Source organism: Somniosus microcephalus, chromosome 1 (genome assembly GCF_052327205.1).
Source record: "Somniosus microcephalus isolate GS21.2 chromosome 1, FLI_Smic_1.0, whole genome shotgun sequence".
Classification (NCBI taxonomy): Eukaryota; Metazoa; Chordata; class Chondrichthyes; order Squaliformes; family Somniosidae; genus Somniosus; species Somniosus microcephalus.
The window spans coordinates 187,456,178-187,600,356 of NC_140987.1; the positions used below are offsets into that span (position 1 = coordinate 187,456,178).

Genomic DNA, 144,179 nt, shown 5'->3' on the forward strand with positions numbered 1-144,179 from the left:
TATAATTATTTTATTTTGCACTAGTTTCAATATGTGAACCTATTTATATTTGTAGAGACTTACAATACACCAAACTGGTACATATATTAGAAAATAAACACAGTCCCAGTTTAAATAATTTCAGAAAAATTCTGAAATAAATAGGGTCCCTTTGATTGACCTTTTACCAATTTAAATTCCAATTGAGCATTTCCTAAACTAATCAACAGGTGCATTGTTCACCAATAATACTATGAGAATATTGTGTCCAGTTTTGGTCTCCTCACATGGTGGGTGATATTGAGGCTTTGGAAAGAGTGCAGAGGAGGGCCACAAGATTCATTCTCAGTCTAAAGCATCAGGAGCAGCATTAGTTATCAAGATAGGTTCAAAGAGCTGGGACTCTAGACTTTAGAGAAGTATAGACTTAGGGGTGATTTGATCTAGATTTATAAGATGATGAAGGGACTAGATTATTTTTGTGTAGTCAAATTGTTTCAATTAAATAAGTTAGGGAGAACCAAGGGTCACAATCTCAAGTTATGTAAAGGCAGAACTAGGTCAAATGATAGGAGGTGGAACAGGCTGCCGGCTTGTCTGATGAAGGCTGATTCGCTGAATTCCTTCAAGCGAGAGCTGGACCTGTTTCTGGCAGGGGCGGAGATCACCTTGTATAAAGACACGATATAACATTAATCAGGACCAGAGTGGGCTCCTGGACTAGTTGTGATCACCTAAGGGGGTCGGAGAGGAATTTTCCAGATTTTCCCCCCTAATTGGCCTGGGTTTTCATCCGATTTTTTGCCTATCCCAGGAGATTACATGGCTTTCAGGTGGGGTGGGGAATGTATGTATTTTGATGCACAAGGCATCACAGTTGTGTGGGACAGTCTGGATGGACCAAAGGGTCTTTCCTATCCATCAATGTCCGTATATTCCCACAGTACAACAGTGACTGCATTCCAAAAGTACTTCATTAGCTGTAAAGTGCTTTGAGACGTCCAGTGGTCGTGAAAGGTGCTAAATAAATGCAAGTCTTTCTTTCATTCTTCTTTCTTATATTTATAATCTGGATTTAGCTCCATTGGTGTTTCCATATAGTGCCTCAGATAGGCAATACCAATTTAGGAAGGTGTTGCCTGATAGCCTATAGGTGCTCTGTAGGATCAGAATTTTTGATAAAAGAATTTAGTAATTTTGCTGTAAAATATTGAAATACATTAGATTAATAATTTACACAGCCATTGGTAGCTATCACACTAAATAAAACGAATGAGCTCAGGTTTTCTGTAAATCAGATAGACATCTGGTTCAGTTTGCCTTAAAATGTTGCTAACTATATATGGTAACATTCAATTTAATTTTTTTCAGAAGATAAAAATAACAGTGGAAAAGCAATTCTACTCAAAAAGGATAGTTTCAAAGAAAAAACTCTGAAGGTACTTTTAATCTGTAGTGTTGTAGATTCACTTTGGCTAAAATGTGCCCCGTTTATTGAACAAATCACACTTTATATTTAAAATGTGAGTTTAGATGTGCTTTATTGACAAATGTTTTCATCAATTGCCTTCTACATACCATTTAGGTACTTGTTAAATATAGTTTCAAATGAACAAAATTTCTGTTTATAATAAAAAATCCTAGTGTGCCCTTTTAGAGTTTTGATTGATTTTTCCAAGATTGTATTGATCCAGAAGAATGATGTAACAGTGACTGGTATCACATACGTCTGAAGTCTAGGTAACAACCTCGGAGTTAAGCTTTTGAAGAATATAACAAAAATTAATTTGATCTGTTCAGTGTCAATTTGCTGCCGATTTTCTCTCTCTCTCTTGCACAAACACATGGCAAGATGACTAATTCACAAAACATATGCACAACTGCAGATGGTCTTAAATCCCTGGTATTTTTAATGATTTTGATATTATGGAATGTGGTAGTGGTAGGGGACAGTATAGTCAGAGGGATAGATACTGTTCTCTGCAGCCATGACCGGGAGTTCCGAAGGTTATGTTGCCTACCCAGTGCCAGGGTTAAGGATATCTCCTGGAGAAGAACTTGGGCCGCAAATTTGATGGCGCTCAGAGGGCGGGTTTGGAGGCAGGTCAGAGGTTAAAGTCATTATGATTGACAGCAGGTAGGAAGGCTGCTGTCAACCTGCCTCCACGCGAGTCTCCCAGGTGTCGGGTCTGTCAACGGAAAACTGACCCGACACCATGGGGCGGGGAATACAATTTATATCATTAAATGGCTGTTAGCAGCCAATTTAAAGCTATTTTGAGCCTTCCTTCCAATTTTACGCTCTCCCCCATGGGTTACCTGCTGCCAGCTCACCCTGGCATGATTTGAGTCTGCCCTGATGTTTCTGTAAATCAGCTACAAAAGTGGTGTAAAGGATGCCATGTTTGAGATGGTCAGTTTCAGAGCGCATATCCCTCACTCTACCATTACCATCAAGCCAGGGGACCAACCCTGGTTCAATGAGCAGTGTAGAAGAGCATGCCAGGAGCAGCAGCAGGCCTACTTAAAAATTAGATGCCAACCTGGGAAAGCTGCAACACAGGACTACATGCATGCTAAAAAGCGGAAGCAGCATGCTTAGGGCTAAGTAATCCCACAAACAACGGACCAGATCAAAGCTCTGCAGTCCTGCCACATCCAGTCGTGAATAGTGGTGGACCATTGTGGTAAACCACTTTTATCGTTCACTATCGTTACACTATAGTTATCACTGTTATATCGTTACTCTATGGTTATCACTGTTCACACTGTTGTATCACTATACGAGGTCGCCTCTTGTCACGCTGTTATACCTGGGCTGACCACTGCTGACTCCGCCCACGGCTCCACCTACCTGCCCAGGTATAAAGGTGGTCGACTGGCTGGTATTCCTCCTTGTTGGATCCGATCACCCACGAGGGTGGGCTCTGTTATTTAGCCAATAAAAACCTATAGTTACTTTCTTAACTCGTCGCTTTTCATTGGATAAATTGATAGGTATATCAATTTTATTGGCTAAATTTTAAAATGTCGTTACTTGAGCAGCCAAACGAGCAGCCAGACGAGCAGCCAAACGAGCAGCCAGACGCCCAGCTACAACAGCCACAGCAGCCGGCTTGGCTGCGAGCCCTCTGACCACCGTACCTGGATCTAAACCCACAGGCAGCAAACTCAGCCCTCGACTTCGAACACTGGCTGAGCTGTTTCGAGTCCTACCTGGGAGAATCCGGCGTGCCTCAGAAATCCAAGCTAAGAGTTCTGACCGCCCAAGTGAGCCCTAAAGTATTCGCACTCATCCGGGACCTTAAAACATACGAGGACGCCATCAACCGGCTGAAACGACAGTACCAGAGCCCGGTAAATTCCATGTATGCCAGACACCTCCTAAGATCCCGCCCGCAACAACCAGGAGAGTCTGTAGATGAATTTTTACAGGCGCTACAAGCACTCGGCAGGGACTGTAACTTTAAAGCGGTAACGGCGGCAGAAAATACTGAAGACAATGTCCGCGATGCCTTCGTGAAAGGCCTGCGGTCCGACTACTCACGGCAAAGACTGCTTGAAGCAAAGGACCTCGACCTGGACAAAGCTGCAGCCCTCGCTCGCTCCCTAGAAGTGGCCCATCGGGACCTCGAGGCATATTCCAGGTGCTGTAATTTGCGACCCTGGGACTCGGGACCGACCCCGACCGCAATACCCCCCGCAGCACCCCCCCTGGGACCTACCTCAGCGTCGGCGTCCCGGACCCGATCGGGACCGCCACCCCCGGTACCGGCTGCAACATCGGACCCCCGCGATCGGGCTGCCGGCTGCTTCTTCTGCGGCCAGGCGAAACACCCGAGGGCGCGCTGCCCAGCCAGAAACGCGACCTGCTCGAGCTGCCTGAAGAAAGGCCACTTTGCAAAGGCCTGCAGAGGGAGATCAACAGAGGCCAGCAGTGCCTCATGTGAGCTGTGGGGGCGGCCATCTTCCATCAAGGCCACAGAGGCCAGCATCCCCACATGTGAGCCATGGGGGCGGCCATCTTTGATCCAGGCAACCGACACCAGCAGTGCCTCATGTGAGTTGTGGGGGCAGCCATCTTCTCCGCCATTTTGTCCAACCTCGTGGGCGCCGCCATTTTACCCACCACGCTCGACCACCACCGTGCCTCCAGACCCGACCACCGCCTCACCCGCAGACGACAGCAACTCGCTCAGCTATACACTAGCCTCCGTCACACTGGACCAAGCCCGCCCGCACCACCTGTCCAAGTCCATGATGGACATCAAAGTAAACGGCCACGCCACGACCTGCCTGTTCGACAGCGGAAGCACGGAGAGTTTCATCCACCCAGACACGGTGAGCCACTACTCCCTCACGGTCCGGCCAACGCGCAACCGGATCTCGATGGCATCGAGGTCCCACGCCACAGACATCAGCGGCTACTGTGTTGTGACCCTGTCGGTTAAGGGCACGGAGTATAAAAATTTTAAACTCCTCGTCCTGCCCCAGCTATGCGCTGCCGTCCTACTAGGTCTAGACTTCCAATCCCACCTCCAAAGCGTCACGCTAGCATACGGCGGACCCCTCCCCCCACTCACAGTCGACAACCAACAGATTTTAAACCGCCCACCGCGTAACACCTGCGGCCTATCCACCCTCAAGGTCCCGCCACCTTCCCTGTTCGCCAACCTCACCCCCGACTGCAAACCCGTTGCTGTGGATGAGTCCATCCCTTTCCAAGTGGAGAGCGACGCATCCGACTTTGCCCTAGCTGCAACCCTTAACCAGGCGGGGAGACCCGTGGCCTTTTTCTCAAGGACCCTCCAGGGCCCCGAGATTCGACACTCCTCTGTCGAAAAGGAGGCCCAGGCCATTGTGGAAGCTGTGCGACATTGGAGGCATTACCTGGCCGGAAAACGATTTACCCTGCTCACTGACCAGCGTTCAGTAGCTTTTATGTTTAATAATAAGCAGAGGGGCAAAATCAAGAACGACAAGATCTTGAGGTGGAGAATCGAACTCTCCACCTACAATTACGATATCTTGTACCGGCCCGGGAAACTCAATGAGCCCCCAGATGCCCTATCATGTGGTACATGCGCCAACGCGCAGGTCGATAGACTGAAGACCCTCCACAATGACCTCTGCCACCCGGGGGTCACCAGGTTTTTTCACTTCATCAAATCCCGTAACCTGCCCTACTCCATCGAGGAGGTCAGGACCATGACCAGGAACTGCCAAATCTGTGCCGAGTGCAAACCGCATTTTTATAGGCCAGACAGAGCAAGCCTGATCAAAGCCACGCGCCCCTTTGAACGGCTGAGTGTCGATTTTAAAGGGCCCCTCCCCTCCTCCGACCGTAGGTATATCAACCATTAAACAACTAACGGGAGAAGGAGGCTCCATGAATATCCCCATCCTCAATAATGGTGGAGCCCAGCTCGTGAGTGCCAAAGACAAGGCTGAAGCGTTTGCAACCATCTTCAGCCAGAAGTGCCAAGTGGATGACCCATCTCGGCCTCCTCCTGAGGTCCCACCACCACAGAAGCCAGTCTTCAGTCAATTTGATTCACTCCATGTGATATCAAGAAACAGCTGAGCACACTGGATACAGCAAAGGCTATGGGCCCCAACAACATCCCGGCTATCGTGCTGAAGACTTGTGCTCCAGAACTAGCCATGTCTAGCCAAGCTGTTCCAGTACAGCTACAACACTGGCATCTATCCAACAATGTGGAAAATTGCCCAGGTATGTCCTGTCCACAAAAAGCAGGACAAATCCAACCCGGCCAATTACTGCCCCATCAATCTACTCTCAATCATCAGCAAAGTGATAGAAGGTGTTATCGACAGTGCTATCAAGCAGCACTTACTCACCAATAACTTGCTCAGTGATGTTCAGTTTGAATTCCGTCAAGACTACTCAGCTCCCAACCTCATTACAGCCTTGGTCTAAACATGGACAAAGGAACTGAATTCCAGAGGTGAGAGTGACAGCCTTTGACATCAAGGTAGCATTTAACTGAGTATGGCATCAAGGAGCCCTAGTAAAACTGAAGTAAATGGGAATCAGGGGAAAACGCTCCACTGGCTGGAGCCATACCTAGCACAAAGGAAGATGGTTGTGGTGATTGAAGGTCAATCATCACAGCCCCAGGACATCGCTGCAGGAGTTCCTCAGGGCGTGTCCTAGTCCCAACCATCTTCAGTTGCTTCATCAATGACCTTCCCTCCAACATAAGGTCAGAAGTGGGGATGTTTGCTGATGACTGCACAGTGTTCAGTGCCATTCACAACTCCTCAGATAATGAAGCAGTCCATGCCCGCATGCAGCATGACCTGGATGATGCTCAGACTTGGGCTGATAAGTGGCAGGTAACATTTGCACCACAGAAGTGCCAGGCAATGACTATCTCCAACAAGTGAAAGTCTAACCACCTCCCCATGACATTCAATGGCATTACCATCGCAGAATCCCCCACCATCAACATCCTGGGGGTCACCATTGACCAGAAACTTAACTGGACCAGCCACATAAATACTGTGGCAACAAAAGCATGTCAGAGGCTAGGTATTTTGCAGCGAGTGTCTCACCTCCTGACTCCCCAAAGCCTTTCCACCATCTACAAGGCACAAGTAAGGAGTGTGATGGAATACTCTCCACTTGCCTGGATGAGTGCAGCTCCAACAACATTCAAGAGGCTCAACACCATCCAGGACAAAGCAGCCCACTTGATTGGCACCCCATCCTCCACCTTAAACATTCACTCCCTCCACCACCGGCGCACCGTGGCTGCAGTTTGTACCACCTACAAGATGCACTCACCAAGGCTTCTTTGGCAGCACCTCCCAAACTCATGACCTCTTCCACCTAGAAGGACAAGGGCAGCAGGCGCATGGGAACACCACCACCTCCAAGCTCCCCTCCAAGTCACACACCATCCTGACTTAGAAGCATATCTCAGATTCTTCATCGTCGCTGGGTCAAAATCTGGAACTCCCTACCTAACAGTACTGTGAGAGTTCCTTCACCACACGGACTGCAGCGGTTCAAGAAGGCAGCTCACCATCACCTTCTCAAGGGCAACTAGGGATGGGCAATAAATGCTGGCCTTGTCAGCGACACCCACATCCCATAAAATTAATTTTTTAAAAGGTAGAACTATGATTGTGGTTCTGCTGAGAGAGTTTCAGGAGTTAGGGTGCAAATTAAAACGCAAAACCTCACCGGTAATAATTACTGGATTGTTACCTGAGCCACACTCAAATTGGCATAGGGACAAACAGATTAGAAGGTAAAATGTGTGGCTTTGATTCATGGGGCACTGGCACTATTTCTGGGGAAAGAGGGAACTGTTCCATTGGGATGGGCTCCACTTAAACTGGACTGGGACCAGTGTCCTGGTGAAACAAATAACTAGGGCAGTAGATAGGAATTCAAACTAATGAAGGTGGTGGTGGGGGAGGTGGGAGGATTCAGGAAAGGGTGAATTTCAAATGCATTACCAACTACCTCTGTGTTGCTTAGTAAGAGAAAAGTCAAAGCTGTTGAGCAGAGTAGCGATTTGGTTAAAAATAAGCAGAGTGGGTCAGGAAGGGACGGAGCATTTAACAAAGATAATAGGGCATTAGTGACTAAGGTGACATCAGGGAAAAATAGAAAAAATTTAAAACTAAAGACACTATTTCTAAATGTGTGACGCATTTGCAACAAAATAGATTAATTAATAGCACAGATAGAAATAAATGGGTTTAATCTAATAGCCATTATGGAGACGTGGTTGCAGAGTGACCAAGGTTGGGGCTTAAATATTCCAGGATACTTGACTTATAGAAGAGATAGGCAAAATGGAAAAGGGGTGGGGCGGGGTGGGGGGGGGCATGGGGGCGGTGGGGTGGTGGATAGCCCTGATAATAAAGGATGGGATGAAGACAGTAGAGAGAAAGGATCTTAGCTCGGAAAATCAAGGGACCTGAAATTGCAGTTGGAATCTTCCCGCAGGCGAATGCCTCTGATCCGCAAGAAAAGTATACATCTACTTGGTGCTTCCGTATCTTCCTCTTGTGGTCCTGGGCCTGCAGGCCTGCGTGAAAGCCCATGTATCCCAGGGGCGCATGCGGTTCACAAGTGTCCCTGGGATCATGTGGTCTGTCCCAACCAATCAAAAAGGGGGATTCCCATTGTGCTTATGGGGATTCCATTTACGTACAGAATCCTCATAAGCATAATAGGAATCTCATAAAAATCACACTTTCAACACACTTGTTGAAAAATAAATCATCACATGTTAAAAATTAATTAAAATACAATGAAATTAAACATTTAAAACAAAAATTTAAGTTTTTGAAAAATAAATTTAAACATTTTTAAATGGGCCAAAAATAACCTAAACTACTTTTAAAGGTTTTTGAATGTTTAAATGATTTAAAAAATGTTATTTTAATATTTATTTAAACCCTTACACTGGTAAAAGAAGGCCCTATGCCTGCTTTTACCAGGAGTAAAAGTTGCATGGACATTCGCTGGGCAGTAGTTGGGCAAATAGCCCAACCCTGCACTAGCAAATGTCCATTTCCTGCGCATGCGGATGATCTGTCAAGCTGAAACTTGACAGATTGCAAGTCCTGGGTTTTCGCACATGCGCAGCACATACGGTAACTCGGAACTTGCGGGACACTTACGACTGCGGATTGGTTCACAGACAGAAAACAGAGAGTAGGAATAAATGGGTCATTTTCAGGTTGGCAGGCTGTAACTAGTGGGGTACCAAAAGGATCAGTGCTTGGGCCTCAGCTTTTCACAATCTACATCAATGATTTGGATGAGGGAACCGAGTGCAATATATCCAAGTTTTCTGATGATACCAAGCTAGCTGGGAAAGTAAGTTGTGAGGAGGACACAAAGAGGCTTCAAGGGGACATAGACAGGTTAAGTGAGTGGGCAAGGACGTGGCAGATGGAATATAATTAGGAGAAATGTAAAGTTATCCACTTTGGTAGAAAAAACAGAAAAGCAGAGTATTTTTTAAAAGGTGAGACAAAATGTTGGTATTCAGAGGGACCTGGGTGTCCTTGTACATAAATCACTGAAAGTTAACATGCAGGTACAGCAAGCAATTAGGAAAGCAAATGGTATGTTAGCCTTTATTACAAAGGAATTGGAGTATAAGATTAAAGAAGTCTTACTGCAATTATGTACGGCCCTGGTGAGACCACACCTGGAGTATTGTGTACAGTTTTGATCTCCATACCTAAGGAAGGATATACTTGCCTTAGCGGGAGTGCAACAAAGGTTCACCAGACTGATTCCTGGGATGAGGGGATTGTCCTATGATGAGAGATTGAGTAGAGTAGGCCTATATTCCCTAGAGTTTAGAAGAATGAGAGGTGATCTCATTGAAACATATAAAATTCTTAAGGGGCTTGATGACAGGGTAGATGCAGGGAGGATGTTTCCCCTGGCTGGGGAGTCTAGAACCAGGGGTCACAGTCTCAGAATAAGGGGTCGGCCATTTATAGACTGAGATGAGGAGAGATTTCTTCACTGAGGGTGGTGAATCTTTGGAATTCTCTACCCCAGAGGGTTGTGGATGCTCAGTCATTGAATATATACAAGACAGAGATTGGTAGCTTTTTGGATACTAAGGGAACCAAGGGACATGGGGATAATGCATGAAAGTGGAGTTGAGGTAGAAGATCAGCCAAGATCTCACTGAATGGTGGAGCAGGCTCGAAGGGCCAAATGGCTTACTCTTGCTCCTATTTTTTATGTTCTTATTGGAAGTGGGAATGGATTACCCAAATTCAGCCCCAGTATAGTCGATACAAATTGGATTCACCAAAAGTTTCTTACTGTTACATTTCCTCTTAATATGTGAAACCATTCTAACCCAGGAATAGACTCAATTAGCTCTGTATTTAGTCAGTTGCTAATTTTTCTATCGTTTCTCTGCTGTCTAATGTAACAAAAATACAACTGGTGGGATTGTATCCATTAGCATCTGATCTTGTGGGCAGTGAAATCCGATTTGTTCCAAGGCCGGAGCTTTTGCAATTTCGATCTCTATTTAACCCGCCATCTATCTATCTAATCCAGATGAAGAGTTGTAATATGTTGGTTGCTGTTAGAAAAGCTGCAAAAACTAACCGCAGATACTACTTTCTGGGAAACGATCTCTCGCCCGTGATTATTGGTGAAAAGTCAGTTCTTACCGTATTTTATTTGCTAAATACACTTGCTCTGAATGCACCATCCTCTCGAACATCGGTGGGAACTAGACTTCAAAAAAGAATTCTAAAAACAGGCGGTAAATGTCATTTTATTGGTGATGTCCGTGAAGCTAAATGCACGGTGTTAGGATGTGATGGTTCTAAATGGTTGTTGATCTCTGTGGATTTCAGCAATGGACAGCTCCCGTGAAAGATGTGTCACAGCTCTTGCACAATGAATTCCTCAGACTGTTTATTCACAATTCCCCCTTGGGAGCATTTGGTCGATATTGCAGAAGGTACACTGGATTTGACGTCAGGGCGATGCTATACGTAGCATTCGGTGCGTAAACACTGTTTTCCATTCAAGCTCAGAGATTGCCACTTTCATTTCGTCTGACAGCATCCATCTCATTAGAAACGCAGTTTGCTGCCTTCTCACTTACTCCAGCAGCATTCCGAGGCCAGGCAGCGTTTGCGACCATTCTGCGGCTTTTCTTTCTCTGGACCTCTTCTTTTCGTATCATCAAAATAACAATGAAACAAAAATGTTGTCTTTCGCTGCAATTTGTAGCTCTAGCGGTGTTTACTGTTTGCTGTACTCCGGACATTGCCAATGCAGACAAGCAATACGTTAACGAATGGGCAGTGGAAGTGGTTGGAGGACCCGAGGTGGCGAGAGCTATTGCCGAAGAACTGGAATATGATTTTGTGGGTCAGGTAAATATTCATTCTTTTGAACCTACATCAATATATCTACCGGGTAATCCAATTTCTTAAATAAGGAGAGTCACAAATGAGGTTGTTTTACAGGACAATCACACGGTCAGCCTGGTAACCAATGTTGAAAATTAATGGCATCATATGCGCCTACAGTATATGTGGAGCGGAAGACAGTGAGAGGTCATATTCTAAATTGCTTTCTCAGAAATTTACTCTTACATTTTGCCACAGAAACAGAAAGCGACCAGCTCATAGTTAATTTTCCATTTCCTTCCGAGATACGGAACATCATTCAGACCAAGTGTCCGGCATATTTGTAGTTTAGGGACCATCAATAGTGTACAGGAGATGACCACAGATTAATCTAAGAACTTCAAAAGGCAACAATTCCGGGCAACAAGGGTGGTCGTTTTATGCACAAGATTGAATGGTTTCATAGCTAACTATAGTGCGATGTTGCACTTAAGTTAAGTAGACCACATATCTTAGTGTCTGCATTTATGCACGTGTATATTTATGTATACGCATCTATATCTGTACTTATCTCTTTTCTCATTTTAACCCATCTAAAGCGGGATTCTCTATGACACGCGGCGTGTTACTCAATCCCTTCGTGAGTTTGTGTTCTGAACTGTGCTTGTAATCAATTTCTAGTACTTGATATGACAATTTCAGTCACATAGCCCGCGATAGTCCAAATATTTGTTTATGGGATATATGCGAACATGAATAAACCAACTAGAAATTCGATGAGATGGGACAGGACGCAGTCTAGGACAGTAAAGAGAAAAAAAGGACAGTAAAGGGAAAGAGACGAAAGGAAGCTGAAACGACAGATTAAATCAGCACCATAGTATTCTCACAAAAGGTGCTTCTAGATATATATTTAAGAGATTTTGGAAATGTTCGTCTCCTCTGCTCAGTTACTAATCTCAGTTATACAGAACGGCGGAGCAGTGAGGATCAGAACCCAGCTATATTCATGTACAGAATAGAGATAGAACGGATGAAGATAGGTTTATATTTAAAGTGATGACGAGGAGACTGTAATTGAAGATGTACGCTAGGAAATGCGAAGAGAAGACTGCATGGTATATAATGTATCGTTTTCCACAGGAGTCAAATCGCTTTAATGAATGTGGGCTAGTATTTATTTTATATATGTAGTTTATGGTGACTTGAAAGAGGTGATTCTAAGCACGTGTGTGGAAGAAATGTCACCCACTGATCTGACATGTCCGAATTATAGAAATGCCCAACGCTAACCAATTAGAAAGGGGAATACACAGCCGCGTAGTCAGCATCGGTGATGAGATTTCGGGTGTGCAGCCTTCATCAGAAAGAGGAATTACTATTATATTAAACCAAATAAAGTAGGAGTTCGATATATACGCGACCTAAGTATTTTATCTTTAAATTGTCGATGGGATGCAGCGTGAATGACACATGGAAGAAATGTTACCAAATGGGGGTATAGTTGGTCAGGACCTAAAAGATTCCAAGTCCTAAATTAGATCTGGAACCTTATAATCTCTTTATGCTATAAAAACAACCTAATCAATAAATGACAACGCTTCAATTGGACGGCAACCTGATTTTTTTAATAGACTGTAGAAAATATAACATAGCACTCAGGCATTTCAGATTCCTGAGTTATGCAATGAGATCGCTGGATGTTTAGTTCGGACTCTGTTGATATTAAAACATAAATCCAATCTGGTTATTGGATGTCTCACCTTTCTACTATTACCTTAGAAACCTGGCTATCTGTAACCCTCTTTTCTCTCAGTAGAGGAATGATGGATGGTACAGAAATTCAAAAGAAAGGAAAGATTTTTTTAAGTGACATTTTCTGCTGTGTAAAGTTAGACCTGCTAAAAGAGATCATTCAGTTCTTCTAGACAATAAACATTTACTTGTTAAGAAAGAAAGACTTGCATTTATATAGCACCTTTCACAACCACCGGATGTCTCAAAGCACTTTACAGCAATGAAGTATATTTGGAGTGTAGTCACTGTTGTAATGTAAGAAATCCAGCAGCCAATTTGTGCGCAGCAAGCTCCCACAAACAACAGTGTGATAATGGCAAGATAATCTGTTTTTGTTATGTTAATTGAGGGGTAAATATTGACCAGGACACCAGGGATAACTCCCCTGCTCTTCTTTGTTTACGTCCACCTGAGAGAGACTCGTCTGAAAGACAACACCTCCGACAGTGCAGCACTCCCTCAGTACTGCACTGAGTGTCAGCCTAGATTTTTGTGCTCAGGTCTCTGGAGTGGGACTTAAACCCACAACCTTCTGACTCAGAGGTGAGAGTGCCACCCACGGAGCCATGGCTGACACTTGATAAGCTTTACTGCACTAGTTCATTGATGTCATTAAATGTTCACTGTACTAAGTTTTAAAGGTTTTTTGGATTCTTTGCATGAATTGTTCTTTACTTACTGGGAACAAAAGATGCAATGGTACAATGATAATCTTTAAGTACTTTCAAACGCCAGCTTTGTATTGATATCTACATGTGTTGATCAAAACTATCAACCGTGAGCCAGCTGAGCACAGGTATTAAAATGTATTAAAAAGCATATTAAAAAAGGTATGTTGACCAGAAGTAAGCACAAAACTCTAATGTGCTCTGACCAGTCGATTATAGAGTACCAGCATAACTTCCAAGGACATGTACACTACTGTTTGGACCATAAATCCCAGTATTCCATTTGATTTTTTTTAATTGCCTTCCTATGTTGTTCAGAGTACCATCAATCTCAGGTCACTTTCTAAGTCTTTCATTACAAGCTCATTCATTGTATACTTACAATGCACATTTTGTTAATCAGTGTGCAATACTTTGCATATATCAATCAGAAAATATGTCAAGCTAACATGTGATTTAGATATGCAGGTTGTTACTGTAAATTAATGACTTGCATATCAAAACCATAAAATGATTAATGCTAACATGATGTGGGATAAACCAATACCTCAAATCAATTACCAGGTATACAATTTTAACAAGGCAGCTTCAAGGAACTGAGCTTAAACAATTTGACTGAGGTGGGGGGTGGAGGGAGGAGAGAGGTGGGTAGAATTCAAGAAAAGCTCCACTGAGGATAAATGAAATACTTTATAAAATATCCTGAACATGCAGGACAAATAAATCTTGAGGACTAGATAGGAACTGGGCAGACTAAACAAGCATGACCTTAAATGGACTAACAGTAAAACACACACTTGAAATAAGTATGAAAAGCAAACTGGACAAAATCTGTAGGGAGAAAGGTGAGGGAAACCACTGTGAAGAATTCAGGAATCTTCACAGATATGTAAAAGTGACAAAAAGTGAACTATAAATAAGTATAGGTGTAAAAGCCAACAGTAAGAAATTCTTACAGTATTTTAACAATAGAATTGTTATTATTGAATAATTGAGATGCAACTGAGAATGAACTAAATATAGTTTACATACTGTTCTCAGGGTGTGGGCAACACTGTTAAGGCTACATTCATTGCTCTACTACTAAGTGGTTTGCTAAACCACCTCACAGGGCATTAAGAGTCAGTCACAGACCAGGCAGACCAGGTTCCCTTCCTTGAAGGATATTAGTGAACCAGTTGGGCTTTTACAATAATTCAATAGCTTTTATGGCCATTTAGTTGGTGTTAACCCACAAATTACCGGATTTTTTCCAGGAAGAAAACTATAGTAGTAGCTTGGTATCTACATCTAAACTTAAGTTACTTTGAAATCATTTAGATGGGCATCTTATACAGATTCAAAGGGCTCAAAACTAATAAATTCCCAGAGACGGATAGTGTATACCCAGGATTAGAGACAAAATCTATGAAGTGCTAAATGAATATTAGAAAGCCCTCCAATGTAGTGTACTTAGATTTCCAGAAAGCCTTTGATAAAAATCAACATGAAAGACTGCTACACAAACTTAAGGCAATGGGTATCCTAAGTGAAACTTGGAATTGAATGAAGAATTGGCTGAAAGTGAGGGAAGCAGCATGTACAAGCTGGAAAGTGATGTTGGGGTGTTATACTGAATGGAATGTCCCAGGGATTGGTGATGATTACCTTACTATTTCCAAGCTACATAACTGACCTGAATTTAGAAACACAATCCCAGCTGGTCTAATTTACAGATGAAACTAAATTGCAGGAGGAGAGGGAGAGGGAAGTCGAGGCAACCAAGTAACTACAGTAGAACTTAGGTAACATTTTAAAATGGTTGTAACTATGGAAGATGAAGTTCAATACAGATAAGCGTAAAGTATTGCATACTGGAAAACCATAGGAAGCATATTTACTCAATGCTTGGTGTTGGACTAGCTCAGGGAGATGCTAAATGTAACCTGGGACTGTAGGCTGAACACAGGAACATAGGAATGGGTGTAGGCCATTCGGCCCTTGGAGCCTCCTCCACCATTCAATTACATCATGGCTGATCTGTACCTCAACTCCATTTATCCACCATTGCTCCATAATCCTCCAAACATCTATTGATCTTGGTCTTGCGAGTTGCTGGAATACACTGTGTAGATAGTACACATTGTAACCAGGGTGCGTCAGTGGTGGATATTTAGGCTAGTGGATGAAATGCCGATCAAGCAGACTGCTTTGTCTTGAATGATGTCGAGCTTCTTGAGTGTTGTTACAGCTACACCCATCCAGGCAAGCGGTTAATGGGAACTCTAGTGTAAAATGAAGGATAATATTGTCTGATTAGATAAAACACATCAGAAATCTTGGCTGGCCTGAGTGACATAAATAATCCAATTATTTATCTTCAATGGCCTGAACCCTGATTAAGGTGATTCCTACTCTGACTGGGTTCTGTGGTCTGACCAATCACATTTTAATCGCTAAGTAACAACTGCAGAGGGCAGAGAGAATGCATTAGGTTCATACTGATAATCATTTCTACAATGTTGAAAATAGCCATCATATAACCAGTGAGAGACCAGACTGCAGAACTGAGTCACAGCAGAAACCCATTCTTATTTTTGATTGGAATCTATGATTATAATCACAACACACAAAAATAAAAATCAGTTATAGCTGTGACTCAGAATCTAGCTTCTGGAGTGAGATTCTGAAAGCTTCCTAGAAATACTCACTCACATTTGTCTATAGTTATTTTGTAGTTGTGTTTCAAACTATTCAATTGTAAAACATTTCTGCTGTTAGTGTTGAGGTTTCTCTGACAGCCTCATTATTATTCATTATAGATGATGTCATGGGTCCAGATAGCCAGAAGCAAGATTTCCAGATTAGTTGTTAGAGTTTGGATCAGTATATTTTAGTGAACACTGATCCAGATCCAGCATTCTAAAATAAATAACACATGCCGTTGTGATGAAATATTCCATTCACCACTGCCTGTGACTGAGATCGGTTTCAGTGTCATTTCCCTTCCCCCAGACCTCATTGTATTGTGTACTGGAATGTGCTGTATTGTATACTGGAATGTGCTGGAATGTGCTGTGTGTAGGGCTCCGCCCATACCTGGCCCCGTTTGTAAGCTAGCTTCAGTCTGGCCTCAGTCTCCAGAAGGAAGACATCTCTCTCTCTTACGTGTTACTTTCTAAGTTAATAAAAGCCTTGTTTTTGTTCTGCTAACTTCGAGTCTCAGAATTATTGAGGCACATCAATTTTATTAACTTATTTTTCAACACTATGGATCAACTCCTGAAACCCGAACGTTTGGATTTGGATCAACATGCTCCGGACGCATCAGCACGCTTCGGACACTGGTTTGAGTGTATGGAATTCTTCCTGGACAATTCCGCAGCCGTCAAAGACGCTACGGACGCTGCGAGGATGAGACTCGGAATTCTGCGGAATTGGGTAAGCCACCGGGTTTACCCCCTCATCCAAGACGCTGAGACGTACCTGGCCGCCTGCGACATCTTAAAGGTGCATTACCAGCAGCCTACGAATGAGGTGTATGCTAGGCACCTGCTCGCTACCCGCGCACAGCGACCTGGGGAATCGGTGGAGGAGTTCCTAAGCACCCTGAAAATGCTTGGCAAAGACTGTAAGTGCCGAGATGTAAAAGCCACAGTGTACACTGACGAGCTTGTTCGCGATGCCTTCATCACAGGCCTCAGCTCCACTTACATCCGGCAAAGACTGCTGGAAAAAACGGGGTTGGACCTGAAACAGGCTGCGGACACCGCGCGATCCCTGGATGTGGCCCAGAGAAACTCGGACGCCTACTCTTCAGCCCGCGCCGTCCACGCTGCCACGTGTGCACCGAGGGCGCCGCCATCTTGGAAGGCATCTTCCCCGCCCGACAGCCCGACACCGGCTGGGCCCCGCTCTCCCCCCAGAAGCCCTATGACAGCCGCGACGCGTCAGGGACCCAACTGCTACTTCTGCGGGCAGCCAAAGCACACCAGAAACCTGTGCCCGGCGAAAGGCACCACCTGCTTTAAGTGCGGTAAGAAGGGGCACTTCAGGAAGGTGTGCAGAGGGAACCCCGCCGGAAAACCAACCGCCGGAAAACCCGCCACCGCCGCGTGTGCACCGTGGGAGCGGCCATCTTGGACGCCGTCTTGCCCGACCTCGTGGGGTCCGCCATCTTGTGAGCAGACAGCGTGGATTCCATCTTGTATCGATCAGGGCCCTACAGTGGCATCGGTCACAGTGGACCAGACCAGGCCGCACCTGCTATCCAGATCAATGGTGGACATCGAGGTAAACGGGTGCCGGGTTAAATGCTTAATTGACAGTGGAAGCACAGAGAGCTTTATCCACCCAGAACTGGCACAACAACTCTCCCTAAAGGTGGTCCCTACTCAGGGTACCATCTCTATGGCTGATAAAACCCAGACATCGGCCATTCTGGGTTACTGCACGGTACAATTGTGCGTTAACGGAACTGTATATGATAATTTTAAAGTATTAATCATGAAGAACCTATGTGCGAGCGTGATCTTGGGCCTGGATTTCCAGTGCAACCACCAAAGCATCACGCTCAAGTACGGTGGGTCCCAGCCGCCCCTCACAGTGTGCGGTCTGGCTACCCTGAAGGTAAAGCCACCTTCGCTATTCGCGAACCTTACCCCTAACTGCCGGCCAATAGCGACCAAAAGCAGGAGGTACAGCTGGGAGGACAGGCGGTTTATCGCGACCGAGGTAGACAGGCTCCTGAAAGAGCGCATTATTGAACGCAGCAACAGCCCGTGGCGCGCCCAAGTGGTAGTGGTAAGGGGTAGCGAGAAGAAACGGATGGTGATCGACTATAGTCAAACGATCAACAGGTACACCCTACTAGACGCCTACCCGCTACCCCGCATATCAGAAATGGTGAACCAAATCGCCTAATACCGGGTGTTCTCCACCATCGACCTCAAGTCAGCGTACCACCAGCTCCCTATCAGACCAGAGGACCGCCCGTACACCGCCTTCGAGGCGAACGGACGCCTCTACCAATTCCTCAGAGTCCCCTTTGGGGTGACGAATGGGGTCTCGGTCTTCCAGAGGGAGATGGACCGCATGGTCGATGACCACCACTTGCAGGCAACCTTCCCCTACCTCGACAACGTCACCATCTGCGGTCACAACCAGTAGGATCACGACTCGAACCTTGAGAGGTTCCTGAAAACCGCACAAAAACTCAACCTCACCTACAACGAGGACAAGTGCGTTTACAACACCACGCGCCTCTGCATACTAGGCAGCGTGGTGGAGAATGGGGAAATTGGGCCAGACCCCGACCGATTGCGCCCCCTACGGGAGCTGCCCCTGCCCAACACTCCCAAAGCCCTGAAAAGGTGCCTGGGGTTATTTTCTTATTATTCCCAATGGGTCCCCAACTACTCTGACAAAGCCCGCCCCCTCTTGAAAGCATCCTCTTTCCCGCTCTCTGCTGAGGCCCACGCCGCCTTCAAAAGCATTAAGCAGGATATTGAGCGGGCCACGCTACAGGCAGTGGACGAGAACACTCCATTTCAAGTGGAAAGTGATGCGTCTGACTTCGCCTTGGCGGCCACCCTCAACCAGGCGGGGCGGCCCGTAGCTTTCTTCTCGAGGACCCTCCAAGGGCCCGAGATCAGACACTCCTCCGTGGAAAAGGAGGCCCAAGCCATCGTGGAGGCAGTGCGCCACTGGCGCCACTACCTAGCCGGCAAACGCTTCACCCTACTTACCGACCAGCGGTCGGTACCGTTTATGTTCAATAATAAACAGAGGGGGAAGATTAAAAATGATAAGATTCTTAGGTGGCGGATCGAGCTCTCCACCTTCGAGTACGACATCATTTACCGGCCAGGGGCCCTTAACGAATCCCCTGACGCCCTCTCACGAGGGATGTGTGCCAGCGCCACCGGGGATCGGCTACAGACCCTCCACAACGACCTCTGCCACCCAGGGGTCACGCGGCTGTTCCACTTCATAAAGTCCCGTAACTTACCCTACTCGATTGAGGAAGTTCGGTCCCTGACCAGGAACTGCCGCACTTGCGCTGAGTGCAAGCCTCGGTTCTACCGCCCAGATAGAGCCCACTTAATCAAAGCTACACGGCCCTTTGAGCGGCTCAGCTTAGATTTCAAGGGCCCCCTCCCGTCCGTCGACCGCAATGTTTACTTCCTGAACATTGTGGACGAATACTCCCGGTTCCCATTCGCCTTCCCCTGCCCAGACATGACCAGCGCCACGGTCATTAAATGCCTCAACAGCCTGTTCTGCCTGTTCGGTATGCCGAGCTACATCCATACGGATAGGGGGGCGTCCTTCATGAGTGAAGAGCTACGCCAGTACATGCTGTCCAGGGGGATCGCCACGAGCCGTACCACCAGCTACAACCCCCGGGGTAACGGCCAAGTGGAGCGAGAGAACGGGACAGTATGGAAAGCAGTCACTCTAGCTCTAAGGACCAAGGGCCTCCCTATCTCCCACTGGCAGGAAGTCCTCTCGGATGTGCTCCATTCGATACGGTCGCTATTGTGTACGGCCACTAATACCACGCCTCATGAACGAATGTTTGTCTTTCCCCGGAAATCCACCTCAGGCGTATCCATGCCGTCATGGCTCTCCACCCCAGGTCCGGTACTCGTGCGAAGGCATGTGAGGGGCCACAAGACGGACCCTCTCGTGGAGCCAGTACACCTACTCCACGCCAACCCCCAATACGCATATGTCCGGCATGCCGACGGAAGGGAGGACACCGTGTCCATAAAAGACGTCGCCCCAGCCGGCATCGACAACAACCACGGCAATAGCGGCAACGACGATCACAGCAACTCTTACCCACCCACTACTCTTTCATCACCCCCGGAAGAACACCGACCAACGGCACCCCCACCAACTACCCCTCCAACAACCCTGGCGGCACCCCCGGCAGAGACCCAGGAGGCTACCGGGGACACCCAGCCGACACCCGCGGCACCGCAACAGCCACGTCGGTCGCAGAGGACTATCAAACCCCCGAACAGACTAAATCTATAGAAGGGGTGAATGTGATGAAATATTCCATTCACCACTGCCTGTGACTGAGATCGGTTTCAGTGTCATTTCCCTTCCCCCAGACCTCATTGTATTGTGTACTGGAATGTGCTGTATTGTATACTGGAATGTGCTGGAATGTGCTGTGTGTAGGGCTCCGCCCATACCTGGCCCCGTTTGTAAGCTAGCTTCAGTCTGGCCTCAGTCTCCAGAAGGAAGACATCTCTCTCTCTTACGTGTTACTTTCTAAGTTAATAAAAGCCTTGTTTTTGTTCTGCTAACTTCGAGTCTCGGAATTATTGAAGCACATCAGCCGTGAGAATGCAGAAGAGAGTTGGAAAACTCAGGCTAGTGAAGGAAAGAAATTCATGTAAGTAGATAAATAGCACAGCTTATTATTAAACTCAACACCGACGAGTTAATGCATGTTTTTGCCCATAATTCCCTATACAGGCCTTAAACTAATCACTGAACAAATTAATGTCACATCCTGAAAAGAGAGAACAGTGAGAAAGTGATTCAACCAGCAATACCATTGCATTTCTCCTGGAAGCTTGTTGAAGAATGTTTTTAGCAAAGATTTGTGAACAGGTCAACCGTGCAAACTCTCGGAGAAACACCGAGCGTGACACAGGGGTGGGAGAAAAAGAAATTTGCGAGATGGGGAAAGTTATTTATTTTAAAATAGCCCATCATTGCTGTGCTTCTATGTTTTTAGATATAAAATAAATAGGAAAAAAACCTTACACACAAGCTCATCATTTTAGGATTACATATGTGCTCATTACTGCTTTCTTCAGTAACTGTTAAGATGGCACCAAAATCAGGAAAGATATAAAACAGGCTGATTCTATGTCACATTGCCTCCAATTGCATGCACTCTCATTTTCACTAATAATCTATTGCGCAGAACCTTATCAAAAGCATTCTGGAATTCCATATAGACAACACCCATAGATATTGTCCTACCTACTATACTAGTGATCTCCTCAAAAAAATCAACTAGATTAGTCAGACATGACCTACCCTTCACAAATCCACACTGACTCTCTTTGATGCTTGTCCAAGCACTCAGTCACACTGGCCAGAAATCTCCCGTTGCTGCATATGTGGGTTTGGGGGTGGGTCATGAGTAAAAATCCTGGAAATAGCGAGCACGTCGGGAATCCGCTGTCATCTCGCCACCTCACGCATTTAACTCGGGTGGCTTTGAAGGCACAACATGGACCGATCGGCAGAGGCAGGCGACCTCATTGAAGTCATTAAATGCCCGTTGAGTGACCCTTAAGAGGGTTTTTAATGACAGCTTTTGACTCTTAGTCCAGGAGCATGGGATTCACGAAGCTCACTACATTGCCTGTGAAGGGGAGGGGGAAGCTTAGTGGTCATTGGTGAGTTCATTCACTCTCAGTAAAAGCTGGGAAAAGCACCTAAATACTGCAACATTACACCTCATTACTTGCCTCATGGAAAGGCTCTTGCTCTCTTCATCTTGTCCACAGATTTGGGTGTCTGCAGCTTGCAGGTCATTTTTGAAACCTCAGAAGCCACTCTCACCACATTGCTACACACTATCACAACATTGAGAGATTGGCCCTCCGATCTCCACTTTACCTGCCATCTACTACATCAGCATGGGTGCCGCTTATACTGTCTCACCTTGGTCCTCAGAATCGGACCAAGATGAGTCCCAGCACCAACAACAGCAGCCACACCAGCAGCAGCAGCAACCACAACAGCAGCCTTCTCCTCAACGACTTGATGCTCCACAGGAGAGAGGGGATCAGTGCAGGGCTGCAGCATGCCGGAGATGATGCCCCCAACACAGGGTGTACAGGCAGAGGATGAGCTTCCTCAACATGACTGAGCAGCAGGCTATCGCACGAGGTGATCACAGACATTTGTAGCTTGCTGGATCAAGACCTGCTACCCAGAGGTCCTGGTGGACACTCCTTACCAGTGGCTGTCAAAGTCACTACCACTCTCAACTTCTTCATCTCAAGCTCTTTCCAGGAATCTGCAGCAGACATTTGTGGGATCTCGCAGTCGGCTGCCTACAGATGCACCACCCAGGTGACCGATGCCATGTTTCACAAGTCAGCCAATTATATTGACTTTGCCACTAATGAGGCCAGTGTTATTGAGCGGGCACTCAGCTTTGCGGCTGGCTGGCTTCCCACAGGTGCAGGACGTCATCGACTGCACACATGTGGCCACGAAGGCACCCCCTCGTCACCCAGGAGTGTTTTTGAACTGCAAAGGCTTCCACTCCCTCAATGTGCAACCATAAAAATATGATTATGCATGTATGCGCCAGATTCCCTGGCAGCTGTCATGACTCTTTAGTTCTGCGCCAGTCCACCCTCCCTCAGCTCTTTGCATCTCCCAACAGATTTACCGGCTGGCTGCTTGGAGACAACAGCTATCCATTGAAGATGTGTCCCTTGACACCCTTGAGGACGTCAAGTACTGAGGCCGAGGAGCATTGTAATGAGAGTCACATCTCCCCCAGATGTGTCATGGAGCAAGCAGTAGGCATGCTGAAGAATTGCTTCAGATGCCTTGACAGTTCTGGAGGAGCCCTTCAGTTCACACCAGCCAGGGTCTCCAGAATCATCGTCATTTGCTGCGCACTGCACAACAAAGCGCAGCAGCGAGGATTGGAGCTGTAGGAGGGGCAAGACACAGAACGCAGAGCCTTTTCAAAGGAGTAGTAGGAGGAGGAGCAGGTTGAAGATGAGGAGGAGGAACCTGAGGTGGAGATGGCAACAGCAGTGGCGCACATTGCTGCCCGAGAGGCCCGGGATGGCCTCATCATGGCCAGATTTACTTAACTTGCCCCAATGCAGCCACATGGCTGCCATATGCTGTACTAAGTTCCACCCCTCCGCCAACAACACCATAAAGCTTCTCTACAATGACCAAGCCATTCCTCTCACCCAAACCCCCAGTGCGCGAGGTTTAGTAATGCCTCACCATTCACTCCAAGTGACAAAGCCACTTCCAAGGTAGCAGGCAAAACTGGACAAAACCAGAAAGTGGTGCAAAGAAAAACATTTACGAGTGTCATCAAAATAACTGAAACTTAACACGAACATTTTTTCACACACCCATGTGCCATGTGCATATCCGTGTGCATCTACCTTTGTGTCATTTTTCTTTTCCGAGTGCTTCTACGAGGTGCAACCCCTACGGCCTCAGCAGAGGTACAGGCAGGCTACTCACTTCCCTGCTGCGACTCGTCCGAAACTTTTGGCTGGCGTCCTCTGGGTTTTGGAGCCTGAGTGGGCCCCACCAAAGACTGATTCTCCTGCAACTGTGCAGGGGCAGACTCAGCCATTGGGATCCAAGGAAGCATGTGGGGCTCTGACTGAGGGGGAGGTAACGGGGGAGAAATGGGAGCGCTTTGAGAAGAGCCCCCACTTCTATGTCCCCTCTCACCATCATCCGTCTCATGGGTCACCCGCACTGGCGAGCACCTTGCTGCACAGCAGTGGGGCAATGAACGACTGAGTCTACATTTACATCCCTCCTTGAGAGGAGGTCCATGAGCGCCTGCCATCTGTTGTCCACAGCTAGCATGTGCTCATGTGACTGGCGCATTTGCTGCTCCATGCAGGTGGCCATCCTTTCCATGGAACAGCACATCGTTGCCATCGCCTGCGACATGCTGGTGCTCATGTTGGAGATGGACCCGTCCATTCTCTGCACATTTGCAGATATCGCAGCTGCAAAAGATGCCAGAGCCTCATGCAGGTGTTGCTGCCCCTCCAAGATCACTCTCTTTCTCGATGGCCTCCGAGGCTCAGCGTCTGCTTGAAGCTGAGCAGAGCTGGAAGCATCCTGCGCCCTCCGACAAGAAGTCTCCACTGCTGTCCCTGTCCAGACCATCTGCTCCTGCTCACTTGTGAATTGTGAGACACCAGATGACAACACTACTCTATGGCGCACAGGACCCACTGAGGTGTGCGTATCTGCGCTGGTGCTGGGTGTGCTTGGGTCTGCTGACGCTGCACCCTCAGAGGCTGGTGATTCCTCTGAGTCGTCGTCTTCCACTGGTGGCGGTTAGGGTTTCCCTTTCATAAGTCCGTGTTGACTCTGCCCAATCCTATTATTATTTTCTAAGTACCCTGTTACCACGTCCTTAATAATAGATTCTAGCATTTTCCCTGCTACTGATGCCAGGCTAACTGGTCTGTAGTTCCCCGATTTCTCTCTCCCTCCTTTCTTAAATAGTGGGGTTACATTTGCTGCCTTCCAATTGCAGGAATCGTGCCAGAATCTATGGAATTTTGCAAAATGAGAACCAATGCATCCAGTATCTCTATAGCCACCTCTTTCAAAACTATAGGATGTAGGCCATCAGGTCCAGGGGATTTATTGACTTTCAGTCCCATTAATTTCTCCAGCACTATTTAGCATTTCTGGGAAGTTATTTGTGTCCTCTTCCATGAAGAGGGATCCAAAGGGGGCGATTTTGTTAATGGGGGCGCGTTGGAGGCGGGACTGCTGCTTGGCAGGTCGATGTCCCACCTCCATTGATTTGTGGCCAACCCACGCTATTTTCCCTTGATTGATCTTGTTAAGCCCGCCCAGTGGGCTTAGCAGGCCAATTAAGGGAAAGTCAGTTTCAGAGCACGTCAACGTATGATGTTTCAACCAATGCATCCAGTATCTCTATAGCCACCTCTTTCAAAACCATAGGATGTAGGCCATCAGGTCCAGGGGATTTATCAGCTTTCAGTCCCATTAATTTCTCCAGTACTATTTTTTTACTGATACTAATTTATTTCAGTTCCTCATTCTCGCACGACCCTTGGTTCTCCACTATTTCCGGGAATTTTATTGCGTCTTCTTCCATGAGGACAGACACAGTAGTTGTTTAATTTCACAGCCATTTCCTTATTCTCCATTATAATTTCTCTTGTCTCAGCCTGTAAGGGACCCACATTTACTTTCGCTAATCTTTTCTTTTTTACATACCTATAGAAGCTTTTACAATCTATTTTTATGTCTCTCGCTAGTTTACTCTCATATTTTATTTTTCCTTTCTTTATCAATTTCTTGGTCCTCCTTTGCTGAATTCTAAAATCCTCCCAGTCCTCAGACTTACTATTCTTTTTGGCAACATATATGCCTCTTCCTTTGACCTAATACTATCTTTAACTTCTCTTGTTAGCCACGGTTGGACCACTTTTCCTGTGGGTTTTTTGTGCATTAAAGGAATGTATATTTGTTGTAAATAATGTATTAATTCTTTAAATGTTAGCCATTGTTTCTCTATTGTCATACCTTTTAATGTAGTTTCCCAATCTACCTTAGCCAACTCGTTCATACCGACATAGTTTGCTTTGTTTAGATTTAAGACCCTAGTTTCAGATATAACTAAACTCAATATAAAATTCTATCATATTATGGTCACTCTTCCCTAAAGGCCCCTTTACTACAAGGTTATTAATTAAACCTTTCTCGTTGCACAATACTAGATCTAAAATAGCTTGTTCCCGAGTTAGTTCCTCAACATACTGATCTAGAAAACTATCTTACATACATTCCATGAATTCGTCCTCCACACTATTATAGCAAATTTAGTTTCCCCGTCTATTTGTAGATTAAAGTCCCCCATGATTATTGTATTACCCTTGTTACATGCACCTCTAATTTCCTGATTTATACTCTGCCCTACATTACAACTACTGTTTGGGGGCCTATAAACAACTCTCACCAATGCTTTCTACCCCTTGCTGTTTCTTAGCTCCACCCAAACCGATTCTACTTCTTGATTTTCGGAGCTAAGATCCTTTCTCTCTACTGTCTTTATCCCATCCTTTATTATCAGGGCTACCCCTCCTCCTTTTCCATTTTGCCTATCTCTTCTTCTAAAAGGTAAGTATCCTGGAATATTTAGTTCCCAACCTTGGCCACATTGCAACCATGTCTCCATAACGACTATTAGAACAAACCTATTAATTTCTATCTGTGCTATTAATTCACCTTTTTGTGGCGAATGCTTCACACATTCAGATATAGTGCCTTTAGCTTTGACTTATTTCTATTTTTCCCTGATGTCACCTTAGTCACTGATGCCTTATTACCTTTGTTGCTCTCTCTGTCCCTCTCTGCTTATTTTTAGCCAAAACTCTATTCTGCTCTAGAGCCTTGACATTTCTCTTGCTGCTTTTAAATTTACTCTTTTCTGAATCCTCCCACCCCACCTTCATTAGTTTAAAGCCCTGTCTACTGCCCTAGTTATTCGGTTCACCAGGACACTGGTTCCAGCCCGGTATAAATGGAGCCCGTCCCAACGGAACAGCTCCTTCTTTCCCCAGTACTGGTGCCAGTGCCCCATGAACTGAAACCCCTTCCTCCCACACCACTCTTTGAGCCACACATTTAAACCTCTAATCTGTTTTACCCTATGGCAATTTGCACGTGGCTCAGGTAACAATCCAGAGATTATTACCTTTGAGGTTCTGCTTTTTAATTTGGACCCTAGCTCCTCAAACTTCCTCAGAAGAACCTAATTCCTAGTTCAACCTATGTTGTTGGTTCCTACGTGAACCATAACAACTGGATCCACCCCCTCCCACTCCAAGTTCTCCTCCAACCGTGAGGAGATGTCTTTAACCCTGGCACCGGGTAGGCAACACAATCTTTGGAACTCGGTCATGAGTGCAGAGAACAGTGGTGCAGCCCTCTGCCTTTGACTATCCATCATTGCTGGTTTAGAAGAGTACTCAGCCCTTTGAATTTCAGGTTCCACCCTCCTCTAGCAACCTTCAAATGAGTTGAGTGTAAGGCTACTTTAAATATCGGCGCTGGAAACGAGTCATCAATAGTGTCATCAGACCCGCTCCATTTAATTGGGCCAGGAAGCGCGCATGACTGCTTTAAGTGGGGCAATTAAGTGAAAGTCGCCCTGAAGAACGCGCTGAGCAGAACATCACACTCCCAACCCGTTATGCAGCCTGCTCGCACCTGCCCCGACTCTACGGTAAAAATTCCGGCCATTATCTCTGATGATAGATTCCAGTAACTTCCCCATAACTGATGTTAAGCTGACCAGCCTGTAGTTACCTCGTTTTTCCCTCCTCTCTTTTTAAAAATTTGCAATTTTACAATCCAAAGGCACAATTCCTGAATCTAGAGAACTCAGCAGGTACTTCAGTAAAAAAATAAACTTTATGAATAAAATGTAATTTTGCTGCTTGCACCTAATCTAATACTTTCATTCATATTGAACATTCTCTTCAATCTTTACCTTCTTAGATTGGAGCACTTCAAAATCACTATTTACTTAGGCACAAAATTCACCCAAGAAGGTCTCGAAGGAGTGCTGACCACTTTACAAAAAGATTATCTGAAGATGAACGGGTATGATTAATTTCCTAAGAATATTAAGTAAGACATGATAAATGATATATTTAAACAGTTAAATTAAATTAAGAATGATTAATACTGAGTTTACAGGAAAAAATACATTTATGATGTAGTATTTCCAATTTTACAATTATTCATGTCATAAAGAGCTCGTCTATATAATCACTTGGTGAAGATTTTGCTCTTCACCACTTTGGCGGTAATCTGGTGAGACCAATCGTCCTCTCTTATAGAACATGTCTGATTTTCATTCCATTGAAATCAACAGAATCAGCAGCTCCTAACTAGGAAAAGGGGAAAATGAGGTCCCCACTCCTAATTGCTATTCAGCAACTGTAATGGAAGTGCATTTGTGTGGACATGATTAGTAAAGGATTAAGTTGAGCTTTGATAGCCATTACGTGTTCTCAGTGTGGAGTCTAACTAAATGGGTACATGGGTCAGCAACAGGACTGTAACACTATAGGACCGATACTGTGACATGTGCTCCCATCTAGTGGAACCTTGTAAAACAACCCTTATATTCTGCAGGCTCACACATCAAGCGTGTATGTTGTACAATATATCACAGAACCATTATCACCTGTGAAACTGTACACCAGCATGAATTAAAATCATAAAGAAACCATTTTGACAACCCTTGTTTACACTAATTAATGGTGGTGTTTCAGTAGCACTGTTCCATGTAGATTAAAGGAAGATAAGCAACCACTCTGTTAATCCAAGGGATTGCATTCTAATCAATGACTATATTTAGCTCTGCTCATCAACAAAAAAATTTAAATTTTTACCAAGTTATGGCAGTGAAGGGGGAGCATTGTTGAGGAAATTCCTGGCCCATTTTTTTTCTGCCATTAGCGACATGTGAATAACAATGGAGAAGGATATTTATCCCATTTATTTAGACAAAAGAATAAATGATGTCTCATTACATTCTGTCTCACTTGTATCACAGTTCATGTGAATGATATAACAAATAACAAGCTGCAGTATAGTCACTCTCATGTTATTCTATTGTGTGTTGCTTAACCATAGGTGTCTTGGGCAGAACAACAGTATGAAAAGCAAAGAAGTAAGCGTTCTCCAGCAAGGGACTGTATAGACTGCATGGCAGAGAAAATGTTTAGCGATCCCATGTGGAAGCAACAATGGTATCTAGTAAGTGCTTTGATTAGTAGCAGTAAATAAACGTGAATTTAAATAATTACTGCAAGTGGCAGCTGATGGGTTAAAATTCCATTCTGGCACATTCCTGGAGCAGACATTAGGAAATTTGCACAGTCCCAGCCCATGGTTTTCCTTCTATTGACATTAATGAACACAAAGGGCTCAATTTTCCCAGCGCCGAGGAGGCGGGTTTGGAGGTGTGCGAGTTGTTAAAATCGGCAAAACTGGCAGGCGGGCCTGTTCCCGCCTCCATCCCACCTCCGAGCAATTTTCCCAAGTGCGTGTTTTCTGACCCGCTTTCCATCCCGCATCCAAGAGGCGGGATAGGCCCGTAAGGCCCTTAACAACCACTTAATTGCCTCTATAATCCCATTTTGAGAGGCCTTTCCAATTTTAACACATTTCCCCCTCCTCTGGAACACGCCAGATAATCCTGGCGGCCTCACTAGTGGATTGCTTACGAACAGCTGCAGCTCCACCATTACAAAGGAATTTTCAACGATGATCATTTGCAGGTGGCAGAACTTTGTTGTTTCAGGTCTGGGGGAACTTTTAGCAGGCATTCTCAGTGTTGTGGAAGTTTGGAGCCTGACACCCATCTCCAGTGTGACCTCCTTGGAAACCCCTCTCCCCACCTTGACTAAGCGCTTCCTCAACTGAGGCATATACCAGAAGCATGGCGACCATTTAATTCCTTTCCTCCTAGACATCAGATTCGGATGAAGACCATCCGCGGCAGCAGCAGAACCATGAGCAACAGCAGCACCAACAGCAGGAACATCAACAGGAGCATCAAGCTGCTAGTCACCCACCTGAAGATGCACAGCCAAGAAGGTGCCAGAGCGCCACCATACTGCTGCCCGGGATGCAAGGGACGCACTCACGTTGGTCACATTTGCTTAGCCTGCACAATCAAACACTTTAGTCTCGCTCCTTCTTACCAGATCATCGACAATGGAAAAGAACCTACGGAATCCTATCACTCTGACCACCATTCTGATAATCGCAAGGTTCCCTAAGCCCTTAATGTGAAAGTCCCATTTGCGAAATGACACAGGCCACAACTTCAACAGTTTGTCATCAAAACACTTTATAATACAATCACAATGCTGGCTGGTCCAAAAACAAAACAACAGAGCACCCAAGTAACTACCCTTGTAACTACTTGTGCTTTATCTTCCTCTTACGCATGCTCCTACGTGGTGCTACCCCTGTGGCTTCAGCAGATGTGGAGGCCCCTTGCTCGCTCTCTTGCTGCTCCTGTCTCAATGCCTTTGGCGGGCATCCTCTGGGGTGGCGAACCTGTGCGGGTTAACCAACAGTCTGCTGCTCCTACGGCTGTGCAGGGGCTGAGAGGCCCATCTCATTTGGGTGAGGACTCTGGTGGGGCTCTGACTGAGGACTTTGCTGTGGCATGGTCGTGTGAGCGCTTGGAAAGGAGCCCCCACTTCCTTGTTGTCTGCCACCAACATCCCTCTCATGGGTCAGCCCCACTTCAGAGGTAGCAAGTGGCTTGACAGCGCCTTGCTGTATTGCAGGGGGGGCCATGAGCACTCATTTCTGCACTGGAAGTCCTACTCCAGAGGACTTGCATGAAGGTCTGTTTTGTTTGCCCAATAGCTGACCAGCGCTCCTCAAGAGATGCCATTCTATTCTGAACAATGACCATGTTCTCAACACCCTTGCGACTAAGCTCCTCCATGGGCCATGGAAGGAGTGAATGTAGTGAATGCATAGCATAGATGCTTAGAAGGATACAAAGGACCCTCCCTGTGTGTTGTAAGTAGTTGTTGTCATGGCATCACAGTGATAGGAAGTGTGAGGGCTGCATGTTCGAATAGTTAAGTGAATGTGACCATAGAGAGAGAGGGAATGGGTAAGGGTGCAGGGATATAAGTGTCAAGTGGGATGTGGAGGAAGAGGTTGGCAAAGCAGAGTGCTGGTGAGGAGAGGCAATGAGGATCAGATTGAGGGTGATGGGAAAGTCATACTCACTTTTCCGGTGTGGAGAAGGTCATGAAACCTCTTCCTGCATTGCAGCCAGGTTTTGCGGCTCATCGAAATGGAGTTGACAACCTGGGCCACTTGTAGCCACACAGCTTTTGTCTGGTGGGGTGGCTTTTTTCTCCCTGAGGAAGGGAACAGCACCTCCTTATTACAGCTGGCTCCGTACACCAGAGCTTGGAGGGAGGGCTCATCAAAGCGAGGTGCACACTTTTGCTTGATCGTTGACATTTTCCACAATTCAACTCCTTCATATAAATTGCAGAGCCTTTGCAGTCTCCAGAAGAATCAAGGCTGCTTGCAGGCTTTAAATCCAACAACATTGATGATGTCATCGGAGGCGACTTTCTGTATGAAAAGACTAATTGGGCCAGTGGTTCCCATATGCAGGAAATCAATTGGCCAATTAGGGGAAAATTGCACTTTTTCAACACTTCACTCAGGAGTCGGGGTTCTGACACAATTTCCACCTGACACGCCCCAGCCCGCCCACACTGCAAAATCCAGCCCAAAATCATGGGCTGGGAATGTAGACTTTCCCAATATGTGCTCCTGGCAGGCACCAGGAGTGACACAATGGCATTTTTACACTTGAATGAATGGAGAGCAGATATATTCCAACTTTTTTGGTGGCTCCACATACACAGTGGAAGCTGCAGTATTTTTGTTGTGACAGATATTCTGTCTCTATCTCTGTGTCTTTCCGACCCTGTCTGCTGCTTTCACCTTTCTGTTGATTTGTGCAATCCATGGGGCAAATTTGTATCTCACTATTGCCTCCTTTATGCTTGTAAATGGGATGGTACCAAAATAAAAATTGGGGAAAAGAAAACAACTTACTGTTAGAGGTGGCAAGCACTCCTGCTGGTAACAGATGGGAGCCTGATTAAAATATTCACAATCGTGGTCAACTGTTGTTGTCAGGGCCCTATCACAAATTTTGTGTCAATCAGTGCTGTTACCACTACTTCTTCAACCTACCCACAAACCATGGGCGCTACAGGTTGGCAGGTGGCCATTTACAGTGCTATTTAAAGGGATCATTAGCTGCTGTAAGGGAAAGCTAGGAGCAGGTCTGGCACTCATATCTTCTTCATTCTTTTGAAAGTTTTGACCTTTAAAGCCTTCCTTAAGTTCATCTCCTTGCTGATGAGTATGCGCAATAAATTTCCCTGATGCTGAAATCTACTTCTCTTATCCCTCTCTCCCAATGTTTCCAGCCCTTCCCTTTAAGGTACTGCTACAATCCCATAAACAGTTTGAGCCCCACTGGATTTCCCCACCCTCCCAAATGGCGAGCTGCCTATAAACAGTTCACCAGTTCTATTTAAATGAGGCCCGATAAGGATTGGGCTTTGTGCCATAGCAATCAGGTGGCTAGAGCAGTTGCCACATCCACTGCCCACCCAACTGCACTCCGCATAGAAATTGCTCTCCTGCTCTTTCCACAGGTGGATTGTATCAGTCCATGAATTTACACCTGCCCATTCCATCAGATCACCTAGCCATGTTCTTCTTTACCTTAGTCTTGACTTGTGAGCATCACTGGGATTTTTTTGACTTTGGGCAATAGTGTAAAACGGGTGATTAACCACCTGTTATACACAGCTCCCAATTTTTGTTTCCATTGACTTCAACGGCAGCTGATCCAATAGCGCTCGTTTTACACTATTGCCCAATGTCAAAATTACTCCCAATGTTTCCAAACAGTGACAGCCCCAATAACTTTCCTCAGAACTTTCAATTAATCTACCCAATGTATGTCATCTTTCTGATCATAATCAGCCTCATCCCTTCTCCATTTCCTTATGTTTGTTCAAGGACTCTGTTATTAGTCTTTCTTCTTGGTCAATTCATTTTCAACATATTTCAGCAGCATCATCAGTCAAATGCCTCCAGTCATCTGACTTCAGCATTCAAAGTCCAGTTTTCACATCTGTTGGCCACACATAAGACATGCATTTTACTTTTATCATCAAATTCATTTTATGATTTCATATTGTTGAACACCTCTTTTGCAATTGCTGTCCTCTGTTTAACTTCTTCCTTACTTTGTCCATCTGATGTTACCCAGGAGAACAACTTTACCTAAAATCTCTATTCCATTGAACAATGATGTCTTCCATGTTGGACATTATACTCATCGGGTGTTCTCTGAAACTCAGCAGAGCACCATAGTGAACGTAGAAGTAACTGAGAAATGGGCTTGTGATTTTCCGATATGTGCTGATGAGATATCTTGCGGCTGTCATGTGCTTGGAGAATTTACCGCTGTATGCCGTTTCACCAATAAGCTTCAAACCTCATCCCATAGAGCAACCCTAGTGCATCAGTGTGATATTTCCATTTCCTACATCATAAAATGATGTGTTTTTCTGATTGCAATTGCTAGTTTTGTGCCAATTTGTAGGCTATTTGGTTGTGCTTTGGGTCTCTTCTAGAAACTGTGTTGAGATCACAAACTTGTCATTTGGTGTTATTGAACTACTCAGCATGAAGAAAGGTTAAATAAATTGTGGAGGCAGGTGCAAATTAGCTTTTGGCTTTGTTTGCATACCTCAATATATTTTACTCAACAATGATTAACAGTTTCACATATATTCGGGTTGCAGTCAAATGCATCACACACCAATAACATACAGCGGCCTGAATGAATGGAGACAAAAGCAGAATTGGTTTCTTATTGAGAGAAAAAGATGTCTATAATATACTCCAATGTGCGGTGGGAAAGAAAAGGATCATACATTTCAAAGAACAGTCACTATAGATCCTTCTGACAGCAGAGCAGAGATGGATGAGTCATGCTTGACGGTAATTTCTGTGGAGACAGGGATACATTTGTGTAAGGTATGATTCAGCAGAGCTCTCAACAGCCACCCACAACTTTCAATTATTTATCTACTAATTAATTGCTTGCTGTTCAAAGCTCTTAGCTTCAAAGGAAAACTCATCTTTGAGAGATGGCACTTTGAAAAAAATATATTACCGAGCTCATTACATTTTACATATTCCTCATTCTAAAGCAAGATACAAGGACTTCGTCATCCCTCCCGAAGCTGGACCTTCATGTTATTCCAGTGTGGAAAAAGGGAATAACTGGCAAAGGAATTGTGCTTACTGTGCTCGATGATGGATTGGAATGGAACCACACGGATATTCAAGCAAATTATGTAAGTAACACTGAAAGGAATATTTTTAGGTTTACTTGTCTTCATGGCTAATGATACTCTCCTGAAACTGAAATATGGATTCAATAACATTTTATGTAACCACAACTATTTATGGGCAGTAACAGATGGCCAGGGCTCAAGAATTACGTTCGGCGCTGTGGGTTCCAAAATTTCACTTTTGGATTTTCTCCGGTGGGATACTGAGAATAGATTGCATTCCATTTATTATGGAAGTTAAACCTTCAACATTAAAACTAGGTGCAGATTCTTGTATTTGGTTTAATGCTTCAAAATGAATTTTATAGATTGTTTAATAAATATCGGCATTGATAAGGATGAGTAAACAGGAATCTCAGTTGTGCTGAGTTGATATGGGGACCGACATAGAGAGGATGAGTATATGGATGAATTCAGACTCCAATCATCCAAAACTCTGAATCTGAATTCTAAATAAGCAAGGCCGGAGCACAAACAATGGAAACCTAAATAGACTGCCAGGGAGATAGACTCATTCTGCTACTAACTTGCCAGTGTTTTGAATACAAACCCACTGCAAACAGATTGCAAGGGAATCTGGTGCATTCTCTTTGAGAGACTGTCAAAATTACTTAGGTCAAGAGAGTAGCAGATGAATTCATAATGACCAGAACACCAAAAATTGGTTGAACACCCACCAGAATATTATGATAACTGGACACCATAGACAATGGGCGGCCACAAAGTCTGGACACGTCAACAACAACTTATATTTCTATATTACCTATGAAGAGACATCTCAAAGCACTTTATAGGGCAGTAGATATGAAGTGCACACTGAGCATGAGGAAAGGGAATAAAAGGTAAGATGGTCAGGAAAGACAAAAGTACAGAGCCAATAGAAAACCATAAAAACTGATCATATAGCCAATAAACCACCACAAAAACTGAACACATAGCACACCACCCCAACTGAACATATAGTCAATAGACCCTCACAAAAACTGAACACTTAGCCTGTAGACACTGTAAAAACTGGATGTATAGTCAATAGATCACCACAGACAAGGAATATAGAATTATTATATAATTGCTTGAACTAGACCCTATGAATAACCAGGACATACAAACATACGAATTAGGAGCAGGAGTAGGCCACTTGGCCCCTCAAGCCTGCTCCGCCATTCAATAAGATCATGACTGATCTGATTACTCCACATTCCCGCCTACCCCCGATAACCTTTCACCCCCAAAATGCACGACTGTATATTTCTTTCTATCTTTCTTTCAACAGATGAAAACATGATCAAAAGGTATCACCTTAGTGAACAGGGATAGGCATTGTCACATTTTCCGTCTGCATAAATTATGATACCATTTTTAATCTGAGCCTCTTTGTAGGGGGTCAAATTTCATATATTTGTCACTCCTTCCCCTGTGAGCTTTCTCTCCTTTGCAGTATAGGCTGTCCTTTCCTGCAACACAAATCCAGCCTAGGTTACACGTGGGGATTTGGAAGGGCACCCAGTTACTGTATGTAGACGAGGTAGAAGTTAGCTTGGGCCCGTTTTTGGATGCAGCGTGTACCCGAACCAAGAGGCCCAAGAATCGCTAGAAATTGTACATATACATGTATTTACACCTTGACATATATTACTAGACATGTTTTAATGTAATAGTTTATTTTCATCAAAATCATGACAAACTCACTTTTTAATACATTTCAATTCTCACAGAATTTATAAAAATGTTAAACCATAATGAACAAAGTGGGAGAAATTCATTATAGCCCTGTTTGGGGCACTAACTTTTAAAAGTTGAAAAAATTAGCACCAGGCGCTAATGTTTTTCAACTTTTAAAAAATTTGGTTTGTCGCTCCAGGAAGGAAGTGGAGCGTTAAATCAAGCGCTCCTTCCTGGAGCGCAACAGGCAGCAGGCGGGGCGGTAGGTGAGCAGCGCTGCACACTGGACCGCGCAGCGTTGCTGCGTTGGAAGGCTCCTTCCCTCCCTTAAAGGGAAGGGCCATTGCTGCAGGCTCTGCAAGAGGAAAACTTACCTGGCCCGATCAGCCCAATGCACTGCAACAGACTGCTGGGCTGATCGATCGCTGGTGAAGAAAAATGAAAAGAAAAACAGAAAGAGCATTTGAGATTTTTTTCCACTTACCTCGGCCACCTTGCCTTTAAGTATCGCCCCCAAAGCGCCCGGCCTCCCGATGAACGCCTCCTGCAGCTGCTGGTGTTTTCGTCTGGCGATGCTGCCGGAGGCAAAACCGAAGTTTGAGTCCGGGGCGCAAGCAGGGCGATGCGCACGGCGATGATGTCACGATCTCTGGGCGAAGGAGAACTGGGCGCAACACCATACCGCCGCCGCAAAACTCTGATAACGGGAGGCACTAAGGTGCCCAATTTCTAGCCAAAAAAATTTAATGTGGACCAATAATATATAGATAGCTATAATATTAAATGATTTAGATCTATAGACTCAATGTTTATTACAAGACTCTCAGGGCTAGATTTTCAGTATAGACAGTTTTGGGGCGCTAACCTTAGCGCCCGCCCGAAGTTAGCGCCCGCCCCAAAGTAGCGCCCCGTTGCCGGAAATTCAGTGGCTTCGCCCTAAGAGGTTGGTGGAGCGCTAAAAGAGGCGTTCCACTACTATCTTTAGGCGCTAAGCCGGCGGTGCAGAGCGCAGCGCCCGAGCTCGGGCGCAGCGCACAGCAGACACTCTGGTGCCAGTGAGCTCTTAAAGGGGAAGGGTGCATGTGTTTTTTTCGGAGGTGGTGGTGGTGGTGGTGGTGGTGGTGGTAAATACACCGTTCACAACAACACACTGGATCCTTCCATACAACACATGCAGAGTGCCGTTTATAGTGCAGGAGGAGTGCCCTTTAATTTGCGCTCCCCAGGGTGTGTTGCGTTCCATTTTACAAACGCTCTGGACGCCAGCCGCACAATGGGGCGGTCCGACTGAAGTTTGGATTCGGGGCGGCCAAAGGGCGTTGCACGAGGATGTGACGTCATTTTCTGCGCGCGCATCCGGGCGGCCGCTAAACTTTGCGCCGGCGCTAACGGACAACTTAATTTGGGGCGGGGCGCAAACTGCGCTGCGCCCGGGCGCTACACGAATAGCGCCCGAAAATCACTTCTCTTAAGGCGCTAACTGCTGGCGCAAGCAACTGAAAATCTAGCCCTCAATGTTTATCACAAACAATTTAACTATACTGATATGACTGAGGCAGTGAATATTGCAAAATTATTTTATTATGTTATTTCCATATCTATTTATCACTATTCCCCTTAGTTCCTTAAATGAAACCAAATGACTTCCACGATCTATTCAAAACTAAAATAAATTGCTGGCATCTCAATTCTTGGTGTTAACTGATGTATTGGCAATTTGTCAATATTGGAAATCTATAGAGCTGAAAGCAAAAGCACTATGTTAAAAATAAGGGGCAACAAGGAGAGGCTGGAGACATACACACTGAAGACTTGGGATTTTCCTCAACAATATCATTTTACAATGGACTGTAATAACATGGGTATAAGCTACTCCCCAAAATTCAGTTAAAAAAATACTCTGACATTGGACTATCTAAGTGACTTAGTGGGTAAATACACCACATGGTGCGGTACTGAGTGATAGAGGCCAGGCCTAGTTTCGGTCACTGATATATGCTACATTAACTGATACTTGTACTTTGGTCTGAAATCGTTTATTAATCACAAAAAGATACAATTATTTTTATTATTCATAACCACCTAGGAAATCTTCACACAAGAGACAAATTATTACATGATCTACTTGCAAATATCTGTAAATTTTAATGAAATATAATAGTACCAACACCATAAGTGTCAGCTCTTGCTATTGATTGTGATCTTTTTCATTACAGCAGTAAAACTGATTGCATTGGTATGAAAGCTAATCACCACATTTTAATTTTAAAACAAGCCTCTATAGACCTGGATTGCAAATATTCCTGAGCAATATTCTACCTGAGTCAAACAAATTAAATATCAAAGTTGAAAAAAAATATTTTCTGTAATACTTGACTACTAATGCTTTTATTTACCATTTTTACTTCTATAGGATCCAGAAGCAAGCTATGATTTTAATGATAATGACCCTGATCCATTTCCTAGATACGACCCAACTAATGAGAATAAGTAAGTTTGCACATATAATAAAACATAAAACACACTGAAACCTCTCACAATGGTCAGTAATTTCCTTTACCGCAATAACTGGCCCGACACCAAGCGGCGGGGGAGACAATTCAGCTTGTTAAATAGCTTGTTAAGAGCCAATTCAAGACTATTTTGCGGCTTCCTTCAAATTTTACGTTCTCTCCCATGGGTTACCCACTGCTCAACCTGGCGTGTTTTGAGTCTGCTGTGATGTCAGGGAAGTCTTGCTGCAGTTATACAGGGTATTGGTGAGGCCACACCTGGAATACTGCGTGCAGTTTTGGTTTCCATATTTAAGAAAAGATATACTTGCTCTCGAGGCGGTTCAGAGAAGGTTCACTCGGTTGATTCCAGAGATGAGGGGGTTGACGTATGAGGAAAGGTTGAGTAGGTTGGGACTCTACTCATTGGAGTTCAGAAGAATGAGAGGCGATCTTATCGAAACATATAAGATTGTGAGGGGGCTTGATCGGGTGGATGCGGTGAGGATGTTTCCACTGATGGGTGAGATTAGAACTAGGGGGCATAATCTTAGAATAAGGGGATGCCCTTTCAAAACTGAGATGAGGAGAAACTTCTTCACTCAGAGGGTAGTAAATCTGTGGAATTTGCTACCCCAGAGAGCTGTGGAAGCTGCAATATTAAATAAATTTAAAATGGAGATAGCCATTTTCCTAGCAGATAAGGGAATTAGGGGTTACGGGGGGAGGGCAGGGAAGTGGACGTGAGTCTAGATTCAGATCAGCCATGATCTTATTGAATGGCGGAGCAGGCCCGAGGGGCCGTATGGCCTACTCCTGCTCCTATTTCTTATGTTCTTATGTTTCTGATAAGCTGACAGCTGCAGAAGTGGTGTCAAGGATGCCATGTTGCAGATGGTGAGTTTCAGAGCGCAGAAAATGTTGGTTACTGCATTTTTTATACTTAAAGAGATTTCTAGCTTACAAGTTTTTAGATCCAACTGTATGTCCAGTGCCACCTCATTGGGAGAACCTCTCTCGCCATTGACAGATCGCTTCTGTCATCTCACCTGCAGCTGCCATCTATTGCAGCAACATCAGTGCCCTTGAAAAAATCAGACCTTGGTCCTCCAAATTCTTCCACGATCCGCCCCAACACAAACATCACCAGGCACACCAACATCACCAACAACATCACCAACTTTCTCTGCCATCACCTGATGCTGCACTAGTCACATGGCATCATCCCCGGGAGGCCAGCAATGGCATCACCATGACTAGATTTTCTTCACTTGACGCTGTAAACCCTGGCTGCCACATGATGCGCCAGGTTGATACCATTCCACACTAGCACCGTGATGCATCCCTTTAATGTCCAAGCCATTCCATGCACACACATCACTATAGTGGCGGGGGGGGGGGGGCGGGGGGGACTCAGAAAGACACTTCTCAAGGTGCGCACAGATCTATCCAATAAAGGGTAGTGTTGAAAATATAGATTTCACTGTATGACAACACATTACCAAAAACTTCAAATGGACATTGGCTAAACCTCTCAAGTGCCTACCCTTGTGTGTTGTTAGTTGGTATGCTTGCAGTAGGATGAGAGTGAGTGTGAGGGATGGCTAGTGAGATGGGGAACTGATAATGTAAGTTGGTGTGAGTAAGGATGTGCAGGAGAAGGCTATGGAAGGCAGAGTGATGGGGATGTGTTAAGTGGCACAGCAGAGTGAGGTTGAGTGTGGCTCTGCAGTAACATTTTGTGATCCATTGAGATCATTGAAAGGTTAGTGCCACTGCAGCCAGGGACCCCTGACGACATCCCTGCTTTTGCCCTCCTGTGCAATGTGCAACTAGGCTGCGTTGATGTCCTGGGGAGGTCTCTTCCACCCTTGGAAGGGAAGAGAACCTCCCTGCGTGCTGTGACACCCTCTATAAGCATATGGAGAGAGTCATTGGAGAGCCTGGGTGCAAGCGTTCACCTTTGTGCAGTGCTTGTCAGTGTTTGCAGCACCTCAATGCTGTCAAACATTGACAGAACAACTGTCAAACTCCATGTGGACATGGTCCCTTTAAGGAAACTGGCTGATTACGCGTCATCAAATGATGTCATCAGACTCGCTTCCTGTTAATTGGCCGGGAAGCCTGCAGGGTGGAGTTAACAAGGCCAATCAAGGGAAATTCACAATTACAGAGCGGCTGCAGCTGGGAGCGGGATCGGAACCAGGAAACCAGCTCTCCCGCCACGATCCCGCCTCCTCCATTAAATTTGCGGCCTGACTTTTTACTAAAATTACTGACAGGAAAATGTTTTTTTTTTCATTCATGGGATGTGGGCGTAGTTGGCAAGGCCAGCATTTATTGCTCATCTCCAATTGCCCTTGAGAAGGTGGTGGTGAGCCGTCTTCTTGAACCGCAGAGGGAAGTTAAGAGTCAACGGCCTAGAAATTGAGTTTGCGCTGTGCCAGGGCTTTAGCGCCGGAAGTTAGCGCCGGCGCTAAGTCCCTTTGCGCGTGCCAAAAATTCAGTAGCGCCGCGCCCAAACGGCTGCCGGCGCTACTGAAGGGTTTTAGCGCCTGAAAACTGGCGCAACGCGCCGCATTGCGGCGCTATTCCGGCGCTGCGGCGCCCGCTGCGGTGCGGCAGGCTCGGGAAGTGCAGGCCTCCTCCTTCCGTTAAGGAGGAGCTGCCTGCACCCGGCCGCGGCCCGCGCAAATATCTGCAAAAATGAGCCCGGCACCTCGGACAAGTGCCGGGCTTGCATCTGTTCCGGGGGGGGGGTGGGGGGAGAAGTCCGGGGAGGGAGCTGCGGGCAGGCGGCCGGCGGGAAAGCGGCCGGCCGCCGCGCCTCCTTAAAGCGCCGGCGCAGACTCCGGCAACACTCGTTTGCCGGAGTCTTAGTTGCGGCTGCCACTGGCGAGGCGGCCGCAACTGAATTTCGGCTTGGGGCCGGGTTACCACGGCAACCGGGACGCTGCGCACACCGATGACGTCATCGGTGCCGGCGCAGCGCTACCGGTCTACCGCCGTGGAAGGGCCCCAGGCAATTTAGGAACCGGCGCCAATTGCAGCGCTAGGCCCTCTAGCGCCGCAAAATCGGTGCTAAGGGCACTGAATTTCTAGGCCAACCACTTTGCTGTGGGTCTGGAATCACATATAGGCCAGACCAGGTAAGCATGGCAGATTTCCTTCCCTAAAGGACATTAGTGAACCAGATGGGTTTTTATGACAATCTGGTAGTTTCATGGTCACCATTACTGATACTAGCTTTCTATTCGAGATTTATTTAATTTACTGACTTTAAATTCCCCAGCTGTCATGGTGGGATTTGAACTCATATCTTCAGATTATTAGTCCAGGTCTTTACACAGATTACAAGTCCAGTACCCTAACCACAATGCTACCATACCCCTAATTTTACACTCATTAGTTTTTGCTCTGGGAATTTGCTCTACAAGTGCAGAGCTAAATCCAATTTGTCTAGAGCCAAAAATACTTTTTTTAAATTCATTGATGGGATGTGGGCGTCGCTGGCTAGGCCTGCATTCAGTGCCCATCCCTAATTGCCCTTGAGAAGATGGTGGTGAGCTGCCTTCTTGAACCGCTGCAGTCCATATGGTGTAGGTACACCCACAATGCTGTTAGGAAGGGAGTTCCAGGATTTTGGCCCAGCGACAGAGAAGGAACGGCGATACAGGTCCAAGTCAGGATGGTGTGTGGCTTGGAGGGGAGCTTGTAGGTGGTGATGTTCCCATGCGTCTGCTGCCCTTGTCCTTCTAAGCGGTAGAGGTCGCGGGTTTGGAAGGTGCTGTTGAAGGAGCTTTGGCGAGTTGCTGCAGTGCATCTTGTAGATGGTACACACTGTAGCCACAGTGCGCCGGTGGTGGAGGGAGTGAATGTTGAAGGTGGTGGATGGAGTGCCAATCAAGCGGGCTGCTTTATCCTGAATGGTGTCGAGCTTCTTGAATGTTGTTGGAGCTGCACTCATCCAGGCAAGTGGAGAGTATTCCATCACACTCCTGACTTGTGCCTTGTAGATGGTGGAAAGGCTTTGGGGAGTCAGGAGGTGAGACACTCGCCGCAGAATTCTCAGCCTCTGGCCTGCTCTTGTAGCCACAGTATTTATATGGCTGGTCCAGTTCAGTTTCTGATCAATGGTAACCCCCAGGATGTTGATAGTGGGGGATTCAGCGATGGTAATGCCATTGAATGTCAAGGGGAGATGGTTAGAGTCTCGCTTGCTGGAGATGGTCATTGCCTGGCACTTGTGTGGTGCGAATGTTACTTGCCACTTGTCAGCCCAAGTCTGAATGTTGTCCAGGTCTTGCTGCATATGGACACGGACTGCGTCAGTATCTGACGAGTCTCGAATGGTGCTGAACAGTGTGCAATCATCAGCGAACATCCCCACTTCTGACCTTATGATGGAGGGAAGGTCATTGATGAAACAGCTGAAGATGGTTGGGCCTAGGACACTGCCCTGAGGAACTCCTGCAGTGATGTCATGTGATTGAGATGAATGACCTCCAACAACCACAGCCAACTTCCTTTGTGCTAGGTATGATTCCAACCAATGGAGAGTTTTCCCCTTGATTCCCATTGATTTTAGTTTTGCTAGGGCTCCTTGATGCCACACTCGATCAAATGCTGCCTTGATGTCAAGGGCAGTCACTCTCACCTCACCTCTTGAGTTCAGCTCTTTTGTCCATGTTTGGACCAAGGCTGTAATGAGGTCAGGAGCTGAGTGACCCTGGCGGAACCCAAACTGGGCATCAGTTAGCAGGTTATTGCTGAGTAAGTACCGCTTGATAGCACTGTCGACGACACCTTCCATCACTTTGCTGATGATTGAGAGTAGACTGATGGGACGGTAATTGGTCGGGTCGGATTTGTCCTGATTTTTGTAGACAGGACATACTTGGGCAATTTTCCACATTGCCGGGTAGATGCCAGTGTTGTAGCTGTACTGGAACAGCTTGGCTAGGGGCGCAGCTAGTTCTGGAGCACAAGTCTTCAGTACTATTGCCGGAATGTTGTCAGGGCCCATAGCCTTTGCAGTATCCAGCGTCTTCAGCCGTTTCTTGACATCACATGGAGTGAATTGAATGGGCTGAAGACTGGCATCTGTGATGCTGGGGACCTCAGGAAGAGGCCGAGATGGATCACCCACTCGGCACTTCTGGCTGAAGATAGTTGCAAATGCTTCAGCCTTGTCTTTTGCACTCACGTGCTGGGCTCCACCATCATTGAGGATGGGGATATTTTTGGAGCCTCCTCCTCCTGTTAACTGTTTAATTGTCCACCACCACTCACGACTGGATGTGGCAGGACTGCAGAGCTTTGATTTGATCCGATGGTTGTGAGATCGCTTAGCTCTTGTCTATCGTATGTTGCTTCCGTTGTTTGGCATGCAAGTAGTCCTGTGTTGTAGCCTCACCAGGTTGACACCTCATTTTTCGGTATGCCTGGTGCTGTTCCCGGCATGCTCTCCTGCACTCTTCATTAAACCAGGGTTGATCTCCTGGCTTGATGGTAATGGTAGAGTGAGGGATATGCCGGGCCATGAGGTTACAGATTGTGGTTGAATACAATTCTGCTGCTGCTGATGGCCCACAGCACCTCATGGATGCCCAGTTTTGAGTTGCCAGATCTGTTCGAAATCTGTCCCATTTAGCACGGTGGTAGTGCCACACAACACGGTGGAGGGTATCCTCAACATGAAGACGGGACTTCGTCTCCACAAGGACTGTGCGGTGGTCACTTCCACCAATGCTGTCATGGACAGATGCATCTGCAACAGGTAGATTGGTGAGGATGAGGTCAAGTAGGTTTTTCCCTCTTGTTGGTTCTTCCCTCTTGTTGGTTCCCTCACCACCTGTCGCAGACCCAGTCTGGCAGCTATGTCCTTTAGGACTCGGCCTCAGTTGTGCTGCTACTGAGCCATTCTTGGTGATGGACATTGAAGTCCCCCACCCAGAGGACATTTTGTGCCCTTGCTACTCTCAGTGCTTCTCCCAATTGGTGTTCAACATGAAGGAGTACTGATTCATCAGGTGAGGGAGGGTGGTAGGTGGTAATTAGCAGGAGGTTTCCTTGCCCATGTTTGACTTGATGCCATGAGACCTCATGGGATCCTGAGTCAATGTTGAGGACTCCCAGGGCTACTCCCTCCTGACTGTATACCATGGTGCCACCACCTCTGGTGGGTCTGTCCTGCTGGTGGGACAGGACATACCCAGGGATGGTGATGGTGGTGTCTAGGACATTGGTTGTAAGGTATGATTCGGTAATTATGACTATGTCAGGCTGTTGCTTGACTAGTCTGTGGGACAGCTCTCCCAATTGTGGCAGAAGCCCCCAGATGTTGGTAAGGAGGACTTTGCAGAGTCGACAGGGCTGGGTTTGCCGTTGTCGGTGCCGAGGTCGATGCCGGGTGGTCCGTCCGGTTTTATTCTTATTGTTTTTCGTAGCAGTTGTTTACAACTGAGTGGCTTGCTAGGCCATTTCAGAGGGCATTAAGAGTCAACCACATTGCTCTGGGTCTGGAGTCACATGTAGGCCAGACCAGGTAAGGACGGCAGATTTCCTTCCACTAAAGGACATTAGTGAACCAGATGGGTTTTTGCAACAATCGACAATGGTATCATGGTCGCCATTACTAAGACTAACATTTAATTCCAGAATTAAATTGAATTGAATTTAAATTCCACCAGCTGGGATTTGAACCCATATCCTCAGAGCATTTGCCACGCCTCTGGGTTACTAGTCTAGTGACATAACCACTATGCCACTGCCTCATTTTGCTGTAATACAAGTGATCATATTCAAATTCACTATTGTGGGATGACAGAAATACACCCAAATGATTAAAATCTAATTTGAACTGTTTCTTGTGCACACCCATTGGAAATTCAATTCACTGCAGGACTTCAGACAATCTTCATTGAATCTCTGAACCTACTGTTTACAGCAGAACAATGACCAGGACTGTCTATGTCTCCCATTGTTAGAAACCAAGGCCATAAATTTCCTTACTGCTGCAACAGTAGTGGGTTCTCAGCAGGGTGGGACTTCCAGTTTTTTGCACCTCGGTCGAGGACATTGGCCCAGAAATTCCAGAACGGGGCTTGCAGCGCGTGCAAGCCCCGTATTTACACTTACCCCGCGCTACTGACGATCAGCTCCAGGGACGCCTGGACTTGGTGAATGAAAAAGAAGAATCCCGGGCAGCGTATGACGTCACGCCGCCCAGGAGTGCAGCCAGCGTGAAGCCAGGAGCGTGCAGTGTAAGTGAGACACGCCCCTTGAGGTCTCAGTTTCACTGGACACGCCCCCAATGTTTCTGTCAAGCTGCTAATCATTTTTACATGCAAAGCAGCAGTTTAAATAGGTTTTTGGAAGTTTTTTGAAGATTTTGGTAACTTTTATAAACTTTTTAAAATGTTTACATTATTTTGAGTAATCTGAAGTAGTTTTAAAGAGAATTAAAGCAATTTAAAGACTTTTAAAAGCCCTAAAAGAATTTTTAAAATTCCATTTATTTATTTAGCAATGTCGTCGTCATACGTGTCTTCACACTGTTCCCTTTGGGGAACTGTATGAAGTGGTGGAAGGATTTATGGCCGTGATTAACGCTCATTCCGTGACCATAAACATCTTTGAACCAGCCATTAGGGCGGTTAGTCCTATGGCGGGAGGGTTTTACGGGCTCCCACAAGCTATACAAGGAGGGGGGGCCACCCACACCCATGGACGCAAATATCCTACTGGATGTCAACCCAGAATTTAGAGCCGGAGCTCCGACTCCACTTGCCGGGACTGTCTGGAGCTGGGTTCGAAACCCTACCCTGATCTGGCCCAGCGGCGGGGATCCTACCGCTATGACAAAGGCCCAATCTGATTAGCAACGTGAAATGGCAGCATAGGGCTCCAGTCACGGGGAGGGAAAAGGCACAGGAAACGTATGGGTGTCACCTTTTGTGCGGAGTGGGCCTTTTGCGTAGCAGTAAGCATCCCCGCCGCTGGGCCAGAAGGAGTAGGGTTTTGAACCCCACTCCAGACAGTCCCGGCAAGTGGAGTCGGAGTTCCAACTTTAAATTCTGGGTGGACATCCAGCGGGATACTTGCGTCCGTGGGTGTTGGTGGCCTCCCCCCCCCTCAGATGGGTTGTGGGAGCCCGTAAAACCCTCCCGCCATAGGACTAACCACCCTAATGACTGGTTCAAAGATGGTTACGGTCACGGAATGAGCGTTAATCACGGCCATAAATCCTTCCACCACTTCATACAGTTCCCCAAAGGGAACAGTGTGAGGATACGTACGATGATGACCTCTTGCGCAATGCACCTCCTTGGACCCTCAGTCGCAGATGCGAGGGGGCAAGTCGTGCAATTGTTAAATTTTTCATTTTATTGACATGTGAAATGTTGGCCCAGTAATTCCCTTCCAACTGCGCGAGTACGGTCGGGGGTACTTACGCATCTGGCCGGATGAAATGCCGGTTTTCAGCATGCACAGTGCTTTTGGGGAAAACCGGCATTTCCTGTCCTCTGAACGAAGGGGTTCAGAGGCAGAACGCGTGCGACTGCACAGGCAGCGCGTGCGCAGTATAATTCGCCGCTTTCATTACTGCTTTCAGTGAGGTCAAGTCCTTACAACTTACACATGAAAAAAGCATGGGTACAGTTGCTCCAGAGGCTGCGGAGGAAGATATTTCTTATCATGGAGCTTCTGAAAGTATGTATGTCTGTATATATTCCTTTGCGTGTTGTGTATATATTCCTTTACTTATGTGTATGAATGTATTATTTAATTATGACTTTCAGAGGAAGTAACGTATTTAAAAATCATAATTAAAAACATACATTCATACACATTAGTAAAGGAATATAAAACATACATACATATACGTAAAGGAATATATGTGGACATACATACATAACTCATTCTCACATTCCATTCACACAGCCACAATTGCTCCTTCTACCTACCGTTCTGAAAACCCTTTAAAAAAAATTAAAAAAAAATTTTAACTTTAAAACTTACTTAATTTCTTAAAATAACTTCCCTCCGTTTCCCAAACAAAAATATTGCATTTCAGAAGCTCCACGATAAAATGTTTCTTCCTCCGCAGCCAATGAACCACTTTACACTTGCTTTTTTCAAGTGTAACTTCTGAGGACTTACCCTCACGGATTTCATGAATGAAATCTACGAAGTTCACTGCGCAAGCGCTGCCTGTGCAGTCGCACGTGCTCGAGGTCTGGAAATGCCGGCGTTCCCCGCATGCGCTGTTCATGCTGAACGCCGGCATTTCCAACGGCCAGATGCGTGAGTACCCCGAGCGCACTCACGCCTTTGGCCGCGAATTTCTGGCCCATTAATGTATTTTGGCAGGTGCCCACACCATTTGCACTGTAACTGGAATAGCCACCTCAGGTGGGAGAGTAGAAACTCGCTGCAGTACTTTGCCACCGCATAAGTGGAAAAAATGTTAAAACTGGCCTGGTTTAGAATGTTGCCGTTTTCCTACTGCAGTTTTGCTCTGTTGGGAAAATAGCCTTTTAATCCCCTTCCCTGAGGTCCTTAGCAAGGCTGGATGCCAGAAACGCTCAGATGTCCCTTGCACCCAACAATGCTAGCGCACAAAGGACATGTTGAAAAATGTCGTACGCCGTATTTGCCTCATTGGCATGGCATCATATGCCCATATGAGGGCTTGCTGCATTGGTGAGAACCAAGGATTCCACACCGCTCTGGGAATCCACCACAGCAATTCTCATGGGTCACCTCGTCACCTCCACATCTGTGTGGAGTTTGCACATTCTCCCCGTGTTTGCGTGGGTTTTCTCCGGGTGCTCCGGTTTCCTCCCACAGTCCAAAGATGTGCGGGTTAGGTTGATTGGCCATGATAAAAATTGACCCTTAGTGTTAGGGGGGATTAAATACGTGGGGTTACGGGGATAGGGCTTGGGTGGGATGGCTGTCGGTGTAGGGACCGGGTGCAAGGGTTTGGATGATCAGCCATGATCTCGTTGAATGGCGGAGCAGGCTCGAAGGGCCGAATGGCCTACTCCTGCTCCTATCTTCTATGTTTCTATGTTTCTATTTACCTCTGTGAGGAGACGTCAATGATAGTAATTTCAGAGAATAATTGCAGATTCAGAGAATGATTGCAAATTCAGGGAAATATAAGAGGTGGAATCCTAATCTAGCACACAGCACTGAAAGGGTATTGATACAAATCAGAGGGAAACTAAACAGCCATTGATCAGTGGGTGCTGAAAAGCTTCTCCGGTAGACCAGAGCCAAATACTACAAACAGACTTCTCATTCTTTTTCCTGTGTGGCCTTGTGGAAAGAGCAGGCTTTTCTTGTTCCATGCTTTCTCATGTTCCTGTGTACAAACATTGTCGCAATGTGAAGGTTTCAGCTGCTGGTATATGTTTACTTGGAGTGTAGACACTTCATTCAAGTTTAGTATCTATATTGTGATCATATCAACAACTAGGAACTGTGGGCAGCAGCATTTACTGTTGTCTGTTCTCAAAATTTAAATAAGCACGAGGAGGCTTTGAAAAGAATTCACATGGTGGTCATATCTCTACTGAGAGTTAATCTACAGTGGTTTAAACAAGTGATAGAAGGTATGAGCTTGACTGTTTGATCCAGTTTTCAGTAGGACAGCTGAAAGCTAAGCAAGGTTTTATTTTTGGAGGCTTTTCTGATGTGTTCTGAACTTCAGGTTACCTGCCAAGCAGCAAATGTCCTGGGAGTTCGCACCAACTGTATGCCAGCTACAAGGCACACTATACTTTTATCAGAATAATACTAACATTATGAGATTTTATTATGCTGTATCACAATCAAGAGTGTCACTTTAAGTTTCAATGTTGACCGTAATGTAAATATGTGTCAGTACAGTATTACAGCAGAGTACATTTTGTACTGTAAACTGTATATAACACAGCCTGCAAAAAATGAGGCTGCAAGTTCTCTTCTGGATTTGACAAATTCTAATCTGTCTGATTATTTTTTAGGCACGGTACCAGGTGTGCTGGGGAAATTGCAATGCAAGCCAATAACAAGAAATGCGGAGTGGGAGTGGCGTACAATTCAAAAGTTGGAGGTATAGCTGAATGAGAACATTTCCAATTCAATATGTGGGAGAGATGTTTATAACATACTTCAATGGTGGAAGATATAGATTTGCTTTTGTCTTGTCCTCTCATCTAAAATTAACTCTTAATGTTCGTTATCTCTTTACTGACCAGGCAAGCTTATTCAAAGTAGTTTGGTTTTGGAATGGATTAGTTGCTAATAGGGGCTTTGTGATCTGCAGTAACAGTTAGTTGCTTTTCTTTAGTTTGACTGAAACAAACATCAAATTAATTATCCAACACCACCAAAAAAGATTAATGGGTCATTTCTCTCATTGCTGTTTTTGGGACCTTGCTATAAGTGCAAATTGGCTGCTGTGTTTCCCCACATTACGACAGTGACTAAACTTCAAAATAATTAATTGGCTGTGGAGAGCTTTGGGACTTCCTGAGGACATGAAAGGTACTTTATAAATGCAAGTTTTATCTTTCTTTGTTTAATTTCTACTATGAAGCTCTGCCTCGCTAACCTGAAAACTCATCCTCATGCCTCCTCCAGTGGAATAACTGCAGACTCCATCATGGAAATGACTGGGAGTGATGTTATTGTGCAAACACTTAACAAGCTCCTATTAAATTCTTGTTTTGGTATGTTAACAAGAGGCATTAACCATTTGAGTTAAGTGTTTATATAACAATATTGCTACATACTTCCTGTTTTCCACAGAATAAAATAGACACAAAATCAATTCTTTTTGCAAAAGGTGACATTCTGACCTACAGGTAGAAGTCATGCCGGAACCCCAAATCTAATGTCGTTAGAGACTGAAATTAGTTTGTTCTTGTCTGGGCTGCTAGATGCAGCACTTCACTAGGACAAAATAGTCTGCTTGATTGGTTCCTCTATCACTGGACTAAATATCCAGCCCAGTCACAACCGGCACGCTGTGGCTACAGTAAGTACTATCTACAGGATGCACTGCATCAATCCATCAAGGTTACCTCAAATGCACTTCCCAGCCTTGCAACTTTTACCTTTGAGAAGGACAAGAGCATCAATAACATGGGAACACAATCACTTCCAATTTCCTCTCTAAGTCAAACACCATCATGACTTGGAAATATATCACTGATCCTTCATGTCATTGTTCCACAATCGTAGAATTCCCTACCTAACATTATTGTGGGAGTACTATCAACATCACTGAAATAAAGAGTAGATTGCCTTTCAAAAGCTAGGCTTTATTAACCTTAAAAAACCAGCAAGTACATGTTGAGCACCCAGTCTCAACCACTGTAGAAAACTGAATTTAAGATGGCCACCACAGGTCACATGGAATCAACTAACCAATAAGTTTACAGCATATATCTCAAGGCAGGAAAACAGGCAACCAATTACAATGCTTCTTATAAAACAAGAATAATCACCCCATTCACCACAAACACTACAGCAGTTCAAGGAGAAGACCGCTATCTTCGCTGGGCAACTGGAGTGGGCATTGAATGCAGCCTTTGCAAACACTTACAGTGAACAAATTAAAAAACAATCTAAGACAGGGCAGACCATTTGAAGAGAAGGTATAGAATGACATTGCCAGGACTGCAAGAGATGGTAGCAGTCTGACTGTTCTACCCTTTGAACTGAAGGAAAGTGAGCCAAATTATAGGGAATGAAAGGGCAAAAGAGGGGGTAAAACTAAAGTCCCATTCCCTTGCCCTTCCCCAAAAAACCTTTAAACTATTATTATTTTTCAAGTACTTATCCTCTTTCTTTTCTAAAGCTAATTATGGATTCTGTTTCTGGTAGGCCATATCCTAACGATTCTCTGCATAAAAATTCTAACCTCTCCCTTCACTCTTTTGGTGATGAGCTTAAACTTATACCCTCTAGTTACCGGTTTACTAACCAGTAGAAATAGTTTTTCCCTATTTACCTTATCAAAATCCCTTCATAATTTTGAACACCTCTATCAGATTCTCCTCTTAACCATCTCTGCTCTCTTCACAAACTAATTCCTGGCACCATCCGACTGAACCTCTTCTGTACCCTAAGGGACTTGAGCACATAAATCTAGGCTGACACTCCAGTACAGTGCTGAGGGAGTGCTGCACTGTCAGAGGTGCCGTCTTTCAGATGAGATGTTAAACCGAGGCCCCGTCTGCTCTTTCGGGTGGACGTAAAAGATTCCATGGCACTAATTTGAAGAAGAGCAGGGGAGTTATCCCTGGTGTCCTGGCCAATATTTATCCCTCAACCAACATAACAAAAACAGTTTATCTGGTCATTATCACATTGCTGTTCGTGGGAGCTTGCTGTGCGCAAATTGTCTGTCGTGTTTCCCACATTGCAACAGTGACTACACTCCAAAAAAAGTACTTCATTGGCTGTAAAGCACTTTGACATGCCCAGTGGTCATGAAAGGCGCTATATAAATGTAGGTCTTTCTTTATTACCCACTCCTGGTTGCCATCCAATAAGGCCTTTTGGTGAAGGGCATTGGGAGAGGACAGTTTGGGTTTAGCTGTGTTGCCTCCCATAACACAGTAGGCTGGCAATATTCACTGTAAGCTTCAATATGAAGATTGGCAACTTGGGCCAAGATACCCGAGGGTTGCCAGCGCCCGTGCAACTGTACACCAGCAGGAGTCCGTACCCTCGGGAGTGACTGGAAGAAAAGGAGAGAACATGGGAAGAAGAAAAGAGAGAATCAAAATGACTGCTGGACCATTGTAAAAATCTTTCAGATATAGTAATAGTTAAAATGTTTAGCTGCCATTTCTGGAAGATTTTTTTGAAAATCTTGCCCTGATAATGAAGTACAGTCTCCTTTCTACACCAGATGCAGTTGGTAATCAGATATTATTGGAATAATTGGGAAACAAACAGCAAGTTGATCCTGTCTAATCATCAAAATGATGCAGATACAAAAGGGATTGACTCAGCCTGAAGGGGATCAGATTGATCTTGCATGGATCATTCAATATAGGGAGCTACAACACTTGTTCAACAAATCTAGACAGTGGTGGAAATAGAGAAAGCAGCTCACAAGCCAATGGTGCTGCCTATGCATGAAGTGGATTTGTTTTACTCATTTTTAAATATCAGTTTGAGAGCCAGTATCTGGTTCTGTTGGTCACAGAGACAGCTTTCAAAAGCATTAAAACCTAAAGAGCATACTAGAGCAGTATAGTGCTGGTCCAATGCAATATTATACCCATGCCTCGCCACATGGCATATCAAAGTGCTTCCCAACAGGAAAATAGGAGGGGAAAAATAAGATTGAGTCATCCCAAAGTGATTTTCTTCACCACCTAATGGTCAGTTCCAATTCAAAAGCAGAATAGATAGAGCAGATTGCCTGCCTTCCTCTCAGTCTGAAATGGTATGGGGGTGATTTTGCCAATGGGGGCGCATTGGAGGCGGGACTGCTGCTTGTCGGGTTTTAGTCCCGCCTCTGTCAACTTGTGGCCAACCCACGCTACTTTACCTTGATTGACCTTGTTAAGCCCGCCCAGCTGTTTAAAGGATTTAACCACTTTCCCGCCCCGAGGAGACGGGACCCGAAGCAGCACATCTTCCCACCTCCTGGCAAAAGGGCATGGAGGGGTGATGGGGGCGGGTTTGCCATCCGCCCCCCACTTTCTGCTACCTTACCGGCAGTCCCACCTCCATACCTGCCTCCTCGGGGCTGAAAAAATCCAGCCCAAGGCCTCCCTGCTGACCAGCTTGGCATCTGGGCCAGCCGACATGCGAAGGGCCCGACCGGTGAGCTGCATCAGAATGCCAGATTGGTATCTGGAAGTCGCCGATTCTATGGAAATGAGGCACTAGGCCAAATTTGGAGCGAGCCTCGGGCTGATGTGTTCGGGAGCATGCTCCAGGTGCGACAGCCACTTCGCACTGGAAACCGGCACAAAACCGATTTCTTGGCTACAGGGTCAACATTTTCCTTTGCATGTTTCATTTTGTCTAAAAAACTTATTTTTTAATTAATTTATTCAGAAAGGGGCAACATTTGTTGGACAAATACATCTTTTTAATAAGAATTGAGTTAGTATTTGCAAAACTTTGGGGAAATTTCCAATGGAATGAAAATTGGGCGGGTTCTATAACGGATGGATTACCGTCCACATGGTGAAGATGAAAATTGACCTCATTGTTTTGGAAAGTGTTGAGACAATTAAATATAGTGCATAATGTCAAATTATGCTGTAATTGCTGGAACTTTTCATCCTAGTAAGAAAAAAGTAATCCACTAGATTGATAATCCACAACACATGGCAACACAACAACCTCTAGTAAACTGAGAAAATAAGCTACTTTCTGTCTTTGTTGGGTTAGTATTTACAAATGTCACACACAGTTAATTATCTATGCTGCTGTGGCAACATATAGCATTTTATTTACAATGTTTTAACACAGTGACGTAGTACTCTTGCTCATTGCGTCTAGATATATATATTTTATTTGTTGTGGCAGTAGTACAGGTTATGAAATAGGATGTAATGTATTTTCTGAAACACTGCTCCAATATGTTACTATTGGTTATAGCAGTGATTCAATACAAACATTTCTGTAATTAGTAGGAAAAAATAAGCAATACGTGTGTCATATGTCACTTTGTACAATAACAGTTGTTTCTGGTAAACAATGTGAACAAGGATTTCAAAATTATTGTATCACTTCTGACTAATCAACAGTGCAATAGTTCAAATTTTAGGAAGGTGCTAAGTTCTGTAAATTTTCTACCTGTAGCTTAGATCCACATGTACAACATTTTAAACAGCTGTAGCCATTCATGGAGATTTCTAAACATTAGTAGACCTATCTATTTATTTAAAACTAGCTGGAGTGCCCGGCGGTGCCGAGGGTTTTTTGAGGGCATGTTGTTATGAAAAAAGTAGAAATATTTTTATATATATAAATGAGTTTGTCTGCCTGTCTGTCTGTGTGGGAAGGAGAGAAAGAGAGAGAGGGAGAGAGAGTGAGAGGGAAGAGGAGAGAGAGAGAGGGAAGGAGAGAGAGAGAGAGAGGGAAGGAGACAGAGAGGGAAGGAGACAGAGAGAGAGAGGGAAGGAGAGAGAGACAGCGAGGGAAGGAGAGAGAGAGAGAGAGAGGGAAGGGGAGAGAGAGAGAGAGGGAAGGAGGGAGAGAGAGAGAGGGAAGGAGAGAAGAGAGAGAGAGAGAGAAGGAGAGAGAGAGAGAAGGAGAGAGAGACAGAGAGAGAGAGGGAACGAGAGAGAGCGAGAGAGGGAAAGAGGGAGAGAGAGAGAGAGGGAAGGAGAGAGAGAGAGGGAAGGAGAGAGAGAGGGAAGGAGAGAGAGAGAGAGAGAGGGAAGGAGACAGAGACAGAGAGAGAGAGGGAAGGAGAGAAAGGGAAGGAGACAGAGAGAGAGGGGAGGAGAGAGAGACAGAGAGGGAAGGAGAGAGAGAGGGAAGGAGAGAGGGAAGGAGAGAGAGAGAGAGAGGGAAGGAGGGAGAGAGAGAGAGGGAAGGAGAGAGAGAGGGAAGGAGAGAGAGAGGGAAGGAGAGAGAGAGGGACGGAGAGAGAGAGAGAGGGAAGGAGAGAGAGAGAGAGGGAAGGAGAGAGAGAGAGGGAAGGAGAGAGAGAGAGAGGGGGAAGGAGAGAGAGAGAGAGTGAGAGAGAGGGAAGGAGAGAGTGAGGGAAGGAGATAGAGAAGAGAGGAAGACACCCCAGGGAAGGGGCTGGACTCAGAGCCTGGCGGGTGAAGAAGGGCAGCTGCCATTTTGTGAGGTCGGCGGGAAGTTTGAATTGCGGCGGCCGAAGGAAGGAAGGAAGAAGGCGAGCTCTCCCTCCCTCTCCCATGCCTTCACTCTTTCCCTCCCTCACCCTCGCTCTCCCTGCTGCGCTCTCTCCCCCTCTCTCTCCCTGCCCCTCTCTCCCCCTGCCCCTCTCTCCCCCTCCCTCCCCTCTCTCTCTCCCCCCTCTCTTCCTGCCCCCTCTCTCCCTGCCCCTCTCTCCCTCCCTGCACCTCTCTCTCCCTGCCCCTCTCTCCCCCTCCCTCCCCGCTCTCTCTCTCTCCCCCTCCCTCCCCGCTCTCTCTCTCTCTCCCCCTCCCTCCCTGCTCTCTCTCTCCCCCTCCCTCCCCGCTCTCTCTCCCTCCCTCCCTCCCCTCTCCTTCTCTCTCCCTCTCCCCCTCTCCTCTCCCTCTGACTCACCTCGGTACCAGAGCGGAGTATATCCGACACCGGGAGGCCGGGTGCCCATCGCTCAGAAGCGAGCCCGGGGTTCCTCATGTTTAACCAGGCGGGCCTTTGGACCCGGTTGGCCGGGCGGCAGTGGAAGGCCTTTTGCTCCGGACTCCCGTGTCCGATTTAGGTCGGGGACGGCTCGTTGGAAAGCCCCGGTTTTCCCAGTCTCGCACTAACGGCAAGAGAGAGAGGGGGAAGGAGAGAGAGAGAGAGAGAGAGGGAAGAGGAGAGAGAGAGAGAGAGGGAAGAGGGAAGAGGAGAGAGAGAGAGAGAGAGAGGGAAGGAGAGAGTGAGGGAAGGAGAATTAAAATCCCGACTTTTGTCTGTTTTCCCGCGCAGCCGGCCAGAGAAAGGAAAAACAAAAGAGATGAAGAGTCTAATTTAAAGCAGCCTCTCCCCCGCTAAAAGGTGAGAGCTGGAGGGAGATTTTGCGGGTGAAGAGGGGCGGCTGCCATTTTGTGAGGCACTAACGGCAGTTTGAAAGATTAGGCCCCACCCACATGCACCATGAAATGCCCCCATGACGCAGCATGCTCCCCCCGTAGGATTGGTCAACCTTCACGTCACTCAATGCTAATGAGCGGATTCCCCCGTATGATTGGCCAACCGCTAATGAGCGGATTTTTGAACGTTTTTTGTATACTGTCCGAACAATTTTTGTCTGACCAAAAAGTAAGTATGCCTATGAAACCCCCCTAATCATAAGCTTTCTTTTGATATAACATATGTGTAGGTACGCTCTATAACTTTTGAGTGATGCCCCGGACAGACAGACAGACAGACACCACGATCCTTTTATATATATAGATGGGTTATCATCTCAAGTTAAATAGCGGAGAGAGGAATTTGATACAAACAACTACAACAACTTTAATATAGTGCCTTTAATGTAGACCTGTTTGGACACCATTCACACCTTTGACTGCTGTGATTATCTCTCTGCCGAGGTGTGATAAATGGCAGTTGGAAAGGTTACCTGTAAACATCTGACATGATTCTCTGACTATATAAGCTGTGTCTTTATGCATTTCTCCACTTCACCTGAAGAAGGAGCAGCGCTCCGAAAGCTTGTGATTTCAAATAAAGCTGTTGGACTATAACCTGGTGTTGTGTGATTTCTTACATTTAATGTAGATGATAAACGTGAAATACATTTGTACAACAGCATTGCTGAGTAATTTCCAAATTTGTAAGTAGTTTACTAGAAGAGAACATTCTATTTGTAATTTATTTTACACTCTCTCTACTCCACCCTCCCCTTACTTTAATTCTCCCCATTTCATTCACTACACCCTGAATGAAAGGTCAGACAGGTGATCTGCTCCCAGGCCTCTGCCATTAGGTTGATTGCAGTGAATCACTTGACAGTGTCCAGAGTAACTCACTCTCCAATCTTCCTCCTTCCCGAGGGCAAACACCTACTGTCATGTCGCTGAGAACAGGAACTTGCCACGTATGGCATTCTGGGCACGAACCTACAATTATCACCCTGTAGCACAGCATGTTGGAAATTCAAAACTCTGCAACGCCACATAACCACTTTAAGTATAAACTTAATAAAATTTTAAAATGTGCTGGGTGGAATTATTGTTTATCTGATGTTATTGGCATCATTTGACATTCTTATAGGCAATTATACACTCATTGCTTGAATTTTCTGCTCTCCAGTTCATGTCCTATTGCAGCATGTGACTGGATGAATTTTCCACATTAACCAATGTATTTTAATTAAAGCTATATTTCAGACTAATGCCACTAGCTCACTAATTGTCTGCACTTTTCTCTAGGTATCAGAATGCTGGATGGCATAGTAACAGATGCAATTGAAGCCACTTCAATCGGGTTCAACCCACAGCATGTGGATATATATAGTGCAAGCTGGGGTCCGAATGATGATGGAAAGACCGTGGAAGGTCCTGGTAGACTTGCACAAAAAGCATTTGAATATGGCATTCAGAAGGTGAGTGGGTCCTCTTATACCTTGATAGGAATGATGAAGGTTTTCCAAATTTCAGCCTTGGCGCAGCTCCTTAAACCTGAACATGAATAGGAATAATAGTTAAATATTTGCTGATAAGCCATATGGGCAGGTGTGATTGTTTTCAGAAGAGGTGAGAAATTATAGTTAAAGAGAGAGTAGGACCACTCATGGATGAAGGAGAGAACCTAATTGTGGAAGATAAAGGTATGTTGGAGATATTAAATAGTTATGAGGAGAGACATGAAATACTTGGACAATTTCCACTGGCGCAGAGAAGGCTTCAAGGAGATTTAATAGTGTATTTTAACATTTTGCAGAGTTTTGATAGAGTGAGTAAGAAAAGACTAGTTCCTCTAATTGGGAAGTTGGTGATGAGGGGTCATCAATTTAAAATTGCCACTAAAAGAGTGAGGAGAGAGGTTGCCAGAGGGAATGGTTGTGGCAGAGATTCTTCTATGAATATATCACCGCATTTTTCAAAGGAAAATTGGACAAATATTTGAAGTAGAGGAAGATGTGAGGCTATAGGGAGACAGCATGGCAGTTGGATTAATACAGATTGCTCTGGTAAAGAACCAGCACGTACCTGATGGGCCAAATGGCCTCCTTCATTGCTATAAACTGCTATGGCTCTATGATATGATGTGCTTGTTCCAATAATATTGACTTTAAAATTATGTATTTTCAGGGTAGAGGAGGAAAAGGGTCTGTTTTTGTCTGGGCATCTGGGAATGGTGGTCGTCAGGGTGATAACTGTGACTGTGATGGGTATACAGATAGCATCTATACAGTGTCTATAAGCAGTGCATCACAGCAAGGACTGTCTCCATGGTACGCAGAAAAATGTTCCTCAACCCTGGCTACAGCTTACAGCAGCGGGGACTACACAGATCAAAGAATTGTAAGTATCTGCCACTGGAGGCTTGCTGCTCATTTGTTTTGTTGTGATTGAACTAAATCTGACCAGAATCACTCATTCGGTTCACTCTGGTACTGGTCTGAAGTCTGTAGTGTACATTATGATAGATCTCAAACAACATCATTAAGCCACATAGAAACTCTCAAAGGTTAAAGTCCAGTGATGGAAGTCTAGATTTTATCATAAGAGATATGGGGGGGGGGGAAATTTGGTTGCTTTGCGCTTCCCATTAGCGCCCTAAGAGGATGCTAACGGGGCGCAAAGCAACTAGCACCCGGGCGCGGACTGCCAACGCCTCCCGCAAAATTCAGCGGGAGTTTAGCGGTGGCAGTAACCGTTAGTGCCCTGTGGCACTGCACCGCTGGCGATGACGTCATCGCCGTGCGTAGCACCCCGCTCGCACCCCGGTCACGATCTTCGGTAGCACTCCCTGACTTACCGGCGGACGCTATGTCTGACGGGGTCAGGGGGGCCTACCTGTGGCTGGGGCAGCGCTATTTGAAGGTGAGGTGCCGGGCGGCCTCTTTTGTTGCTGGCCGTCTGCCAGCACCTGCCTCCGCTGCCGTCCCCGCCTCCTGAGCACCATCCCCCCGCACCCCGCCTCACCCCACAGAGTGCTGGCTGCGCTCCATGAGCTCGGCACTTCTCTTGAGTGCCGGGCTCTTTTGCCGGCACTCCAAGCCCGGTGGCCCAGCTGGGCCCCGGGTCGAGCTGCGCAAGGCCCCTCCCCTTTAAGAAGGGGAGGAAGGCCTGCAATACCACGACACGTAGCACTGCGATATTCCCTCGCAGCACCCCAAGAGGGAGGCGGGGTGCTTCCAGTAGTGCCCTGCTTCTCTCTTGGGGTGCTGCTGCTCAATTTCAGCTGTGGGGGTGCTAATTTTTTTGGGGTGCTACTTTTAGCGCCCCGGTGTAGTTAGTGCCCCAAAAGGGGCACGGCTCAATTTTTCCCCCATGGAATATAAAAGGCAAGAGTCTAATTAAACCTTAATAAGACCTCAGTTAGAGCACTGTAAGAAGGATATTAAGGTTTTAAAGAGGGTATCATGCAGATTCATTGGGATTCTGCTGGTATGAGGAAATACAAATATGAAGAAAGACTTGAAAAATTTGAACTTTTTCTCATTACAACAATGCAGATTATGGGGTAATATGATTGGGGAGTTTAAAATTATGAAAGGATGGGAAATGGTAGAAAGAAGCAGACTGTTTTCAAAAGTTGAGAGGTCTGGAATGAGGGGCCATAGATACAAAATTAAATGTAAGAGATTTAGAACAGAGAGCAAGAGAAACTTCTTATGACAGAGTTCGGAGGCTGTGGAACTCACTTCCAGGGATAGTGGTTGAGGTAGAAAGTATGTCAACATTCAAGTTTAGATTGGATAGGTGGATGACAGAAAAGGCGATGAAAGATTATGGGACCAGGGTGGGCAAATCTAATTAGGACGGTTTACTCACGTGGAGGGTAAATGCCGACACAGACTAGTTGGGCTGAATGGCCTATTTCTGTATTGTAAGTTCTATGTATTTCTGTGTAGTCAGAATCCACTCCATGTGGTACAATGGATTTAAACACAATACAATTTACCCAAAATCAGCTAAATCAGCGCAAAAGATGGAGGAATTTCAAGCGCAAATTATGTCCAGAGCAAATCGATTTTCTGCGATCTTTTGCGCCAGTTTAAAAAACATCGCGCTAGGAGCTGGCCCTGCCCACAAACTGGCCACACCCCCAGATCAAATTAATCACTATGGTGAGTTTCCGCTAATTGCGCTCGTTAGCGGGCCTTCGAGGAGGCTCTTAAAATTAAGCTGTTTTCTTTAGGCACAATAGACACCTTTTAAAAGCTTTAAATATTTAAAAAATATTTAATTTACTAAGAAACTGACTACTGTACACCAATGAAGCCAGTAAATGGTTCTGTATAGTTTTTGAAGGTCATTTTCAGTGATTTAAAATCGGGTTACTCACAGGTAGTGGACTAGACACTCTTAGTAAAAATGCTTATTTTTTGTGAAAGACCCATTTTACTAAAACAGCATCAGGTCACCACTCTTAAATATATCAAGGTGTAGCGATTCGTGTGCAGCGCCACTAAATAATCGAGTTCGATTTCGACGAACTATAAATAAGTTGTTTATTTACAGGAACGGTTAAATACAACAGGTAAGGTAACAGGTAAGATGGCTGACTGTAGGAGCACCGTGGTGTAGGTCTTTCCCCAGCGGGGACGCCACGAGGACTAACTAGAAGTTTCCGAGCTCAACTGCTAGCAGGTTCCGAGCTCAACTGCCAGCAGGTTCCGAACTCAACTGCTAGCAGGTTCTGAGCTCTACTGCCAGAAGGTTCCAAGCTCTGACGTCATCACGCAGAGTACAGGAATGAAGCCGGAGTGCAGTAACAGATACATTTAAAGGTAAGTTAAAGGGAATTATGTATATCTCAATGTAAGGGACAACCGGTGGTACCGCCACAATGCCAATTACATTCTAAAGGGCTGCCCGATTGCGCTGGTTCATGGCAGGTTTTACGTTTGATGATATTCAAATGAGTGTGAGCGGAAACCTGAGCAAAAAATTCACTTCAGAAAACTAGCACAATTTTGGGCACAATTTGTGCCTGGGTTGCTGATTGTGCCCAAAGTGGAAACGGTATCCCATGTTCTTTTACCTCTGGACCTCAGTTCAAATCCAATCCAGAGGAATGGATCAAAGTATTCCTGTTTACAGTTGCTGAATTGAATTAGGCAGTCTCAAATACATTTCTTAGAGCAATGTATCTACAGCAGAAAATTGTTCTTTATTTAGCACTAAATTAGCACTTTTACCCAGAAAGGACACAAAGTTGGCTGGTGTAAAAAAGTGCCTTTCTGCTGGAGCTGAACTGGGAGTCTTTCATGATGCCAATGGAGGCCTGAAATGGGAAATCTTTCATTTTCTCACATTGGCATCTTTCACCTGATAAGATTTTTTTTTTAAACTAGACATATTGACCTGAATTTTAATCCTTTGGCGGGTTGGGAGCAGGGGTGGGGGGGGCGGCGGGGGCTCGGAAGTGGTTGGGAAAACCGGCAGAACGAGATTCCCGCAGGCCCTGCCAAATCTAATGGCAGGGCCTGATTTGCATTTCATACCTTTGTTTCCCACCCGCAGCCAGTCTGTGGCAGTAGGCCACAGAGAGGAGGGAGGGAGGGATCAGGTGAGGGCAAAATGGAGCATGAGGGGGTCTGAGAAGCACGCGGTGGGGGAGCTCATTGCGGGGGCCAGGAGCACATCGGGGGCCGGAGGAGCACAGGCAAGGGTACGGGTGGGCGTGGGAGCTCATCGGGGGCCCAGGAGCACATTGGGGGTCGGAGGAACATTATCAGGGGGCCAGGAGGTCATTAGAGGGCTGGAGGAGCACATCGGGGGGCTGGGAGCACTTCAGCTGGCTGGGAGCACATTGTGGGGGGCAGGGGGAGCATGGGAGACAGGCAGAAGACAATGGGGGGCGGCAGCCGGAGGAGCATCGGGGGAGGGAGGCGGGAAGGCAGACAATATCGGGAACCCGGGGGAGCAATGGGGGTGGGGGGTGTGAAGAAGCATAGAAACATAGAAGATAGGAGCAGGAGTAGGCCATTCGGCCCCTCAACCCATTTAATGAGATCATGGCTGATCATCCAAATTCAGTACCCTGTCCCTGCTTTCTCCCCATTTCCCTTGATCCCTTTAGCCTTAAGAAATATATCTAACTCCTTCTTGAATATATTTAATGATTTGGCCTCAACTGCCTTCTGTGGTAGAGAATTCCACAGGTTCACCACTCTCTGAGTGAAGAAATTCCTCCTCATTTCTGTCCAAAATGGGCTACCCCTTATCCTTAGACTGTGACCCCTGGTTCTGGACTCCCCCACCATCGGGAACATCCTTCCTGCATCTAGTCTGTCTAGTCCTGCTAGAATTTTATAAGTTTCAATGAGATCCCCTCTCATTCTTCTAAACTCTAGCGAATATAAGCCTAATCGAACCAATCTCTCTTCATACATCATTCCTGCCATCCCAGGTATCAGTCTGGTGAATCTTCGCTGCACTCTCTCCATGGCAAGAACATCCTTCTTCAGATAAGGCGACCAAAATTGCACTCAATACTCAAGGTGTGGTCTCACCATGACCCTGTACAACTGCAGCAAGACATCCTTGCTCCTGTACTCGAATCCTCTCGCTATGAAGGCCAACATACCATTTGCCTTCTTAACCGCCTGCTGCACCTGCATGCTTACCTTCAGTGACTGGTGCACAAGGACACCCAGGTCTTGTTGCACTTCCCCTTCTCCCAATCTATTGCCGTTCAGATAATAATCTGTCTTCCTGTTTTTGCCACCAAAGTGGATAACCTCGCATTTAGCCACATTATACTGCATCTGCCATGCATCTGCCCAATCACCCAACCTGTCCAAATCATACAGGAGATTCTCTGCATCCTCCTCACAGCACACATGCCCACCCAGATTTGTGTTGTCTGCAAACTTGGAGATATTACATCTAGTTCCCTCGTCTAGATCATTAATATATATTGTGAATAGCTGGGGTCCTAGGACCGATCCCTGCGGTGCCCCACTAGTCACTGCCTGCCACTTGGAAAAAGACCCGTTTATTCCAACTCTTTGCTTCCTGTCTGCCAACCAGTTCTCTATCCAAGTCAGTACCTTACCCCCAATCCCATGTGCTTTAACTTTGCACACAAATCTCTTATGCGGGACTTTATCGAAAGCCTTCTGAAAGTCCAAATACACCACATCCACTGGTTCTTCCTCATCTATTCTACCAGTTACATCCTCAAAAAATTCCAGTAGATTAGTCAAGCATGATTTACCTTTTGTAAATCCATGTTGACTTTGTCCGATCCTGTCACTGTTTTCCAAGTGCTCTGCTATTACATCTTTTATAATGGACTCTAGCAATTTCCCCACTACCGATGTCAGGCTTACATCGTTTTTTACCCCGTTTTCTCTCTACCACCCTTTTTTAAATAGTGGGGTTACATTAGCTACCCTCCAATCCATGGGAACTATTCCAGAGTCTATAGAATTTTGGAAGATGACCAGCAATGCATCTACTATTTCTAGGGCCACTGCCTTAAGTTCCCTAGGATGTAGATTATCAGGCCCTGGGGATTTATCGGCCTTCAATGCCGTCAATTTCCCTAACACTATTTCCCTACAAATACTGATTTCATTAAATTTCTCCCTCTCATTAGAACCTATGTTCCCCGACATCTCTGGAAGATGACATCAGGGGGCTGGAGGAGCATCGGCAGTGGGGGGTGGTGGGGAGGCAGATGACATTGGGGGGGCCGCATGAGCATGGGTGTGGGGGGGTGAGGCTGGGAAGGCGATTGGCGATTGGAGGCCTGGGGGGTGGGGTGGTGGGGGTGGAATTGGAGGCCTCGTGTGGGAGTCTCCGATCGCAGTGGGGCTCGATTAGGCAGGGATGTTGTATCCAGGAGGTAAGTGTAGTGGCACTTCCCTCCTGGATCCAGCAGTCCTCGCCTTTCTTTAGCTGTCGGGTTTTACGAGGCCTACAAAATCCGGCCAGCCACTGTTAAATTTAAAATCGGGATTAAATCTGAGGCATGCCAGCCTCATTATAATATTTAAATGGACAACCCACCTCCTGAGAGCACATTGGCTGCTCGCACCTGGGAGTGAACGAGATTTTTAGCTCTTTAACTTCCCACCTGACCCCAACCCACCTGTTTTTTGGGGTTAAAATCCCCCCCATAGATACTCTCAGAGCTTAAGGTGAAGCTATTTAAGAGTCAATTGCAGTGTAATGATATCACATTCATAGGAGTTGATAACATGATGGTCATGCCCATTGCACTGATACACATATTATCAGGCACAGAAGTCCAAGGCCATCTCCTTACCCGAGCACCTCATAAGGCGGTCCTAGAATACTGGGCTCACAAAATGCTTAAAATTAATTTAAATGAGGCCCATGAGGCCACAATGCAGCTGGAACACCTGAGCTGCACTCACCGCCCATTACAAACAGGCACCAACATTTTAAATGTTTTACCTATTTCAGCAAAATTAATTGTACATAAATGTATGTTTGCCTTATTTTATAGAAAATTTATATTTTAGAAGATGCACAATAATATCAACAAGTTTACACCACAATTTGTCTAATGTTTATTGGTGTTAATAAAAAATATTGAAGAACCAATATGCAGTGGAGCCTCATTGTTACAGACCACCTCATAGAAAATGTTTTCCCTGCTCCCGACAGTGCTGGAGCTCAAACCTCAGTCCCTGCAAAACAATGTCAATCACCACGAGCTTTCAAGAAATAAATAATAATACACTTTTGAAAAAAAGTGTTTTACAATTTACAGTCCAATCAAGCTTTATAAATATATGAACATATCCCAGTATGTGCATATCATGAATTTATTAAGAATGCAGCATGGATTAGTAATATGTCTCTACACAGCTGACAAAACAATCTTGACGATCCTGTTTCTTTTCATTTTTCAGACAAGTGCTGATCTTCACAATGACTGCACCGAGACTCACACTGGTACCTCAGCGTCTGCCCCACTGGCTGCAGGGATTATTGCCCTTGCTCTAGAGGAAAAGTACGTCAGTAATTGGAGTAGAATAGTTCCTTTGAAAATGGAAAATTTGATTAGCTTTAACATATCTTAAAAGCCACATTTAATACTCTTAAACTGCTGTATTGTCCCTATGAAGGGCGATTCCAAGCAAAGCTTGTAGTATGGCATGTATATGATTCATCGTATATGAAAAATGTATTCAATGTTTTGAAAGTATACACTTGGGACATATTTTCTTATGAATAAAGGGTTCATTTCCCACATTACAGTGATTTTAACAGACCCAAATCACAATGGCAGATGTGTGCCATTTTGCTGTAATACAAATCTGTACGTGGGAACAAAAGGAAACCAGCAAATCATGATACACTTGTAATGATGCTGCTTTCCAATTTTTCAAGCAGCGAAATTGCCGCTTAGCCCCCATAAATGACAAATATTTCATTCATCCAACAGTGGAGTATGAAAACCTTTCAAAGTGGCGCAAGTAAAATTCAGGAAGCCTATATTATGGGCTGAGACAGCTAAGTCCTGATTAACAGCTTTTTTTTTTAGAAATAGAGTGAATGTTTTGGGCTGGGGAAGTAACCCAAAAAGTTGTCACCAAGTAGTTCATTTTGCGATTGATGGCTGCGAGGACTTAGGAAGCAATCTCCAGAAAGAGAAACTGCATCAAGGTAAGACAAGGGAATTAAGGGAATGGTCACACAGTCAAAATGAATGGATGTAACGCCAGGTGACACATCAGCCTCTCTTGTTAATTTACACTTTTATTATATTTAAAGAACAGATTTGTATTGAATGGAAGGGCAAGGAATGAAATAGATGGTGGACCATCTCAGGTGACATTTTTGACAACACATGAGCAGTGCATTGCATAGTTAGTAATGAGGAGGTTCTGGAAAGCACTGATACTCAGGAGGTTAGAGGGGTGCATGGACCACCAGATGCATATATTAATTAGATAATGTTTCCTGTGTGTACCATATGCACATACTGGTGTTGCATGCTTCATGACTAATGGAATGAAAATGCAATTCCTAAATAGATAAGCAAGCTTAGGTACTAATAATGTTCCATCTGTTCCCTTCACAGAACATGGAGAATCCAGTGATCATGAGGATTTAGCCACAGAGGAACATTCACCACAGCACCAACAGCCATCACCTACACTTGAATCAACCGGTAGCCCAGATACAGATGCTACTCATTGATTATTTACTGATAAGAATGAGGCAGGGCAGAGTGAAGCTTACTAAGGTCTATAATCCGAGGAAAATCATGAATACTCTTTGTGATTTGCCCTGAATGCAAGGGGTGATTCTGTGAGGAGCCACATTTGTCAGGAGTCTAGGTGAAGAATTGGGTTACAATGATGTAGCCCTATCTCCAACCTGAAATTATTTCAAGTGTGGCTTCCCCACTGGGATTGTGGAATCACTCCTATTGATCTAAGTGAGCTTACTTTCCATCAGTGAATGTTGCACTATTTGGACCATGTTAAACAAGTACTAGGCTCCATATCCACAGCAGCTCAAGGGCTAGATGAACAGTTGCCTGCACTGGCATTGAACAAGGAGCATCCCTTCTTCTTAGGCAGTCCCTCGGAACCAAGGATGACTTGCTTCCACACTAAAAATGAGTTCTCAGGTGGCTGATGTGTCCAATGCGGGACCTACAGTCTCTGTCACAGGTGGGGCAGACGGTGGTTGAAGGGGCGGGTGGGGTGCTTGGGTTGACGTGCGCTCCTTCCGCTGTTTTCGCTTGGCTTCTGCTTGCTCCCATCGAAGAGACTCAAGGTATTCAGCGCCTTCCCGGATGCTTCTCTTCCACCTTGTGCGGTCTTGGGCCAGTGATTCCCAGGTGTTGGTGGGGATGTTGCACTTTTTCAAGGAGGCTTTGAGGGTGTCCTTGAAGCGTTTCCTCTGCCCACCTGGAGCTCTCTTGCCGTGTCAGAGCTAAGAGTAGAGCGCTTGTTTTGGGAGTCTCGTATCGGGCATGCGGACGATGTGACCCGTCCATTGGAGCTGATTGAGCGTGGTCAAAGCTTCAATGCTGGGGATGTTGACCTGAGCGAGAACACTGACGTTGGTGCGCCTATCCTGCCAATGGATTTGCAGGATCTTGCGGAGGCAGCGTTGGTGGTACCTCTCCAGTGCTTTGAGGTGCCTTCTGTACATGGTCCATGTCTCTGAGGCATACAGGAGGGCGGGAATCACTACTGCTCTGTAGACCATGAGCTTAGTGCCGGGTTTGAGGCCCTGGTCTTCAAACACTCTCTTCCTCAGGCAACCGAAGGCTGCACTGGCACACTGAAGGCAGTGTTGGACTTCGTCATCGATGTCTGCCCTTGTTGACAGTAGGCTCCCGAGGTATGGAAAGTGGTCCTCGTTGTCCAAGGCCTTGTCGTGGATTTTGATAATCGGGGGCAATACTGTGTGGCGGGGGCAGGTTGGTAGAGGACCTTTGTCTTACGGATATTTAGTGTAAGGCCCATGCTCTCGTATGCTTTGGTGAAGGTGTTGACGATGGTTTGGAGTTCAACCTCCGAGTGAGCACAGACGCAAGCGTCATCTGCATACTTTAATTCAATGACAGAGGATGGGACAACCTTGGATCTGGACTGGAGGCGAAGGAGGTTGAACAGTTTCCCGTTTGTTCTGTAGATTAGCTCCACTCCAACGGGGAGCTTACTGAAGGTGAGATGGAGCATTGCAGCAAGGGAGATCGAGAAGAATGTTGGTGCGATGACACAGCCTTGCTTGACCCCGGTCATTACGTGAATTGGGTCTGCAGTCATGCTGGCCATAGGCACAGCAGGAGGAGCATTTCTCATGAATGTTCACACTGTTGCTATGGTTGCTTTGGAGTGCCAAATTCACACAACAGCGGAGGGCAGCTTTCATTTGCTTGGAAAATGCTTGCATACAATTATAAGGGAGGAATTTAAAGATCTCATAGGAGCGCACTGTTCTATGCTCAGAAAGATCATTAGGCTTTGTGAGAATATGGCCTTCAGTAGTGACATGCAGGAGACAAGCAGAAACACAATGGTCCAGAAATTCGGGTCTCCACGGGTGAGTATGCGCTGGGTACTCACGTGTAGGCCCAACGAAAGTGCCGGTTTTGTGCATGCACTGCGCATGCGTGGGAAACCGAAGCTTCCGTTCCCTTAAAGGAAGGGGTTCACAGGTCGAATGCGTGCGCCGGAAAGGCAGCGCGTGCGCCTGGAACTTACGTTTTTTTTGCAGCTTTCTCCGGGAGGGTAAGTCTCCAGGAATTACACTTTTAAAAAGCAGTCACAAGGTCTGCTTTTAACAAGGTAAGTGGTGAATTAAGTAAAATTAAAACATTTTTTCCACAGTTTTATTATTTTTAAATACTTTAAAGAAAGGTAAGTTTATTTTTAGCCCTGTTAGAAACTATAATTAATTTTTTCAAACATTTAAATTATTGTTTAAAATAGTTATTTTATGTAATTTATAGCTATTTAAAAATTTTTTTTTTAGTATATTTGAAGTTTTAGTTATGTTTTGGGGCTGATTTGTATTTATAGTTTTGACAGCTCTTCCTGACAAATTTATGAATGGGCATTCCCAGCAACCATTGGCTCTCCATGGCCTACGTGATCCCAGGGGACGCTTCGAACTAACTGTGCCCCTGGGATATGCAAGCACTGCGCGCCGGCAGTTGGAGGAGGCCCAGGATCGGAATACCACGCGGGCCCACAGCACAGCGGCCGGCGCGCTAGGTAAGTGCAGGTCGGAGGCTTGCACCTGCGGGAAGCCTCCGACCCGAATTTCTGGGCCATTGACAGTAATGTCAGCAACCACTCGGAGCCACTATATTTGCCTGCCACCTGCTTACGTGTGCTCCACCTGAGGTCCAGTCCTGGGTTGTGGCATAAACCCCTGAAGATGTAAAAACTTTTTACAGTTCCCTTACTAAGTGGACCAATCGGCCACATAAGACGTCTTTCTAGGGTTGGGGGGGTGGGGGGAAATGACGCGACCCTCCAGCACAGGCACGATACAATTTATTTTCCAGCCTAACCCCTCTGATGGACACTTGGGATGCAAGCCTAGTGGTGCAGGCACTCGCTTCCCCCTAACTATGCATCGTTTGGCAGAGTCACTGGTGGGCTCATACCTGCACTTATGCAGGGGTGTGTGGCCTATGCATTTTTGGACCCCAGATCTTTAAATTCCTCAATGATGACTGTCTGTGAGCATTTCCCAAGCAAGCCAAAGGCACCCTCCATTATAATGTTGTAGTTTGTCATTTTATTTTGTAGAAAAGGAAGTGTCATTTTATTTTCAAAAATAGACAAACGTACTCAGTTTTTGGCCAAAGCTGGACATATAAAGTAACTAGCAGTTCCCTGACTGTGACCATGTCTATAACACAGCTATACTGGTTAATTGTGGGACTCACCAGAAGCTGTGGGCATTGCGAACTTCACCTGTCTTCCTGGTTACAGTGGATGGTCCACTACTGGTGGCTCCTGTGCATTATCATTCTACTGGTGTTCCAAGGCTGGCTGCTGCCCCTCATCCAAGTTCACTGGCAAAATTGTAAATGGGTTCTTTTTGCTCATCTTTTCAATTTTGTTATCAGTAGGGAACAGTTGGAATTTTCCTCCTTAGAAAACAAGTAAAATGAGATAACTTTTGTAAAATAACAACAGAAAATGCTGGAAAAACTCAGCAGGCCAGGCAACATCCATGGAGAGAAATTAAAGTCCACGTTTCGGGTCAAAACCCTTTATCAAGACTAAAGAGGCACAGAGAATGAAATAGATTAAAAGGCCAGGCTGGGAGAGAACAAAAGAGAAGAGACATTAAGAGGTATTCAAAATGAGACGAGATGGTGATAGGACTAGTGGAGACAATTTTTGTAAAATATTAGAAATATGTGCTGCTTCAATATGATCTAAAAAAATATGCACAGATACCAAGGTCAAGCCCTATGGTTTATCAATCATTTTATTTTTAAATCAAATACAAAGTTCCTTCTGAAAAAAATCCAGAAAACTGAAGCAAACATTCCTTCAATTTATTCCAGATATAGGGCATTTCTCTATGAAACCACAGTCAAAATAGATTTTACCACCTCCCAGCACTGCACTAAAATCCACATTATTGTGGAATTTACAAACTAGGATGAAACATTAAGAAGAAATATATTTGAACACCAATCCAAAATTATTTTGCTTCACAGTGTGTTGGTGGCAGAATAAAACATATAAAATTGACCCCTTAGTTAGAATCATGGTGCATAAAACTAATATATTGTCACATTTATATATAATATAACCAATTTGATGTTTACCCATTTTATTTGGATTTAGAATGTTAGCATATAGTAATCCTTGCTTTCTAATCGTAATCAGATGAAATATACTTGCCAATAGATTAGAGGTGCTCCTTATATTACATTTAATTTTACTGTAGACTGGGTGAAAGCAGGAAATCCTTAGGGGGAGAAATTCAGTATCACCCCGTTTGGGGTGCTAACTTTTGAAAGCTGGGAAACTTAGCACCAGGCACTAATGATTCCCAGCTTTTTCAAAATTTGGTGTTTGCGCTCCAGGAAGGAAGTGGAACGCTAAATCAAGCACTCCACTTCCTTCCTGGAGCCCTAAAGGATGTAGGCGGGACGGTAGTGGTGCAATGCTGCACAATGTCCCATGCAGCGCTGCCGCGATCCGACGGAAGGGCCATCGCTGCAGGCTCTGCATTGGGGCCAGTTAACTGGTATTCGCTGGCAGCCGCAATCCAGCCCGATCTGCCCCATGCACTCCAGCAGAGTGCCGGGCTGATCGATCGCGGCCCAGGAGTAATCGAAAAAAATCACTTCAAGCATTGTTAAAATTTTTCTCCTATCCGCGCCAACATCCCTTTATTTGCGCCTCCAAAGCTCCCGACCTCAAGAACAACGCTTCCTGCAGCTGTCGGTGTTGTCGCCCGGCGATGCTGCAGGGGGCAGAACTGAAGTTCGGGTCCGGAGCACTACCGGGACGATGCGCACGGCAATGACATCATGATCTCCGGGTGCAAGAGATCGTGGCACTAGTGGTTACCACCGCTGCAAACCTCCACGTCAATTTTGCAGGCGTCGGTACGGTCGCTGCGCCCAATCGCAAAGCCGGTAACGCCCCGTTAGCTCCACCCAGAGGCGCTAACGGGAGGCGCTAAGGTACCGAATTTCTCCACCTTAGCCTTTAGTCTGCTTGTAGTTTTCATATGGATAACTATGCTAAACCATTTTAACAGGTTAACATCAGAATTTTACTAATTTGTGACTGATATTAATAATAACATACCGTATATTCTAAGAAATGGAGGTGTTCAGCAAAGTGATCACCCAATCTGCGTTTGGTCTCCCCAATGTAGAGGAAATCGCATCGTGAGCAGCGAATACAGTATACTAAATTGAAAGAAGTTCAAGTAAATCATTGTTTCACCTGGAAGGAGTGTTTGGGGCCCTGGACAGTGGGAAGGGAGGAGGTAAAAAGGGCAGGTGTTGCATCTTCTGTGCTTGCATGGGAAGGTGCTTTGAGAAGGGGAGGGGGTGTGGGGGGTGATTGAGGAGTGGTCTAGGGTGTCTCAGAGGGAACGATCCCTTCAGAATGCTGAAAGGGGAGGGGAAGATGTGTTTGGTGGTGGGATCACGCTGGAGGTAGTGGAAATGACAGAGGATGATCCATTGTATGTGGAAGCTGGTGGGGTGAAAGGTGAGAACAAGGGGAACCCTATCGTGGTTCTGGGAGGGAGGGGAAGATGTGAGAGCAGAAGTGTGGGAAATGGAACGGACATGGTCGAGGGCCCTGTCAACCACGGTAGAGAGGAATCCTCGGTTGAGGAAATAGGAGTATTGGAGGGCAGCTGTTATGAAACTCGTCAAAAATCTCTTGACAGCCTATGCTTTCCATCTTTTTTCTCTGTCTCTCTTGAAAGCTAATTCTCCACCTACCCTGAAAAGCATGAAACTTCCTTCTTCTGCTTGTCACAGAAAAAGATAAAGTCATGAAACAGGACTGGGGAAAGGTCTATTCCAGCGCCCTCTGGCTTGTGAGATTAGATATGGGTAGGGCCTGGATCACAAGGCCATGAGGGAGAGAGAAAGAAGACTGAGAGGGATTTTGGAGACTGGAAGGGACATCTGAATCAGCAGTAACACTTATAAAAATGAATTAACAGGCCAAAAGTTTATAGTTACAGTTATAATAATGGTTATTTCAACTGTCTCACTACTGCAAATTACTGAATACATAATTTATCAATTTATGTTACTGCTTTTTCAACAGCCCAAACCTTACTTGGAGGGAATTGCAACATTTAATTGTCTGGACCTCAGAATTTGATCCACTGGCTAACAACCTAGGGTGGAAAAAGAATGGAGCTGGCCTCATGGTGAACAGTAGATTTGGGTTTGGGTTGCTGAATGCCAAGGCACTGGTTGATATAGCAGACCCTAAAATCTGGAAGGGAGTGCCAGAGAAGAAACAATGCATTGTTAAAGATAATACTTTTGAATCCAGGTTAGTAATTGCATTGTTTTCTGGCTTCCTTTCATTTTAGTGTTACGAAATATTAATATAATATTTAAATGTGACCGTAAATAATTCTTAACTTCAATGATCAGTGATCCTGATACTAGAGAGTTCAGATTACACAACCATAGTATATAAACCAAATGTTAGGAGAAAGTAAAAGGAGATGGGCTTAGCAAGATAATATTCCAGACTACCCATTCCATTTAATTTTAACTGGAGCTGCACATTTTGGCCCAAACGGTTTGAACTTTTCTTTATAGAAAGGAATACAACTAAATTGTTAACTAGGCATGACCCATATTAGCAATCGATGTTCTTCATATTTCATAGAATCATAGAATCATAGACATTTCCGGCACAGCAGGAGGCCATTCGGCCCATTGTGTCTGCACCGGCCAAAAAGGAGCTATCCAGCCTAATCCCACTTTCCATCTCTTGGTCCATAGTCTTGTAGGTTACGGCGCTTCAAGTGCATATCCAAGTACTTTTTAAATACGATGAGGGTTTTGGCCACTACCACCCTTTCAGGCAGTGAGTTCCAGACCCCCACCCACCTCTGGGTGACAACATTTCTCCTCAACTCCCCTCTAATCCTTCTACCAATTACTTTAAATCTATGCCCCCTGGTTATTGACCTCTCTGCTCAGGGAAATAGGTCCATCCTATCCACTCTTTCTAGGCCCCTCATAATTTTATACACCGCAATTAAGACTTCCCTCAGCCTCCTCTGTTCCAAATAAAACAACCCCAGCCTATCCAATCTTTCCTCATAGCTAAAATTCTCCAGTCCTGGCAACATCCTCGTAAATCTCCTCTGTACCCTCTCTAGTGCAATCAAATTGTTCCTGTAATATGGTGACCAGAACTGTACGCAGTACTCTAGCTGTGGCCTAACTAGTGTTTTATACAGTTCAAGCATAACCTCCCTGCTCTTATATTCTATGCCTCGGCTAATAAAGGAAAGTATCCCGTATGCCTTCTTAACCTGCCCTGCTACCTTCAGGGATCTGTGGACATGCACTCCAAGGTCCCTCTGTTCCTCTACACTTCTCAATATCCTACCATTTATTGTGTATTCCCTTGCCTGGTTAGCACTCCCCAAATGCATTACCTCACACTTCTCCGGATTGAATTCCATTTACCACTTTTCTGCCCACCTGACCAGTCCATTGATATCTTCCTGCAGTCTACAGCTTTCTTACTCAGTATCAACCACATGGTGAATTTTTGTATCATCTGCAAACTTCTTAATCACACCCCCTACATTAAAGTCCAACTCATTGATATATACCACAAAAAGCAAGGGACCCAGTACTGAGCCCTGCGGACCCCCTCTGGAAACAGCTTTCCAGTCACAAAAACACCCGTCGACCATTACCCTCTGCTTCCTGCCGCTGAGCCAATTTTGGATCCAACTCGCCACTTTCCCTGCCCCGCCATTCAATAAGATCATGGCTGAACTTCTACATCAAATCCACTTTCCCGCCCTATCCGCATATCCCTTAATTTCCTTAGTGCTCAAAAATCTATCGATTACAGTCTTGAATATACACATCGACTGAGCCTCCACAACCCTCTGAGTGAAACGATTTCTCCTCATCTCAGTCCTAAATGACCGACCACTTATCCTGAGACTATGGCCTAGAAATTTCCTACCTTACCGTCATCTGTTTGCGCTGTTTTTCTGCAAAATAGGTGCCCGCCTTGCTTACGCCCGCTTCCGGTGTGGGACACAGTGGCCGCCATTTTGGTGAGGTCCATAGTGTTGCCATTACCAGCGCTGGCCTTTCAAATTCAAATGAGCAGATCGTGACGTCAATCGGCATGCAACATATTTTTGACATTGCCACATGCCATAACACCCTCTCCAAATCACGCATGGAAGAATGTGTGTGCTGCAGAGACGCTGTCAGCACTTCTAGAAGGGATACGCACATTTTTCAGGTAAGTTTGGATTTTAGCTTTTGAATATTTTTTATATTTTGGTGCAGTACATTTAAAAAGTTGTTAACGTGTGCAGAGAACACAGGGGCCTAGAAATTCATTATAGCCACTTTTGGGGCAGTAAAGTCGGGCGGCCGCTAAAGTTTGCGCCCGGCGCAAATGCGAGGCTACTTCGCCGATATTCATTAGCTTCGCCCTAAGAGTTTGCTCGAGCGCTAAAACTGGCGATGCATGGCTCTCTTTAGGCGCTAAGCCGGCGGCCCGGGCGCTAACACCAGAAGGTGGGCGCAGGGCAGGTGCGGCGAGCTGCTGATTGACGGCAGACACTCTGGCTCTGGTGAGCTCTTAAAGGGGGAGGGTGGATTTTTTTTTGAAAGGCCAAGACTGCTGTATATGTGTTGCTGGACCACCACCACCACCACCACCACGTGTTGCAAAACGGCTGCCTTTTCTACTGCAGGAGTGCCCTTTAATTTGCGCTCCCCGCAGCCCGCCTCGGCTGTGTACCGTTCCACTTCACAGTCGTTAGGGCCGCCCGGCGCACAATGGGGCGGCGCAAGTGAAGTTCCGGTTCCGGGCGCACAAAGGGCGTTGCACGACAAAATGACGTCATGATCTGCGCGCGCAGCAGGGCGCGCGCTAAGACTTTGCGCCGGCGCTAAATATCTACTGAAGTTGGGGCGAGGCGCAGATCGCGCTGCGCCCGGGCGCTAAGCACCTAGCGCTCGAGATCTACTCCTCCTAAGGCGCTAACGGCTGGCGCGCCCAACTGAATTTCTAGGCCAGGGCGTGCTGCTGGACACTTGCAAGGCTTTGGTTGGTAAAGGAAGGCCTCTGAGAAGACAGAAAATGCTGGAAATACACAGCAGGACAGGCAACATCTGTGGAGAGAGAGTTAACGTTTCAGGTTGATGTCAAGCTTAGACAGCTTATTGACATCACAGCAGAGCGCTCTAGGGATACCTCATTATATTACATTGAAATCACTTAAGCGTCGAAAAAGACAAACTTCTTGCCATAGAGATCACGAAATCTTTGTGGGCAGCTTTCCTCGGGGCCAGCGGCAAAAGCCTTTGCTTTGCTGCTGACCGCAAATTCTGGGCCAAAACTCACCAAAGATAACAAAAAGTAAAAACTCCTTCAAAGCTCCAACAATACACACAAACAAGCTACCTCACAGCATATCTTTAAGGTCAGACATTGCCTCCGAATTTCCTATGAATCTGCAGGCAGCATCTAATTGGAAGGCCTAGTTTGCAACACTGCAATGCCCCTTATCTGCAAATGAGGAAAATCTTATCAACAACAACAATTGCATTTATATAGCACCTTTAACATAATAAAATGTCCCAAGACACTTCACAGGAGCGTCGTCAAAGAAAATTTGACACCATGTCACATACAGAGATATTAGAACAGGTAAAGAGGTAAATTTTAAGGAGCATTTTAAAGGAGGCAAGAGGTAGAAAAGCGGAGAGGTTCAGGGAAGGAATTCCAGAGCTTAAAGCCTAGGCAGCGGAAGGTTGGTTTCAGATGACGTGCACTTCACCCATTTTGCCCCAGTGGTACTGCCTACACCTGCTGACCCCACAAGAACAACTTTTGCACTGACCTGTAAATGCCTTCTCTTGCTCGCCAGGTTTTACTGAGCGGAGTCCCCATGACAGGTGCTCCACCCAGTAGGCTATTAAAATAGCTTTGGGGAACCTATGTACAACATAGGACCCTAATTTACATGTAATCATGAGACCACCTCTTGAGACAGACAGGAAGCACCTCAATTGCCCAGGATAACAGTAGCATGAAAATGGCTGCGGGGTGGTTAATGAGTGGTAAGTGAGTGGACTTTAACTTCTGTTTCCGCCAGGCAAAGGGATTTAAAATTCCCTCTTAGACATAAAAATGTTTTAAAACCAACTAAATTGTGAATGCCATTTTGGAAGTTTTCTTATTGTGCACAGGAGATAAACCGCATGAGCTAATTTATGGTCAATGGAGTTTCAGTGAACCTGTCTCTTTTTCTCAGTAACTGATTGAATAATATAATTACCTGGGGGAAGGGGAAGTAGTGTGACTGGTTGGCTGCAGTAATTTAAAAGAATTCACTTCACTTAAGAGACCATTTTTCATTTCACCCTTGCTGGGAGCATAAATACCACATCTTTATGCTATTTTATTTCTGGAATGTGTTTTTTGAAAGATGAGCATTTTTTGGTTTTTGACTTTAGACTTGGCTTCAGAAGAAACACAGAAATTTAAGAAGTCAATAGCAAGGGCTGTGCATTATTAGTAACAAATGTGTTAATGTCTTGGTATGAAATTCTGGCATTTTAATGGAAGTGTTAACCCAATAGTTATTTCTATAACCATGAATGGAAATTGATGGAATTGACAGCAGATCATTTACCAGTACAACTGGTGCTTTGACCACTCCCAAGACAGGAAAAAAATACACCAAATATCATCTGTTATAAATTAAAGGAAACATCAGGGCATCCTGTTATTGTATCTGGGTGTACTGGATCACTTGAGCGCAGCGCGCAGAAAAATATTGGATGGGTAGGATCACACATGATAATAGAGGCGACCTAATTTTCCAAACATTTGAATTATTGGACAGAAAATTTTCCTTTATGGGCATGCAAACCTCACCGCATATTTTCCCCTATTCGCCTTGTTCAGGTAATCCAATATGTCTCAGGATCAATTACAGGAAAATTTTGCCTATTATTCATAAGAAAGGAGGAATGGGAGGTGGAGTAACATTAGTGATTAAGGATGAAATCACTCCAATGATAAGAGAGGATATAATGAGAGTCAAGCAGGCAGTGGAGACTTTATGGGTAGAATTAAGAAAAAGGAAAGGATTTCAGACTGTAGTGGGAGTTATTATGTCCGTGTATAATTGAGACACGGACTGCAGGAGTTGGTTATAACAGGTCTTTACTGAATGGAGACAACCTGGAACTACTATGCAAATGTTACTACACAGGCTTATATACAGGGGTGGTCACTACTGGTACTGCAGTATACAGGGGCTGCAGAATATAGTTCCTTCTGCAAAGTACATACACTACAATTCCTCCCCTTTTAGATAAACAGTACATAACATTCGATTAACAATGAAATAACATATTTACAATTACAGTTGCTAGATACATTAGTTGAAGTTAAGCAATTATAAGTTCAGTCTTTGAGGAGGCTTCCTGATTCTGTCTGGATAACGCCTCTTTGGGGTATCAGGTTCTTCTGGCAAAGTTGAGTCGGGATCAATGTCGTTGTTTGGTTCGTCTGCTTCCAATATCACCGATTCTGAGGTAGATGCAATTGGTACTTCGGTTTCATCGCCAGGTGTATCAGATCATGGTGTGGAGTTGACGTTTCCCAGTGACTCTAGAATCTGGTCAGCATGGCATCTTACAATGCTCTCTCCAACGTCCACGGTATACATTAGAGGTCCTTGCCTTGTACAGATCGTTCCTGGCTGCCATTTCTCTGTGCAGTAGTCCCGGGCCAAAACTGGTTGACCTATCTTAAAACTCCTGGTCGGCCTTTCATTCATATTCTGAAACTGCCTGTTCTCCACATCTCTTCTGATGTTTGGCTTAACCAAATCCAAGCGGCATCGTAGTCTTCGATTGAAGAACATCATGGCTGGAGTTTGGTTGGTAACCGCATGTGTCGCATTCCGGTAGGCAAACAAGAAGTTATCCACCTTGTGTTGTAGGGGTATATCTTCATTACACATTGCCTTGATAGCCTTCTTGAATGTTTGAACGAACCTCTCGGCCAATCCATTAGTGGCTGGATGATATGGGGTGGATGTGTAATGCTTAACACCATTGTTCTTTAAGAACCTCCGGAACTCTTCAGACACAAACTGTGGTCCATTGTCGGAGCAAATCTGTTCAGGTAGCCCATTCCTGGCAAATATGGTTCGTAAGACTGTGATAGTTTTTTCTATGGTGGTTGAGGACATTTTTATTACCTCTGGCCACTTTGAATGTGCATCCACCGCAATTAAAAACATCGAGTCCATAAATGGACCAGCAAAATCAATGTGCACCCTTTGCCATGGAGATGAGGGCCACTCCCATGGATGTAGAGGGGCTTGTGGTGGGGCGTTTTGGACCTTCTGGCATCCTGTACAGCTCTTGGTCATCTTTTTGATTTCTCTATCGATTCCCGGCCACCACACAAACGCTCTGGCTAAGTTCTTCATTTTTACCCCTCCCAGATGACCCTCATAAAGCTTATTGAGCACTCTATCCTTCAATTTGGGTGGAATTACTACTCTGGATCCACACATCAAGGTTCCTCTGCACACTGACAGCTGTTCTCTTCTCGGCGAGAATGCTGGCAGCAGTGGTTCGCCATGTGCTGGCCATCCCTTCACCGTTAAATCATAGACCCAGGAGAGTGTCGGGTCATTTCGTGTTTCCTTTTCTATGTTTGCATTTGTCACAGGGAGACATTCGACTATGGTCGAGTGGAATATCTCCACTGGATCCACTGCAAGTTCTTCTTCCACCGTCGGCAACGGTAGGCGTGACAATCCATCAGCATTCCCATGCTGTTTAGTTCCTTTGTACTCGATGTCATATTGGTGTGCCCCTAGGCAAAGGGACCACCTCTGTAGCCGTTGTGCTGTCATTATCGGTACGCCCTTCCGAGGGTTGAAAATGGAGACAAGAGGTTGATGATCAGTAAGTAGAGTAAATTTCTGACCGTGCAGGTAGTGATTGAACTTCTTCACCCCCCACACCAGGCTGAGGGCCTCTCTGTCAATCTGGGCGTAGTTACGCTTGGCTGAAGTTAACGAGCGTGACGCAAAAGCTATCGGCCTCTCTGAACCATCAAGGAATTTATGTGACAGTACCGCCCCAATGCCGTAGGGAGACGCATCACACGCCAGTCTTATCTGTAGTGATGGGTTGTAGTGAGCCAATACTTCTCTTGAAGTGATTAGGTCCTTACTCTTCTGAAAGGCCCGCTTACATTCATCGCTCCATTTCCATGCTACTCCAGTTTGTAGCAGGGCGTTCAGTGGGTGCAGAATTGTGGACAAATTCGGCAAAAACTTATGGTAGTAATTCACCAATCCGAGGAATGACCTCAGTTGCGACACATTTTCAGGCGCTGGAGCCTTAACTACCGCTTCAATTTTGTCAGGGGACTTATGTAACCCCTCTTCATCAATCATGTGGCCACAATACGATATCTGTTTCTTAAAAAACTCGCACTTGGGGTGATTGGCCCGTAGCCCATGTTCACGTAGTCTAGTGAGCACCTGCTCTAGGTTGGCAAGGTGTTCACTGTCATCTTCACCTGTCACTAGGATGTCGTCCAAGTAACACTGAGTCCCCGGAATCCCTTGCAGGACTTGTTCCATCGCTCTTTGCCATATCGCCGGAGCTGATGCTACTCCGAATACCAGTCGATTATACTGGTAATGACCTTTGTGAGTGTTTATCGTGAGATACTTCCTAGAGGATTCTTCAACCTCCATCTGCAAATATGCTTGTGCTAGGTCAATTTTTGTAAAACGCTTCCCTCCAGACAGTGAGGTGAAGATGTCTTCTATCCTTGGAAGAGGATATTGTACTGTCTGAAGGACTGGGTTCACCGTCACCTTGAAGTCCCCACAGATGCGAACCTTCCTTCACTCCTCAGACTTATTGCTTAACGTTTTCTTCATGACAGGAACGATGGGTGTCGCCCACTCACTCCAGTCTACCTTAGATAACACGCCTGCATTCTCCAGATTCTCCAGCTCTGCCTCGACGGCTGGGCGAATTGCATATGGTACCGGTCTTGCTTTGAAAAACTTGGGAATTGCATTCTCTTCTATTTTTATCGAGGCGGTTACGCCTTTAAGATTTCCCAGTTCTTGTTGAAATACCTCTTTGACGTTAGCTAAGATTGTTGACAATCGTCCAGGAGTGACGTCGTCATCCTTTTTACCAGCCACTGTCAGTGCCTGGATGGAGTGCCAGTCTAAACTTATCTTTCTGATCCATTCACGCCCCAATAATGGTGGTCCACCATCTTGCAGTATGTACAGATACAATTTCTGTATTTCCTTGCCGTTGTATTCGACAGGCACCCTTATTTTTCCTCTGGGGTATACTTTTTGCCCCGTATACGTCTTCAAGACAATGGATGTCTCTTTCAAGGGTATGTGTGAGAATAGCCGCTCGTAGTCTCGTCGATTCATGCCGGTTAGAGCTGATCCTGTATCCAATTCCATTTTGACTTGGGACCCTGCTATCGTGAGGGTGACCCAAATGGTTCAATGATCCTCTTTTGCGATTACGTTGTGAAGTTTGAGACAGCTTAGTCTCTTGTTCCCGGATTCACTATCGCTCATCTGGTCTTCGGAACTACTGTCCGTCATCTTTTGTACTTTCCTGTACGGTTCCTTAGTAGCCTTTTTGTTGTCGTTGGTCTTCTTCCCAGACCTGCAAACTCGTGCAATGTGTCCCATCTTTCCGCATTGCCTGCATATTTTGTCCTTGGACCAGCAGTCCTTCTGGTCATGGTTTGTTCTGCCGCAGCGATAACATTTTGCAAATCCCCGTGTCATTTCGTGGGTGCCGTATTCCTGTGGCTTTTGCTGTATTTCCGCAGCTCCCCTTGCTGCTGCTTCGTACGATACTGCCACGCTGAAAGCCTTATCTAGCGTCAGCTCTTTCTCTGAGAGTAACCTCTTCTGGGTTCCTTCACTCAGGAGTCCACAGACAAATTTGTCCCGTAAGCTATCTGCCAGTCCTGCTCCGAACTGGCAGTGCTTTGATAGCTTGCGTAGTTCCGTAAGGTAATCAGCATTGCTCTCATCTTTATGCTGATTTCTCCTGTGGAATTTAAATCTTTCTGCTATCAGCAGCGGTGTAGGATTTAGGTGTTCCTGTATGATAGCAACAATTTCGTTAAAACTCTTCGCCTTCGGTTTGGCTGGAGTAATCAGGTCCCGCAATAGGCCGTACGTTCTTGCGCCCATTAAGTTTAGCAGTACCGATGCCTTTTTCTCATCGGCTACTTCGTTTGCCTCGCAATATACCTCGACTCTTTCCACATACGTGGTCCAGTCTTCTATTGCATTATTGAAGGCAGTGATATAGCCAGTCTTTGGCATCTTGGAAATCTAAGATGGCGCCTCCCGCGCTTTGCCTTCTTCCCCGATTTAACAAAATGGCACCTCATGCGCTTTGCCTTCTTCCCCGCTAGATTAAGATGGCGCCTCCCGCGCTTTCTGTCTTCTCCGCTGTTGCTGGCATTTTATGCCTTGATGGCGATGCCCTATGGTCTTTGCGCACTTCCCCCCGCGCTGCTGCTAACGCCATTCTCCGCGGTTCCCGTGGCAAACTGCAGCTCCTCGCGGCTTTCTGCCTGTTTAATTTTTATTATTTCCCCGTCGTCGGAACAACCCTGTGGGACACTTGCCTCCCTCTTCTCGGGTCTGTACGCTGCCCGGCTTCATAGCACCGGCCGCGCCCTGTGTGCTCCACCCTCTCTCTCTCTCCTCTTCACGACAACGCTGCTCGGCCCTGTTGCAAAGCCACCCGCTCGAGCTCTAGACCGCCGCAGCCTAGGCAGGATCAGTGTACTACCTGCCACCAGCCCGATTAGCTGAAGCACCATTGACAGGATAACCACGCCCCGCTCTCGACAGCCTCTCCTGCAAATCTTCAACTCCGCTGACTCAGAGGCGGATGCCCACGGTCGACGCCCGTTTCTTCTGTTTCTTTCTTCCTTCTGGCCTCGACCTCTGATAACTTCGCTTCAGGGATGGATCCCCATGAGGTGGTGCAGACTGTAGGTAAGTTCATATCTGCTCGTCGCCAGTATTATGTCCGTGTATAATTGAGACATGGACTGCAGGAGTTGGTTATAACAGGTCTTTACTGAATGGAGACAACCTGGAACTACTATGCAAATGTTACTACACAGGCTTATATACAGGGGTGGTCACTACTGGTACTGCAGTATACAGGGGCTGCAGAATATAGTTCCATCTGCGAAGTACATACACTACAGGAGTTGGGTATCGGCTCCCTGGTAGCAGCTGTGAAATACTAGATTGTATAAATGCAGAGGTTATACAGCATGTAGTAAAGGCAGAGTGGTTTTAATGGGGGATTTTAACTTTCATATAGATTGGGATAAGACCTGCCAGAAAGGTAGTGAATTTCTTGAGTGAGTCCGGGATAGTTTTCTACAACAATATGTCCTAGAAGCAACAAGGGGGCAGGCCATATTAGATTTAGTAATGAGTAATGAGCCAGATTTAGTTAACAGCCTAATGGTGTGTGAACATTTATCCAATAGCGATTATAACATGATCGAGTTCAATGTAGCGTTTGAAAGAGAAAAACACAAAACAGCTACTAAGATTCTAGATTTGGGTAAGGCCGACTTCAACAGGATGAGACAGAGACTGCCCACAGTAAACTGGGCAAATCTGTTAATGGGTAAAATGACAGAAGATCAGTGGGAGGTGTTCAAAAAGAATTTACAGTAATGTGATACAGAACCAGTTTATACCCCTGAGGGGCAAGAGCTTTGCTTGCCAAAAAAACAGCTATGGATGACTGAAGAGGTAAGGGAAAGCATAAAAACAAAAGAAAAAGCACACAGAAATGCAAAAAAAAGCACAGATCCTGGCAAATGGGAAAGATACAAAGAACAGCAAAGGTTGGCAAAACAGATAGTAAGAGCTACAAAAAGGGAGTATGAAAAGAAACTGTAAGGGATATTGTAGGAATTAACAGCGGGGTTGGGGTTATTGTCTCTGGCGAGTCAGAAGCCTTTGAGCTGCTCCAGGGACCCCCGTGCGGTTTCGAAGTGCTCCCCTATTCCTGGTTCTGACCGCCGGACTTATTCGGTAGCGATGTAGACAGAAAACGTGACTCGTGGTTGGGTGCAAAACAGCCCAGCGTTTATTGAAACAAAAAGAAGGAAACAAATTGAAAATAAACGATACAGCACACTTATGCTGAAATACAGCACTTCACTTAACATAGTACACTTCTTGTCCACTAAAGCACTCATTTACTTAATAGAACACTGTTGCTTAAATGCAGCACTTTACTTCTTAGTGCAACACTGTTACTTAGATACAACACTTTTTAAATACAGCTACTTAGTGTCCACTGAAGCACCTTTTCTGCTTAGTGCAACATCCTTTTTATAGCACTTTCAATACAGAACTCTTAGTGTTCACTACAGCACTTCTCTGCTAGTGCAACACTGTTACTTAAATAGCACTCTTGATACAGAACTCTTAGGCCTAGAAATTCAGTGCCCTTAGCACCGATTTTGCGGCGCTAGAGGGCCTAGCGCTGTAATTGGCGCCGGTTCCTAAATTGCCTGGGGCCCTTCCGCGGCGGTAGACCGGTAGCGCTGCGCCGGCACCGATGACGTCATCGGTGTGCGCAGCGTCCCGGTTGCCGTGGTAACCCGGCCCCAAGCCGAAATTCAGTTGCGGCCGCCTCGCCAGTGGCAGCCGCAACTAAGACTCCGGCAAACGAGTGCTGCCGGAGTCTGCGCCGGCGCTTTAAGGAGGTGCGGCGGCCGGCCGCTTTCCCGCCGGCCGCCTGCCCGCAGCTCCCTCCCCGGACTTCTCCCCCCCCCCCCGGAACAGATGCAAGCCCGGCACTTGTCCGAGGTGCCGGGCTCATTTTTGAGGAGATTTGCGCGGGCCGCGGCCGGGTGCAGGCAGCTCCTCCTTAACGGAAGGAGGAGGCCTGCACTTCCCCAGCCTGCCGCACCGCATCGGGTGCCGCAGCGCCGGAATTGCGGCGCGAAACGGCAGTTAGTGCCCTTTTCCAGGCGCTAAGACCCTTCAGTAGCGCCGGCAGCCGTTTGGGCGCGGCGCCACTGAATTTTTGGCGCGCGCAGGGGACTTAGCGCCGGCACTAATTTCCGGCGCTAAAGCCCTGGCTAAGCCAAAACCCAATTTCTAGGCCTTAGTGTTCACTGCAGCACTTCACTGCTTAGTGCAACACCCTTTTAATAGCACTTTCAATACAGAACTCTTAGTGTTCACTACAGCACTTTTCTGCTAGTACAACACTGTTACTTAAATAGGGGAGGAGAAAAACGGACACAACGAAGGAAAATCGACTAAAATTACAGTTCTAACAAAATTCCCCTTAATTCCCATCCCTATACCTATTCTAAGTTGCCTTGTAACGGGCCAGAAAATGTATGCTCACCAATGAAAATGCCTGCTCCGTGCCCTTGTAGAGAACACCCCAGTATTTTAAAAGTAAACTGCTGGTATTCCACTCCTTTAGGCAGGCTCCCAAGTTGTAGAGGGCACGGAGGCGAGGCCGCAGAGAGAGAGATCACTTCCTGAGAAGCTATCTTATACCCCATTTGGGGCCGAAACCTTCCCGCCCAAATCCAGGTGCATCTGGGCTAAACAAAAGGGATCCGATGTCCCCATTAACTGAGATGGGTTTTGGATGAATTACCCATTTATCGTGATGGGTTTGTAAATGTATTCCCATTCATCGTGATGGGTTTGAATGTATTCCCATTTATCGTACTGGGTTTGAATAGAGCCGTACGAAAAGCATGTCTATTTCCTTAATTGCTTGAGTAAACAGCCTTGGAGGTTAGTGTAAACAAAAGTCATTGTCCTGTGGTCAAACTGAAACCGCAGCCTCAAGTGGTTAATCCTTTGTGTAAACATTGTAGCAGTTTCTGTAAACAAACATTGATTGTCTCTGCAGGGAGGGAAACTCCCTGAACTGCCTTTGATTGGCAGTTTAGTCAGTCATCTTTGATCTTCCCTTTTTATATGCACACAGTCTGTGTCCTGCCACGAGGTTGGGCAGCCATCTTTGATTACCCCTTTCTCCTTACAATATCAAAATCAACAAAATAATTTTTACAATTATATTAGGAAAAAGAGGGTAGTTAGGAGCAATGTTGGTCCTTAAAAACTGAAAGCAGTGATAATGGCAGACATGTTGAATAATTACTTTGCACCAGTATTTCCAGTAGAGGAAGAGGATAGCATACTGGAAATCCCAAGGAAACCAATATGGAATCAGGGACAGGGGCTCAATAAAATTAACGTAAGTAAAATAACAGTAGTGAAGAAAATAATGGCACTAAAGAGTGATAAATCCCCAGGACCAGATGGTTTCCATCCCAGGGTTTTAAAAGAAGTAGGTGAGCACATTTCAGATGCCCTAACTATATAATCATCCAAAGTTCTCTTGATTCAGGAACCGTTACTTTAGATTGGAAAATTGCACATGTCACTCCGCTATTTAAGAATGGCGACAGAGGGAATCCAGGGATTTATAGACCAGTTAGCCTAACATCTAATGTCGGGAAATTGCTAGAGTCTATAATTAAGGATAGGGTGACTGAACACCTCAAAACTTTGCAGTTGATCAGAGAGAGCCAGCATGGATTTGCGAAAGGTAGGTCATGCCTGAAAAACCTGATTGAATTTTTTGAGGAGATAAATAAAGTAGTGGACAGGGGAATGTCTATGGATGTTATTTATATGGACTTCCAGAAGGTATTTGATAAAGTCCCACATAAGAGAATGTTAACTAAAGTAGAAGCCCATGGAATTGAAGGCAAATTATTGACCTGGTTAGGAAATTGGCTGAGCGGCAGGAGACAGAGAGTAGTGATAATGGGTGTAGTGTATGTACCCGTCTATCTTTAAGGGAACTATTGAATGTAACCGTTCACCTTTAAGGGAACTACTTTAGGTGTGGCACTATTTGTTTGGCTTCTGTATACTGTAATACCGATAGTGACCACACCAGTATATAAGTGTTGTAGCAGGATTGCTGGGGCAGATTCGCCCGGACCTTCGAATAGTAAAGATCTGTTTGTTTGTTACTTCTGAAGTCTGTGTATTTATTAACTGCACAACCCACAGACTTTACAGTGGCGACGAGTCCGATCGTACCCTGCGGCAAGATTACCAAAGCAAGAAGAGCGTCGAAGAGAGGCAACCGCCCTCGTCGTGCTGCTGGAAGAAAACACGAGGCTGCAGCAGGAGAAAGGTGGAAGACTTTAGCAACAAAAGCTTCCATTAGCAACAGGCACTGACTACCCTTCTACCACGGTGCGGAGTGAGCCGATCAGCTGGAAACAAGGCGGCCGCGGAGACTGTGAGTAGGGGAAGGTGTAGACGTATCCAGAGGATAAGGGCAGAGCACTCGACCTCGGTCGAGGGGGAGCTGAGCCGGTCAGAAGTCGGGTCCAACGGCGTCGGGTGACAGCCGGACCGCGATCGGCGGGAAAAGCCGGGCAGCGACCGCAGCCACGAAGCGCTGAGACTGGGAGTAGGCGCGGGAAGAGAAGCCCAGCCGCAGCCGGGGAGGGAAACACCGGTCTGCGAGAGGGCTGGGAGGCGAACAGGAACCGTGTGGGTGGGAGAGAGAGACAGAGCCGAACAAGGGGAGAGAGACTGCGCGAGAGCCAGTCCAGCAGCTGAGCTGTCCTCCACCAACGGGGTACCCAGAGCCGGTAGAACCGAACGTGCGGGAGAGGGAGAGACAGAGCCGAGCAAGGGGAGAGAGACTGTGCGAGAGCCAGTCCAGCGGCTGAACTGTTCTCCACCAATGGGGTACCCAGGGCCGGTAGCACCGAACGTGCGGGAGAGAGAGCGCGACAGAGCCGGGTACGGAGAGAGAGACTGCGCGAGAGCCAGTCCAGCGGCTGAACTGTCCTCCGTTAACGGGGTGTACCCAGCGCCGGTAGAGCCGTGCGGGCGGGAGGAAAAGACAGAGCCGGGTAAGGGGAGCTGTGCGGAAGCCAGCCAGCGGCTGAACCTGTCCGCTGTGGGGGAAGCGTACCCCTTCCATCGGGAAGAAACGTGGGAAGCCGCCATTAGGCGGAGAAGACGCCAGAAGCGGGAAACCGCCATTGAAGTGGGCGGGGCGAGAAAGGAAGAGCGGGAAACCGCCATTTTCGCGGGAAAACCGCCATCTTAACTGACATACCGCCATTGAAGTGGGCGGGGAGAGAAGGAAAGAGCAGGAAACCGCCGATTTCGCGGGAAACCCGCCATCTTAGAAATAAACAAATAAATAAGAATACTTCAAGAAATACTGGTGCTGCTCCCAAGGGAAGAAAGATGCCTAAGTGAGGGAATATTAATGACTTTAATTCTGAAATAGAAGACTGGGCCACGTATGTGGAACGCATAGAGATCTATTGCGAAGCCAACAAAATAGAGGAAGACGACAAGGCGATAACATTGCTAAACTCGATGGGGGCAAAAACATACGGGCTCTTGAAGCATCTAATAGCACCAAATAAACCAGCGGATCAGACCTTCGAAGAGATTGTGGCTGTGCTGAAGGACCACTTGAACCCCACACCGTTGATGCTGGCTGAACGATTCAAATTCTACGCAAGAACGCAGAAGAAAGACGAAAGCAATGCGGAATACTTGGTCGAACTGCGTAGGCTAGCGAAATACTGCCAGTTCGGAGGGAATCTGACAGAAGCACTGCGGGACAAGTTCGTATGCGGATTGTCCAAAGAAGGGACGCAGAAGCGACTACTGGAAGAGAACGACCTCACACTGGACAGGGCTGTCCTTATAGCTGCATCGCACGAAGCTGCAGCGAAAGGAACGGCGGAAATGCAACTAAAGGCGGCGGCACTCGGGGTGGACCAAATTACTTCAAGCACAACAAAATGCTACCGTTGTGGGAAGACAACGCATGACCAGACTCAATGCTGGTTTAAGAACCAAGAGTGTAGGAAATGTGGCAAACTGGGTCACATCGCGAAGGTATGCCGGTCCGGGAAAAAGACCAACAATCAAAGGAAGCCACCACAAGAAAAGTACAACAAGGTACACAAGGTGGCTGAGAAGAGTTCAGACGAACAGAATTCAGACTCAGACCCAAACAACCAGGAGCTGGGTAGTCTGAGAATCCACAATGTGGGTAAAGAAACGGATCTACAGACCATCTGGGTCATACTAAAAATAGCTGGAGTCCAAGTAAGAATGGAGCTGGACACTGGATCAGCTCTATCAGTCATCAACCGAAGGGACTACCACCGGCTATTCTCTCACATACCTTTAAGAAATACCAAGTTCGTATTACAGACATACACAGGGCATAACGTATACCCCGTGGGGAAAATAAGAGTCAAGGTGAGAGATAGGGGTAAAGATCACCCAAGAATGAACTTGTACGTATTACCTGAGGGAGGACCACCACTTCTAGGACGGGAGTGGATTAAGAAAATAGACATGGAATGGCATTACCTAAAAGCCATAATGAGGGAGGACTCGGTGCAAGCTATTAGCTCAGATTCTGAAATGGATGATGATAAGACCAAGTCGAATATGGAAGACAAGGCTAAAAGGGACTTGCCGATGATGGGGAAGAAAACGAAGACATGCAGAAGGACTTATCTTACCAAGAAGAATAAAGCTGCAGAGCAGAACTCCAGGTTGACAGAGAATTCTGAGCCTGTTCAAGCAAAGGATTCATCCATGACGGAAGAACACCGAGCTCGGACGCAAACTTATGTCAAAGTACAACAACGATTAGAACAGTTGAGTGACCGTCTCGTACAAGAGATGAAAAATATGGAAAAGTTCTGGGACACCGAATGGGAGAACCTGGAAAGACAACAGAGACAGCTAGCTCAAGCAGAGAGCGACCATAGAGCCATCGTGGTCAAATACCAATCACATTCCCCTGATGCTGTTCAGGAACTAGAATATTTACAGAACGAACCAAAGGAAGAGGAATCTTCAGGGAGCCAGGATTTTATTCCAGTTCTTCTCTACGACTCCTTACAAGCAGAGTGTGAGAAGTTGAAAGAACAGTATGAACAGGCCCAGGCTACAATTCTGGAGGGGGTTAACTCAGCAGCCTCCGAAAAGCTAGTTTCAGTAGAAGCATATGAACAACTAAAGGTTGAACAGGAGCAAGAAGTCCAAAGGCTGCAGGAAATTCTTGATGAGCTCAAGGCCAAGACAGACTCATCGGTAGAAGTTCCATCCATAGATGAGAAATTAGAGGTGAAAATCATGGCAGAGCATGAAAGACAGGATGTCTAAGAACTTATAAAAACATTGAAGGACACCCAAGACAAATATGAGGCGGCAATGACCGAGGTTCAACAACTTGAAGAACAGATTCAACTGGGAATCCTTTCAGTGGAAGAAAAGGAAACTGTAAGAATGGTCCCTGAACATGAACTAGAGAGCATCAGGGCGCAACTTTTCCGAGCGCTGAAAGCCAAAGTTCAAGAGGAACGTAAGGTGGAAGTATTGGAGAAAGAGGTGGATGAAATGGAGAAGACTCTGATCCACTGTGTTCCCAGGGAAGAGTTAACGGTCAGCCAACTCCTTCATATGCTGAAGGACAAGACTCTGCAAGGGGAACAATCTGAACACGAGCTTCAATCTTCAGGGGGAGCGAGTTCGGAGCTCTCAAAAGTCACGGAGATAGCTGAGATGGCAACACAAATTTTACAAGGATGTCAAAAGTACGTTGAATCACGTCAAGGTGAACAGAAGAATGTGGAAACCGTTACTTCAGTAGAAGGGTTAAATAGCCTGATAACGAAATTACCGATGGAAGGGAAGGTATTGAACTCACAAATGAGGTCCGTCGTGAAGGAATGGCAGACAACCCAGGAAGAGCGGGATGAATATGAATGCATGAAGAAGGCTTTTCAAGAAAGATGTTTAGGGAAGGAACCACCGTCAGCTAACGTCCAGACGGGTGAGGAGGAAGAAGAAGTCTCTCTCGCTGGCCTAACTCAGGACGAATCCGAATATTACCATGACCTGTTGAGTGACACTGAATATTACGAGGATGTGGTCTGCCCAGCTTGTGATGAAAACTCTCAAAGTGCTGAAATCCGGATGAAGCACTTAAGGTCTAAGGAACATAGAGAGTTGGTGGCGCTACAGCTGGCAGCCGAGAAAGGAGCTCCGAGAGTTTCAAAAAGGCAGAAAAGAAAAAGAAGAAGCAGAAGATAATAACTGTCTAAAATATTAGCACTTCTACCATTCCAGGCGGGACATTACGAAAGGAGCTAAATTAGTTGAAAAACTGGAAAATGTCAAGACAGCCAGTTGGTTGTAAAAGTCTGCACTGCTGGTTCAACAGGACGAAAGTTCAAGCTGTTACGTCAAGAAAAAGGCTATGGAGGAGTCACGCTAGCCAGGTGAACCGGCTACACCAAAGAAATGTTGTTCGGAACGAGTCAAGATCAGAGACTGAACCTATGAACTGTTTCCGCAGAGACTGAACCTGTGAACTGTTTCCACCGAGATTATATCTGTAAATTGTTTTATATGACATTGACTCCACCGAGATTATATCTGTAATTTGTTTTATAGGAAGTTGAAGATATGTATGTTTAACGGGGACTCTGTAAGTAATAAGCTAAAAAGGGAGGATTGTAGTGTATGTACCCGTCTATCTTTAAGGGAACTATTGAATGTAACCGTTCACCTTTAAGGGAACTACTTTAGGTGTGGCACTATTTGTTTGGCTTCTGTATACTGTAATACCGATAGTGACCACACCAGTATATAAGTGTTGTAGCAGGATTGCTGGGGCAGATTCGCCCGGACCTTCGAATAGTAAAGACCTGTTTGTTTGTTACTTCTGAAGTCTGTGTATTTATTAACTGCACAACCCACAGACTTTACAATGGGCAGGTACTCTAATTGGCAGGATGTGACTAGTGGTATCCCGCAGGGATCTGTGTTGGGTCCTCAACTATTCACAGTATTTATTAACGACTTAGAAGATGGCATAGAAAGTAATATATCCAAATTTGCTGATGACACAAAGATAGGCGGCATTGTAGGCAGTGTAGATGAAAGCATAAAAATACAAAGGGATATTGATAGATTAAGTGAATGGGCAAAACTGTGGCAAATGGATTTCAATGTAAACAAATGTGAGGTCATCCACTTTGGACCTAAAAAGAATAGAACAGGGTACTTTCTAAATGGTGAAAAGCTAAAAACAGTGGAGGTCCAAAGAGACTTGGGGGTCCAAGTAAATAGGTCATTAAAATGTCATGAACAGGTACAGGAAATAATCAAAAAGGCTAATGGAATGCTGGCCTTTATATCTAGAGGACTAGAATACACGGGGGTAGAAGTTATGCTACAGCTATACAAAACCCTGGTTAGACCACACCTGGAGTACTGTGAGCAGTTCTGGGCACCACACCTTAGGAAGGATATATTGGCCTGGGAAGGAGTGCAGCATAGGTTTACCAGAGTGATACCCGGACTCCAAGGGTTAAATTACGAGGAGAGATTACACAAATTAGGGTTATATTCCCTAGAATTTAGAAGTTTAAGAGGTGATCTGATCAAAGTTTTCAAGATATTAAGGGGAACAGATAGGGTAGATAGAGAGAAACTATTTCCGCTGGTTGGTGATTCTAGGACTATGGGGCATAGTCTAAATATTAGAACCAGACCTTTCAGGAGTGAAATTAGGAAATACTTCTACACACAAAGGGTGGTAGAAGTTTGGAACTCTCTTCCACAAATGGCAATTGATGCTAGATCAATTGTTAATCTTAAATCTGAGATTGATAGATTTTTGTTAACCAAAGGTATTAAGGGATATGGGCCAAAGGGAGGTATATGGAGTTAGGTCACAGATCAGCCATGATCTCATTAAATGGAGGAACAGGCTTGAGGGGCTCAATGGCCTACTCCTGTTTCTATGTTCCAATTAGTGGAAAGTCCCAATGATGATTAATTCGATCCGGGGTATGGCCAGTTTTGTGGGCAGGGCCAGCTTCTAGCACGCAATGTTTTTCAAACTAACACAAAAGATCGTGGAAACTCGATTTGTGCTGGACATAATTTGCACTTGAAATTCCTCGATCTTTTGTGCTGGTTTGGCCAACTGAGCGGAAACTCCAGGCCAGTATGTGAACTAACAACATTGGTCCAATAAACCTGTTAAAATATAGGGTTCCGGAGTATTTTCACAGCATTAAAACTATGAAATAGTCAATTTTTGTGTTTGTAAACTCCCAGTTTTAATTATACAAATTGCTTGAAATCACTTGGAAATAAAAATTTGTGGCGATTTATGCCACTAGATATCTAACAAATGGGCTGATAATCCTTTGACTTCCTACTAGGTCTTTAAAAGGTCAAATAATGGTAGTGTTAGTTCAACTGCTGAAAAGATGAAATATTATGTCCGCAGATCCCAAATGAGGCAAAACAGCATTTTAATTTTAAAAATTGCTATGAAGAAACCATGTTTACATATTCACTAACTTACACCATATAATAAATTGTATCCACGACTCCCTCCCAAATCCAGCTTTGGAAAATGCTTCAGAGCAAATAAATGACTGCATGCACTGTGAATCATGCATCACATTTGTTGATAATTGTCTTATGCCAATCATTTAATACATTTTTGCAGGGCTTTGAAAGCTGGCGGAGAGATTTCTATTGAAATCCCCACCAAAGCTTGTGAAGGGCAGGACAATAATATTAAAGCTTTGGAGCATGTCCAGCTGGAGGCAACCATTGAATATACCCGGAGAGGAGACCTTCACATCACTCTCACATCTCCTGCAGGTAAGTCAGCTCTGCATTCTGCGCAGGACTTGCACTACTAAAACTGATGTTAAGACAAATTGCGGGGGGTTCAATAGAGAGAGATTTTCTCTGCATCTAGTTGCGAGCTGGGTGTGCTCCATGTTGACACACGTGTCCTGCGCTGCACTGCCCAGCACTGACATCTCTCACCTCGATCAGCACAAAAGTTCACCAAAAAAAGGTACTATATATACATTTAATTCAAAGTGTCAGCTGTGGCTGAGTGGGTAGCACTCTCGCTCTCTGAGTCAGAAGGTTATGGGTCCAAGTCCCACTCCAGAGAATTGAGGACAAAAATCTAGGCTGACACTCCAGTACAGTGCTGAGGGAGCGCTGTACTGTCAGAGGTGCTGTCTTTCGGATGAGATGTTAAACTGAGGTCCTGTCTGCAGGTGGATGTAAAAGATCCCATGGCACTATTTCGAAGAAGAGCAGGGGAAGTGTCCTGGCCAATATTTATCCCTCAATCAACATAACAAAAACAGATTATCTGGTCATTATCACATTGTTGACTGTGGGAGCTTTCTGTGCACAAATTGGCTGCCCTGTTTCCTACATTACAACAGTGACTACACTTCAAAAGTACTTCATTGGCTGTAAAGCATTTTGGGATGTCTGGTGGTCATGAAAAGCGCTATATAAATGCAAATCTTTCTTTCAAAATATGGATTATTAGGAATGGATTTGATGTAGTTATGGGATCTCTTACTCTGGAGGTGTGTAATTCAGCTCTTACCATTTTTATTCCTCAGTTTATAAACATGTTGCTGCACTGTTGAGTTCCAATGTGTTTTCACACATTGGAATTTGACGGCTATCATTATGGACAATCTTTGTATTGTGCAGTAATATTGCTATAACCATTCCATTTATTGTTTACATGCAACATTAGCATATTTGTGAGGCAGGTGGGGGCTAATTTAACTAGTAAAGTGGCGGTTGCAGGTTTGCCGCCCGTTACAAGCCCCGTCCAACTCTCCTTTCAATGGAACTGATAACAGGGAGGGAAGTATTATGGACAACTGACCTGCAGCCGCCAGTTTACTGCCCATGCCAAAAGTAAATATCGATCCCTTGATGCAAACCAAGACATTATTTTAGCTGAAAACGCTGGAAACACTCAGCAGGTCGGGCAGCATCCGTCGAGAGAACACGTCGACATTTTGGATGTTCAACCCTTCCTCAGAACTGGAAGATATAGGTGAACGGCATTTAAAAAAATAATAGAACAAGGGAAAAGAGGAACAAGTTGAAGTTATTCAGCCCACCTGGTTCACCTTGTCATTTAGGTCCATATTTGGGACTCACACAGACCATTTTCATTTCCTCTTGTCTTGGCAATTGCTGCCTGTTGGATCCAATTCTACTTTGAATGCTTCAGCTAAGTGCACATTCATTGCATGAGGTGACAGCCAATTCCATAAGTTAGCAATACTCAAGTTTAAATACTCACTACTTAAGTCATGTTTAACACAATAATTCCTTAGTGTATAATTAGGTCCCCTACGTCTTGCACACATTTTGAAATCATCTTCTCCCTTCTTCTAATACTCTTGGACAAGTTTCCAATATGGAAAGGCAAAATAATCAGTTGACAGCAGTTTTTCTTTTGTTTGAAAATCCTACTTACCCTAATCCCAAGTGGTTATAAATGAAGCAAGTAATTAAATACACACCACTACCTCATGTAGTTGAGCAGGAAACAAAGATAGTTTCATACATTGTTTGAAAATCACCTGGCAGGGACAAATATTCACCTGGGTGAAAATCTCAGATAGCCCATTACGGATTTTTAATATCATCACAACTAAAGATAATGCGCCACAGTATTAATAACGTTAACTGCTGAAAGGTAATTTCCGATTGTTTCTGTGGAGTTGAGATGTTAAGCTGGCAGCCCAACACTAGCACAGAAATGTTCTTTCTTGCAGAAAACAGCAGGCAATATTCATAGAATAATAGAATCTTACAGCACAGAAGGAGGCCATTCTGCCCATCGTGCTTGTGCCAAATCTTTAAAAGAGCTATCCAATTATTCCCACTCTCACGTTCTTTCCCCATAGCGCTGCAAATTTTTCCTTTTTAAGTATATAACCAATTCCCTTTTGAAAGATACTATTGAATCGGCTTTCATCACCCTTTCAGGCTGTGCATTCCAGATCATAACAACTCGCTGCATAAAATAATGTCTCCTCCTCATTTGTGTACTGTTTTCTAGCTATTTTTCTATCCAGTTTGCTACCTGGCCCCGACCCAAACACCCTGACCTTTGTTATCGGTCTCTTATGTGGCACATCATCAAAGATCTTCTGAAAGTCCATGTAGACCACATCCACTGCATTGCCCTTGTCTGCTCTTTCTGCTTCTTCAAAGAATTCAATAAGGTTGGTTAAACACTACCTTCCTTTTAGAGATCGATGCTGACTTTTTTGTATTATATTCTTCATCTGTAGATTTTTTGTTATCTGATCTTTTAGCAATGATTCTAGTATCTTTTCTACCACTGGCATTAAGCTAACTGCTCTTTAGCTCCTTGGATTAGTTCTGTCTTCTTTTTTGAAGATAGGAATTATATTTGCTGTCATCCAGTCCTCTGGCACTGTTCCTTTTTCTATTGAATTTTAATATTGGACACTTGTGCCTCTGCTATCTCCTCCCTAGTTTCTTTGCATATCCGTGGGTGCAATCCATCTGGACCCAGGGTTTTGTCTGCCTTCAATTTGGCTAGTTTGTCCAGTAGCTCCTTTCTTTCTATCTTAATTGTTGTATATCTTTCTGGACTTCTTTTAATGTTGTCATTCCCTCTTTGTTAGCCTCTTCAGTGAAACTAAGGCAAAGGGCTCGATTTTCCAAGCCCCGAGGAGGCGGGCATGGAGGCGGGACAGCCAGTAAACTCAGAGAAATTGGGGGCGGATGGCAAACCTGCCCCCATCCCGCCTCCGTGCCCATTTGCCAGGAGGCGGGAAGATGTGCAGCTTCGGGCCCCGTCTCCTAGAGGTGGGAAAGGCATTTAATCCTTTTAACTGCTTGTTAACAGGTAGTTAACAGGCAGAAAAATGGATTAGTGCCATTTTACCTTCACAGATGAAGGCTTCCCGACCTTGGAGAACCCCGCCGGGTTGGAGGAGACGTGGAGGAGGTCTGCGGTGGTTGGAGGCATCTGGAAGTAAGATGTAGCGGTGAGTGATGGGTGCAAGTGTGGAGTGGTAAGTATGCAAGGTGAGTGATAAGTTTAAAAAAGTGTTCACTTACCTTGTTTTCCTTCTATAGCCTTTAGCCGCGGAGGATCGGGAGAGCGGACATCCTGCTTGTCAATTTCAGGTAATGGCTGATGGACCCTCCGATCCATCAGACATTTGAAATTTGCAATGTTTGATGAGTCCTCACCTCAAAGACTCATCAAACTAAAAAGAATGTCAGTGTTTGACAGCTTCACAGAGCTGTCAAACGCTGTCATTTCTTCCTTCAAGAAGTCTTGACTGTCAGTGACTTCTTCCCTAATTGGCCTGCTGAGCCCGCAGGGCGGGCTTAACAAGCTGAATCAGGGGGCAATCCCTCTGAATGGCCAGGCGAGGATGGAGGCGGGACATTGACACGACAAGCAGCAGTCCCGCCTCCAACTCGCCTCCATTCACAAAATCCAGCCCAAAGTATCTGTTCAATATCCCTGCCATTTCAATATTATCTCCTGAGCTTTCCTTGCTCATCCCTTCGTGGCCCTATTCCTGTAACAGAGAATCTGTAACTCTGCTTTGTTCTTTTTGTTGAATGCAGGAACCAAAACTGTGCTCTTGGCAGAGCGTGAAAGGGACTCCTCACCCAATGGCTTTAAAAACTGGGCCTTTATGTCAGTGCATACGTGGGGAGAGGATCCAGTGGGCATGTGGGTTCTGAGCATTACTGATGTGGTAAGTATGGTCATTCATTGCTGTGCTTAGTTATTTAGAGCACTGAACACCTTAATATACTTTGATACTAGTTTAGCGAACTCAGTGGGAATAAAGGTGAAGAAATATTTTAAAAAACACAAGTACATGACCCACCATTGAAGATACATCATTATGTTACTATTGTGGTGCTTTCATAAGTTAATTAATCAATAACGAATAGATGATATAATACAGTTTTAGACCTTTTGTGTGTTGATAATTGCACTGGAAATTTCCCTTTAATCTACTGCAAATTATTTTCCGATAACCCTATAATAATGGTGTTATAGATGGGTTTAGCATCCTCCTGCGAATAGACTTAAATATATTGCACTAAAAAACAGATATCAAAGGAGTCCTTTTCTGATTTCACAACCCCAAAGGGGAGTGTATATCAGAAAATTGGGAGCACGCTGCACACGATTTTTCAAATGGTTTCAGAATTTCCAGTACGCACTCCCAGTGGGTGAGGCTCCCAACTGTGAGAGTAAAGTCGGAAAATTGCACTTTAAAGGTTAAACGCTGTAACCTAGGTCATGTAATGTCTATAAACTGTTCTTGTTTCATTGTCAAAGCTTGTGACATTATCTCAACCATGTTCTCCCTCCTCCCACCCCCAGCCCCATTTATGCCATTTTTTCGTGGTTTCCGCAGCTATTCCTTCACTATTATAGCAAACGAGTGTGAGAACACCCGTGGAAATTCACCCCAATAAGCTGATTGTACTATACCTTATTTATAATGGCAAATGGGAGTTGAATTAGCGATTTACAAAAATAATATTGCAATAATGAAACCCCAATTTCTTTGTCATTCTTGTTTATTTAACATTCTCTGAGTGCAGAACTCCTGCTAAGTTAGATGAAATGTTTGATAAACAAATTTTTAGCCGTGTGTCTTCAGCCCTTTTGCTTTGGCCCTGTTGCCCTTCAGTTGATTCACTAGTTTATGTTACTCATCTTCATAGGAGACATGGGATCAGCCTAGTAATGGCTCAAATAATTTTACCCCCTCTCTGTAAGGAGGTGCCTGGCCTCTGCAGGACATATTCCACAGATAACAACAGAAAATGCTGGAAAAGCTCAGCAGGCCAGGCAACATCCGTGGAGAGAAATTAGAGTCAATGTTTCGGGTCAAAACCCTTTTATCAAGACTAAAGAGGCACAGGGAATGAAATAGATTAAGAGGCTGGGCTGGGAGAGAAGAAAAGAGAAGAAGAGACATTAAGAGGTATTCAAAACGAGACGATATGATGATAGGACTAGTGGAGACAAAAGACAGCTCTAGATTAGGTGTGAAATGCGCTGGCAGAATGGGAGACAGCTGCCATGTGCGAGAGAGAAAAAAAAAGGAAAGGGGGGGGAGGGAAAAACCAAAACAAAAGTGTGGATAAAAACTATAAGTAAAAATATAATGGGGGCCGAGGTTATGATCTGAAATTGTTGAACTCGATATTGAGTCCGGAAGGCTGTAAAGTGCCTAATCGGAAGATGAGGTGCTGTTCCTCGAGTTTACGTTGAGCTTCCGTGGAACAATGCAAGAGGCCAAGGACGGTGAGGTCTGAGTGGGAATGGGGCGGTGAATTAAAATGGCAGGTGACCGGAAGCTTGGGGTCACCCTTACGGACTGAATGGAGGTGTTCCGCAAAGCGGTCACCCAATCTGCGTTTGGTCTCCCCAATGTAAAGGAGACCGCATCATGAGCAGCGAATACAGTATACTAGATTGCAAGAAGTACAAGTAAATCGCTGTTTCACCTGGAAGGGGTGTTTGGGGCCCTGGACAGTGGGAAGGGGGGAGGTATAAGGGCAGGTGTTACATCTCCTGTGCTTGCACAGGAAGGTGCCAGGTGAAGGGAAAGGGGTGCTGGGGGTGATAGAGGAGTGGACTAGGGTGTCTCAGAGGGAGCGGTCCCTACGGAATGCGGAAAGGGGAGTGAAGGGGGGCATCTTTTACCTGGTTTACGGTAATTTACCTTCCTTTACCTGGTTTACGGTAATTTACCTGGTCAAGCAGCTTTTTGCTGCTACACTCTGACCAATCCCAATCAGTGGTTTTGAATCGCTAAACCCACCCTTCCAGTTCTGACTGGAGGAACTTATAATTAATGATATATTAAAACGGACAAATGGTCTGGATGTGAGAAAGTCAAATTTTATTGAACTAAAGAAACTACACCACACGATTAAAGTACAACAGTTAAAATTACTTAACAGGGGAAGGCAGATGGCAAAAATGAGAGATAAATGGCTACAATGTTAACCTTACAATCTTAACATTTCCCTTAAATTACCACCCCTTTACTTCTCACTAGGTTGCCTTGTGGAAGGCCAAAAAAATATATGCTCACCACTTGCAATGCTAGCTCCGTGCCCTATGAGAGCTTCACTGTCCCGAAGTAAAGAAAACACCCCAGTGTTTTAAAAGTAAACTGCTGGTGTTCTTACTTCTTCAGACAGACTTCCACGCTGTAGAAGGCACACGGAGGCAGGCGAGAGAGAGAGAGATGCTTCTCAGAAGCTAGCTTTATATACCCCAATTTTGGGGCCGAGATGTTCCCGCCCAAATCCAAGTTCATCTGGCTAAAACAAAAGGGATCCAACTGCCCTATTGTCTGGGATGGGTTTCGAAAAAAGCTTGAAGTGGTTTGAATGTGTCTTCATTCTGGGGCCGAAATGTTCCCGCCCACATCCGGAGTTTTCTGGGCTAACAAAAGGGATACGACTGCCCCATTGTCGAGTAATGGGTGATTCAAACCCATTCATTTTAAACTGTTGCCTTCCTCAGTTTGAGTGTCTTTTCAAAAGTCTGTGCTGAGCCTTGGAACCATCTCCATTCACCCTGATGGGTTTTGAATGGAGTTGTATCACTATGTAAACAGAAACCCATTGTGGTCACTGAAACTGCAGTCTCAAGTGGTTTAATCCCTTATGTCAACAAGGTAGCAGTTTCCTGTAAACAAACATCTCTGGAGGGAGGGGAAACTCCCTTTTGATTGACAGAATTTGACTGCCATGGCTTCACAGACACAGAAAGCAACTTCCAGGCCATGGCCATGTTTTCTGACAGCCATTTTATCTCTGGGCAAATTACCAAACTCAAGAGTGCAATTTTTTAATAAAATGTACTGTCTTAAGGTGTGTGATTTTTTACAAAGTTCTCTGATTCCGGTGTCCAAGTGTTGCTTAGCCAACGGGCTCCTTAACGCAGCCTTTTGCAGTTCTGGGCACGTTTTAAAAACATTGTCCAACCCAGAGACAATTTAAATCACGCAAAGTCTTCGTCCACTATGTGGATTAATATTTCCCGATCTTCGGGGACTGAGGGGATTTTGCGAACCCCTACAGGAGGGGAGGGGAAGATGCGTTTGGTGGTGGGATCACTTTGGAGCTGGCGGAAATGGCGGAGGATGATCCGTTGAATGTGGAGGCTGGTGGGGTGAAAGGTGAGGACAAGGGGAACCCTATCGTGGTTCCGGGAGGGAGGGGCAGGGGTGAGGGCAGAAGTGCGGGAGAGAGAACGGACACGGTCGAGGGCCGTGTCAACCACGGTAGAGGGGATTCCTCGGTTGAGGAAAAAGGAAGACATGTCGGAAGCACTGGTGTGGAAGGTGGCACCGTCGGAGCAGATGCGGCGGAGACGGAGAAACTGGGAGAATGGAATAGAGTCCTTACAGGAGGCGGGGTGGGAGGAACTCTAGTCCAGGTAGCTGTGGGAGTCAGTGAGCTTGTAGTGAATAGAAACATAGAAACATAGAAGATAGGAGCAGGAGTAGGCCATTCGGCCCCTCGAGCCTGCTCCACCATTCAATAAGATCATGGCTGATCATCCAAATTCAGTACCCTGTTCCTGCCTTCTCTCCATATCCCTTGATCCCTTTAGCCTTAAGAAATATATCCAACTCCTTCTTGAATATATTTAATGAATTGGCCTCTACTGCCTTCTTTGGCAGAGAATTCCACAGGTTCACCACTCTCTGGGTGAAGAAATTCCTCCTCATCTCTGTCCTAAATGGCTTACCCCTTATCCTTAGACTGTGACCCCTGGTTCTGGACTCCCCCACCATCGGGAACATCCTTCCTGCATCTAGTCTGTCTAGTCCTGTTAGAATTTTATAAGTTTCGATGAGATCCCCTCGCATTCTTCTAAACTCCAGCGAGTACAAGCCCAATCGACCCAAATCTCTCCTCATACGTCATTCCTGTCATCCCAGGTATCAGCCTGGTGAATCCTCGCTGCACTCCTTCCATGGCAAGAACATCCTTCCTCAGATAAGGCAACCAAAACTGCACACAATACTCAAGATGTGGTTTCACCAAGGCCCTGTACAACTGCAGCAAGACATCCTTGTTCCTGCACTCAAACCCTCTCGCTACAAAGGCCAACATACCATTTGCCTTCTTAACCGCCTGCTGCACCTGCATGCTTACTTTCAGTGACTGGTGCACAAGGACGCCCAGGTCTCGTTGCATTTCCCCTTCTCCCAATCTATTGCCATTCAGATAATAATCTGCCTTCCTGTTTTTGACACCAAAGTGGATAACCTCACATTTATCACCCAACCTATCCAAATCATACTGGAGTTTCTCAGCATCCTCCTTACAGCACACACGCCCACCCAGCTTTGTGTTGTCTGCAAACTTGGAGATGTTACATCTAGTTCCCTCGTCCAAATCATTAATGTATATTGTGAATAGCTGGGGTCCAAGGACCGATCCCTGTGGTACCCCACTAGTCACTGACTGCCACTTGGAAAAAGAGCCATTTATTCCAACTCTTTGCTTTCTGTCTGCCAACCAGTTCTCTATCCAAGTCAATACCTTGCCCCCAATCCCATGTGCCTTAACATTACATGCTAGTCTCTTATGCGGGACCTTATTGAAAGCCTTCTGAAAATCCAGATACACCACATCCACTGGTTCTCCCTTATCTATTTTACCAGTTACATCCTCAAAAAATTCCAGTAGATTAGTCAAGCACGATTTACCTTTTGTAAATCCACATTGACTTTGTCCGATCCGGTCACTTTTTTCCAAGTGCTCTGCTATCACATCCTTTATAATGGACTCTAGCATTTTCCCCACTATCGATGTCAGGCTTACCGGCCTGTAATTCCCCATTTTCTCTCTACCACCCTTTTTGAACAGTGGGGTAACATTAGCTACCTGCCAATCCATGGGTACTGTTCCAGTGTCTATCGAATTTTGGAAGATGACCAACAATGCATTTACGATTTCCAGGGCCACTTCCTTAAGTACCCTAGGATGTAGATTATCAGGCCCTGGGGATTTATCGGCCCTCAATCCCATCAATTTCCCTAACAGCATTTCTCTACAAATACTGATTTCTTTCAGTTCCTCCCTTTCATTAGAACCTATGTTCCCCGACATCTTTGGGAGGTTATTTGTGTCCTCCTTTGTAAAGACAGAACCAAAGTATGTATTTAATTGGTCCGCCATTTCTTTGTTCCCGATTATAAATTCCCCTGATTCTGACTGCAAGGGACCTACGTTTGACTTCACCAATATTTTTCTCTTCACATATCTATAAAAGCTTTTACAGTCAGTTTTTATGTTCCCTGCAAGCTTACTCTCATACTCTAGTTTCCCCCTCTTAATTAATCCCTTTGTCCTCCTTTGTTGGATCCTAAACTGCTCCCAATCCTCAGGTTTACTGCTTTTTCTGGCCAATTTATATGTCCTCTCCTTGGATCTTATGCTATCCCTAATTTCCCTTGTTAGCCACGAATGAGTCACCTTTTTTGTTTTATTTTTATGCCAAACTGGGATGAACAAATTCTGTAGTTCATCCTTGCGATCTTTGAATGTTTGCCATTGCCCATCCACCGTCAACCCTTTGAGTGACAGTCCCCAATCAATCCTACCCAACTCGCACCTCATACCATCGTAGTCTCCTTTATTTAAATTCAGGACCCTAGTCTCTGAGTCAACTATTTCACTCTCCATCTTAATGAAGAATTCTATCATATTATGATCGCTCCGACCCAAGGGGCCTCGCACAACAAGATTGTTAATTAATCCTTTCTCATTACATAATACCCAGTCTAAGATGGCCTGATCTCTAGTTGGTTCCTCGACATATTGGTCCAGGAAACCGTATACACTCCAGGAATTCCTCCTCCACAGTATTGTTACTAATTTGGTTAGCCCAATCTATATGTAGATTAAAGTCACCCATGATTACTGCTGTGCTCTTATTGCATGCTTCTCTAATTTCCCATTTAATGCCATCCCCAACCTCCACCTTACTGTTTGGAGGTCTATATCCCACTCCCACTAATGTTTTCTGCCCCTTGGTATTGCTCAGTTCTACCCATACAGATTCCACATCATCTGAGCTAATATCTTTCCTTTCAATTGTGTTAATCCCCTCTTTAACCAGCAATGCTACCCCACCTCCCTTTCCTTTTTGCCTATCTTCCCTGAATATTGAATACCCCTGGATGTTGAGTTCCCAGCCTTGGCCACCCTGGAGCCATGTTTCCGTAATCCCAATCAAATCATATTCGTTTACCTCTATTTGCGCAGCTAATTCATCCACCTTATTACAAATGCTCCTCGCATTAAGGCACAAAGCCTTCAGGTTTGTTTTTTTAACGCTCTTAGACCTATTAGAATTATTATTTACTGTGGCCATGTTTGATTTAAACCCTTGATTTCTCTGCCTGTCACTTTTGTTTTTCTCCTTCCTATCTTTTGCTTTTATCCTTGTTTCCCTTTCCTCTGTCCCCCTGCTCAAGTTCCCAACCCCCTGCCATTTTAGTTTAAACCCTGCCCCAGAGCACTAGCAAACACTCCCCCTAGGACATTGGTCCCGGCCCTGCCCAGGTGCAAACCGTTCGGTTTGAACTGGTCCCACCTCCCCCAGAACTGGTTCCAATTTCCCAGGAATTTGAATCCCTCCCCCTTGCACCATTCCTCTGGCCACGTATTCATCTGAAATATCCTTCTATTTCTACTCTGACTAGCACGTGGCACTGGTAGCAATCCTGAGATTACTACCTTTGAGGTCCTATTTTTTAATTTACCTCCTAACTCCCTATATTCAGCTTTTAGGACCTCATCCCGGTTTTTACCTATATCGTTGGTACCTATATGTACCACAACAACTGGCTGTTCACCCTCCCCTTCCAAAATGTTCTGCAGCCGCTCTGAGACATCCTTGACCCTTGCACCAGGGAGGCAACACACCATCCTGGAGTCTCGTTTGCGGCCGCAGAAACACCTATCTATTCCCATTACAATAGAATCCCCTATTACTATAGCTCTCCCCCTCTTTTTCCTCCCGTCCTGTGCAGCAGAGCCACCCCTGGTGCCATGAAGTTGACTGCTGCTGCCTTCCCCTGGTAAGCCATCCCCCCCATCAGTATCCAAAGCGGTATATCTGTTTGAGAGGGGGATGGCCACAGGGGACTCCTGCACTACGTGCCTGCGCCTACTACTCTGCCTGTTGGTCACCCGTTCCCTTTCTGCCTGTGCCACCTTTATCTGCGGTGTGGCCAACTGATTAAGCGTGCTATTCATGACGTCCTTAGCATTGCGAATGGTCCAGTATGTATCCAATCACTGCTCCAGCGCCACACTGCGGTTTACCAGTAGCTGCAGCTGGACACACTTCCTGAACACATAGTTGTCAGGGACATAGGAAGTGTCCCTGAGTTCCCACATAGCACAGGAGGAGCATTCCATGGCACCGGGCTGTCCTGCCATGACTTACTCTTTAATTAATTGAAATTAAATTAAACAAATCAATCCCGCCAATTACACTACAGATAAATGATATATTTAAGGGCCCTGGTTTACCAACAGTCTCCGCTACACCACAGTGACCTTAGAAAGTATAAACCACAGGATTAAAGTTTAAAAAAGAGAGAAATACTCACCAACCAGTCACTTACCTGCTTTCTGGTGACGTCACACTTCGATTACTTTTTACTTCTCTCCCTCTCTGAGATTGGAGATTAGTATGCCTACCTGAGTCTCTGGGGCGTTTTATAGCCTCGCCGTTCGCGTTACCCGCCGCTGCCACTGCCGCTGTGAGGCCTACCTGAGTCTCTGGGGCCTTTTATAACCTCGCCGTTCGCGTTTCTCGCCGCTGCCGCTGCCGCTGTGAGGCCTACCTGAGTCTCTGGGGCCTTTTATAGCTTTGCCGCTCGCGTTTCTCGCTGCCGCCGCTGCCGCTGTGAGGCCTACCTGAGTCTCTGGGGCCTTTTATAGCCTCGCCGCTCACGTTCCCCGCCGTCGCCGCTGCCGCTGTGAGGCCTACCTGAGTCTCTGGGGCCTTTTATAGCCTCGCCGCTCGCGTTTCCCACCGCCGCCGCTGCCGCTGCCACTGTGAGGCCTACCTGAGTCTCTGGGGCCTTTTATAGCCTCACCGCTTGTGTTTCCCACTGCTGCCGCTGCCACTGTGTGGCCTACCTGAGTCTCTGGGGCCTTATATAGCCTCGCCGTTCACGTTTCCCGCCGCCGCTGCCGCCGCTGCCGCTGTGAGGCCTACCTGAGTGTCTGGGGCCTTTTATAGCCTCGCCGCTCGCGTTTCCCGCCTCCGCTGCTGCCGCTGCCAGTGTGAGGCCTACCTGAGTCTCTGGGGCCTTTTATAGCCTCGCCGCTCGCATTTCGCACTGCCGCCGCTGCTGCTGTATGGCCTACCTGAGTCTCTGGGGCCTTTTATAGCCTCGCCGCTCGCATTTCCCGCCGCTGCCGCTGTGAGGCCTACCTGAGTCTCTGGGGCCTTTTATAGCCTCGCCGCTCGCGTTTCCCGCCGCCGCCGCTGCCGCTGCCACTGTGAGGCCTACCTGAGTCTCTGGGGCCTTTTATAGCCTCGCTGCTCACGTTTCCCGCTGCCGCCGCTGCTGCTGTGTGGCCTACCTGAGTCTCTGGGGCCTTTTATAGCCTCGCCGCTCGCATTTCCCGCCACTGCCGCTGCCACTGTGAGGCCTACCTGAGTCTCTGGGGCCTTTTATAGCCTCGCCACTCGCGTTTCCCGCCGCTGCCGCTGTGTCAATAACCTATCCCCGGAGATGGAGACAGAGAAGTCGAGGAAGGGAAGGGAAGAGTCAGAGATGGACCATATGAAGGTGAGGGAAGGGTGGAAATTGGGGGCAAAGTGAATGAAATTGTCTAGTTCAGGGCGAGAGCAGGAAACGGCACCGATAGATGTCTGTCTGAGACAGAGTAAAACAATTCAGCAGGCCTACAGTTGTATACTGTACTGTCAATTTTGCTGAGTGATACTTTACAATGTTTGAAGATGTTCTCGTGAGTCAGAGCATGACAGGTGTCCCAAGGTTTTCAATCTGCACCACTGAGAAAGAACAACAACAACTGTGCCATTAACGTAGTATAATGTCCCAAGGCGCTTCACAGCAGGGTAATCAGGTAAAAATAAACACTGATCCCAAAGATAAAATTGATCTGTGCTTTGTGTATGTTGTATGGTTAAATATTTCCTGAAAATGTCTTCAGTTTTAGGGGGTATGACCAGGAAGCAGCAATTAATTTCAAATGAAATTTCACGTCACTTATTTGAGAATGTTACTAATATGAACTATAGCAGGAAACAAACTTGTTGAATTGAATAGGACCTTCATCCTTCAATCTACAAGCCTAAGGAAAGAGTAGGGGCTATTAGAGACCAAAAAGGTAACCGGTATGTGGAGGCAGAAGATGTGGGTATGGTTCTTAATGATTACTATGGCCGGGATTTTCCTTACCTCGGTTGATCTGGGGCGGACGGTGTTGGTGGCGGGTCATGGCCCCACTGCTGGCTTATTCCAATATTTAAAATGAATTAACGTTGATAGGGCTTGTTAAGCCCGCCCAGTGCATTTCCTGGGCCAATTAGAGGAAGCGGGTCTGGTGACGTCATTCATGACGCGTCATTAGCTGGTTTCCTTAAAGGGACCATGGCCAACTTTCTTTTGACATTTGTACTGTCAGTGTTCTACAGCATTGAAGTGCTGCAAACACTGACAATCACTGCACAGAGGCAGAGGGCTGCACCCAGGTTCTCCCATCACTCCCTCCATATGCTTATGGAGAGAGTCAGAGCACACAGGGAGGTCCTCTTACCTTCCGATGGGTGGAAGACACCTCCCCAGGAGACCAAAACAGCCTGGTTGCACATTGCACAGGAGGGCACAAGCATTGGTGTGGTCAGGGGACTTGGGTGCAGTGGCACAAACATTTCAATGGTTTCATTAGATCACAAAACGTTAGTACAAAGCCACACTCATCCTCATCCTGCTGTGCCTCTCATCATATCCCCATCATTCTGCCTTCCCTACGCTACTTCTGCACATCTTTACTCACAAGTATCTTGCACCTCCACCCATCCCTCTCTATCTACATTATCACATCCCCATCTCACTAGCCACCCCTCACACTCACCCTCATCCTAGTGCAATCATACCAACTAACAACACACAAGGGTAGCCACTTGGGTGTTTTCTCCAATGTTTATGTAAAATTTCTATTAATGTGCTGTTAAACATTAAAATCTTTATTTTCAACACTTTCTGGTCTTGGACAGATTTGTGTGCACCTTTGGAAGTGGCTTAGTGAGTTGCAGTGAATGGTGAGACATAATGGTACCCCCTGCAATGGTCATGAGTATGAAAGGAATGGCGTGGTCATTGTAGGGATGCTTTATGGTATTGGTGTGGTGCTAACCTGGCGCATCATGTGACAGCCAGGATGTACAGCATCAAGTAAAGTAAGTCTGGCCATGATGAGGCCATCCCTGGCCTCCCGGGCAGCAATGTGCTCAGGTGCTGATGCCCCCCTGTGCAGCATCAAGTGATTGCAGAGAAGGTTGGTGTTGTTGGTGCTGGGGCTGATCGTAGTGGGATTCTGAGGACCAAGGTGAGAGAGTATAAAGAGCATCCATGCTGATGGAATAGATGGCAGGTGAAGTAGAGATGACAGAAGTGATCTGTCAATGGTGAGAGAGGTAATGAGGTGAGACTGGATGGAGACTTGTGGGAAGACTTGCAGCATGCTGAATCTGTTTTGGAAATGCAGTGAGGAACAGCTTGTGGCTGACAAAAGTAATCTCTGTCAGGTGGGAGCTTTTACTGTACATTTGAAGCTGTCAAGTAATCAGCTGGAGCAATGGCCACTGAACTCCCACCTCAGGTTGACAGACGTGGTCACCGAACAGCATGGTTTCCGTGGCCATGAAGTTAAAGTTAAAAAGTAAGGTAAAAAAAAGCCTGTAAAGGTCTGGTAAGTACATTATAATTTTCCGACCCGCTGTCAAAAAAAACACTTTCCCACCTGACCTGCCACCAATCCCGCCCGCTGACACCCTGGAAAATTCTGGCCTTTGTGTCTGTCTTCAAAAAAGAGAGGGATGATGCAGACATTGTAGTTGAGGAGGAGTGTGAAATATTAGATGTGATAAGCACAGTGAGAGAGGAAATATTAAGAGGTTTAGCATTTGACAGTAGATAAATTGGTAGGCCCAGATGAAATGTATCCCAGGCTGTTAAGAGAAGCAAGGGAGGAAATAGCGGAGGTTCTGACCATCATTTTCCAATCCTATTTGGCTACAGGTATGGTGCCAGAGGACTGGAGGACTGCAAACATTGTACCATTGTTTAAAAAGGGAGAAAAGGATAGACTGAGTAATTACAGGCCAGTCAGCCTAACCTTGGTGGTGGGAAAATTATTAGAAAAAATTCTATGGGACAGTATTAATTGTTATTTAGAAAGGCACAGATTTATCAAGGACAATCAGCATGGATATGTTAAAGGCAGGTCGTGTCTCGCTAAATTGATTGAATTTTTTGAGGAGGTAACAAGGTGGGTCGATGAGGGTAGCACATTTGATGTAGTCTACATGGATTTTAGCAAGGCTTTTGACAAGGGCCCTCATGGCTGACTAGTCAGAAAAGTGAAAGCCCATGGGATCTAAGGGATCCAAAATTGGCTCAGTGGCAGGAAGCAAAGTGTAATGGTCGATGGGTGTTTTTGTTACTGGAAGGCTGTTTCCAGTGGGGTTCCGCAGGGCTCAGGACTAGGTCCCTTGCTTTTTGTGGTATACATCAATGATTTAGGCTTCAATGTAGGGGGCATGATTAAAAAGTTTGCCATGTAGAAATTGGCCATGTAGTTGATTGTGAGGAAGAAAGCTGTAGACTGCAGGAAGATATCAATGGACTGGTCAGGTGGGAAGAAGAGTGGCAAATGGAACTCAATCTGGAGAAGTGTGAGGTAAAAAACACGAGAAACATAACCGGAAGCATTGCACTTCCTTTTCCTAAATCGCAATTTCCTGATAACGCCGCACAAATACTGTAGACCCGACCTTCGGCCTCCTGCTAATCTTACTGCCTGAAAGAGCGCGTTGCACGATAGGTTCTGTGCTTCGCTCTTTTAAATCAGCAGGCAGCACCAAAATAATGGTGCTGCCTGCGCTCCTATTACAGGCGGGAGTTAACTTCGGCCCGCGGTGGCACTGCCCGTTTTCGGACTTTATCGAATTTCCAGGCTCTAGACCTTTATATTTCATGAATTGTTGCATGTGCCAGTGATTTTTTTTGATTATTACATTCAAAATGTATTATTTATATTTTTAAATTGTCTCCACATTTATCTCCAAGTCTGGAAGAATGGAAAACAAAGGGGAAATCGTCGACTGGAAACTGATTTTACATGGTACCTCCACCAAACCTGAGCACATGCAGAAACCTAGGGTATACACCCCTTACAACGCTGTTCAGAATGACAGGAGAGGTGTGGAGAGAATGGAAGAGTTTATAGAGGTAAATAATAGCTCTTACCAAGAATGAGATCAGCCTTTTAATAAAGTATTTTGTAACTTTGTTGGCTAAAATATATTTGCAGGCAATAACTTTTTTATGTAAGAAAAGCTCTGGCACAAAAGTGTGATGCTTCAAAATCATGGCAATGGCAAGTATTTAACTATTGAATTGCTATGGGGATAGAGCGGGGGAGTGGGAATAATTGGATAGCTCTTTCATAGAGCCGGCACAGGGATGGGCCGAATGGCCTCCTTCTGTGCTGTAAAATTCAATGGTTCTATGAAATATTTTAGTATCACTGGAGGGAAACAGGTCACTGAGCACTCAAACTATCATAATTACCAACAGGGATTTAATTTGATCTTCTAAATATCAGGAATTTGCACATGCACACCCCATGATTTTCCATCCAATAAATTTATAAAATTATCTCTTATATGACTAGTAGTGTGTAGTTAGATATCAGTTTAGCTCAGTTAGTCGGAGTCTCATCTCTGAATTAGATGTGGGCTCAAGTTCCATTGAACAGACATAACCATTGAGATTCTAATATTCCATTAAATTTGATCATTTTTATAACCAGTATTACAATTGTGAATGATACTGTGAAGTTCTAGCTATCTGAGGATGTAAACATGCTGGCCAGAAGTACATGTGCTACACATATTACTGAAATGTAAGCTAACTAAGGACAGACAGGTAGGCACCATAGCTAGATAATAAAATTTACCTCATACCATACGCCTGAACGTTGCCTATGCTCTAGTGCCACAGTGCCAAAGTTATGGCAGAAGAGTGGGAGAACCTCACGGAAATTCACGTGGTATAAGTGCACTCTATAATTAATTGTTTGATGCTGAAGCATTCACTAAGAATGAATGATCGTTGCCCATCCAGTCAGAATCTTGTACATTGCATAATCATGTAGCACTTTCTAACTATGCTATTGTGATTGAATACTGTAAATCTACAATAGATTTTTAATAATCCGTGAGGGATGTTTTATGAATTTGCTTTTTTTGTGGCATTTAACTCCACTTGGAGTTCATATCAGGAATTTGCACATGCACACCCCATGATTTTCCATCTAATAAATTTATAAAATTATCTCTTATATGACTAGTAGCGTGTAGTTAGATATCAGTTTAGCTCAGTTAGTCGGAGTCTCATCTCTGAATTAGATGTGGGCTCAAGTTCCATGCCAGGACTTGAAGATAGTAAATAAAAACAGAAAATGCTGGAAATACTCAGCAGGTCAGGCAGCATCTGCGGAGATATTAACTAGGTTGGCTCTCCCATGCAATACTAAGGGGCTGCTAAATGAAGGGTCTACTTGCCAGTTCAGGTGGATGTTAAAGATCCCCTAACACGATTTGAAGAATATATTAATGCAAGTTTTTTTTATTGCATACTAAACAAATCTTTCTGTCTAGTCTATTACAAGCTGATCTAAGGAAACTAGAGAAATTGTTTTGCACGTCTGTTTTCCTGTTGCAGGATGACATTTCCCATAATGGTGAGCCTGCAAATCTATACACAAAGGAGAACACCAGCAACAAAGATGTGAACATGGAAGACACTCGAGAAGAAGTAGCCTTACGTCCTGCTCAAAAAACATTCGACCAACAAACTCAAGATAATAACGCTCTGCACTTTTTCCATAACAGTAGATCCCATGAGGATATGAAAGTACCCATTCAGAGCTTGTATCAAGCCGTTGGAAAATTAAACAAACAGTCCCAGTTGAAAGACTTAGATGACAGTAAATACAGTGAATACAGTGACCAGCTTTATGACACCAAACCTTATAAGCATAGAGATGATAGATTGCTTCAAGCTTTATTAGAGATGCTGGCAGAGAGCCAATAATTATTAGGATGTGGACAGGTTTTGTGTTAAGTAGGGTATTTAATTGTTTTGTCCTGTGATTCTGTGTAAAGAAGTAAATTAATTTGACAAGAAATAATCTTGACAAAGAATTTAAATTATATTTTCATTATTTATTTATGGTTGGTCTATAATTTTCACAATATCCATCAAGTACCATGTGATTATGTTTCACAACGCTAACAAGCAGGCTGTGGGCCTGAGCACAAACATTGAGAACACATACAGAGATTTGAAGTATGATATTATTAAAATATAGTCTAGCAGAATCCAGCCTATCATTGGGATGTTATCAGTTAATAGATTATAAGCAAATTATATTAATATAAAACAGTAAATACGATAGAATTTTTGTTAATGATGGATTTCTTTTGCTAATGATGGGCAGATAACTTAGCACTGGTTGCTTGATTTATTAATTGTTTGATGATCTGGAAAGCTTGACAATCAAACACAATTTTACACAAAATATTTTTCATAAAAGTAAGCTTAATTTGCCTCGGCCCTGACTTTTATTGTTTACAACATTGGCTTCCCAACCAAATGGTCATAGATCCTAGTCCCAGAGCAGTTTGTCGTTCTCATCTACTGTTACTAATGGGCAGAATTTCAATGCCACTCAGCTAGTTCACGAAACAAAGAGTGCCTCATGATTTTGAAGTAGTCAACCTAAATGAAGGCAAGATCCTGGAATTGGCTGAACCCAGAGCGACACAGGCTAAGTTGAGGACAGATTCACAGCTTGGCTGACCCCTACCATTCCATCTGATGTCGGCCACAAAGAGCCTTTTGGGAGTGGATGGAAACTGAGGAATAATTCAATGAATACAAAAATAAATGGAGCCAGCAGTCTTATTCACTTTAAAAAAAAAGGTGTAAGCATGTAATATAACAGCTAGAGAATCCCACACGTTGATGATTAAGAAGTGACTTTTTAACCTTCATAAATAATCCTGTAACTCAGAAGTAATGGAATCATAATATAAGTTTCAAGTCATTTACATATTAGATAAAAGTCATTTTTACCTATCAATGTGTGGATTTCTGCTTATATAACAAGTATGGTATTTGTTTATTGAAGCTAAAATTTATTGGGGACTGGGTTACTCAATAAATTGGTACATTATCCTTTCACTTCTGGAACTTGGGGTCAAATCCAACCCAGACCAGTGGGATGAGAGTTTTCTTTCGCCCATTCTCTTCTCTCTACAAAAGCCCTACATGAAATGGATTGGTCAGTGCCGAATTACTGGGTTTGAGAAACCAGCAGCAATCTCCCTGTTATGTGGCATTAACTGATATTATCCAAGCAATCTAATCTAAAGCAGTCAAAAATGCAATGGCGTGGGCAAATGTTTCACTGCAGCAGTAGGTGGAAGGGGGATGTTTCAGGTTGAGATTCAGACATGTTTGGGACCAAAGTAGAAGGAGCTTGATTCTGTTCTCACCCTGCAGTATCTGGTCTGTGAACGCTTAATACTGGCTCTGGAGACCAAAAGTGGAAAAGTGTTTCAAATTTCAGCGCCGGCAACCATTACCTTAATGAGCACATCATTCAGTTTATATTATTTTTATTGAGTATCTTGAATGTTACTTTTGACCAGTCTGTGAGATATGTGATAAAATAATCAAGCCACTGATTTTCCTGATGAAGATTTTCAACAAGTATAACTTTGTAAAGAAATGAAGAAAAGAAAACCCAATCAAACTACTAGAATATCATTGTACCTATCAGATTTTATCAGTCTAGAAATATCCCTGTTTCCAATCAGTTTCTAGATTTCTAAAATGTTATTATTGGATATAGGAGTTCTCCTCTCAGTGTTAAAAGTCCCTTTTTCCTTTATGAAATTAAAGCATCATATTGCATAAGGCATGCAGTATCCTTAATACTGTAACAAGCTGGGAGCGAATGTGGTGAAATGTTCTGATTAGTGGTTGCGGTCATTTGAAATAGTTTTGATATAAAATGACGAATGTAAAGCTCAAGCAGAAAAGTAATATTATTAGCCTGAAAAGAACAGGCAGTACCCTAGCAGGTGACAAGAAAAGATGGTGCTAGGCTATCTTACTCAGCAACATGGGTGAGCAAGGACATTTAATCCCTCTCTCAGGATATTTCTTCCCGGAAAAAAATAATTTAAAAAGGAAAAGTAGGAGCTCCCCTTATGGCTCAGTTGCCAGGATACTCCCCAGCATGACTAGCTATGGTCAGCAAAAGTAATATTTGTGGATATGTGTACATATTTGCCAAAATAAATCTCTTGTAGCAATGTTCACAACCATTGCCATACAACTATAACTGGATCACAAGATCAGATAGATTTTGTAAAAGGGAATGTCTCCCTATTTGTCCAGTCAAAAGAGGAAGAAAGAATGAGATGAAGAGTCAGAGAGATACAAAGAGAAAAGGGTTGAGTTTAACTTCCCCGCCAGCCAGTTAAAATGGAACGGGAGATGTACCCACTCCCCTTCATGCTCTGGCTAATTCCAATTTTAAATTGCAGGCGGCAAGGACACATTTCCTAAACTGGCGGAGTCCTCTTTATGTATGCAGATTGGGCTCTGATGACATTCTTGGGTCCAATCTGCCGTTTTAACCTGAGTCCTGAGCAGGGAGCAGTGATGGTCAAACCTGCTGAGAACATGAGCCAGGGTTAGAAGGAGCCCAGCAGAGTAACTTTAAAAAATATATATTTTTTGGTTTCCTTGTGGGTCATGAGAAGGAGAAGTGCTCCTCTGGGCCACACATGGAACCTTGAACTTCGGCTACCTCGGGGCTCCCCACCACCCCGCCCCCCCACACACCCTACCCCCGACCGAGATTCCCCTCCTGGAACACTTATCTTGCACCGGGTACAATTTCTGTAGGCCCTCGGTGGCAGCCCCCTGCTGCCTGATTTTAACGGCTGTGCAGCGTTTCCCGCCGAACTCCCAGCCGTTAAATTCGGAAAGCCAGCAAGCGGCATGCTCATTGAGGCCCGGTTGTTAAAATCAGCAGAGCCTGCTTGCTGCCGATAGTTGGTTTTGCCGTGTTGCTGTCCGGGAGTTAAAATCGAGCCCAACGTGTGTGATAGGCAGATAGAGCAAAGGACGTACTACTTTTTAAATAAGAGTAATCATGTAGTAAAACAGAAATTATTATTTACAATACAAATATCACAAAATACGATTCTGTTTAGCAGCACATAGTGGGACTATAAGGAAATCTTGAAGAACCTCAGAATTTAAATAATAATTAATTTGTTGGTTTCCACATGGAATCACCTTTATATGAGTTTATATATAGCATCTACCATATAATATGACTGGTTGAATTTGTGATCCCAATTTAAAAGTTATTATTTGATAGGAAACAATGTCATAATATTACTCTGATATCGTATTCAGCACACCATAATTCAGTGTATAACTCTTTCAGCAAATTTAAAATTAACTTTCAAATTACTGTAAATTTAAAACTAGGTAAATCTAAATTTGTATGTGTGGTATAGACAGAACATAGGAACAGGAGTAGGCTATTCGGCCCCTCAAGCCTGCTCCGTCATTCAATTAGATCATTATCTTAACTCAATCTACCCGCCTTGGCTCTGTAACCCTTAATACCCTTGCCTATCAAGAATCTCTCAATCTCAGTTTTGAAATTTTCAAAAGCCTCAGCAGCTTTTTGGGGAGAGAGTTCCAGATTTCCACTACCATTTGTGTGAAGATGTGCTTCCTAACATCGCCCCTGAGAAAATGAGACAGTGGGGTGGTGGGGGGGGCGGGTCTCTGGTAGGCTATGATGTCTTCCATACTTATTGAATAAACTGTGCATCCCATTGTTCCCCATTTGCTCTGTTTATCCAATTGGATTGCCCATAGGGATTTAATAAACCAGGGAAAGTATAACTGAAAATCAGCACTTTGAACTCCTCAGGATACTGCATTCTGATGTAAGCAATGTCAATCAATCTTGCATCTTGTTGCTGCTGTCTAACATTCTTCATAGAATACTCAAACTCTATTCAAAGAGGCACAGTTATCACCCAGGCGCAATCAATTTTTACTGCTTTGTTCAAGCAAAACAGTTCCCTTTTCTCTTTGTGGGCTCATTTCTGGCAGAAGATTTATAAACATATTGGAGACCAGGAACCTTTGTCAATAGCACAAATATATTTTTACTAATAGTATTCCAGGTTTTGAAGTATTTTCCAGAGGGTCATTTTCTTACATTAGATGCGGTAGGGTAGAATGATAAAGCTTCTGCAGATAGCAGTTTAATGAAAAAAAACACTCCTTTAATTTAATTTGTGAGCTTTGACCCATAATATTCTGAGTGACTGTTGCTCTCAGTAGTACAGTGGAGACCCTTTAATGTCACTTCTGCTACAGCCAGAATACATAAAAATTACATTCAACAGGATTCGAAGATAACAAGGTTTCACACTAATTTGACAACTTTTTCCTAAAAGAATCAACAAATCCATTATATAATATCAGGCAAAATAAAGTGGCGTCCTGCAGTTTTGTGGTTTTGATTGTGTTACCCATTTAAAGAATGCAGACAGTGCTCGCATCTGAAGTTAACGTGTGGGAGAGCTGAACAGCAAAAAACATGCAGGCTTGGCTCAGGATACCCAAGCACTATGAACTGAGTTTTGTACTGTCAGGGTAGCCATGCTGTTTCAATTGTGTGGTCTGTACAATTATTTTTCCTTTGTAATTGTGTGGTTTTTACACGAGTTTTGTGCGGTCTTCAAACAATGGTTGAATGTGATTATCTCTAAATAACTCAGCTCAAACCTCTTTCACGTTGCTTATAGAAGACCTGAAATGTCAAAAATTAATAAAGTTTGTCTGTGCATGAGACTTGTGTGTAAAAAGTGATGCTAGGTGAAAATTTAAAATAAAAGGTGGCATTAGCAGTTCAAAAGTTAAAGCGAATGGGTAAATTCTGAGAAGATTAGCAATCGAAGAGATGGTAATGAGTGGCTCCACTGTATTACTGTACTTGACCTCTTGCTGCCTGATTTTCCTTGGTTACTTTGGTTGTGTTTTTTTTGCTCTGGATAGATATACATTTAGGAAAATATTTTTAGAGAATTATTCATAAACCCATGTTCATAATAATTCAGTGTAAATATTATCCACTGATATGCCCATATATGATACAGTTCACTAATGGTTAATAAACCAGAAGCAAGTATTTTAAATTATGATGATTCTTATATTCTTGGCTGGACATTACTAATATTAATGTATAATGATATGGTTATTACGTGAATCATGGATAACTAAGGTAAATACAATAATACCTTAGTGGTATTGGCAAGACATGATGTACAATCCACAGACATCGATTATAAGCAGGAGTTGAAGTTATAAAAGCCCACTGATCCACACTATCAAACACATGCCTGACTACTAATTTCAATTATTAGGAAGCTTGATTGGCTGCTTTTTATTGTCTAGAGGCTGTCATTCACAGTGTTTAATCTTTTAAACTGATTTTATTTTTAAATTGCAAAATTTGTCCTACTTGCACCTGATGTAGGTTACTACTTACTTTAGAAATACAACAGCCTTGAAGGCAGAAGGACGAAATTTGCTCACATATGGGGGTCGATACAGTGCTTGGTGCCAGTAACACTGAACTCAGGTGACTCATATTATCAGGTACTGAGGCCTGCTATGCAACTATTGCACAATATATAATGCACTGAGGAAATAGCTGTGCAACAGTTGTGCATTAGGCTCATTAAGGGGCCAAAATTATGTGAATGTGGTGGCCCTATAACACAGACTCAATATATGAAACAGATGTAAATATTGCAAAAGAGAAGGCTGAAAGGCACTATAACTTTTGAAAATCCTTTCATTTCTCTGCATTTCACCACCTTGGTTAACAAAACATCGTACTTTGGAGAAAAAAGGGGAGAGGGATAAACCCAGCAATTATTGGCCAGTCAGTCTAATGTGGGAGGTGGGGAAACTTTTATAGACAATAACCTGGTTCAAAATTAATTGCCACTTGGAAAAGTATGGGCTAATAAATGAAAGCTAGCATGGATTTGTTAAAGGCAAATTGAGTTCTTTGATGAAGTAACAGAGAGGGTTAATGAGGGTAGTGCAGTTGATGTGTATTTGGACTTTCAAAAGACGTTTGACAAAGTACCACATAATAGACATGTTAGAAAAATTGAAGCCCATGGGATTAAAAGAACAGTGGCAGTGTGAATATGAAATTGGCTAAGGGGCAGAAAGCAGAGAGTAGTGGTGAACGGTGGTTTTTCAGACTGGAAGGAAATATGCAGTGCTGTTCCCCAAGAGTCGGTATTAGGACCACTGCTCTTTTTGATATATATTAATGATCTGGACTTGAGTATACAGGGCATAATTTTATAATTTGCAGGTGACACAAAACTCGGAAATGTAGTAAACAATGAGAAAGATAGTAATAGACTTCAGGAGGACGTAGACAGATTAGTGAAATGGACAGACACATGGCAGATGAATTTAACACAGAGAAGTGTGAAGTGATACATTTTGTTAGGAAGAATGAGGAGAGGCAATATAAGCTAAATGATACATTTTTAAAGGGGGTGCAGGAACAGAGAGACCTGGGAATACATGTACACAAATCTTTGAAGGTGGCAGGACAAGTTGAGAAGGCTGTTAAAAAAGCAAACGGGGTCGTTGGCCTATAAACAGAAGCATAGAGTACAAAAGCAAGGAAGTTACGCTAAACAGATTCAATAGCAACCTTCAAAAGGAAATTGGATAAATACCTGAAGGGGAAAATTTACAGGGCTATGGGGAAAGAGCAGGGGTGTGGGGCGAATTGGATAGCTCTACCAAAGAGCTGGCACAGATACGAAGTTGACCCCCAAGTTCCTGATCAGCATATTTTTTTCCTCCAAACATCTCATTATTGTAACATATTACCCAAACGAAAATTCACATGCTTCAGCATATTATGAGAAGAATGATGTCAAACACAGTTCACCTAACACACACTGAAATAATTTATAGAAGATCAACCAAGTGAAAATTTGACTAATACAAACCTATGACCTAGAGTCATACCTAGCACAAAGAAAGATGGTTGTGGTTGTTGGAGGCCAATCATCTCAGCCCCGGGACATCAGGAGTTCCTCAGGACAGTCTCCTAGGCCCAACCATCTTCAGCTGCTTCATCAATGATCTTCCCTCCAACATAGGGTCAGAAGTGGGGATGTTTGCTGATGATTGCACAGTGTTCAGTTCCATTTGCAACTCCTCAGATAATAAAGCAGTCTGTGCTCGCATGCAACAAGACCTGGACAACAATGTTCCCTCTAATTTTTTGGGGGGCCCACGTGGCCCCTTTAAAAGCCGGCTCATGGCTGTGAGGGACCTGCAGAGTGTTGCTCAGCCGCATGGTTTAAAGGGAGTGTTGCTGGACAACATTCAGGCTTGGGCTGATAAGTGGCAAGTAACATTCGTGCCACAGAAGTGTCAGGCAATGACCATCTCCAATAAGAGAAAGTCTAACCACCTCCCCTTGACATTCAACGTCATTACCATCATCGAATCCCCCACCATCAACATCCTGGAGGTCACCATTGACCAGAAACTTAACTGGACCAGCCACATAAATACAGTGGTTACAAGAGCAAGTCAGAGGTTAAGTATTCTGTGGTGAGTGACTCAACACCTGACTCCCCAAAGCCTTTCCACCATCTACAAGGTACAAGTCAGGAGTGTGATGGAATACTCTCCACTTGCCTGGATGAGTGCAGCTCCAAAAACACTCAAGAAGCTCGACACCATCCAGGACAAAGCAGCCCACTTGATTGGCTCCCCATCCACCACCTTAAACATTCACTCCCTCCACCACCGGCGCACCGTGGCTGCAGTGTGTATCATGTACAAGATGCACTGTAGCAACTCACCAAGGCTTCTTCAACAGCACCTCCCAAACCCGTGACCTCTACCACCTAGAAAGACAAGTGCAGCAGGCGCATGTGAACACCACCACCTCCAAGTTCTCCTCCAAGTCACACACCATCCTGACTTGGAAATATATCGCTGTTCCTTCATCGTCACTGGGTCAAAATCCTGGAACTCCCTCCCTAACAGCACTGTGGGAGTGCCTTCACCACACGGACTGCAGCAGTTCAAGAAGACGGCTCACCACCACCTTCGCAAGGGCAATAAATGCTGGTCTTGCCAGCGATGTCCACATCCCATGAATGAATAATAAAAATTATCCCTATTATCTAATCATAAACCTGATCAAAGAAAGTAGTTTCATTTATATAGCGCCTTTCACTTCCTTAGGACATCCAGAAGCACAGCACAGCTAATGAAGTACTTTTGAAGTGTAGTTATTGTTGTAATGTAGGGAAACACGGTATCCAATGTGTGCACAGCAAGGTCCCACAAACAGAAATGGAATGAATGACGAGTTAATCTGTTGTTGGTGGTGTTGGTTGAAGAATAAATGTTGTCCAGAACATCATCTTTTACACCCACCTGAGAAGGCAGATGGGGCCTGGGTTTAACATCTCATCTGAAAGACGGCACCTCTGACAATGCAGCATTCCCTCAGTACTGCACTGGAGTGGCTTGAATCCACAACCTTAAAACTCAGAGGCGAGAGTGCTATCAGCTGAGCTGAGAAAGTGTTGGAGGTCCCCAGCAGGCATGACCCGAGTATAACTACGGGGATATCTGCTGGTGCATTTTCAGGGTCTTTCTGTTCTGAATGCCACATGAAATAATGCATTGTTGGATGTATGAGGGATAAAGGGATTGTATTATTCCTCTCCCAATTTTATCCCTTCGCATCCATGACAGATTTGTCCATTACACTAGCTGGAATTTGGCGACAACAACTTGCATTTGTATTGCACCGTTCATGTGGGAAAAGTCTCTAAATGAGGCTGCCCTTTCAAAACTGAGATGAGGAGAAACTTCTTCACTCAGAGGGTAGTAAATCTATGGAATTTGCTACCCCAGAGAGCTGCGGAAGCTGCAACATTAAATAAATTTAAAATGGAGACAGACAGTTTCCTAGCAGATAAGGGAATTAGGGGTTACGGGGAGAGGGCAGGGAAGTGGACGTGAGTCTAGATTCGGATCAGCCATGATCCGATTGAATGGCGGAGCAGGCCCGAGGGGCCGTATGGCCTACTCCTGCTCCTACTTCTTATGTTCTTATGTTCTTAAATGCTTTACACAGGAGAAATGATGCTGAAAAACATAAAACATAAAACTTAGGCGAGGCAATTGAAAGTACGGTTGGAAAGATAGATTTTGAGATGTAAAAAGTGGAGGAATTTAGGGAGGGAGTTCCAGAAAATAGGCCGAATGACTGAATGATTTACCACTAATGAAGGAATGAGTGGAGGAGGATGCACAGGATGCCAGAGTCAGAGGACTGAAGGGTACAGGCAGACATGTAATACTGGAGGCAATTGCAGAGGCAGAGCACGACAAAGCCATAAAGTGACTTGTACATGCAGATAAGAGGTTTTGGATTCAATACAGGGAGCCAATGGAGGTTGGTAAGAATGGGTGGAGCTGGGTGAGCGTGACTTAGTTCAAGACAGTATGCAGATGGCAGAGTTCTAATTATGTTGGAGTTTATGTAGTGTAGAAGTCATGATTTTGTTGAGGAGGGGATTGGAGAAGATGGGGAAACAATTGTGTTAGATCCGTGATTCTTTAAATAGGATGTTTTCCCAAGAACTACACGGAGGCTGTAACTTAACAATCAACAGGTGTTTACTAGAGTAGAGTAGTCTCACGACTGAAGTACAGGTGTGGTCACTGCCGGTACTACAGTATACAGGAGCTGTAAAACAGTTCTCTCTTAAAGGTACATACACAACAATTCCTCCCCTTTTAGATTAACAGTACCATAACATTCATTTAACAATTAACATTTTTAACATGCAACATTAACTGAAAATAGTCCATTTATAAATTCAGTCTTTGGGGCGGCTTCCTGATCCTTTCTGGATAGCGCCTTCCCTGAGGTTCTTGTTCTTGGTGCGGAGGCGATTCTGGCCCCCTTTTGTCGGTTAGTTCATCGGTTTCCACGGCTGCTGTTTCTGAGGTAGATGCTACCGGTATGTTGGGTTCATCCCCAGGTACGCGAGACATGGGGTTGACTCGTTCCTGTGACGCTAAGATCTGGTCGACGTGGCATCTCACAATGTTCTCCCCGACATCCACTGTGTACATTAATGGCCCCTGTCGTGTACATATCGTTCCGGGTTGCCATTTCTCTGTTCGGTAGTCACGGGCCAAGACTGGTTGTCCTACATTGAAGCTCCTTGTCGGCTTCTCATTGATGTGCTGGAATTGTTTATCCTCAACATTTCTTCGCACATTTGGTCTGAGCAAATCCAGACGAGATCTCAACCTTCGGTTAAAGAACATCATGGCCGGGGTCTGGTTGGTAACTGCATGTGTCGCATTTCTGTAGGCTAACAGGAAATTGTCCACCTTATGCTGTAGTGGAATTTCATCATCGCACATGGCCTTTATCGCCTTTTTAAAGGTTTGTACGAACCTCTCAGCCAATCCATTTGTGGCTGGATGATACGGGGCGGATGTGTAATGCCTTACCCCATTCCTTCTCATAAATTTCTGAAACTCTTCGGACACAAACTGTGGTCCATTATCAAAGCAAATCTGCTCTGGCAAGCCGTTCCTGGCAAATATGGTCCGTAGGGCTGCAATCGTTTTCTCTGTAGTGGTTGAGGACATTTTTATCACCTCAGGCCATTTCGAGTGCGCATCCACTGCTATTAAGAACATTGAGTCCATGAATGGACCAGCAAAATCAATATGCACCCGTTGCCATGGAGAGGAGGGCCACTCCCATGGGTGTAGAGGGGCATGTGGTGGTGCATTTTGGACCTTCTGGCATCCTGAGCAACTCTCGGTTAGGTCCTCGATTTGTTGATCAATCCCCGGCCACCACACATAAGCCCCAGCAAGGCTTTTCATTTTTACCCCTCCCAGATGACCTTTGTGAAGCTCATTGAGCACTCTCTCCCTTAACTTGGGTGGATTACCACTCGGGATCCACACATCACTGTCCCCTGGCATACTGACAGCTGTTCTCTTCTGGATGAGAATGCTGGCAACAGTGAGTCGCCATGTGTTGGCCATCCCCTCACCGTCAAATCATATACCCGAGACAGTGTCGGATCATTGCGGGTCTCCTTCTCTATATCCGCGTTAGTTACTGGCATTCGTTCAATTATTGACGAATAAAATATCTCGATAGGGTCCACTGCTGGTGCTTCCTCCACCATAGGCAGTGGCAGTCGCGATAGCCCATCAGCATTCCCATGCTGTTTCATGCCTTTATATTCTATTTCATATTGGTTCGCCCCTAGAAAAAGGGACCATCTTTGTAACCGTTGTGCAGTCATCACCAGAACGCCCTTCTTTGGATTAAAGTTGGAGACAAGTGGTTGGTGGTCAGTCAGCAAGGTGAACTTCTGCCCATGCAGATAGTAGTTGAATTTTTTTACTCCCCATACTAGGCTGAGGGCCTCCCTGTCGATCTGGGCGTAGTTGCGCTCGGCTGAGGTTAGTGACCGAGACGCAAAGGCTACTGGCCTCTCCAACCCGTCTGGGAATTTGTGCAACAGCACCGCTCCAATACCATAGGGTGATGCATCACATGCCAACCGAATTGGTAGTGCTGGGTTGAAATGGGCCAACACCTCTTTTGATATGATCAATTCTTTGCACTTCTGGAAAGCTCGTTTACATTCATCACTCCACTTCCATGGTACCCCCGTTTGCAGTAGGGTATTCCGTGGGTGTAGTACTGTAGACAAATTTGGTAAGAACTTATGGTAGTAGTTTACCAGCCCAAGGAACGACCTCAGTTGTGACACATTTTCCGGTGCTGGAGCCTTGACTACTGCCTCAATCTTTTCAGGAGACTTATGTAACCCTTCTTCATCAATAATGTGGCCACAATACGAGATCTGCTTCTGGAAAAACGCACACTTGTGGCGATTAGCTCGTTGCCCATATTCCTTTAATCTAGTGAGCACCTTCTCCAGGTTGGCGAGGTGATCACTGTCATTTTCGCCCGTGACCAGGATGTCGTCCAAATAACACTGGGTCCCTGGAATCCCTTGCAGGACTTGATCCATAGCGCTTTGCCAAATAGCCGGAGCCGATGCTACCCCGAACACCAGTCGGTTGTATTGATAGAGACCTTTATGAGTGTTGATCGTGAGGTATTGTTTCGAGGCTTCTTCTACCTCCATTTGCAAGTACGCCTGGGCCAGATCAATTTTGGTGAAGCGTTTACCTCCAGATAGCGAGGCGAAAATATCCTCAATCCGTAGAAGCGGATATTGTACCGTGTGAAGGACTGGGTTCACTGTCACCTTAAAATCCCCACAGATGCGGACCTTCTTTGGTTCCCCAGGCGTATTACTCAACGACCTCTTCATTGCAGGGATGATGGGTGTAGCCCACTCGCTCCAGTCTACTTTGGACAGTACTCCTGAACGTTCCAACCCTTCCAGCTCTGCTTCAACGGCTGGTTGGATCGCATAAGGCACCGGTCTGGCCTTAAAAAACTTTGGACTTGCATTTTCCTCTATTTTAATCATTGCTGTTATGCCTTTTAGTGTTCCGAGTCCCTCCTGGAACACTTTATGTGCGTCAGTTAGCATTTTTGACAGTCGGCCAGGTGTGGTGTCGTCATCCTTTTTGGCCTCAACCTTCAGTGCCTGTATGGAATGCCAATCTAATTGTATCTTCCGGATCCATTTACGTCCTAGTAGTGGTGGTCCTCCATCTGGCAATACATATAGGTCCATTTTAGGTATTTCCTGGCCTTTGTATATCATTTTCACCCTTATTTTTCCTTTGGGGTAGACTTTTTGCCCCGTGTACGTCTTCAAGACAATCTCTGTAGCTTTCAAGGGTATATGTGGAAATAGCCGCTTGTAGTCCCTTTGGTTTATGACTGTTAGGGCTGATCCAGTGTCCAATTCCATTTTCACTTGGACTCCGTCTATCTTGAGTGTGAACCAGATAGTCTGGTGATCCTCCATTTTGGTTACCTTATGTAGTTTCAGACAACCCAGCTCCTTGCTTCCGGAATCTGTATCATTTCCCTGTTCGTCTGAACTACTGTCCATCACCTTATGTACCTTTTTGTACTTCTCCTGTGGAGATTTCTTGCTGTTGGTTTTCTTCCCTGACCTGCAGACTCTTGCTATGTGTCCTGTTTTTCCATGCTGTCTGCACACTTGGTCCTTGAACCAACAATCCTTCTGATTGTGTGTTGTTCTGCCGCAACAATAACACTTCCCTGCTCCATATGACATTTCATTGGTGCCGTATTCTTGCGGTCTCCATTGTATCTCTGCAGCACCCCGTGCGGCTGCTTCATGTGATACTACCATGCTGAAAGCCTTGTCCAGCGTAAGATCCTTTTCTGATAAAAGCCGTTTCTGGGTTCCTTCACTTTGAAGCCCACACACAAACTTGTCCCTTAACGTATCTGATCGTCCCGCTCCAAACTGGCAGTGTTTCGATAACTTGCGCAGTTCCGTTAAATACTCAGCATTACTTTCGTCTTTATGCTGGTTCCTTTTGTGGAACTTAAATCTTTCTGCTATCAGCAGCAGTGTGGGGCTTAAATGGTCCTGTAGGATTTCTACTATACTTTTGAAATTCTTCTCCACAGGCTTCTCTGGGGTTATCAGGTTTCACAGTAAGTCATAAGTTTTTGCACCCATGGAATTTAACAAAACCAGTGCTTCCCTAGCATCTGGCACTTCATTTGCCCTGCAGTACACCTCAATGCGTTCCACATATGTCGCCCAATCTTTGACTTCATTGTCAAGCACCATGATACTGCCATTCTTTGCCATCCCTGGGTGTAATTTAACTGTCTAAATGGCATCTCCCACGCTCTCCCTTCTTCTCCGCTGGAACAAAATGGCATCTCCCGTGCTTTCCTTCCTTCCCGCGCTCGCCCTTCTTCTCCGCTGCAGCTTCAAAAAAAATGGCTTCTCCCGCGCTCTCCCTTCTTCTCCGTGGCTCAAAGGCATCTCCCGCACTCTCCCTTCTTCTCCCCATGGACGCGGTTCAGCCCTTGAGCCCTGGCTGTGCTCTGCGCGTTCTCCTGTGCGCCTTTCCCACTGCCGTCGCTCGGTCCTGAACCCGGCTGCTGCTTTAACCTCTCTCTCTCTCTGCTTGCTTTTCCTCGACGCCACTCGGTTCTTTAACCCCCGGCTGCGCCCTGTGCGCTTCACCCTCTCTCTTACCCCGTCGACACTGCTCGGCTTTTCTACGCCGTCGGTCGGCTCCCGCCGCCGCTGTCCGGGAAGGGTGTGCGCTGCACCTGTTGCCAGTCTGTTGCTGGATCGTCGTGGCTCTCAACAGCCACTCCTGCAATGTTCACTTGCTGCCGGGTGACTGGGTGGTTGCTCGTGGTCGACGCCCGTGCTTCTGGCCTCGACTTTCTTCCACCGTCCTCCCAGAGCAGCCACAGTTTGTTCGCCCCCCTGCCATCTGGGAGACGCTACAGATGCATTCGCACCTGAACGACCAGATTTAGGAACAGCTTCTTTCCCAGGGCTGTCATCCTACTGAACTCCACAAATAAACTCTAAAGCCTGCACATCTGCCAATGCACTTTATTATGTTTATGTTTATGTATTACAAGCCAAATGAATGTTGAATGTTAAATGTCTTAATCAAAATGTACACTCTCGGGAGCTGCAAGCCTACATTTCGTTGTACTGCACTTGTGCACTAACAATGACAATAAAGTTGATTATTATTGACGGGAAATGCAGAGTTGCAGGCAGATTCGAATCAACCTCGTCGCCACTGTTAGATCCGTGATTCTTTAAATAGGATGTTTCCCCAAGAACTACACGGAGGCTGTAACTTAACAATCAACAGGTGTTTACTAGAGTAGAGTAGTCTCACGACTGAAGTACAGAAGCCTGCTCTGGCTTTATATACAGGTGTGGTCACTGCCGGTACTACAGTATACAGGAGCTGTAAAACAGTTCTCTCTTAAAGGTACATACACAACAAATTGGTTAGTGCCCGATTACGAGCGTGAGATGGGCGGCACAACAGCAAAGGCGCGCTTGAAGAGGTCGGCCCTAGGACCTCCCGAAATTGGCCCTCAGGCCTCATTAACATGAAATTGGTGTGCTGTGGGTGCCAATCCGGTGTCATGATGCAACTCGCTGGTCAGGCCCAGAGCAAGAACAGCCGACTCAGACGCCAGCAGCGGTCCTCAGGTAGTTCCTCAGAGGGGGGGGGACGGCGTGCAACGGGAGGTGGGTGAGTGTAGACCTTCAGTGACCTGCAGTGTTACTGTGGAGCCAGGAGGAAAACTCTTGCTCCTCTTGGCTCCACGTATAGGTAAGTGAAAGCAAGTGAAAACAACTGGGTATGGTAGTGTAGTGTTTATGTTACTGGACTAGTAATCAATGTTCCCTCTAATTTTGTTTCCCTGTGTGGGCCCTTTAAATTTGCTGCACGGCCGCTGTGTGCATGCATGGTATCGCTTCCAGCGGCAGCGCTGGTGAGCAGCCTGCGCGGGACCTTAGAGGGAACATTGCTAGTAATTAAAAGGCCTGAACTAATAATCCCACCATGGCAGTTTGAGAATTTGAATTCAATTAAAAAATCTGGAAATAGAATAGCAAGTATCAGTAAAAGTGAAATCAGTTGTCGTAAAAATCAAAATGGTTCACTAATGTCCTTTAGGGAAGGAAATCTGTCGCCCGTACCCAGTCTGGCTTATATGTGACTCCAGTCCCACACCAATGTGGTTGACTCTTAACTGCCCTCTGAAGTAGCCTAGCAAGACATTCAGTTGTATCAAACTGCTACAATCAGGGCAACTAGGGATTAGTAATAAATGCCGGCCTTGACTGTGAAGCCTGCGTCCCGAGAATCAATATAAAAATAGTTTACTTACCTTGTCCTTGGTGGCCTTCAGTGCATAGAGAGGGAGCAATCAATGCATTTGTTCCCAGCAATGTGTTGGTGAATTAGAATGAACAAGGTTAATAAGAAAGTGAATAATGCAACAGCAGAGGAAATAATTAATTAATCTTTTCACAGTGAACTTTAATAAATACAAGAAATCAGGTGCAAAAGTTATAGTGAATAAGAGGAATATTTTTTAAATCCTGTGATCTTTATACTAGCAGCAGTTAAAATGACTTATTACTTCTACTACCTTTAATGTTCATTTGCACAAGACGCGATGGGCTTTTATCAAACAAACGGCAAGGAACATTAATGTTTACTGTTTGAGTAAATTGACAGTTTATTCATTAAGAGCAACTGAAAATCTACAATTGATTGTTATTTTAATCTCTGGGAAATTATCGGTGCTGATAAAACTTAGTCACACTTTTATGTTTTCAAACTCAAATTAAGATCAAAGACACTACCAGCTATCTCAATAAATAATTAATATTGCCAATTCAACATGTTGTTGCTAGCACAAATGTTTAAATGAGCTTCTGAGACATCAGGATATGCGAAATGTTTACTAGAGAAAGCAATCAGACAATGTTGCAATAAGACAAAGGGGCCAAAAACCCATGGCTCTTTCAGTGCAGTCCCACCACAAGGATGCAGAAGTGCAGTGGAAGGATTTAGTTTGGGACACGAGTTCTGATCTTTCCCAGCAGTTTCCACAGGGCGCTGTTGGGGCCAAGCTTCCACCCAATCTAAACAAGATAAATGATATAGAAAGGGGTATGGCTGGGGGAGGGGTGTCCCAGACCGAGAGTTCCTCTGCCCTGATGTGGTGGAAGAGTGGCGGGCTGGTAGACTGAGAGATACCAGGCATGCCAGCCTGTCAATGTGGTACCCATCTAGGAATCCAGGCCAGTGATGAGTCCTGGGCCTGAAAGATAGAAAATTTGGAGACTTTGTAGAATTGCTTCTGAGATGAGGGGAGAGGGCCTGAACCCCCTAAACTCAGTAACCCAGCCTGCAACTTCCAGCTGCCTTTGGCAAGTAGGCACCTGAGATGTGCCCTCAGTTGCATGGCTGCCTGGTGCCCCCACATATTGTGGGTGAATTGTGGTATGAGTTACACCTGTGATTATTATCTCACCCATTAGCGGCATTAGGGGCAGGAAATGATGTGCTGCTGCTGCAGCTTAAAAGGGCCTTGTATATTTTCTGGTCAAAAGGGGAGAAAAACTAGAGGAGCTTTGCTGACAATTTTTCCAGTCGTCAAGGGAGTGGCAAGGTGACTCACTCAACCTAACTCAAGCAAGCTCAGCTGTGGAGAGACATCATCTTCCCTAGGGATGGTTGCAGTGCCCTACAGAGAGGTGGTGAAAATGCATGCCAGAATTAGCCAGCCATGTGAATGCCAACAGCATCATTCCAAGGACCTCGCTGTGGACCACAAAGGGTGGAATTTTTCAGGGGGTCAGTTTGGTGGCGGGTCAGATGGGGAAAAAAATGTTGTCATCGCTGAACAGACCCAACACCAAGCGACGGAGGAGGCAATTTAGATGATTAAGAACTTGTTAACATGGCACTTACAAACTATTTTAAGCTCACCTTTAAATTTTAAGAGATAGCCCATGGGTTCCCCGCTGCTCGCTGATCACGTCAGCTAAGCAGGTCAGGAGTTGTGTCACAATGGGATAATCTTTTAACTTGACAGCTGCAAATGGTCTATAAAAGCTCCCATTTCATAGCTGTTCACTTTCCAAGGTTAGAAGCTGCTGCTTACTGCAGATTGAGCTTTATGCAGCTTGCAAGTGTTTGGAGCAAACACTGTATCCAAAGTCACCTCATTGGAACAACCTCTCTCACCACTGACAGATCGCTTCTGTAATCTCAACTTCACATGCCATCTATTCTATCAGCATCGGTACTCTTGAAACTATCTCACCTTGGTCCTCAGAATCCCACCACGATCAGCCCCAACACCAGCAGCACCAGGCACACAAGCAGCACCAACAAAAACAACAACCTTCTCCGCAATCAACTGATGCTGCACAGGACACAGGGCATCAGCAACCAAGCACATTGCTAGCCGCAAGGCCAGGGATGGCTGTTGTGTCCGTGTGTTAATAGAGACACTGAAGACAGGAGTTGGTTTCACAGGTGTTTACTGAACAAAGCCTGGAGGGGAACTACTTGATACAACACAATATACAGGCTTATATAGCCCGAGTGGCCATTACCGGCATTATAGTACACGGGGGCTCTTAAAGGCACATACACTACAATTCCTCCCCTTTTAGCCAAACAGTGCATAATATTTTAAGTCATCATTAATTACATGTTACAAGAACAATAATCTACACATTGCTGCAGTTAATTAATTATAAGTCAGTCTCTCTGGAGGCTTCCTGACTTGGTCCGGATAACGCCTCGGTGGTGTAGTAGTTTCTGGTGGTGTAGTAGGTTCTTTTGGCAAGGTTGATTCGGCTTGAATGCCAGTGTCGGGTTCATCGGGTTCCAGTATCACCGGATCGGAGGTAGATATGGGTATCTCTACTTCATCATTAGGCGTATAGAGTTGTGGTGTAGGTTGTCCCTTTTCGGATGACTCTATGATTTGATCAGCATGGCGCCTTATTATGCTTTCTCCGATGTCCACGGTATACATCAGCGGTCCTAGTCATGTGCAGATAGTTCCAGGCTGCCATTTCTCGGTACGGTAGTCCCGGGCCAAAACTTGTTGACCTATCTGGAAGGTTCTAGTTGGCCTTTCATTCATGCCTTGAAATTGCCAGTTCTCCACGTCCCTTCTGATGTTTGGCTTGATCAAATCCAGCCGGCATCTTAGGCTTCTATTGAAGAACATCATGGCGGGAGTTTGGTTTGTAACCATATGTGTTGCATTCCTGTATGCAAACAAGAAGTTATCCACCTTGTGCTGAAGTTTTATGTCTTCATTACCCATGGCCTTTATGGCCTTCTTGAAGGTCTGGACAAACCTTTCAGCCAATCCATTGGTGGCGGGATGGTATGGGGCGGACGTGTAGTGCTTAACCCCATTGTTTTTTAAGAACTTCCTGAATTCTTCGGACACAAATTGCGGTCCATTATCAGAACAGATCTGTTCAGGCAGCCCATTCCTGGCAAATATGGTCCTTAATACTGTGATGGTTTTTTCCGTGGTGGTGGAGGACATCTTTATTACCTCCGGCCACTTGGAGTGTGCATCAACCGCGATTAAGAACATTGAGTCCATAAATGGACCAGCAAAGTCGATGTGTACCCTTTTCCAGGGAGATGAGGGCCACTCCCATGGATGTAGAGGGGCTTGTGGTGGAGCGTTTTGGACCTTCTGGCATCCTAGGCAGCTCTTGGTCATTTCTTCGATGTCTCCATCAATACCTGGCCACCATACAAACGCCCTGGCTAGGTTCTTCATTTTCACTCCACCCAGATGCCCCTCGTGAAGCTCCTTTAGAACTTTATCCTGGAGTTTGGGTGGAACCACCACTCTGGATCCACACATCAAGGTTCCTCGGCACACTGACAGCTGTTCTCTTCTTTGCGAGAATGCTGGCAACAGTGGTTCGCCATGTGCTGGCCATCCCTTCACTGTTAAATCGTAGACTCATGAGAGAGTCGGGTCATTTCTAGTTTCCCTTTCAATGGCAGAATTTGTTACTGGCGGACATTCGACTATGGTAGAGTGGAAAATCTCCACTGGGTCTACGGTAGGTGCTTCTTCTACCATTGGCAACGGTAGGCGCGATAACCCGTCAGCATTCCCATGCTGTTTTGATCCTTTGTATTCTATGTTATATTGGTGTGCCCCTAGAAAAAGGGACCACCTCTGTAGCCTTTGCGCTGTCATAATGGGAACACCCTTTTTAGGGTTGAATATGGAGATGAGGGGTTGATGGTCAGTCAACAAGGTAAATTGTTGTCCGTGTAGGTAAAGGTTGAATTTCTTCACTCCCCATACCAGGCTGAGTGCTTCCCTGTCGATTTGGGCATAGTTACGCTCAGCTGAGTTCAATGAGCGTGACGCAAAAGCTATCGGCCGTTCCGAGCCATCAGGGGATTTATGCAATAATTCTGCTCCTACGCCGTAAGAGGATGCATCGCACGCCAGTCTGATTGGCAGTGATGGGTTGTAATGAGCCAAAACTTCTTTGGATGTGATTAAGTCTTTGCATTTATGGAAGGCACGTTTACAGCCTTCGCTCCATTTCCAAATTACTCCTGTTTGTAGCAGTTCATTAAGAGGGTGCAGAAGAGTTGATAAGTTCGGTAAAAATTTATGATAGTAATTTATTAATCCCAGGAACGACCTTAATTGTGAAACATTTTCAGGTGCTGGGGCTTTTATGACCGCTTCAATTTTTTCAGGTGACATATGCAACCCTTCCTTATTAATTATGTGGCCACAATATGATATTTGATTCTGGAAAAATTCGCACTTGGGGCGATTTGCTCGTAGGCCCTGTTCTCTCAGCCTAGTGAGCACCTGCTCCAAATTGGCAAGGTGCTCGTTGTCATTTTTTCCTGTTACAAGGATGTCGTCTAGGTAGCATTGAGTCCCCGGAATCCCTTGGAGGACTTGCTCCATAGCTCTTTGCCAGATAGCTGGAGCGGATGCTACTCCGAAAACCAGTCAATTGTACTGGTACAGGCCTTTGTGTGTATTTATCGTGAGATACTTTTTAGAGGCCTCTTCAACCTCCATCTGTAGATATGCCTGTGCCAAGTCAATTTTGGTGAAACGTTTCCCTCCGGATAGTGAGGTGAAAATATCTTCTATCCTCGGAAGAGGATACTGTATCGTGTGAAGGGCTGGGTTTACATTCACCTTGAAGTCTCCACAGATGCGAATTTTTCTCTGTTCTTCAGATTTATCCTTATTCAATGCTTTCTTCATGACTGGGACGATGGGTGTTGCACACTCGCTCCAATCTATTTTGGATAATACGCCTGCCTTTTCCAAATTCTCCAGCTCTGCCTCGACTGCTGGACGAAATGCGTATGGCACCGGTCTTGCCTTAAAAAACTTGGGAATTGCCGCATCTTCCACTTTTATTGAGGCGGTGATGCCTTTCAAGGTTCCTAGTTTCTCTTGAAACACTTCTTTGGCGTTGGCCAAGATGTCTTTTAATCGTTCAGTTATGACGTCATCGTCATTTTTTTCCTTACTGGTCACCGTCAGTGCCTGAATGGAGTGCCAGTCTAAATGTATTTTCCTGATCCATTCACGTCCCAACAGCGGTGGACCACCATCTTGTAGAACGTATAAATACAACTTTTGTATTTCCTTGCCGTTGTATACAACAGGCACCCTTATTTTTCCTTTGGGGTATACTTTCTGCCCCTTATATGTTTTCAAGATAATGGATGTGTCTTTTAAAGGTATATGCGGAAATAGCCGGTCGTAATCCCGTCGATTTATGACGGTCAGAGCTGATCCTGTATCTAGCTCCATTTTAACTGGGGACCCTGCTATCGTGAGGGTAACCCAAATGGTCTGGTAATCTTCTTTGGCAATTACATTATGTAATTTGAGACAGCTTAGTCTCTTGTTTTCGGAGTCGCTATCGCTCTTCTGGTCTTCGGAGCTACTGTCTGTCATCATTTGTACCTTTCTGTACTTTTCTTTATTGATTTTTTTTTTCCTGTCTGTGGATTTTTTTTGTCCAGATCGGCATACCCATGCAATGTGTCCAATCTTTCCACATTGCCTGCATGCTTTGTCCTTGAACCAGCAGTCCCTCTGGTCATGGGTGGATCTGCTGCAGCGATAGCATCTCTCGAAACCCCGTGTCATTTCATTGGTGCCGAAGTCCTGTGTTTTTTGTTGTATCTCTGCAGCTCCCCTTGCGGCTGCTTCGTATGATACAGCCATACTGAAAGCCTTGTCCAGTGTTAAATCTTTTTCAGAAAGCAGCTTTTTCTGTGTTCCTTCACTTAGGAGACCGCAGACGAATTTGTCTCGAAGATAATCTGATAGTCCTGCCCCGAATTGGCAGTGCTTTGATAGCTTTCTTAATTCGGTGAGGTAATCAGCGTTACTTTCATTCTTGTGTTGATTCCTCTTGAAGAATTTGAATCGTTCCGCTATCAGCAGCGGTGTTGGGTTTAAGTGCTCCTGTAGGGTATCAACAATTTCTTTAAAATTCTTGTCCTTTAGTTTGGCTGGAGTGATTAAGTTTCATAACAGCCCATTAGATTTAGAAGTACTGACGCTTTTTTTTCATTTTCTATTCCATTTGCGGTGCAATATACCTCCACTCTTTCCACATATGTGGTCCAATCCTCTATCTCGTTATCAAAAGCATCAATATTGCCAGACTTAGGCATCCTAGAAAAAAAATGGCGCTTCCCGCGCTTTTCTTTCTTTTCTGCAGAAAAGATATGGCACTTCCTGCACTTCCCCGCCGCTGCTGCCGATGACAACGCTGTTTCCCGCAGGTTTCCCTTCTTTTTATTTATTTATTTACATTTGGAGACTTGTTCCCGGACTCTCTCTCTAGGTCTGAACGCTGACCTGCTTGCAGCGCCGGCCGTCTCCCGAGTGCTCCCTCCCCGTCTGTTACTGCTTGCCTCCGCCTTTGCTGCTTGGCCTAGCTGCAGAGCCAGCCGCTGGAGCCCCAGTCCGACGCCCAGGAAGGATTATTGCAGTACCTGCCACCAGCTTGGCTAGCTGGTGAAACCACAGCTTTTTCTTTTTCTTGATTTTCTTCAACTTTGGACGCCAGAGGAATCGATGTCCTTGAGGTGCTGCCGAATTGCAGGTAAGTCCGCTTCCAATTCATCGCCACTGTTGTCTCCGTGTGTTAATAGAGACACTGAAGACAGGAGTTGGTTTCACAGGTGTTTACTGAACAAAGTCTGGAGGGGAACCACTTGATACAACACAATATACAGGCTTATATAGCCCGAGTGGCCATTACCGGCATTACAGTACACAGGGGGCTCTTAAAGGCACATACACTACAATTGCCTCACCATAGCCAGATTTACTTCACTTGACGCTGCACACCCTGGCTGCCACATGATGCGTCAGGTTGGCACCACCCCACACCAACACCATAAAGCATCCCTACAATGCCCAAGCCGTTCTTTTCACACTCATCACGATTGCAGGGCGGAGTACTGTTATGTCTCACCGTTCACTGCAACTCACTAAGCCACTTCCAAAGTTTCACACAAACCTGTCCAAGAATGCAAAGTGTTGAAAATAAAGATTTCAATGTTTGACAGCACACCAGCTTCGCAGGGTAAGATTGCATTTATTGCTCATCCCTGTTACCCTGCGAAGCTGGTGGGCCTTCTCTTTTAACAGTCCTTTAATTGCTGCAGTCCTTGTGGTAATGGTACTCACACAGTGATGTAAGGTAGGGAATTCCAGTATATTGACCCAGTGATGATGAAGGGATAATGATACATATTCAAGTCAGGATGGTGTGTGATTTGGTTGGGAAGTTGCAGGTGGTGCTTTTCTCTTGAAATTGTTGCACCTGTCCTTCTTGGTGGCAGTTATTGTGGGGCAGGAAGATTTTGTCAACATAAGCTTTGTGAGCTGCTGCAGTGCATTCTGTAGATCATACATACTGCAGCCACAGTGTGCTGGTGTGTGGGGCCTTGAAAAAAACCAGAAACACTGGGAGAGGAACTAAAAAAAAATGAAACATTGAGGGGTCAATATTAATGCAGAGGCGGGATCTGTTCGTGGGGAACGATAGTGGGCACAAAATGCGGTAGATCGTGGGAATATCTGATTTCAACATGGATACCTCATTATCGGCCCGTATTTTCCGATCGGAGGCTTCCTGCGTGCAGAGGTCTCCGATCAGGAAAAAATCTACGCCCTTACCTGAGGGCTCCGGAGGTCTGGACATTTCCGCTCCTGGGCCTCTGCTCTATGAAATGTGCAGGGCCAGGTATCCCAGGGGCGCATGTGGTTCGTAAGTGTCCCTAGGATCACGTGGGCCATGGGGAACCAATGAGAGAAGGGAATCCCCCTTCATACTACAAACAGGTTGGAAGTGCCAGTTTTCTGCGCATGCGCTTCACACTAAAACCGGCACTTGCAAGGTCCCTATGGGTGTGTACACAGCTCGTATACACCCGTAGGGATCGGAAAATATGGGCCATCGTTTTACTTCTGAGTTTTGCATCTCCAATGAGCGTCAGCAAGCATGAAATGCACCCACAAAATGCGATTTCACCTATAGTCGAGGGCACCAACACCAAGGGATCAGAGCAAGCTGCCGCTACCTCTGCTGAAACCACAGGGGTCGCACCATGTAGGAAAGGTAGGGAAAGAAAAAGAGAAGCTTTGTCGTTTATCGAGGGTATGCACATGGGTGTTTATGAAAATGTTGTGTTAGTAAATTGATTCATTTATTCACATATAAAATGTATTGATTTGTACCACTTTCCCATGTTCACCATTCTTGCCTGGCGAGTGCCAACACAAGTTTTCAGTTGATTGGTGATGAATGTGAAGACATGAATTGACTGAGTCCAATTGGTACACGTGCAATCGGATGATTGTTTACAGGCTTGCTTTGTGTCAGTGGGGGTGGGCGGTGAGGGGGCGGGAGAAGTGATAGTTACTTTCATCCAGTGTGAGTGACGATCTATTAGAGCATCCTTGGCATCCCAAGCAGCAATGTGATCAGCTGGTCTGGCATTGGAGGCCCCATCTTCCTCTTCCTCCTCCTCCTCGCCCTCCTTTTCTCTTTCGAAATCCTTATCAGATGAAGAGTGCTGAGTGCCTATGCTGTATGGCTTGTTCCTCCTGCACCTCTAGTCTTCGCTGCTGTGCTAGGTTGTGCAGAACACAGCACACCATGATTATCCTGGAGACCATTGTTCCCTCTAAACTTTTTTTTGTGTGTGCACAGCCGCGCAGGCACGATATCTTATAAGCTTGTGGGCGGCCTACACGGTACCTTCCCGATTGCTGCACAGCTGCGCCGCGTGCAGCTTAGAGGAAACATTGCTGGAGACCCTCGCTGGCGAGTACTGAAGAGTGACTCCAGGCCTGTCCAGGCACCTGAAGTACATCTTGAGAATGGCCACTGGTAATGCGTGGTCACCAGGTCCATCAGGCAGCAGGTCTTCTGCTAGGAAGCTGCAGATATCTGCGACCACCTGACGTGACAATCTCAGCCTTAGGAAGTACTACTCTTCTGAGAGATCAAGGAAGCTGAGCCACTGTCTGTAAACAGTGATCGGTGGGTAGGGTCTCCTGCGAACTTGACCCCTCTGTTGCTCCCCTCTCTGTTGTCCAGCTGCAGCTCCTTCCACAGCACATCCTTGCTGCTGTGGATGCTGAAAATCTTCCTCATCCGAAGTCCAATCTAAAGCAGCAATGCGGCCTCCCATCATAACGCTCTCTGCGTGAACACCTCCAAACTTTACAATTAAATCTCTCAGAAAACCGTTTCCTGGAGGAAACTGAGAAAGCAGCTGTACGCACCGAATCTTTATTCATATCGGGATGCCTGACCTTTAACCATCCCCATGAAGTGCCGTTCAATCTCTCCCCCATTTCACTGACGATTTCCCAAACCTCGGGAAACCCGCACAGGAGGCAGTAATTTCAAATTGCTGCCAAAGTCTCAGGAAAGGAGCCTCATTTAAATATTATAATGACTGACCCGCCTCTCCAGAGCCGGTTACTCAGACCCCCCTGATATCCGCCACAATTAAAACAGAAACTGGCGTGTGTGCGGTGGGCTGGGGTCGGGTTTTGCAAATTTGACAATTTAACCCCCCTGCTGACCCTTTCCATGTGTTGTGGGGTGTTAAAGGTTCCCCTTGGGACTGGGACTAAAAAAAAAAAAAAATGCTGGGAGTGGGACTAAAAAAAAACCAGAAACATTATTGGGAATGGCAGTGAAGAAACATCAAGCCAAAGCCAGCTGATGTCTGAAGAAAAATGTTAGTGCTGATAGTTAGGAACCTTTGACTAAAGGCCAAAAAGAAATTCTAAGCACTGCTCCTGGTGGACATGCCAAATAAAAAATTGAAATAGGTAACAACCCAGGTTTTACTGGGGTTGCTGTGGCTTAACAAGCGGCTAAGACCAAAAAGTATTTTTTTTTACTTACAGTCCTGTGGATTGGAAAGAGCAGGAGTGCTCCTCCTAGCTCCACAGCAAGCCTGAGAACTGTTGCCAGGCTGTGATCAGCCCCGTTCATTCTTTATCCCCCATTTCCAGGACTTACCTAAGGGCCCACGTTGGGTGCTGCAATTGGGCGACAGGTGCCGGCAGCTCGCCTCTATTACTAAAATGAGGTCCGAGGTCCAAATTCAGGTGAGCCTTGGGCCTCCGGCTTTTGGCGTGTGTTTGGTGAGTGACGCCTATTTTGCGCCCAAAAACTGGCCCAAACCAATTTCGACCCCATTCTCTCTCTCTCTCCCACACACATTCATCTCTCCCTGAATCCAGTCTCCCTCTCCTTCGGTTTAATATATTTGTCAAAGCACACACACATTCACAAATAACCTCTCTGTTTTACGCCCCTGCTGAAGTGACATCATCACCCACTGATCCCATCATCCCCGCTCTCTGACGCTGCTGGACCGAAAAAATTCAAATTGGTCTTGACCACTCGTGTACAACACCATGGGAGCTCAACTAGTAGATTATATAAAAAGAGCTGGATCCCCCACACTGTTGTGTATTCCACTGTCAGGCTGGGGCTGCATATTAAAAAAAACAAAATGCATCTCACTGTCCTGTTGTGCTCCAGCATTCGACTGGGGCTTGTGGCATTTTTGCCAACCCTTCCTCTCAGGTCTGTTCCATGGGCTCAGGCAAGTTTTCCTGACATGCTTTAATTGTCCGGTCTTCTCTGCAATGAGATCTTCCCCTGCCTGGCCTGTTCCTCACTCCCAGCTCTCCCATATAGGCCTCTTTCATCTCTGCTAGCCAGTTTACAATTCAATGGGATTTCAGAATAAATTGCATTTGAACAGCAATGTAATTTGCATAAGATTTCCCAGGTCCTGATTTTATAGTTTCTCATATGGTCTTCCCCATCCCCAAAATTCCTTTGCTTCCTGCTCAGTGCCCACCTTTCCCCATTGTAATGTACCCGGAGATATTCATGGGGAGCATTATATGAATTCAAGTTCTTGTTGATTTTATTTTGTCATGTTTAACCTGTTGTGTATGTACCTTTAAGAGAGAACTGCTTTTATACTGTAGTACCGGCAGTGACCACACCTGTATATAAAGCCGTAGCAGGCTTCTGTACTTTCAGTACCAGCATACCCTCTGTTCAGTAAACACCTGTTATTACCGTTCTCCTGCAGTCCGTGTGTTATTGATACGCGGACACTACAGTGGCGACGAGCAGGTTCAAACTCACCTGCAGTACTGCATCACCTCACGGGGATCCATCCCTGAAAAGAAGCTTCTTGGAGGTCGAAGCCAGAGCAACGGGCGTCGACCGTGGGCAACTGCCCAGTGATCCATCGGAGTTCAGAGAATCGCAGGGGAAGCTGTGGAGAGCTGGGCTTGGTTCTCTAGTCAAGGTGTCCCAGCAAATCGGGCTGGTAGCAGGTAGTGTGCTGACCCTTCCCGGACTGCGGCGGGCTAGAGCTCGATCGAGCGGCTCTGCAAGGGGGCCGAGCAGCGTCGTCGGGAAGAAAAAGAGAGAGAGAGGGTGGAGCGCATAGGGCGCGGCCGGTACTCAAGAGTCGGGCAGCGTTAAAGAAAATAAAAAAGGGGAAGGAAAAGAGACGCGCAGTGGACAGCGTCGAAGAAGAATAATACTAAGAAAATTAATTAACAAAAGAGAGACGCGCAGAAAGCCGCGGAGCGCCGCCATTACTAGTTAGAACGCTAGGAGCAGCATTGGCAGCAGGGGGAAGAAGGAAAAGCGCGGGAGGCGCCATTTTAATCCATTGGGGAAGAAGGTTAAGCGCGGGAGGCGCCATTTTAAACCACCCAAGATGCCGAAGAGTGGCAGCATCACTGCTTTCGACAACGAAATAGAAGACTGGACCACGTATGTGGAAAGAATTGAAGTGTACTGCAAGGCAAAGGAGGTGGCCGATGAAAAGAAGACATCGGTATTATTGAATTTGATGGGCGCGAGAACGTACGGCCTATTGCGGAATTTAATTACCCCAGCTAAACCAATGGAGGAAAGCTTTGAAGAGGTTGTCAATATCTTACAGGAACATCTAAACCCTACACCGCTGCTGATAGCAGAAAGATTCAAGTTCCATAAAAGAAACCAGCACAAAGGCGAGAGTAATGCTGACTATCTTACGGAACTACGCAAGTTATCGAAACACTGCCAGTTTGGAGCAGGACTGGCAGATACCTTAAGGGATACGTTTGTCTGCAGGCTCCAGAGTGAAGGAACCCGGAAACAACTACTTTCGGAAAAGGACCTGATGCTAGAAAAGGCTTTCAGCATTGCAGTATCCTACGAAGCAGCAGCACGGGGAGCTGCAGAAATACAACAGAAACCGCAAGAATATAGCACCAATGAAATGGCATATGGAGCAGAAAAGTGCTATCGCTGCGGCAGAACAACCCATGACCAGAAGGATTGCTGGTTTAAGGACAAAGTATGCAGACAATGTGGAAATGTGGGACACAGAGCACGAGTCTGCAGGTCGGGAAAGAAAACCAACACTAAAAGAACTACTAAGGAAAAGTACAAGAAAGTACAAAAGATGACGGACAGTAGTTCAGAAGATCAGAAGAGTGATAATGACTCTGGGAGCAGGAGACTAAGTTGTCTAAAGTTACACAACGTGATCGCAAAGGAGGATCACCGAATCATTTGGGTCGCCCTCATGATAGCAGGGTCCCAAGTAAAGATGGAATTGGACACACGATCAGCCCTAACAGTCATGAATCGACGAGACTACGAGCGGCTATTCTCACACATACCCTTGAAGGACACGTCCATTGTCTTGAAGACATATACGGGGCAAAAAGTCTACCCCAGAGGAAAAATAAGGGTGCCAGTTAAATACAATGGCTAGGAAACACAGAAACTGTATCTATATATACTACAAGATGGAGGACCACCATTATTGGGACGTGAATGGTTCCGAAAAATACAATTGGATTGGCATTCCATTCAGGCGCTAACTGTGGCTGACAAAAAGGATGACAACGTCACACCTGGACGACTATCAAAAATTCTAACTGACGCGAAAGAGGTGTTCCAGCAAGGACTTGGGACTCTAAAAGGCGTAACGGCAACGATAAAAATTGAAGATAACGCAAACCCAAAATTTTTTAAGGCCAGACCGGTACCGTATGCGATCCGCCCAGCCGTCGAAGCAGAGCTGGAGAGTCTGGAGCGTTCGGGTGTGCTGTCCAAGGTGGACTGGAGCGAGTGGGCCACACCCATCGTTCCTGTAATGAAGAAATCATTGAGCAGCACGCCTGGGGAACCGAAGAAGGTTCGCATCTGTGGGGACTTTAAGGTAATTGTGAACCCAGTCCTTCACACAGTACAATATCCCTTCCACGGATAGAAGATATTTTCGCCTCACTATCTGGAGGGAAACGCTTTATGAAGATTGATCTGGCCCAAGCATATCTACAAATGGAGGTAGAAGAAGCATCTAGAAAATACCTCACGATAAACACTCACAAAGGTCTTTACCAGTACAACCGACTGGTATTTGGGGTAGCATCAGCTCCGGCTATTTGGCAGAGGGTGATGGAACAAGTCCTGCAAGGGATCCTGGGGACCCACTGTTATTTGGACGACATCCTGGTTACGGGCGAAAATGACAGTGAACACCTTGCCAACCTGGAGCAGGTGCTCACTAGATTACAAGAATATGGGCTATAAGCCAACCGCCCCAAATGCGAGTTTTTCAAGAAACAAATCTCGTATTGTGGCCACGTGATTGATGAAGAGGGGTTACATAAGTCCCCAGACAAGATTGAGGCAGTAGTCAAGGCTCCAGCACCGGAAAATGTGTCGCAACTGAGGTCGTTCCTCGGGTTGGTGAACTACTACCATAAGTTCTTGCCAAATTTGTCTACAATTCTGCACCCACTGAACGCCCTGCTACAAACTGGAGTAGCATAGAAATGCAGTGATGAGTGTAAGCGTGCCTTTCAGAAATGTAAATGCCTAATCACTTCAAAAGAAGTATTGGCCCACTACAATCCAACACTACCGATTCGGTTGGCATGTGATGCGTCTCCCTACAGCATTGGAGTGGTGCTGTCGCACAAATTCCTTGACGGTTCAGAGAGGCCAATAGCCTTTGCGTCACGCTCGTTAACCTCAGCCGAGCGTAACTACGCCCAGATTGACAGGGAGGCCCTCAGCCTGGTGTGGGGGGTGAAGAAGTTCAATCACTATCTGCACGGGAAGAAATTCACCTTACTGACTGATCACCAGCCTCTTGTCTCCATTTTTAACCCAAAGAAGGGCGTTCCGGTGATGACGGCGCAACGACTGCAAAGATGGCCCCTTTTTCTAGGAGCACATCAATACGACATAGAGTATAAGGGCACGAAACAGCATGGAAACGCTGATGGGCTGTCGCGCCTGCCGCTGCCTACGGTGGAGGAAGCACCTGCAGTGGACCCTGTTGAGATATTCTATTCGACCATAGTCGAATGTCTACCTGTTACAAACTCAAGTATAGAGAAGGAAACCCGAAATGACCCGACACTCTCTCGGGTCTATGATTTGACGGTGAAGGGATGGCCAGCACATTGCGACTCACTGTTGCCAGCATTCTCGCCAAGGAGAGAACAGCTGTCAGTGTGCCGGGGGACCTTGATGTGTGGATCCCGAGTGGTAATTCCACCCAAGTTGAGAGATAGAGTGCTCAATGAGCTTCATGAGGGTCATCTGGGAGGGGTAAAAATGAAGAGCCTAGCCAGGGCGTTTGTGTGGTGGCCGGGAATCGATAAAGAAATCGAGGAAATGACCAAGAGATGCACAGGATGCCAGAAAGTCCAAAACGCTCCACCACAGGCCCCGCTACACCCATGGGAGTGGCCCTCATCTCCATGACAATGGGTACACATTGATTTTGCTGGTCCATTTATGAACTCAATGTTTTTAATCGCCGTGGATGCATATGTGGTAAACCACTGTTATACCTGTCTGTATGTGTATGTGTATTCCACTAGGTACAGGTCTGGACATGCCTCGGCTGACTCCTCCCACTATTCCAGGTATATAAGTGACTACCTCCCAGTCCCTTAGTATTCTGGACGGGTCGACCACTCGAGACTAGACCTTCATTCTTTAGTTAATAAAAGCCTGGTTGTTACTCGCTTAACCTCAGTCTTTTGAGTAATTGATGGCGCATCAATTTTATTAACTAAATTTTTTATAATGGAGAAGATCCTCACACCAGCATGCCTGGACCTGGACAGTCGGGAAGCGGACGCTTCCACCAAGTTTGCTCACTGGCTCATGTGCTTCGAGGCATTCCTGACTGCCTCCACTGCAGTCGTAACGGATGCGAACAAACTGTCTGTCCTGATCTCCAAGGTGAACCACCGAGTGTACTCAGTCATCTGGGACGCGACCTCGTACACAGCCGCCCTCCAGCTCCTCAAGACCCAGTACACGTGCCCTGTGAACGAAGTTTACGCCAGGCACCTCCTGGGGAGTCGCAAGCAACAACCTGGGGAATCGACTGAGGAATACCTCCAAGCACTGTCCGTGCTTGGCCGGGCCTGTGGGTGTAAGGCGGTAACGCCCACTAAGTACACGGAGGAAATGATCCGGGATGCCTTTGTAGCGGGCCACAGGTCCAACTACACCCGACAGCGACTGCTGGAGCAGAGTGACCTCACCCTCGACAAAGCCTCCGAAATCGCACTAACGCTGGACGCAGCCTACCGGGGCATGGATGCCTACTCCTCTGCACCGTGGATGCCGCGGGGAACGACAACCTGGGACACGGTAGGACAGCCCCATAGCACCGTGCCACCCCAGCCACAGCCCAACAACGGCCCAACCACCGCAGCAGTGTCCCAAAGCCAGACAGCAGTATCCCAAGGCCAGAAATGCTACTTCTGTGGCCAGGCCAAACACCCCAGAGCGCGCTGCCCGGCGAAGAATGCGACCTGCTCGGGCTGCGGGAAAAAGGGACAGTACGCTAGCGTCTGCAAGGCCAAAGCCACCCCGAACGCCAGCAGCACCGCGTGTGGGCCGTGCGAGCCGCCATCTTGGGCCCCCAACAGCGCCGCGTGTGGGCCGTGCGGGCCGCCATCTTGGGCCTCCCCAGCCATGTGCGAACCACCGCAGCAGCAGCCATCTTGGATGACTCCAGCCACATGGGAATCATGGACGCCGCCATCTTGGACACCAGCCGGGACGCAGCAGGCCGCCAACCCCCCCCCATCTGATACCCGCAGCGACACACCGACCCCTACGCTGGCCTCTGTTACGCTGGACCAAACGAGACTGCACCAACTAGCTCGGTCCAAAATGGACGT

At 45.5% G+C, this 144,179-nt stretch overlaps 1 protein-coding gene across 1 annotated transcript; it reads left to right on the forward strand.

The window, feature by feature from the left end:
• The first annotated feature begins 9,982 nt into the window (after positions 1 to 9,982).
• On the forward strand, positions 9,983 to 116,590 carry pcsk1 (proprotein convertase subtilisin/kexin type 1). The gene is made up of 14 exons (XM_085988481.1): positions 9,983 to 10,893; positions 27,624 to 27,728; positions 28,770 to 28,892; positions 33,929 to 34,075; positions 38,148 to 38,224; positions 49,245 to 49,333; positions 57,306 to 57,478; positions 58,188 to 58,400; positions 64,940 to 65,040; positions 72,329 to 72,562; positions 92,959 to 93,116; positions 96,912 to 97,045; positions 109,691 to 109,852; positions 111,350 to 116,590. Exons 1-14 carry the CDS (start codon positions 10,711 to 10,713, stop codon positions 111,719 to 111,721), a joined length of 2,271 nt encoding a protein of 756 aa, XP_085844607.1. The 5' UTR covers positions 9,983 to 10,710; the 3' UTR covers positions 111,722 to 116,590.
• The last annotated feature ends 27,589 nt before the right edge of the window (positions 116,591 to 144,179 follow it).

Bases quoted from the DNA above. Each gene is read 5' to 3' on its own strand.
- pcsk1 (XM_085988481.1), top strand. From the start codon at position 10,711: ATGAAACAAAAATGTTGTCTTTCGCTGCAATTTGTAGCTCTAGCGGTG. The intron at 58,401-64,939 runs GTAAGTATCTGC...TTCATTTTTCAG, and splicing joins ACTACACAGATCAAAGAATT to ACAAGTGCTGATCTTCACAA. The intron at 65,041-72,328 runs GTACGTCAGTAA...CTTTTTCAACAG, and splicing joins GCCCTTGCTCTAGAGGAAAA to CCCAAACCTTACTTGGAGGG.